The sequence below is a fragment of the Denticeps clupeoides genome, chromosome 9 (assembly GCF_900700375.1).
Source record: "Denticeps clupeoides chromosome 9, fDenClu1.1, whole genome shotgun sequence".
NCBI lineage: Eukaryota > Metazoa > Chordata > Actinopteri > Clupeiformes > Denticipitidae > Denticeps > Denticeps clupeoides.
In genome coordinates this window covers 360,662-477,952 of record NC_041715.1, presented here as the reverse complement: position 1 = coordinate 477,952, position 117,291 = coordinate 360,662, and the positions used below count along the sequence as shown (strand labels likewise).

The window sequence follows — 117,291 nt, the reverse complement described above, 5'->3', positions numbered from 1 at the left end:
ACCATCTTATGAGATGTGAGTTGAGGACTGAGTTGGAATGGATCTGCGGGTCTTGGAAGATGTGGGTCAGCTGGTCGAGATCTCAGCTGAAGATGGACTGCTTGGAATTGTGGACGTTCACAGCTGGTTTCGTCTCAGCCTGTGGCCCTTATCTCGCACACGTCACCGGAGACGCCAGCACCTTCTGCTCTGCTGCGAGCTCCTCAGGATGAAAGCCTCCCTGCTGACAGATGCCAGTCGGCGGCGTTAACTCCTCGCGGGGATGTTCAAGTTGAAGAAGCGCCACCGTCAGGACATAAGATCTGTGTACATCTGCACAGCTTTTTGGACTCCAGCTCTGGAGAGATAAGCTGCAGTCTGGAAAGGAGTGACCAACTGTAGGTTCGAGTCTGGGAATTCGTGGACCGCTTCGCCCTCTGTCCCCAATCTGTCACCCTCCCCTCCCACCCGCTGTGCTAATCTGCAAGTTCCCCTCTGCTGGAGTTGGTTGCGGTCTGAACCGCTGTGGGAGGATTTCTTTGGGGGGGTTCCTTACACCAACTTTCCTGGTATTGAGGTGACGTAAGAGCCCAGTTTATAGTGAAGACGCCAGCAGATAGCTACAGTATATGGAGCAATTCTACTTCTTGATGGAATGGAAGACCATGTCCCACCATGAATTTCAACATCACCAAAATCTGGGAAATCTAGTCCGGGCTGTGGTTTGCTCACTAAGCCCAGATAAAAGCCACTCTGCTTCCATGACCGGTGGAGAAATGTCCAGACTACATCCTGACTCAGGCTGAGATTATTGGAAATGAGTGATCCCCCTCCTTCACTGAGCTGTTTCTCCAACACTTTAAAAACATGTTCTAAAAAGTTCAACCAACATGGAGCTTGTGCTGAGTTCAGTTGGTGGAAAATTGGCAGGAAGTTCAGGTCTGGCCCTAAACTCTAGAATTACTTATGAAGCGCTAACTTAGCTGAAGACATCCACACATTTTGTGGACAATAAGGACAGGCTGAGTCGTTAGATCTAATAAAAATGGAAGGAATCAAGCCATGAAGAAACACAGAGACGGATCTCCAGCTCTGCAGCACATGGGGATTCTCTCCAGTTATGCCAGTTGTCCCGGGAGAAAAAGACAAGGACAAAATGAACACAACAAGAAGTTTGTTTTAGTGGTGAAAGCCATGAGCCTTGAGCTGCACAGAAGCACATGGTCCCCATGTGGCTCCATCTACAATCTAGATCCTGAGCAAATCCTGCTTACAGACGGAGCAGGAGAGGGCAATCTCTCCATCTCTGCTCCAGACTGTGATCTCATCCCCCCTGGAGGAACAGGGTGTAGCCGTACCTCCCCTCCCCCACCACACCCGCAGCTTAACCCAGTCTCCAGTGACCTCCAGCAACCCCGGGCTCCAGCAAGCGTGTGGAAACGCCGCGTGGGTCTCCTGCTGTGCTGTGCAGGATCTGGTATTGGACGAATGTGTCATTTCGGAGCAGAGGAAACGTGAATAAGCGCGTGGGACGAGCTTTATATGGCCAGTGGTGACCAGATCACACACACACACACACACTCTGAATGATTCATCCATCTACCCCCACCCAGCACCCGCTCCACAACCTCCACATGCTCACACAGCCCGGCGTCCCCAGGGCTGATGAAAGGAAGCGCCGAAATTACACAGGACCTCGTTTGGCAAAGGATCAGAAAGCGAGGACAGCACCAGCCAGCGTGGCATTTAGGTTATCTCCTACTGAAATTACCCAGAATTCCACTCTAACATAGCCCTTTGGGCATTGTCACAATAAAAGAGTGGAGAGGAAGTGAAAGGAGGTGATGGGGGGCAGAGAGGGTGGAGACACGTAATGATCGTCCCACTGGAGGATCCAGGAAGCCCCGCCCACTGTTATCAGAAAAAAACGATGGCTGCAGAAGTTATGAAGCAACTGTTCCATACGTTCCAACGTCTCAGCAGCAGCACTCATCCACCCCAGAAATCACTGCTTCCACCAAGTCATGGTATCCATGGTTACACCAAAACACACCGAATTCCGGGCATGTGAATGAGCAGGAGTGGAGTCACATTTTGGACCATAACTTCTATATATAAAAAGCATTACAGCTTTAGGGAAGGTAGTCTTTATCTCCCTTCAATACAGACACAGAGCTGGTTCTACCTCAGGAGAAGGGACCCGGCACAAAAAGAAAACGAGAAAGACCCCCGACATTTCGGCGTGGAGCCACCGGGCATCCTCTCCTCCGTTACGTGGCGCAGGTGGACCGAGCTTAAAGACGTCTGTCTAACAATGGAGACCTTTGTAGGTCAAGGAGCAGGACCCCCGCCATGCTCCCATGAGAAGTTATCTTGTAGGTAGTTTTTGCTGAACCAGCACTACACCAGGACCCCAAACTGGGGTTTCAGTGTTTCCGCATTGTAGTCCTGAAACGTAGAGACAGAAGGAAGCGGAAGGAGGTTTTTTCCAGGTTCTTTGTCAGCTCTCATTTCTGAGAAGGGCCTTTCGACCTAAACAGTTCCATAACAGCTAAAGCAAATGTTTACTGCGGGGGCTTGCAGCACCATAAACCCACCCAGACCGGTTTGGTGGCCCTCGGTGGGTCTCTGCAGGGGGTTAATGGGGATGAGGCTTTTGTTGATTGGGTCTCTAAGAAACAAATCCCTTCCTCAAAGTGAGAGCTGGGATACTTCGCCCAGGACCATCTGTTTCCAATTCAATTTGGCAAGATTAGATTGAATTTTGTTTAGTAAATTCTGTCTGGTGGGACGAACAGCTGCTCACGGGGACACGAGGACACGGTGACTGTAACAGCGCCCGGCGGGGAATTGGAGGACTTTATTTGTTAATGCAACATGATGATAATCGCTGCAGTTTTTCCACTCCTGGCGCTTTACATGTCACAGTCTCAGTTTAAGATCTAAAGTGTGCGTCACCTTTATTTGATGACAAGATGTTCCTCTCTTAATGGTTCTGCTGTCTACCATGATGATGGAATGGCTGATGAGCAGGAACACCAAATAAAGTAGGGTCTTATCCCACACCACCATGGGACATATAAAAATGAAAGTAAAACATTAAAAATGATTGTGGGTGTGAAAATGAGAAGACTCCATATTTCTCAGTAGACAGCAGAGTTAAACTGAGAGGACATGGAGACCACAGTGCTTTTCCAGATGGTGGAGCCCTACGGCACATTTGTGGCTGAACGGGACATATCAGATGTATCATGAAGAGGAGACACGGGGAAAGTCGACCTCCTTATTTTGAGGCTCTATGTAGCTACACAACACCTAGACTAGACATCTGGTTATGTTCTTTCATGCTTTGCGAGCGAAGGAGACCAGGCCTCTGAAAATCAAAGATTGATTGCTTCTGTGAGAACGTTGGCCTCGATAGCACAACTTAGTGAAGTCATCCTACAAACGTGCCCGGTCCAGCATGGAATGGACGAGCGCCCAGATAAACAGTCTGCCCCTCGCTGCTGTAATATGTCCAGCGTTCTTAAGCTGGACAGCATGGTAGACCCACAGGGAGCCGAAGCAACAAGCCCACCAAGTTCTCCCAACTTCCACGTAGAGTCAATTAGGGATTTGTCCCTCATATCAAGAGGGGATGAATGTTTGCATTGTGGTGAACCATAAACCAGATTTTATATGTGATACAGGATATGCGATCCAAACAGGAAGCTTTCATACTGATGGAATTTGGATCGTATTTTAGTGGTGCTATGTCTGATAAAGCATTATATCATAAGTCCATCTTAATTTGAGCTTAATTTGATGCACTCTTTCATTTTGGCACATTTCTTGATCTGAGACGTTTTTTCATTGTATTCATATTGCAGTAATGAGCAATAAATCAGCCATGTGCCCTGATCTGCGCTGCATAATCCTCATTACCCGAGCAATGCGTCTCATAAATATTTCCAGCGCATTGTTAACACATGACATGCAGTGGGACAGCGGTTCACCCCGTAATCTCCACATCAGACTGCATTCAACTCCACGTCCAGACGGAAGTGAAAATGAAAGTTAGTTAATTACATTTCTTTCTTCATTCGGGATGGGTCTGTTATGCAGCCCACGGATCTGATGACACATCAGCAGAAAAGTCCCCCTCTGACTCTGCCTGGCTCTCATTCTGAAAGAGAAATATCTCCAGATGTTCTTGGAGTTGAGAACGCGCTCTGCAAAGTGAGAGCGTCCACGTAACGTGATCTACAGTTGAAATATTGTGCCGTAATTTAATGCTAATCACAGCGTAAAGACCTGACAAAAGACACGGTTCAATGTGGTCCATAGTTCCTCCTCTCCCAGTTTGGAGAAGAAAGCTGGACCTGGAGCTCTTGATGTACTTTTAGTGAGAGTGACCCCTCTACCACGGGTTCCTAATCCGTTTTCATTCCAACCTTCAGTGCTCTCAACCTTCCAGGTAAATAATTAGGTTGCACATCTGATAATACTTCAGCAATGCATGGAATGCAAACTCTCTGGCCTTTCACATCCCAAAGTCATAAAGCGTGACCTTTTCTAAAAGCGCTACTAGTGTTTAACACCCTGGACCCGATGTCGGGGCCTCCCAGACGTGGGCCAGCACCATCAGATCCGCCTCGCCGACATTCCAACGTCTTTGTGCCTGTTTAACTTCCAGCTTTTGTAGAAGGTCGTGGTGCTGCAGCCGCCTCCGCGGTCCCAGCATTAGACCCTGGATGGTCTGTGTGTGTGCCGTGACCGGCACAATGATGTCGGGGTGGATATATGGCTGCAGGGGTCAAATGTCAAGGCTGTGTCAAAAGGGCCTGAGTTTGAACAGATGACCTGTCTGTAGAGCTGCCTCGTTTTTTACAACTTTAGTTGCGTGTAGCACCGGCCTCTTCTCTTCTGCACAACCTCTTCACTTCCAGCAACATGCGGCACAAGAAGCAGAACAGAGACCGAATTCGTATTCGCAGCGAGCAGAACAGAATATCATGTGGACAAAGGTTGGAAAACAGAGCCGACCATCACTAGGAAAACTTTTTGTCTTTCTTGCACACATGGAAGGCTCTGATAATCCAGCACCCCTATCTTCTTGCCGCCTTCCAGAAGGAATTTCAGCTTCGTAAAGACATTCCTTTAGTAGCTGGGACCCAGAATTATAACCTGTTAAAAGTTTAACAGCCACTTTATGTTTGGAAAGGTCTCCAGTAACTCGGATTAACAGAAGATTGAAGCTCTGAGAAGATGGGTACCGAGCTCCCTACGTTGTATCACGCTGAAATAAAAATATGTCTCACAAACGTGTCTCACACCGAGCAGCACGTCACCGTTTCTACTAATGTCCATGTGATTTTAAAATAAGCTTCAGAGCGGCTCGTCCTCGGCTAGAAACTCCAGCAAGCCGGAGACGGGGACAAGAACCCATGAGGCGAGAGGAGACGGGTCTGGACGTGCAGCCTGAGTCACGTTCCTCTGGGGGAGACATCCTGGAACGTGCAGCTCCCCAGGAGAACGAGGGGCACACAAACCTTTTTATTCCTTCGTTGGACAAACAAGCAGAGACATTTCCATCCTGATAAATTACGGTCGGAGCCGCTAACCCCCGATCGCTTAAATCACGCGCCACTCCACGTTTTCAGGGGTGCTCGCTCTCCATTGTTTATCTCCAGATGGGTTCAGACTGGTGGGGGACTTTAACCGCACGATTTATTTATTTGCTTTATGCTTTTTCCCGTGGAGTCCACGTCAAATGTTTTCTTGAGAGGGGAAGGGGGGGCGAAGAAAAGAAAACACGAGGGAGCCCCGAAAGTGGCCTCTCGAAATGTCGTTGCATAACCTGGGCCTTCGCCTTCATGCCGAGTGGAGACCCGGTTCGCCTCTCTTACCCTCACAAACCACTGATCTGTTGACGGGACTAAAGAGGATGAGATGAACTGTAGGCTATGGGGGGACAACAGCTGCCGCTTTATTAGCTGCACGTCCAGCGACGTCTCTGTTCCCTGAAGTGGACCTCCAGTCTGGTGGCCTCCGCACATTTCAAAGTCAGCTTTATTGTCAATTCTGCCACATGTACAGGACATACAGAGATACTCTCAGACCCATGGTGCATACAAGTAACATTAAAATACAACACAGTAACATTAAATACAACAATAACATTAAATACAAACAGTAACATTAAATACAACACAGTAACATTAAATACAACAATAACATTAAATACAAACAGTAACATTAAATACAAACAGTAGCATTAAATACAACAATAACATTAAATACAAACAGTAGCATTAAATGCAACAATAACATTAAATACAAACAGTAGCATTAAATGCAACAATAACATTAAATACAAACAGTAGCATTAAATACAAACAGTAACATTAAATACAACAATAACATTAAATACAAACAGTAGCATTAAATGCAACAATAACATTAAATACAACAATAACATTAAATACAAACAGTAACATTAAATACAAACAGTAGCATTAAATGCAACAATAACATTAAATACAACAATAACATTAAATACAAACAGTAACATTAAATGCAAAGGTATAAATACAATTTTAAAAACACGATATACAAATAAGGGCACATTTACATTTACATTTACGGCATTTACCAGACGCCCTTTTCCAGAGCGACTTACAATCAGTAGTTACAGGGACAGTCCCCCCCTGGAGACACTCAGGGTTAAGTGTCCTGCTCAGGGACACAATGGTAGTAAGTGGGATTTGAACCTGGGTCTTCTGGTTCACAGGCGAGTTTGTTAACCACTAGGCTACAACCACGTCCACACGGCAGACTCCCTTCTGGTTTGGTGCCGAGGGACAGTTGGTCAGTCTCACTTGCTGACGCTGTGCCCAGGGGGGAAAAGTCGAAGCGCTTACGTGACAAATGAGTTTTCCGGACCTCCGATTCACAGACCTGTTAGCGCCCCGGCATTATGTCTCCCTGACAGAGCCCAGTGGAGTCAAAGGGGCCATTGTGAGTCGGCCTGAAATATTAGTAGTTATTGATGACATATTTAACAGGACCTCTTTATCACAGGCGTGGGAGCTCATAATTAACACATTTTATTCTGTGGAGGACCATTACTTGGACGACACAACAGAAAGGGCACCAGACCTCATATTTTACATCAGCAGTGCGTCATAAAGATTTTACAGGAGAGAAAAGGCTCCTTTTATGTCCAGTCCTGACTTCCTGGACAGGCTGGGAATAAAACATGTCCAGGATATGAATTGTCACCGCTGCCACAATGAAAGTTCACGGAACTTTTAATGCTATTCAGGGTAAATATGGACGTCCAGTGTTTATTTTGGTCGTGAACTGATTGATTCAGAGTATAAAGCAGAATGAAGATATGACCACTCTGTCAGAGATGCTGAAGACCAAACCGCATTTCAACAGAACATTTCCCGTGACAGGAAGTCGTTTAGACCAAAGCCGAGGCCTCAGTAGCATCTCCAGAGTGAAAAAAACCCAAGAAGAAGAAGAAAAAGTGAATCAGCTGGAGAGCAAGTGGGTGTGTGGTGACCACTGAGTGGACGTGGAAAGGGAATTCTGGGATTTTGCATGGTTCACCCACACCCACAGGTGAGTGGAATGTTTCATCTCAGCTAGTTCCAAGGTCCACTGTCCCTAGCGGTCTTTGGACTGTGGAAAGACACCAAAGCATCTGCATGGAGCTGACGAGAACCTTCCCTGGTGCATTACAGAAATATTTTAGGAGGTGCAGAAGGTCGGTCCTGCAGCGTGGAGGATGACACACGGCCTCCAGAGAGTCGTGCCTACTGCTGACCACACAGTAAACACACATCTGTTCATGCTCGCATGTGTGCGATGCGAAGTCACCACGCCCAGTGGGAAGTCACCACGCCCAGTCCGCCTCGGTTCTGAAGTGTGTGTTGATCGAGCTTCTCTCTGCGCGCTGTATGTAAGCAGTGTGTGTAAAAGTGACCCAGACAAACAGGACGAGGCCTTGGTGTCTGGAAAACGGAGACGACCCTCTGAGGACGAGGACATGCCACCACACCTCACACCTCCCAACCTGACCATCTCAACGTCCACAGTTTTTTACTGCAGTCATTACACCATCCACAACCCATGATGTCTGTCTCACGTTCACATGGATCGCTCGCGTTACTACAGTTACTCTCCTTTTACTTTATTTTCTCCTTTATTCTCTTTCATTTAAAATAAAGTGATTGTCACATGTGATACACAGCAGCACAGCACATGGTGCACACAGTGAAATGTGTCCTCTGTATTTAACCATCACCCTGAGTGAGCAGTGGGCGGCCATGACAGGCGCCCGGGGAGCAGTGTGTGGGGACGGTGCTTTGCTCAGTGGTACCTTGGCGGATCGGGATTCGAACCGGCAACCTTCTGATTACGGGGCCGCTTCCTTAACCGCTAGGCCACCACTGCCACTTATAATGCTATAACTGCGTTTCGCTGTGTGTTGCACTGATATAACTACGCGTGTGACAAATAAAAATGTTGAATCCTGCAGAACCCGTCACACACCTCACAGATGTGCTGGCAGGAGGAGCGCAGTCGGCGCCTCGCGGAGTCTCCGTGTGTCCTTGGTGTCCAGAAATTCCGTGTAATTTCCACGTCTGCATCCATATTTCCGACGCAGTGCTTCCCAGGGAGAAAATTAGACAGGGGAGGTAAAGCAGAATAACGTTGGACGTTCATCTTCACACGTGATTAAAACGAGGCAAAGTAACACAAAGAGCTCAGTGTCGTGAGTCAAACAAACCAGGACATCATATGGAATCAGTTTGAATATTTAAACAGCAGCACGTGAGGGGGAACACAGTTTTATTGCAGCCGTAATGAAGTTAATATTCAGGGTGAGAAATCGGAGGTGATATTTGAAACAGTGCAGCCAGTGTGCTGCTATCTAAATACTGTGACATGTCACCACTGCTGGAGTCAATCACAGAGTATTGGTGAATACTTGATGCTGATTGGCCGGTAGTTGTCAGGTTGTTGTTCCAGTTAAGTGACACCATTCGCATGAATAAAAGCCACAAGGACACCCAAGTAGGACACAGTAAAATGTAAATGTAATCCATTTCACAGGATTTAAACTCACAATGCAAAGGCAAAGAAGCAGCTGAGGATTATCCCTTAAACAAACCAACAGTGAGAGACGAATTCCAACCAAGTGGTGATTATACCAGAAGATGAACATTTCTTCTGAAGATGCAACGAGGGCTTCTCCTCCAGTCTCTGTCACGAGCCGTCCTCTTCCCAGCTGGTGTTCCTGAGTGTCCTAACATGTGGTGGGGCTTGAACACACACTCCTGACACACACCGCTGCCTCGCGCTCTATTAATAACCAGCGCTGTCAACATGGAACACAGTCTCCACGGAGACGGGATGACCTAACTTCTGCTGAGCCGCAGCCCCGAATGCCACCACGGTTAAATGTGGGGAATGTGCATGCCTGCACATGCGGGAGGCGGTGTGTGGGCGTGAAGATCTGAGGAGTGTGTGAAGCGCCGGTGATGATAGAATGTGTGAGTCACTGTCTGCCAGCTGAGATGTTGGCATCTCCCCTTATTCATTGAGTGATGTGATGTGTGTCTGAACCGGTGTCTCCATCTTCCAGTCGGATTTTCACGTCCAGATATCAGATCATGCTTCTCTGACATTCTCCATCTTTAGTCCCTCAGGGTTCTATACTCAGACCAATAATTTTTCCCTCATTTTCGCTAATTAGTCTACAAAAAGGGTCCATTTCATTCACACAGATGCACACAGCACTGGTCATACAGTCCAGTGCAATCAACTCAGCTCTTTTCTATGTTTTCCTTCATTATTCACTGTTAAATTATTATGCCAGGCATTTTCTGTAGTGTTCGGTTTCCCACTAAAAGTCCTCTTCAGTACTTCTTGCACTACTCTCTTTAGTACATTCTCTTTTGTATTCTATAGTGAAGTTTTTGTGAAGTTTGATATCTTAATAAATCTATAGGATAACTGTCATTTCCCCCCTCTTTACCCTTACTGCAGATTTGTTTGAGTCCTGTGTTCTGTGTTGAACCAATGGTCCAGAGGGATGATATTTCGTCTCACTATGAATATTGATGGGATGACAATAAAGCTTTACTTAATTACTTGTTTTTGATGGCTATGGAATATTACCCTATTTTTGGAGCGGGCCAGACGCAGGACATTAATCATTTGGAGTAGAAGTGGGTTGCAGAACTGGGTTTGAGACATTTTATTGGATATTTTCCCAAGAATGTACAACACATGACCTCATCTCACTGATATACACCTCAGTTCTTGTTACTGCCTGGTTTCATCTACATCAGCGGTTACAGAAACAGTGTGGGTCTAGTCCATACGCCTACAAAAAGAGGATATCTGTATATAATAAAATCGTTTCTGTTATAGCTGGTGATGGCAGCGGGACTGAATCAAGGCAGGGTCTTTGTTGCATTGTCCTCCCAGATCCCCAGCTGTTATGCCCACCAAAACCCACCCAGCCTTGCCCTCTTCTGCCGGGCGTTTCTCTCATTTCTCCCCGCGATAATCACCAGGCTGCCGCCGCTAAACGGACAGCTTGATTGCAGCCAATAAATCAGCATCTAAAAAGAGGCGACTCCCTACTGGTGGCCACGGGATCCCCACAGTGGGCAAAACGCACACAGACACACACACTGCAGGCGCTCAGGGCGTTCACCCCGAGTCTATCAATATGATAAATATCATTTACAACCATACTCGTGTTCATTCGGCGCATGCATAACCGTTCATATTTCCATCATTACAAACTACAGTTGGCCTTTAAAAAACTTTTCTTTTCTTATCACTTAAACATTCTTTTTATTTTTCCACACTTATAAGATAGAACTTTGTGGAGATCACTTCTCTGTGGTGTTCACTGTCAACCATATGGCCAAATGTACAAGAACTTCTGCGTTTGGTTCATGGGTTATTAATCCGCTTCCCCTGTGCCTTACCGTGACGTAAGCAGACATTTTCTTCGGCTGCTCACGTTCCTTCTGGAACTCTCCGGTTCCCCCATCTGCCCCGACGGGTCTCCGTGGCGGCGAGTGGAGAAGTGTTGGAGGTGAACTGGTCTCAGGTGACGTACATAACGCTGCTGAAGCGAGACAGTGAAGCCACATCGAGCAGAACCTGAAGTCCTGGACTATATGCATGGTTCCCATTAAGGAGCTTAGGAACACAGAGCCCTTCAACTTCATCAAAAGAAAACAGTTAGAAAGCCGATCAGCTGTAGAATTAGGACTGGGATGTATAATCAAGTAACCTTGTGATGTCAAGAAACCCCCGAGGAAGTGCGATAAATACCCATCCTGTGGTCAGACTGAACTAAGTGGAGGCCAGTTTTTATAGGAGCCATGAAGGAAAGTGAAGAACACCTGCTTCTAATGTTGCTGCAGAAACGGGCAATTTTCTCTGTTGTCGCCTGTAGTTCCTCTAATCGACATAAAAAAGCTCGTATTCACCGCATCATCCTCAGCCTCATATTCAGGCCACTAACTCCTTCTCAGAATGGGGAAAAAGTCCAATATGGATGTATGGATGTAATATGATCTGGTTCGCTGACCTTTCACCTCTAGCCTCAGTAAGCCAGTGAGGAGGAGATCCCTCAGGCCTGAATCCTGGCAGAGATCTCCTCATCTGGGCTCAGATCCAGCAGCACGGAAGACTGAAGAGGCATGGAGTGAGCATGGGAAAGAGATAAAGATGGGATGAAAGGAGATAAAACAGGTCCAACTCTGTCCCGGTTGTGACCTTGTGTTGAAATAAACGTGAGAAAAAGAAAATGTCGAGCTTGCTTCTCTATATGAATTCTTTATTATAGAACTTTCAAGCTGCTGCTTGGGATGAAACACTTTTTATTCATAAAGTGAACCGTCAGACTATATTAAAAAGTAAAAACCAGGTTCTAGTTGGCAAGCAAGTTCTCAGAATTGAACACTTAGGATACAAGTGTGCGCTTGTTTGCTTTTTAAAACCGTCCCGAGTGCGAAGCCAGCTCATCGTGTCCACTAACATGACACAACATGATGAAATGTGTCCCCTGCAGTGGACGGCAGTGTGTGGGGAGCCAAGTGATCCGGGTTTTATCACCGACACGCCCAGCGCTGCAGTGATGAAATACAACAAGACAGAGGAAGCTGGCACACACACACTCTCTCTCTCTCTCTCTCATACACACACACACACACACTCTCACACACACACACACACACACACTCGCTCTCTCTCTCACAAACACACATACTCTCTCTCTCACACACACACATACACGCTCTCTCTCACACAAACACACACACACTCTCTCTCTCACACACACACACACACACACACACACTCTCTCTCACACACACACACTCGCTCTCTCTCACACACACACATACTCTCTCTCTCACACACACACTCACTCTCACACACACACACACACACTCTTTCTCTCTCTTACACACACACACTCACACACATACACACACTCTCTCTCTCACACACACACACACACACTCTCTCTCACACACCACACACACACACACACACTCTCTCTCACACACACATACTCTCTCTCTCACACACACACTCACTCTCACACACACACACACTCTTTCTCTCTCTTACACACACACACTCACACACATACACACACACACTCTCTCTCACACAAACACACACACAATCTTTCTCTCTCTTACACACACACAGTCACTCTCTCTCTCTCACACACTCACACACACTCGCTCTGTCTCACACACACACACTTGCTCTCTCTCGCACACACACACTCGCTCTCTCTCAGCCTGACATAATGAATACAAGCTGCAGACTGGTTGAAATCCAGTCTGTAATAAACCCCCCTTTTCCCGCACCAGACGGTTCCACATCTGTTTCCTTAAGAACGTTCCGGGGAGAGAACGTTATGTAGGTCACTATAAGCAGCCGAAGGCCGTTACCGCGCGGAGATGATTACTGAGCAGAAGCAGCCTGTGACCCCCACTATACGGAGGTTCCAGGGGTAAAGGACCCTCACGGTGAACTCCGGACGTGGATCCGGAACAGTCTGCTGCTCTCTGCTGGTCACAGGCAGGAAGTTCGTTACACTTTTTTTCTTTTTTGTGCATTTAATGAGTAAAAACGAATGTACAGTATAATTACAAGTATAATGCATAGTAAAATGTATAATTAGTTATAAGGGGAAGATTTAATTTATAACATAACTTCTGTTGCCTGAAATCAAGCTACTATTGGTTACAATGAGTCTAATAAAAACTATAATAATTTTATACGAGCAATAAATGTTGGAGCGAGTGAAATGTAAAGAAGGCGCGGCCCTTTGTGGTTCACGGAAGAAATAAGTGGGGTGTCTCAGCTTGTATTAATAACAGCTGGTGGTACGATGGAGCCGGAGCGGCCCCTGCGGGACGGGGGACCCTGCGTCTTTTCCCTCATGTCTTTGGGTATTTCTCCTTTGCCAGTCGGACGAAGTCCTCTGCGCTGTCCAGAGACACCAAGCGGTCCTGGGCGGGAGAAAGAGGGAATGGTCACGGCATCTACCACATTCCTGGCATGACCAGCGGAACAATCCCCTCCTTCAGAGCCGCGCCGATTCCTCCCCGTGGGTGCAAGCGTGGTTACCATGACGAAGAGGTATCTCTGGCCGGGGTCGGCGGCACGTGGGAAGAGGCCGGACTCCTCCCACAGGACGCGCAGGAGCTCCCCGGCCCGGTCCAGGTTCTCGGGGTGCCGCAGGCTGGCCTGCCTGTTCACGGCGAGCAGGGAGTCGGCCTCCCGCTGGTAGCCTGCAGCATGAAACACAATTTGACTGATGCGGCCGTGTGACCAGAGGTCATGTGACTGCTGGTTGGCGGAGGGAAGTGAATGAATGGTGGGATTGTGTGGGACACTTCCAGCATGAGACCGTCTGGACTCGGCTCTTTTGGCACCAGGTATTAAAATTATAATCTCCACGGAAAGAGGCTGGTGGTTAAAACACTCGCCTGTGAACCAGAAGACACAGGTTCAAACCCCACTTACTACCATCGTGTCCCTGTGCAACACACTTAACCCTGAGTGTCTCCAGGGGGGGACTGTCCCTGTATCTACTGGGTGGTAGTAGCCTAGGGGGTAACACAGTCGCCTATGAACCAGAAGACCCAGGTTCAAACCCCACTTACTACCATCGTGTCCCTGTGCAACACACTTAACCCTGAGTGTCTCCAGGAGGGGACTGTCCCTGTCACTACTGACTGTAATTGAGGCAGTGTGAACCGGGCTCGGTTCGTTTCGCCGTCTCTGGCCCACTTGGGAGAGGTGTGGCACAGCACGGTTCCGTTGGACTCGGGCGGAGTTCGCATGTAGCGTGAGCGCTAACGGAGCAGGACACATGAAACTCTGATGGCGTGTCCTCTGTACATCACCCTGGGTGAGCAGGCAGCCGTGTGGGGGGACGGGACCATCAGTGATGAACACCGGTCACCCCGGAGGGACGGAGTCCAGCTCACCCAGCAGCAGCAGGATCTTCCTCCAGCGGGCGCTGACCTCGCGCCGGGCGCACCTCAGGGAGTGGATGTCGTAGTTCAGCTTCTCCCACTCCTGCAGGCAGTAAAAAGCACACAACGCATCTTCAGAACCACCCGGAGGTGCCGTGGTGACTGTGAAATGTCCGTACGTGTGTGTGGGTACCCCGCCCGCCGCCCATTTATGCTGTTATTTATGTTGTGTAGTAAAAACGGCTAATAATCACATTATTAACACGTCTATTAACACTTCGGTGTGATTCTTCTATTAATTAGACGAGAGAGTTCAGTTCTTCAGTAATAATCATAGTGAGAATAGCTACTGGCCCCCAGAAACGAGGATCCGAGGCGAGAGGGCGGAGTTTACAACTCCGGACTGGGTCTAATATAAAAAAAGAAATGGATTAATAAGCATGACGGTAAGATACGCCCACCAGGTCCCACATCAGGGCGGCCGTGTATTATCTATATTTACAGTATTTACCAGACGTCCTTATCCAGTAGTGACAGGGACAGTCCCCACCTGGAGACACTCAGGGTTCAGTGTCCTGCTCAGGGACACCATGGTAGTACGGTAGTATCTCCTGGTTCAGAATACAGACGTACGTCACAGGGAGCGTCTTACAACGAGTCTCTTTAATCCAACTTTAATTTAAGATTTTAGTGTTTATTTAAATTCCTAATTTTATGAAATGATATATATAACTTTGAAAGAAAAGGTGCCGGGATACCAGGCAGGTAGACGTATTTACACATGAGACAAAACGCCGTTTTGGACGTTCTGGACCCAAACAGAAACACGACAAAACATGCGAACACACGAGAATTATAAATAAGAACGTTTCCAACGTTCGCTGTTCCGTTGAACGAGTGATAAAGCTTTGGGGCTTCCTGCAAGTGAATTATCGGACCTTCGCAGACCCACCTAATGAGCATAATCAGGAGCAGCTCATGCGGCCCACTGGCGACCCGTTTTTAAATCAAGTCAGACTCCTTTCATTTCCTCGTGAACCCGCTTTATAACGGAATCCTTCGTGGTTTCTACCTCGGTGTCTTTGTCGGCTTGGTTCCTCATCGTGATGAAGGTGAGCAGATCTCCATCGTCCTCTGGCTCGGTGTGCTGGCAGCTCCAGGACGGGTCCTGGTTCAGCTCGGCCCAGGAACCGTCGACCCGGACTCGCCGCCCTCCACTCACTCTGGGCCTGAAGGTCAGAGGGCACGGAAACATTTCCTCCGGTTCTCATACACACACACACACACACACACCACACACTCTACATACACACACACACAACCCAAACACACACACACACACCCCACACACTCTACATACACCCCCCCAGACACACAGACTCTACATATACACACACACATCCACACACACAACCCAAACACACACACCCCACACATTCTACATACACCCCCCCACACACAGACTCTACACACACACACACACACACAGACTCTACATGCACACACACATCCACACACACAACCCAAACACACACACACACCCCACACAACCCAAACACACACACACACACCCCACACACTCTACATACACCCCCCCCACACGCACACACATACAAAGCAAACACACACACCACACACACCGCCCACACACTCTACATACACCCCCTCAGACACACAGACTCTACATATACACACACACATCCACACACACAACCCAAACACACACACACACCCCACACACTCTACATACACCCCCCCAGACACACAGACTCTACATATACACACACACACCCCCCCACACACAGACTCTACACACACACACACACAGACTCTACATACACACACACATCCACACGCACAACCCAAACACACACACACACCCCACACAACCCAAACACACACACACACCCCACACACTCTACATACACCCCCCCCCCACACACACACACATACAAAGCAAACACACACACCACACACACACACAGACTCTACACACACACCCCACACACTCTACATACACCCCCCCACACACAGACTCTACACACACACACACACAGACTCTACATGCACACACACATCCACACACACACACAGACTCTACATACACACACACACACCCCAAACACAAAGACTATTTTGCAGAGCAGTCATGAAGAAGACCGTTGCTGGTAGTAGCCTAGCGGGTAACACACTCGCCTATGAACCAGAAGACCCAGGTTCGAATCCCACTTACTACCATTGTGTCCCTGAGCAGGACACTTAACCCTGAGTGTCTCCAGGGGGGGACTGTCCCTGTAACTACTGACTGTAAGTCGCTCTTGATAAGAGCGTCTGGTAAATGATGTAAATGTAAATGTCTGGGCGCATGCGCAGCTTACCTGAGAATGACGCGCCTCTCGTGCGCGCGCTGAGCGCGGTCCCGCCAGCAGCAGGTGTAAAACGCGCCCATCTGACGCGCCGACGCTCGCGCTGCTCCGCGCGATCAGCCGAGACGCGGGCGCGCGCCGGACGTCTGACTACGCGCGCGTACGCGCACACGTGACGGCTGCGACGCGCGTGACCGTCACACCTAATATTCGAGCATCGCGGTAATGTAAAAAAAGACGATTACAGCAGGTTTGATTGGTTTATTTTTTAAATATTAGTTGTGACAGAATAAATATTTTTTAAAGTTATAGGCGTATTCAGCATTTCCATAAATCATGTTATTTACATTTACATTTACAGCATTTATCAGACGCACTTATCCAGAGCGGCTTACAATCAGTAGTTACAGGGACAGTCCCCCCCTGGAGACACTCAGGGTTAAGTGTCCTGCTCAGGGACACAGTTGGAAGTTAGTGGGATTTGAACCTGGGTCTTCTGGTTCAGAGGCGAGTGTGTTACCCACTAGGCTACTACCACCCCATGTTATCAGTTCATCATAATTATTGTTACTCGTTTGAAGATGCACAGTGTTCATTTGAGCTGACTTATTATCTATTATTATGAGTAGAAATGAAATGCAGCAACAATCGTAAAACTGTGGAATAAAATATTTATTTTCCGGTACATCAGGCGGAATGAGCGCCTCAGGCAACACGTTTATGGTATAAAACTGTGCAGCAGACGCGTCACTTTTCATCTTCTGGAGACTCCCTGCCTCGCTCGGCTTCAGGCTGGCTGCTGGATCGCCCGGATAAACTCCTCCTGGAAAAAAGGCCGTCTGTGATTTCGGGCTCTGCATCGAAGTTCCTCCTGATGAGAAACAGCACGGCTGACCTGCTTCTGGAAGGCGGCAGGGTGATGATGCGAGGTTGCGCTGTCAGGACCATCTCCCCCAGAAACGCCTCCGTCATCAGGTTCTGCAGGGTGTTGAGCAAGATGTCCTCAACAAGCTCACCTAACTCGGGCAACCTGAGCGGGAAAATGTGCAATCGACAAGTACGTCACATACACCAGACACAGTTACCCCAGTTTCTCTCCTCCAGACGCCCCTCACCTGCGTATGTTCTCCTGAACCGCAGCTTTATGGACGTCCCTGCACTCTGGGATCTCTGGTTTCACCCCAGTCCCAGTAGTTCTGCACGGAGCTCCACTCTGGGACATCTCCAGACCTGCAGGGCTGGTCCCAGGGATCACAGGTTGTGGGGAGTGGGACGGTGGGGCATGAGGAGGGCCCAGCTGGATGAAGAAGGGCACAGGCTCATTGTCTTCCTGTAGAAGGGTCTGCTGGAACTGGGGGTCCTCCAGCAGACTCCTGTAGAAGAAGATTCAAATCACCAAAACCCAGTTGTTGTCTATGATATTTTAAGTGTAATATATTGCATGTGTGTTTGCCTTATTATGGAGGTGATTGTGTCTGTGATGATGTCCCTTTCTGGGACATGTGGGGGTAAGTCTTTGAACAGCGTCGCTGTCGGAACATCAGCTGCCTCAGTTCCGGACTGCAGTGACCTACAGGGACAGTTACGAGAAGGAAAAGAATTTATCTTTACTCAAGCAAATCTGTGTTGCCAAGACAGCGGAGTGTTTCTGACAGTACTGCCTAGTTGTGGCCCCCAAACCCGATTACAAAGGCATGCAGCAGGAACAATGCAACGATGCTTTAAAGGTCTGGTGCAGAAAGAAGAGAGCAGCAGGACAGAATGTGGGTGGCAGGGTAACCCTGAACCTTACGACAGAAATGGAAGGTGACTAGAAAACTAGCAGAATACGATGAAGTTTTGTGGTACTTTTTTAAACTGGAAAACTAGCAGAATACGGAATTACTGTACTGAAGTTTTGTCGTACTTTATTAAACTAGGAAACTAGGAGAATACGGAATTACTGTGATGAAGTTTTGCGGTACTTTATTAAACTAGAAAACTAGGAGAATACGGAATTACTGTGCTGAAGATTTGTGGTACTCTATTAAACTAGGAAACTAGGAGAATATGGAGTTATCGTGATGAAGTTTTGTGGTACTTTATTAAACTAGGAAACTAGGAGAATACGGAATTACCGTGATGAAGTTTTGCGGTACTTTATTAAACTGGAAAACTAGCAGAATACGGAATTACTGTACTGAAGTTTTGTGGTACTTTATTAAACTGGAAAACTAGCAGAATACGGAATTACTGTACTGAAGTTTTGTGGTACTTTATTAAACTAGAAAACTAGGAGAATACGAAATTACTGTAATGAAGTTTTGTGGTACTTTATTAAACTAGAAAACTAGGAGAATATGGAGTTATCGTGATGAAGTTTTGTGGTACTTTATTAAACTAGGAAACTAGGAGAATACGGAATTACTGTACTGAAGTTTTGTGGTACTTTATTAAACTAGGAAACTAGGAGAATACGGAATTACCGTGATGAAGTTTTGCGGTACTTTATTAAACTGGAAAACTAGCAGAATACGGAATTACTGTACTGAAGTTTTGTCGTACTTTATTAAACTAGGAAACTAGGAGAATACGGAATTACTGTGATGAAGTTTTGCGGTACTTTATTAAACTAGAAAACTAGGAGAATACGGAATTACTGTGCTGAAGATTTGTGGTACTCTATTAAACTAGGAAACTAGGAGAATATGGAGTTATCGTGATGAAGTTTTGTGGTACTTTATTAAACTAGGAAACTAGGAGAATACGGAATTACCGTGATGAAGTTTTGCGGTACTTTATTAAACTGGAAAACTAGCAGAATACGGAATTACTGTACTGAAGTTTTGTGGTACTTTATTAAACTGGAAAACTAGCAGAATACGGAATTACTGTACTGAAGTTTTGTGGTACTTTATTAAACTAGAAAACTAGGAGAATACGAAATTACTGTAATGAAGTTTTGTGGTACTTTATTAAACTAGAAAACTAGGAGAATATGGAGTTATCGTGATGAAGTTTTGTGGTACTTTATTAAACTAGGAAACTAGGAGAATACGGAATTACTGTACTGAAGTTTTGTGGTACTTTATTAAACTAGGAAACTAGGAGAATACGGAATTACCGTGATGAAGTTTTGCGGTACTTTATTAAACTGGAAAACTAGCAGAATACGGAATTACTGTACTGAAGTTTTGTGGTACTTTATTAAACTAGGAAAGTAGGAGAATACGGAATTACTGTAATGAAGTTTTGTGGTACTTTATTAAACTAGAAAACTAGGAGAATACGGAATTATCGTGCTGAAGTTTTGTGGTAGTTTATTAAACTAGGAAACTAGGAGAATACGGAATTACCGTGATGAAGTTTTGCGGTACTTTATTAAACTGGAAAACTAGCAGAATACGGAATTACTGTACTGAAGTTTTGTGGTACTTTATTAAACTGGAAAACTAGCAGAATACGGAATTACTGTACTGAAGTTTTGTGGTACTTTATTAAACTAGAAAACTAGGAGAATACGAAATTACTGTAATGAAGTTTTGTGGTACTTTATTAAACTAGAAAACTAGGAGAATATGGAGTTATCGTGATGAAGTTTTGTGGTACTTTATTAAACTAGGAAACTAGGAGAATACGGAATTACTGTACTGAAGTTTTGTGGTACTTTATTAAACTAGGAAACTAGGAGAATACGGAATTACCGTGATGAAGTTTTGCGGTACTTTATTAAACTGGAAAACTAGCAGAATACGGAATTACTGTACTGAAGTTTTGTGGTACTTTATTAAACTAGGAAAGTAGGAGAATACGGAATTACTGTAATGAAGTTTTGTGGTACTTTATTAAACTAGAAAACTAGGAGAATACGGAATTATCGTGCTGAAGTTTTGTGGTAGTTTATTAAACTAGGAAACTAGGAGAATACGGAATTACTGTGATGAAGTTTTGCGGTACTTTATTAAACTAGGAAACTAGGAGAATACGGAATTACTGTGCTGAAGATTTGTGGTACTTTATTAAACTAGGAAACTAGGAGAATACGGAATTACTGTGATGAAGTTTTGCGGTACTTTATTAAACTAGGAAACTAGGAGAATACGGAATTACTGTGCTGAGGTTTTGTGGTACTTTATTAAACTAGAAAACTAGGACAGTACGGAATTACTGTGCTGAAGTTTTGTGGTACTTTATTAAACTAGGAAAGTAGGAGAATACGGAATTACTGTAATGAAGTTTTGTGGTACTTTATTAAACTAGAAAACTAGGAGAATACGGAATTATCGTGCTGAAGTTTTGTGGTAGTTTATTAAACTAGGAAACTAGGAGAATACGGAATTACTGTGATGAAGTTTTGCGGTACTTTATTAAACTAGGAAACTAGGAGAATACGGAATTACTGTGCTGAAGATTTGTGGTACTTTATTAAACTAGGAAACTAGGAGAATACGGAATTACTGTGATGAAGTTTTGCGGTACTTTATTAAACCAGGAAACTAGGAGAATACGGAATTACTGTGCTGAGGTTTTGTGGTACTTTATTAAACTAGAAAACTAGGACAGTACGGAATTACTGTGCTGAAGTTTTGTGGTACTTTATTAAACTAGGAAACTAGGAGAATACGGAATTATCGTGATGAAGTTTTGTGGTACTTTATTAAACTAGGAAACTAGGAGAATACGGAATTATCGTGATGAAGTTTTGTGGTACTTTATTAAACTAGGAAACTAGGACAGTACGGAATTACTGTGATGAAGTTTTGCAGTACTTTATTAAACTTATAAACTAGGAAAATACGGAATTACTGTGCTGAAGTTTTGTGGTACTTTATTAAACTAGGAAACTAGGAGAATACAGAACTACTGTGATGAAGTTTTGTGGTACTTTTTTAAACTAGGAAACTAGGAGAATACGGAATTACTGTGATGAAGTTTTGCGGTACTTTATTAAACTAGGAAACTAGGAGAATACTGAATTACTGTGATGAAGTTTTGCGGTATTTTATTAAACTAGAAAACTAGGAGAATACGGAATTATCGTGATGAAGTTTTGCGGTATTTTATTAAACTAGAAAACTAGGAGAATACGGAATTACTGTGCTGAAGTTTTGTGGTACTTTATTAAACTTATAAACTAGGAGAATACGGAATTACTGTGCTGAAGTTTTGTGGCAATTTTTTTTAAAACTTATAAACTAGGAGAATACGGAATTACTGTGATGATTTTTTGTGGTACTTTATTAAACTAGGAAACTAGGGGAATACGGAATTACTGTGATGAATTTTTGACGTACTTTACTAAACATGATCATCTGTACTTCCTGCTGGCTTGGTTGTATATCATAAATTCCAGCAAATAAGACGCTACGTTTTCACACGCTTTGAAAACTGCAAGTTTTTGGAAGTCACATTATATGGAAAGCACTGATAAAAGCACTGTTCTGAAAAAAAAAAGTTGTTAACGTTAATATTTCATGTTTCAACTGGGACACCTGCTGCTTATAGACAACTGTGGCTTATTTATGTACAATGTCTTTTACATTTAAAAATTTGTATGTGCGGCTTATATACAGGTGCACCCTAAATACGGTCCAGAATTTACCGTATTTTCAATTTGTTCATTTATCCGCCTAATTGACACGTCTTCCCAGCTTTTCCCACGTTTTTACAGTATGCTTGTTTATGATGAATCAGCTATTTTTGCATTGATATGACGAGTCTCTGTGGACGATGTGCATTACCTCAGGACGGTGTGCTTGTTGACCTGTGAGGGGAAGGAGGCCTGGAACTCCAGCAGGGAGTGTGAACGGGCGGTGAGGCCCAGGTGGAGCAGCATTGGTCTGGGCGCCTCCGGCCTCATCCACACCCGCGCCCCGCCTCTCCTGCTCCGGGCTCGGCGTTCTGCCCGACTGCTGCTGCGAATGGGAGGAAGTGTCTGCAAGAAAGCGATGTGGAGAACCACTAGGTTTGCGTGGACACCTTTGTTGCAGCAACCCTCGGTGTAATAAAGTTCCGTACCTTATACGTTCTGAAAATGGCACCCGCTTTGTGTTCTGAGACTACAGCGCTCTGCTCCAAGGAAAACAGGGTTCAGCCACATGGCATGAAGTGAGATGTGTTATTATGGGGGTGGAGCAAGCTCTCTGGCGCTGACCTGAGGCCGGTGATGTGCCAGTGGGGTCGGTGTGGCACTGAGGTCGGTGATGGTGAACTCCTCCTGACGCCTCTCCTGCTCCTCCTCCCACCTCAGCAGGGCGGAGTGGTGTCGTGCCAGGGCCGCTGCCAGGGTGACCTGTACCACAGGATTGGAAATATGGATCTTTTTGCCTGGTACTGCTTCAGCAGTGTGGGTGCGGCTCTCACCTCACAGATGAGGTCCAGCTGGTAGAAGGAGGGCCTGCCGGAGGCGCACAGAGAGAGGACCAACAGGGCCGACTGCCCGGCTGCCAGGCAGCCGCGCTCCGGAACAATCCGCACCGCCTGCGGACAAAGGGGCGGGGTCAAACACACACGCTGAGCCACACAAGCACGCTCGCTCACCATCACATGCTCTACCTCGTCCGCCACGGTCCACGTGAAGAGCACCCTGTCCGCCATGGAGACGTTGGTGATGAAGAGGATGCGGGTGCTGCAAGAGCAAACTGGGATGTCCCCCAGACAAACCCTGTCCTCCGAGAGGAACACCACCTGGAGATATTTCTGGTGGATGTCGTCTGGGTTTGTTTGGGTGAGGGTCAGGTATTACGTGATATGTCTCTCACCTGTCCAGGTAAAGGTACTCTCTGAGTGCAGGGCATGCTGATGGGCCCAGGCTGGATGGGGACGGGTCTCTCTTGGTCTCTGATGTCCATGCCACAACCCTCAAATCGCACCAACATGGTGTCACCCTCCAACACCGAAATGGGGACGTCCACCTGTCAGCAGAGCCAAACCCTTTTTACAGTTACAGAATGGGACATTTTTCATTCGTAATGCACGCAGGCACATGGCGCAGTGAGAAACTCACGCTGTAGGTTTTGGCCTCCAGGGGAGAGAAGAGCCACTCCATCAGGGCAGCGTGCCCAGGCTCCACCTCCCCATGGGGGTTTAGGCAGGTCAGGACGGGGTGGCCGAAGTTCTCTGCTGTCAGCTGCTCCAGGGGCCCAGTGTCAACGTGGTACGTGAGCGGCAGGGCGCCGCCGTTGTACAGTTCATACACCTGGACCAGGGACACATCACCAGGACTAGATGAATCACGCAGGGACCACATGGAATATGGGGGCAGGGGAGACTGCTGCAGACCTGTTTCGGGGGGTTAAATCCTCCGATGGGAACAGGAGCGAAGGTGTGGCTGCTGGAAGCGTAGTGCAGGTAGAGCATGTCCCTGTCCACAGTCACTCCCTCGAAGTTCAGCTGTGAAAAGACGCCACAACTGTGAGTTGTAACTGACATATTGCGTGAAACAGATATATAGAAATCTAACTCTTGTTAAATTATTACATTCAGTAAAGTTTGGCATCTGGTTCACATGCTTGGTTTTAAATTTACATTTGACGCCCTTATCCAGAGCACCTTATAATCAGTAGTTACAGGGACAGTCCCCCTGGAGACACTCAGGGTTAAGTGTCCTGCTCAGGGACATGATGGTAGTAAGTGGGGTGAGAATTTAATGCATGATGTAATGGGTTCCTCATGAGTTTCCCGCAGGGCTCACCAGGATTTCTCTGCCGTGGGAAAGCTTCAGCTGGACTGGCAGGCGGTGAGTTCCGGTGAAGTCATGCCTGGGCCACAAGAAACCTCTCAGGGATTAGTAGACAGCCACCAAGCTGGCACTAAGCAACGTAAAAGAGAGAACAGACCTGTAGGTGAGCTGCACTGCCCTCTGCTGGTCAGGCTGCAGCCTGCCTGAACCGGGCGAGACCGAGAAAAGCTGCTGGTCCTGCATCTTCAGCTGATGCAGCTCTGTGGAGGTGAACTCCCCACTCTCTGCCCAGTACTCCAGTTCTATCTCCTGGTCCTCTGGGAATAGAAAGGACCTGGACACGAAAAACACAAATGCAAGTAAACACACACACACACACACACACACATCAGGACACTCCTCACCACTCCACAGGGAGGCTGCCGGTGTTCTGGAACATAAGGAAGACGAAGGATGGGCCTGATCCCAGAGGAGCCGCACTGAAGTTAAAGTCCAAAATGGCTGAAGTGAAGGCAGACGGGCAGCGACGCAGCCTGAATCTGGGTGGCACCCCGTTGGTGAGCTCACACGGGGCGGGGTCTTGGCGCAGGTGGGCATTTAGTGCATCCAGAGAGAAGAGAGACCACAGCGTCATCTTACTCAGCCTCTCCACACTGCCGCCGCTCCGGGCATCAGTCACCTCCAGAGTGGGGAACACGCCCTGCCCTCGCACCTGGCACAGAACCTGCCACTCCCCGGGGGCGGAGCCTGCAAGAACAGGGACAGGAGATGGATGTGACAACAAAACTAAACCAGGACTACCCCAAGCGGGGGTGCTGTAAAGTACCAGAGGAGCTGAGGATCTGGTAGCGGACGGTCCAGCAGTAGTCGGCGCGGCCTGCTGGTTTAACTGTGCCACGGACCATCATACAGGACTGGGCAGGAATGGTCCCACTGGAAGGATCCAAGTCCAAGACTGCACGAGAGACAGAACGAGACAGAAGATGGGTATGGACCTGGTGCGGGTTCAACTTGTCTCCACGCACGTCCTTTCTTACCGAGCGGCTCTTGGTCCCCCTTCCGAGGAAGATCAGGGTCCATGAGGCTTTGCTCCACTGTGAGGCTGAAGCTGACAGAACAGGCATCTTTGTTGAGGACTGGAATCTCAAAGGACTTACAGCTGCCAACCAGCAACACGCCCAGGTGGACAGTGGAGGTGTCAGTCTGGGGAAACACACACGTCAATAAACGTGCAACATTTCACACACGCGAGGGACTCCTGCGCACCTGAATGGAGCCCTTGGAGGCCACGCCCACTGCTTTTAGCGAGAGGCGGGACCTCTTCCAATCAGGGGACTGGGCTGGCCAGAAGGAGAGACGAGGCTTCATGTTATACTCCATCTCCTCACCAGGACAGAAGACCCATGTCTGCACCTGAAACAGTGACACAGGGACAAATTCCAGATCCGACACCTTCTTTACACCTATCTCCATTTCTAGCCACTGCAGGACCATAGACAGCCTCATTTTGGGTGGACACACCATACAGATTTGAAAGTGTGAATATTATGGGTATTTATATAAATGTCACCATGGTGTCATTGGGGTGCAGGGTGCCGGAACTGGGTTCTACGGACAGGACGTTCTTGTCAGGACCACAGACCCTCCAGTGGAAGTTCAGCGGGAAGCGGCTCATGTTCCTCAGGCCGATGCACCTGCGGGAGCTGCTGCCCACCCCTGTTGGTTTAAAGACCACACACCCGTCCCCTTCCACACACACCCGTGGTCTCTCGGCCACGCTCACCACAGTCAGATCCTGACACACACACACACGCACCATTACTGTCCATTCACGGCGGCGTTACCGTGGTAACCTTGCTGCGTGTACCTGGGTGTGTTTGGTGCTGCCGTTGAGCTGCAGTGTGAGGGTGAGGGTGAGGCTGGAGCTCCGGGTCTCAGAGGGAGTGGACCTGAGCGTCAGGACCTGGTGGGATCCGGGTAGAACCAGCCCACTGGCCGGCAGCACGGTCACCAGAGGACACTGCTGAGGGTCCAGCCTGAAGAGGAGAGGCAGGTCGCCCGTGTTCTGCAGGAGAACCGTGCGGTACGACACCAGCGGAACCGCAGGAAACACCTAGAACCGTCGCAGCCAGCATAAGACCATATGCGCAGTAGTTCCACTGGACAGTAAGACAAAGTCCAACTGACCACGTGAGGCTGCAGCAGGCGGTACCGCGGCACGAAGTGCTCTCTGCCGGGCTGGAAGGAATGGCCGCTCACCCTCACTGTCACACACCAGGGCGGGGACAGCACACTGTCACCTGTCTGCCGGTGGTCCCTCAGAATCTGCAGAACATGGTTATTCAGGATAAAACCTCGACACCTTCATATGCTGAGGACTTGATGGCCATCTAACCAAGCTGCTGCTGCTGATGATGATGATGATGGTGTGTCTCCTACCGTATAGAGCGCGAAGCACTCCAGCTGCGCAGCATGGAAGCCGTTGGCCTCTGGGGGGCAGTAGGTCACTCTGAAGGCCGTGGTCTTCAGGGGTCCCAGCTCGCCGCTGGACGGGCTGACGGAGAACGGGGACTTTGGCTCGGAGGTCCACAGGAGACACACTCTCCCCTTGGTGTGGTTGGTGACGGTGACAGATTGGGAGGCGGGGCCCTGGTAGAAGAGCAGTTCGGAGGGCGCCGCTGTGACGTGGCAGCGGGTGGAGCTCGGGACGTCTTCTCCTGCCATCTGCTGGAAGTATTCCTCCATGCGGGACATGTCTGCTGCGGCGCTGTCTTCGTCAAAGCCCTGCAGATAAAGAGAAGAATTTCTGCATATTCCTACGTTCATCATGCGTCACGTTTAATTAACATGAAGATGTCCCATGTGACCTCCGGCAGCGCGAGGGCTCCGTCCTCGTCCCGCCGCAGCTTGTTCTTCGCCAGCATGGCGCCGAGGATGTTGGGCGGGTAGCAGGTCAGCCCCCGCCGCAGGTGCAGCTGGTAAACCCGCAGGTGTCTCGGCGCCAGCGCCGCCGGCTTCAGGTGCTCTGAGTGACAGGTGCCAATCAAATCCAGGAACAGCGGGTCCTTCGGGGGACATTTTTACACGTTGAACAACGAAGCGGCCGACCGGCGCTCGAGCTGTCCCTGCGGGCGCCGACCTGGTGCAGCAGGACGCAGGCGACCCGGCGGTGGTGGGTGACGGGGTGGCGCGGGCGGAAGTGCAGCCGGAGGGCGGTGCTGCCGTGGGCGGGCACCGTGCCGCAGGGACGGTCCAGGACGAAGACGCTGTGCCCGTCGGTGCCCACGTCGAACTGGTAGTGCGCCTCCGCCGTGCCGGAGTTCGTGAGCCGGACCGAGCGCTCCGCCCCCTGGCCCTCGTCCACGCGGCCGAAGTCCACCACGGACGCGCCGAGGGACACGGCGGGGCCTGCACAGAGACGGAGACGCTGTCTGCGTGCGCCGAGGTCCACGCAACAGAGACTGATCGCGGCTACTGACCACAACCGGAGCCGGTGAGTTTCAGCAGCCGCCTGCCCGGCGCGCCAGGACAGGACAGGGACAGATAGTCCACGCTGCAGGTGTCCACCGCCACAGGGGCAAAAGACACAGGAACCCGTACAGACGAGCCGGGGGACACCAGGCCCTCGCGCAGCTCGCAGCCGAACACGCGCTCCATCAGAGCAGGACGCCGCAGCCAGGACAGGCGGAAGGACGCACTGACCTGACAGAGGACAACCCCAAACCAAAGGTCAAATAAGGTCACAATATCACTTTTACGTCTAATGAACAAAAGCGTTTTGAATACGGATGAAACGTTCTGGAGGTGGAAGAACTTCTCCTTGGTTCCTCCCACAGGAACCTCATCAAACGGCAGCAGGCTGGAGCCCTGGTCCGTGGGTGCGGCGTTGATCTGCAGATGCGGGTACTTCGCTGTGGAGACCAGAACGACACGTTCTACAGACTCTGCATGTTACGTGGAGAACATTTCTTGAGGAACGTGACCCACAGATCCCCCGAAGAAGCACAGCACATCTGTTCGTGCCGCCGTCCCCAAACACACAGCTGGCTTCCTCCTGGTACGGCCTGGCCTCCTGTGGCCTGAAGGACACGTTAACCCGGGACTCCGCTCCCGGTTCCAGCACCCCGCTCTCGGGGGACAGCCGGAACGGAGCTCCCACCTCCCAGTGAAATCCCGTCTCCATCGTGCTGAAAGTGAAAGAAGGTTCCGGTTAATCTGCAGTGTGGAGGACACCATGGTGGGGTTGAGATGTCTTGCCTGGCGTTGCGGAAGGTGAAGGAGGTCTGGGTGGTGCCCTGGACGGCACAGATGGGCAGAGACACCTCCTCGGGCAGCTGCAGGGCGTGTTGTGGGACGGAGGCCCTCAGAGACACGGTGAAGGAGCCCTGTCTGCTCTGGAACTCGATGCTGTCGTGGTGTTCACACTGTTAGCAGGAGGTAAACGGGGTGAGAAATGGACCCTGGCGTTCGTCTGGTCAGCATCTGCTTTTATTACCAGGTCCAGGGGGCGGAAGGTGACCGGCAGGCCGAACGACGTCCCCGGGCTCAGGGTGATGGTCTGTGGAGACAGCGTGGTGAACGCCCTCGACGCCGGGGGTCTGAAGTGGAGCTTCTGCAGCTTGCAGTGGACGTTCTTCAGGGTCAGGGTCTTGGTGAACTCCCTGCCCAGCTCCCAGCTCTCCCACACCAGCTCGGCCCACGTCTCCACCCCGAGGAAGCGGCTGCGCCCGCGGACCTGTGGGGGCTGGAGAGATGTCCAGAGATGTTCCAGCTGGCACCTCGAATCACTACTGATCATGCGCACAAATATGAAATCTGACCCAAAAAAAGAAATATTTGTGTGTGCTTCAGAAATCGATTTCTGTTAATGATCTCAAGATAAATAACTGTTATCTTCAAAATGAGGAGTAAGCCACCTCCAACTGACCTTTGTTTAACCAGCTGCAAATTGTCAAGGACGTCCCAAACTTTCCCATACTCTTATCTTAGGCTCCTCCCCCCATTTGCAGGGCTCGCCAGGAGACCATCAGGTTCTTCACTGCCATCAGACTCCTGAACTACCTCGGTTGTAATGTTGAGACTCCACCTCAGTAAACTCTCTCCTCGCACATCATACTGGAGTACAGTTCATATTCATTTATAACAACTTTTTAACTTGAATTTCTCGCGTACACGTGACAATAAACGGCGTGAACCCTTCTTCAGTTCCCGGAGTATCCGACTGCAACTTCTGAGCAAAGCACCGTCCCCACACACTGCTCCCCGGGCGCCTGTCATGGTGCCCACTGCTCACTCAGGGTGATGGTTAAATGCAGAGGACAAATTTCACTGTGTGCACCGTGTGCTGTGCTGCTGTGTATCACATGTGACAAACTTTACACTTTACACAGTCTGTGGGATGAAGTGTGTGACAGTGTGAAGAGCAGGAGGGATTTCCACCAGCAGGGGGCAGTAAAAGTCGAGCATAAAACCCCCAAAAATGATGATTATGTCGGAAATATGATGTCAGAGACGACCTGAGGCTGGATTTACCTTCGTCCAGAGACGACCTGAGGCTGGATTTACCTTCGTCCAGAGACGACCTGAGGCTGGATTTACCTTCGTCCAGAGGCGGCCGGAGTTCGGGGTCTTGCTCCGGACGTCAGCCAGCATCTCCGCAGCAGGCGTTCCAATAAGCAGGACAAGTTATTACGTTTATGTCCCTTTCTTGCGCCAACTGCCAACTGTGGGAGCTGCAGGATTTCTACTTTCCGGCCGGTAACCGCGTTACTTGCCGCGCGTTTCACTGGAAAACTCGGGAAAAGTTTACCGTCGCCATGGCAACGACGGGTGGCGCGCAGGGACAAGAGGGACGAAAAAAGCGAAGGCGGAAATAACGCAAACCCGAGAAAAATATTACAGCGAACGATTTCTAATTTACGTCTTTATTAAAATCAGTTTTTACCCCCTAAATATAAAAGGGAGGCAAATTTCTTTTAAACCCATAGTGCCTTATCAACATCAAAACGAAATAATATTATTAATAATAAAAGAGACGAACAAGCAAAATGATCAGGGCTGAGAAGCAGAATGGCCTTTATATGAACATGGAGGATATATCTGACCATGTAAATTATATATCCAGTTTGCATTTTGTTCTTTTTGTCCTGTTGGTCGTAGAAAGAACGTGTCCAGGCTACACACTCACAGATGACTTTGTAGAACAGACACCACCATACGGAGAAGATTACTTTAACCTCCCCTTCATTAACTCAATTATCTGACCTGCCAGAGTAATTCATTTTGAGAGCAATAAGCACGTTTATTACGCACCGCATTTTAATCATCTCGCACTCATAAAAGGAATGGAGACGATGGGCCTGCACCTACACCAGCAGTCAAATAAACTTCACAAGCTGAACAGCCCAATCCCATCATTTTAATGCTCATTGTAATTATTACACGTTCCATTTTAATACCAACAGATCATCAGGTCACAGTGTGGCATGTTGCAAAAAGCAATAAATTAAACATAATTTAGAACAATTTTAAATAAGAGCCTAAAAAATTAAAAGAGCAAGAAGAAAACGACGGGAGAAAGGAATTTCTCCCCTTTAATGCAGTGCTTCAAGTTTTTTTCTGTCCTCTTTGGAACAGCGTCTGGCATGAATTTGGTAAATAAGCTTAAATATGCAAAGTCTTCATATATATTTCTATATACAGAAGGTCCATGGTAAGTGGTGTTTTTCAGATGAGCTGAAGTCCTACGTTGCTGCCCCCCTAACGTGAGTCTTTATTGCTCAAACTTGTGGATTCTTCTGAAGCCGGAACATTAGGTGACCTATTGAGATGAAGCCCGGAGACCATCCTCTTCCTCATAACGCCACACTGAGCTTGCCGTCCCCGCCGAGGTCCTCCAGGTCATCGTCTGAGTAGGAGCTCTGAGAGCTGAAGCTCAGGTCCGAGGCGAAGCGGGACGGGTGGGCCAGCGCGACGCCACGCCCCACCGCCGGGCCGAAGGCCTCCTCTTCATCCTCGTTCTCCTCCTCCTCGCCCTGCAGGTAGTCGTCGTCGTCGTCCTGGCCGCTGGACCTGCGGCCGTCGCTGGCCTTGCCGGCCCGGCTCCCCGCGTGGCCGCCCGTCCCCGTCCCCTGCTGGTCCTTGGACTTGCGGCTGCGCTTCCACTTCATGCGCCGGTTCTGGAACCAGATCTTCACCTGCGAGCAGATCCACTGATTCATCAACTTTCGAACATCTCAATGAATCCCAGTAATCCCAGCTCTCCAAGTACTTTATTATAGGTTATTATTTCGACATTATTACAAGTCCCGAGTACCTGCGTCTCCGTCAGCATGAGGGCGGTGGCCACCTCGAAGCGCTTGGGCCGGGACAGGTACTTGTTCAGCTTGAACTGGTTCTCCAGCTCCAGCAGCTGCTGGCTGGTGAAGGCGGTCCGGGGTCTGCGGCACTTTCCCAGCAGGCCCGGCTGCGGCGAGGCTGCGAGGGGACAGATTCAGACACAGAGTCAGACGTGAAGGACGCCCTGCTGATGCCATCAGCTTAATGAAAACTCAATAAACGCGCGCGGAAACACTTTATTGATGGGGCCCTAAGTGTTTCTTTATAGTTTCCTCCGGGGCCGTTTTAATACCATTAAATCAAACGAGAGGAAATAAATAGTTCGCAATAAAAACCAACCCAGCTACCAGGTTTATGTAAATTTAAATTTCGTCAATATTAATAACACTGAACAGAATGAATAAAAAACGGTTTATATTGCAAGACATTATCGTGAATTAACTACATTTTTCTAGCTTGATAAACTGGGAAAACTTCGGTACCTCCGTAGTCGGACAGGCGGGGCAGCACCACCCCGGCCCGGATCCAGTGCTCCAGGGCGGCGGCCTGCGGGAGGTGGCTGAAGCCGGCCAGGGAGAAGGCGGGGTGCAGCGAGTACAGGGGTGCGGGGTACAGCATGCCCGGGTGCTGGGGCACCATCCCGGCCGCCGTCTGCCGGGTCACCTGGCGCGACTCCTCCGCCAGCAGGGCGTCGATGCGGAAGTTTCTGGATCTGTCCCCCATCTTTGGTTTTATTTAATTGTATTAAATTGAATCCCCCTGTGCGTCCTGCATCGGTGCGTGGTTGGCGGAGTGGCCGCGCCACCTGCTGCGCGACACTTTTGTCGCGCTGCTCGCCGGCCCGTGATTGGCTGGCCGCGTTCTAATTGGCTAACGAGTCGTGACTGAGGCCCCGCCCCTGACGCACCACGCAGACCCGAGAACGAAGTGCTTATTCAGGAGTTATTCCTAATTAATTAGGTCGGTATTAATTTCTGGCGTTTAAAAAAACCATACAGCATACAAAAAAATCTTATTCTAATTTCATTCTAATTTTTACCATTTTTATTCGATTTTAACTATGAGAAAGGAATTATCTAGTTTATGTATGTAGTTCAGTATATAATATATTATTTTATATATTATTCCTAGCAGTCACGTGATGTGCGTCCTGTTTTCACACTTGGCGGTGACGTCACACCGGCAGCGGACGTCGGCGTGTCGCCGCGTTTTATTCTGATATTAAAGCGCGCACCGCCGTAAAAGTTCATTCGTTTCTCTGTTTGCCGCCATTAATTAGCGCCGAGTTCATATCCGCGTTATGACTCGATTTTCCGCAAATCAGCGTCAACGTTCCGCGCTGATAAGACAAGAAGCGACACGAAAAGCAAACAGGGGACACAAATCACACACACTATTCATAATAATATTCGTTTAGCTTTCATTAACACACACTCAGAAGCAGATCTTTGTTGCTGACTTAATGTTGTTTTATTATTTGCTTTAATCATACAGTGTTAGTTCATTATTATATACTATTTGATCAATTTTATTTTATTTGTCTAGAAATACATTAGATAGATTCAACCCTCTGAACAATGAAGGAAGCACTTTTGCAGTAATTTGAAATGAAGTGAGCTTTATGGTGGTATAACGGTGGTTTTACGACCGGCGGCTCACCTGCAGACCAGGCCTCCATTGTGCGCCGTAAACAGGTTATAATTACTCGCAGCCCCAACTTCCCCGGCCGAGCAAACAATAACCCCCGGTGCTCATATACAACTCACCCCTGCAGTCATTCACACGCATTATTAAAAAGGGGACTTAATCGACTGTAACACGTCCCGTAAGGAGCTCGGATGGTGACGAAATACGTTCATGATTTAATGTTATAAAAATGTGCAGAATGGTGACAAAATATGATATTGTGATCTGGGCAAGATGGTGGAAAGTGTTGAACAAGTCTCACCCATCATTATACATGAATAGCTTGCAGGGTCCCGGGACACGCCTTCTCAGCGTGACCCCGTCCCACTCTGCTAACTGCCTCCACCTCCGCTTCCGCCCCGGTGAAAGCCTGTCCCCCTGTCCCACCAGAGCCCGCCGGGCCACGGTGACACAGTCGGGCCTGGGCCTGCGGCACCTCGCAGACGCAAGGACATGAAGCCCTGCGCTCACGTCTCATTGTCGCTTTCGGCCACACATTGTCCCCTTTGTGGCTCCGTGTGTCCCCTTGGCTGAGTGGGACTGAAAGCTTCCTCGGCGACCGCGGTTGGGCCGGTCAGGGCGAGGACACGGCGCCACCCTCTGAATGACTTGATTAATGACGACTGCCAGAGAGAGACGTCAAACACAAAGGTGGAGGCCGGGGGGGCGTGGCCACCGATAATTAGCGCTCAGAAGCGAGTGCAGACACACGGCCGCACCGCAGAGGACACCGCGTCCATCTGTTGCTCCGGAAAAATTCCACTCGTCCGTGCGGGGTTCTGATGCAGGACATCACCACCGGGGCCCAAACACACACACACACACACACACACACGGAAAAATAAGCAGGAACGCGCGTAAAAACCTGTCTTTACCGTCACTGTACAAGTACAAGCACTTCAAGCAAGACAGTAAAATGATTAAAATAATATTCTAAATAATATGACAGTAGAAGTGAGCTGCAATAGGTACATAAGTAGAACATGCATTTACACAAACATTAATGAAATATCATATTTTAAACATTAAAACAAGAATCCAAATCACATAGTAAACAAATAGTAAATTCCTTATTTTGACGAGATCTGGTTATAAAACATGGCTGATGAACTGGTGAAGTGTTTGATATATGGCATCGTGTGTGTGTGTGTGTGTGTGTGTGAGGTGACTGACTCTCAGCCCTTAATCAAATGTTCCAAGTTGAAGAATTCATCTAATCTTCTCTGTAGGTGTGTGTCTCCACGTCAGCAGCGCACATTAAACATGACAGTCCAATTACGCCGCTCCATCACCCATGATCCGGCTGGGGGTCCCCCGACTCGCGCCGTTTTTAATCAGGTGGGCCGTGAGGAGGGAGAAGGAGGTCCGAGGTTCATGCCCCCCCCCCCCCTCCCCATTATCCAGATCAGGGTCTCGGGAACGGGACGGGACCGTTTCAGGACGATAAAACAATTCACAAGACAGAGGAAATAAACAGCATGTCGGCCGTGACAAGGTCACACGCCGGAATATTCCGCATAGGTAATGACATTCACTCCTCGGGACGAGTATATCAGTCTGGCGAGGGGTCGTTAAAATTTAATATTTGCTTTGCAAATGCGCGGCAATTTTCTGAGTGCCTGTCGACCCCAAGTTTCCCCCCAGGAATGAGGGGGGGGGCTGATCTACGGCTTTGAACCCGGAGTCAACGGAACACCTTTGGAGGGGGTTTTACCACCGGTTTACTGCCTCAGTCCCCGCTATCTGCCCAGCAGGCCTCTGTTCGTGTCCCCCCCAGACACCTCGGTGCATGACAACGTGCCGTGGCAACCTGCCACTCCGTAAAGCGTCCTGGTCGCCGTCTTATTTCAGAAATGGAGGCCCTCGATTTCGGGGGGAGGAGGAAACGCCGAAATTAGCAATCCAGTAATTGCCGTTCTGTCAGGGCCTCTGACAGGCCGAGAGGGCGGGGCTGTTGGTACGGCGATTTATGGCTCCGCCTTGAGCTGAAAAACAACTTTCATTCGCTGGCTAGAAAACCTCACAGAAACCACAGCTTGGCCACGCCCCTCAGAAGGACCGCCCCTTTCCCTCAGTCTCTGGTTCCTTGGCACTGGTGACAATGCGGCATTATGGAAATAAATGGTTCCATTAGAGAACATTGTGGAAAGGAGGTGGGTTGGCCAGGCGGGCTTATTAATGGTGTGTGTGTGTGTGTGTGTGTGTGTGTGTTGTGAGTGTGTCCAGCTTTGATTAGAGCCCAAGGATTTATTTAGGGGGAGGACACAACAAGCTAGACCCACACAGGGAGTCAAATCTACCAAGGTCACCGGGTAGCCGGGCGTTCACTCGCATTTCAGCGTACCCCGCCCGGTGGGGGTGCCCCAAGAGGTGAAGTAATACAAACACAGGGACTATTTCAATTAAGCCGTCTTTAAAAAGGACACGGAGGGAGGGGCGCAGGCCAGGCCGGCGAATAAAAAACCAACACAAGCGCTAATTTCCCCCGGTGTCGAGTCAACAGATGTCACCGCCGGGCGGGGCCCCCGGCCAGATACCACGTCTCTCAATCACGGGAGGACTGGAGGGCCGGGACGAAGGACACTTAACCCCGACAGCGCCGTAAACCCCGGCGAGGGTCAGGGCACTCTGTCTAATTGGGCTAATTAAAATACTGCAGCACTATTAAGAGGCCCATCTGGTGACTCCGGTTAAACATGGCCAACGATATACTGATTTGCTGCTGATTGGTGCCATGTTGTGGTTAATAATCTCCTTTTCAATCAAATCAGTAAAATGCAGGAAGTAAACGGCAGAGCTGCGTCAATTATTTGGCACCGCCGGCTTCATTCTTGCATAATTATCAACTCAAATCTATTTGCACTAAAAGTCTTGCTTAAATATTTTTGAAATCTTACACTGTCCAAACAGCCGAGACGAATGTCTTTACTCTGCGCTCTGCTGGGAATTCCACTCCATTCGCACCTTTTAATGACATCCTTAATGGTGAATAAAGTGTGGAAATGTCAACATTGGCCGGCCCTGCCTTGCATGGATACATGGGACAGATCTGGGGACATAATCTGTCCGAAACGAACAACAATTAGCCAATTTTATACATATCAATTCATCTAAACTAATATCTGATGTATATTTTTGATAGCAGCAAGTACATCATAAACCCTAGAATTCTGAGGGTTCTGCAACATTAAAAAAGCTGCATTCATTTATTGAAACACGTTCAAGATTTTTTATTATATGCAGCGTTTAACATGTTAATTTTGTGCTTTAAATAAAGTGTCCAACTTCTAAAAGCAAATATTCAATTTTTTCTAAATATTCCAATTTTGCGATGCATAAAGATTCATTGGATATATTTCATTAAATAATGGACATTGGTTCCACACGATTTATTTAATTTAGGCTGTTCTAATTAATTTACATGATTTCAAACCACACACATGAAGTTGGTTTTTTTAAGTTTGAATTTTTTTAAGTAACAGTTTTGTTAAGGTCATCAAATGTGATTTGGCATTGAATCTAAATTAAATACGTTATTCTGCCGTTTCCTTTTAATTCTAGTGTAATGCATTTTGTTAGAAGTTCATTTAAAAAGGGAACCTTCCCTTTGTTTCAGTGTATAAAACATGGATTGGAAACTGCTTTAAAGACGAACGAGTCCGTTCCTTGTTTTTCAGAATTGCTCTATAGGGTTGGGGCCGGAATTTGTTCTGTGATGGAAGCTCCCGACATTCCCACAGGAGTCCAGTAAACAGCGCAGTGTACTGGGTCTATTCCAGAGTTTTAACTGGGCCGCCGGACACCTGGCGACTGTACCAACGTTGTCCGGACTCCTGATAAGCCACCGGCGCTGAAATGGGACACTAATGATGAGTAAAGTGCTGGCCGTATCTGCGCCCAGGCATTTTTCCCACAGTGCCGAGCGCAGCTGGCGGAAAACCCACGGCTCCCACCGGCACCGGGACGCCATTCGCCCTGCTAAAGCCTCACCTCTCCTTGAACCGCCAAGCGGTGGAACAGGAAGACAAACACGTCCTCTTATAACGCCATTATAAACTATTACAACTAATCATTCCCACAAATCAGCACTTCATGTCTTTGTGTCCTGCCCTGTGTGCTTTAATAAAGTTGTCCAACTTCTGAAAGCAAATGTCATTTTTCATAATATTCCAATTTTTGAGATGAATATAAAGTATATTGCTTTTAAAGAAGAACATGTCAGTTCTTTATTTCTCAGTATTTATCTCTCTATTGGGTTTGTTGTGTGATAGAAGCTCCCAAAGTTTTAAATGTAGTTTTAGTTGCATTATTAATTTTAATACACGGTATACTGTGTATACTGTATACTGTCTGACAATATACCAATCTTGAATCTTGAATCTTGAATCCGATTCGTGAAGGTGTGTGCAAAAATAATGAATAAGAGTGAAGCGCGGTGACAGCGACTGTCCAGGCGGCCATTTGTCTGTATTTCGTGGGTAAGAGGGGTGTGGACGAAGCGAGGGGACAGGACATGCAGATGGCTGCGCGACCTCCGCCCCTTCTCCTCCCGTCCCGCCACCCCTCTCCTCTCGCCATTGACATGCTAATGGCTACAAATTGATGAAGACATTTCACTCACTCCCTGACAAGCCCGTGACAATGCCCGAGTCCCCGCCACCCACCGGCAGCCATTAATCTCCCTGGCCCTCCACCGTCCCGTCATTCCCAGCTCTTCATCAGGATGAAGATCCCATCCGCGTCCTCCCTGCTGAGACCATGGCTGCTTCATTTCTCCAGATTACTGGCACCTGACCTGAGAAAGAAGGAAATAAAAAGGTATTGATCACAGGCCCTGGCACAGCGGGCACTGTTACGTCCAGCTCTCCTCACCGGTGAAATATGTGCGCTGCCTTCTGACCGGCGTGTTTATATGGAGATAAAGTGCGAAGGAACCACGGGCCCGGGCCCAATCAATCGGATCAATCTAATCAGCTAACAGCCGAGAGGGTTGGGATTTCTGATCCACGCCGGTCGAACCGCGGGGAAACCGGCCATGACATACACGGAGAAGAAAGCGGCCTTATTTCCCAGCCTATTAACGCGCCTGGCGCACGTCCACGCGTGAACGCCGAGATTCCAGAAGTGATTTAGGGTCCACCTGGTAGCCCGGGCCAAATCAACACCGACCCGTGATACGCCGCTAATGAAATGGCCCGGTAATTGATTAATTACCCGATCAATGGGGAACTGGGCTGCTTTACCGCCAGCGGTCGATACATCGCACCGTAACGGAAAACAATAAACTCACACAGTTGGGTTAGTGACCGACGGAAGAGGTGTGCGTGGCCAACATTCACCAAACAGTCGGGTTATCTACCGATTCATTTATTTATTCACCCGTTTAGGGGTTTTTATTTCTACCGGCGAGGTCTGGACATCCGATGAATAACAACGTAGTAAAATGACACGAAGCTAGTCCAAGTAATGCACAACGTGAATATGATGAATAATGCATCAGGCTAACGTATGATGGAGGAAAATATTCATTAATGACTTCATTCATTTCGAGAAATTGGGGTCACCGTGGTGATTGATCAGTGGCTTCACTTTGATCTGGCCGACCTTGAATGTTATAAATTCCCGGGCCAACAGGCTTTCGAGCAAATATTTAATGGCGTCTGTGGGAGGGGCCGTGTCAGGATTTCCTCGGTTTACCTTGGCCAACACACGGATTTTGATTATTCCTCGGAACACATTTGGCAAGAGATTAAACGGAACATGAACATCAAACAGACTTAAGTGCAGTAAACTCCGTAAATCTCGGAACGGACGTCTATTTTATTTATTTTTTCATTCGTCAGAGTTCAAAACTTAATTTTTACTTTTGGTGGGGAAGTCATGCGCCAGAAATAGGAAGACATGCAATAAAATCCCATCTTCGATCTGCATGAGTCTGTCGCCTCCATGTGGCCATATTGGGGTTTGCAGTCCACTAACTAAATAAAAACAAATAAGGAGCGTAAAGGAAGCGACTGTTATTGTGATACACACCACACGGTCGAACTTGTGGTCCAGACGGGCCCTGTGGTGACCTTGGCCAGATCTCCGCCGGGAACCACGGTTGGGGGCTGGTAGTTGATGCCCACCTTGAAGCCAGTGGGGCACCAGTCCACGAACTGGATGGTGCGTTTGGTCTTGATGGCGGCGATGGCAGAGTTGACGTCTTTAGGGACCACGTCTCCGCGGTAGAGCAGGCAGCAGGCCATGTATTTACCATGACGAGGGTCGCACTTCACCATCTGGTTCGAAGGCTCAAAGCAGGCGTTGGTGATGTCCGCCACAGACAGCTGCTCGTGGTAGGCCTTCTCAGCGGAGATGACGGGAGCGTAGGTGGCCAGAGGGAAGTGAATGCGAGGGTAGGGCACCAGGTTGGTCTGGAACTCCGTCAGGTCAACGTTCAGGGCTCCATCGAACCTGAGAGAAGCTGTGATGGAGGAAATGGTGTAGTGTCCTGGGGTGTAGTTGTTGGCTGCGTCCTCCTTCCCAGAGCTGAGCTGCTCGGGGTGGAAGAGCTGTTGATAGGAATCAATAAAGTGATAAAGTGAAGTGATTGTCACACATAATACACAGCAGCACAGCACAGTGAAATGTGTCCTCTGCATTTAACCATCACCCTGAGTGAGCAGTGGGCACCATGACAGGCGCCCGGGGAGCAGTGTGTGGGGACGGTACTTTGCTCAGTGGCACCTCAGTGGCACCTTGGTGGAGTGGGATTCGAACCAGCAACCTTCTGATTACGGGGCCGCTTCCTTAACCGCTAGGCCACCACTGCCCCAGGTATCTGTGTGAACTTCATCTACAAGCAATGTCCAAATCATTGTCACAACCGTGAATCAATCGATTTCAGTGTCTTTCAATTCAGGTGAAATGACCATAGGTTCCAGGTCTATGAAGATGGCACGGGGGACATATTTCCCAGAGCCGCCTTCGTTGAAGAAGGTGGTGACAGAGTCATCGTGGCCACCGACCGGCATGCGGCTGGGCATCTGGCCGCCTTCTGTGCTCCCGGCAGGTTTTACCCATCTGCACGCCAGCTGGTCCAACATGGATGGAGATGCCCTCTCGCTGAGGGAAAAGTTTTCTGAAATTCTTTCAATATAGAAATATTTCTAGTAAACAAATGCAATGAGGAATTAGGATCTTTGAAGACTTGATGACATTTTGGGACAGGGACAGCCTGTCCCAAAAGCTGTCACTCTCCTTATTTGCATATCTTTGTCACAACATGAACGGTCAGTTGCTAGAGTCTGAAAAGGGATTTGCAGAAGACACACGTCACATTTTCTGCTACCAGCAATCATACAAACACACCAATCAGCACATTTCAAGCACCATGGGACCAGTGAAGTGATGCTCTCTAATGAGCATCATATAAACCTATATGAGAGATTATTGTTCTATCTTCATCTTAAATTTGCATTTGCAGCACATAAAGCTGACTGGTCGTACCTCATTCAGGTCAAATATATTCGTTTTCTGAGGTTATTGAGCAATGACTGCATTTTTTTGAGTGGATTACAAAACAACTGAGGGCACCACTGACGGTATTTGATGAATATTGTATATTTTTAACTTCCCATAAGAGTATTCAATTTATTTCAACTACCCTGTCATGTCAACAAAACAAGAAAGAACGTTTCATTTATTCCATACAAATTATATATGTTAAATATACTTTTAAAAACTATTAAGTGATAAATGTCTAATGAAAAAAAACTGTATAACAGAATAAATGCATGCTAAATGTTCTTATATTTATGAACTGAAATCAGAATCAGATTCTGACAGTATTTAAGTTTCAGTTTAGTGTGTATGTGTGTATATATATATATATAAAAACAGAGTAGTATGTGGTTAAATTATTTTAAATGGTGCAATGACGCCCTCTAGTGGTATCAAGGTACAGTATAGTAGGAGATCGCATGAAATTGCTCAAAGCAATTCAGGACACTGAATGTGTAGGTCACGTTTTGAGAGGTCTGGCATAAACTATGTTTTACTGAGTTATAAGTACACGGAAGCCATTATTTATCATGCAGTTTGGGTAGCGATTCTTGCTCACTATTTTGAGATGATTCCATGACATGTATATCCGTAGTTTTAGGTTGATTTACTTGTTTGATTAGCATGCTAATTTTCTTCTACCCACGCTACCCAGAGAGTTATCCAGACCAACCGTAGGCTAATTCCCACCTACTCCACTGTACCTTGCATGTATTACAGAAAATAAAAAGGGAATTCGTGAACCACCCGGCTGTCCAAGTGTCTAATGGTGTGCGTGGAACCGGTAGAATGGTGCTGCGGAGGTGAACCCGTCACATATAGATAGATTTTTTTCTTTCTTTTATGATTGCACTATGGGGGTCTGTGTGAAACAGTATTTCAATACACAGTATACTGTGTATAATGTTGTACTGACAATAAACCGAGCTTGAACCTTGAATCTTGAAACGATCCTGCTAACTGCTCTCTCTCTCAATCCATCAGATTTCATTCCCGCTCAGTCTTTCAAAAACCAAATACTGATAACAGAAAGATGAAATGAGGATTCAGACGGTCCCAGTCCAGTTCAACCCCCCACACTTTTTCTAGATTTGTTGAGAACGGGGCAAGGATCAATAGCAACACTCTTCTGCCATCTAGTGTCTGTACATGGCCTTTCATGTTTCATGCATAATGATGAATTTATCCTCAATAATCATATCCTGCAGTTCATTGTCCCATAATCGTAGGAGTCAGATCAGCGGTAAAATCGTAACTGATATGCCTTCCAAGTTATTGTTTATGAACCTGACTTACACGCATTTTTTATATATATTTCCAAACATATTTTATAGCAGAAGAACTGAAACAAGGCTGGTTTATGCAATAAATGGAAAGAAAGATACTGAAATGCAGCAACAAATATACTACTCACAGTAAGTTAGGGATATTGTTATTTACATGAGTGCTTTTCCTATTTGCTCTGAATTTTAATGAAATTAGTAAAAATTCCCTTTGATATTACTAATAATGTATGAGAAGAAACACCATTTTCATTAATTTAATATTTGACCTCAGCATATCACTCAGAAATGCTCATCGGTGTACAGGACGGTAGGCCGACGCTGCATTGTCCAGGTCACATGGTCTTGTGCCCACTGCAAACGTTCACGGTGGTGTCAGTGGAGTCTCCTGCGACGCTCGTCTGGCATTCAAGCCAAAGCGGTGGAGTCGTAACCTCGCATCTCGAACCCGGGCCTGCAGCTGTGTGGCAGTTACAGGACGATGTCTGAGTACGTAGGTCCTGAGGTCCTCGTGGGGCTCCACTCCTGGGTCTGTCATGAACTCCGTCAGTAGTTCTGTCTGCAACATCTGACTGCCTGCCACCGACCCGAAGGCTCGGAGATTTGTAACATGGAACTCAACATGATGTGTGTCTGTCACCCCAATGCAAACCCCTCCTTAAAATGTCTGAAGTGAAACAAACACCGTATGTACAACATTAATCTCTCACAATATCCCTAACTCATTGTGAGTAGTGTATTTTAAATTAAGATATGTTTTCTTCTCTTCCACGATTACAATGCTGTGAAAAAAATGAATCTCGTTGGAAATATTATGTAAAGCATCTAGCAACATCCAGGTTTCATGCCCATGCGCTAACAGCGATGAACCTCGAGATAATAAAAAACCATCAGAAAATTCCTAATAGGAAGGGAGGTTCTCACCTCCTTTGGCCTTGTGGTCACTCTTGGCTCCAGGGCGAGAAGACAGCATCCACTTCTGCCTCCTCTCTGGTTACACGTGGCACAGCTGCCCGGCTATAAAGTTCACCGTAAAGCCGGAACGTCGGCATCCTCAGGCACGCTGGGTAACCACGGTACGGTGGCGGTGTAGACTATTATATTAAAATCTTCCAAACTGTAACCTACACACCACTGATTTTGAAAACATCCGAATGACGATGCATTATTCATTGTGTCCAAGCTGCAGGACATGTTGGCCTAGCGGGACACTGGCGGCCATTCAAGCACCTCCTGCCTCCACATTTACATTCGGAGCCTAGAAACAAAATGGCCCCCCAAGGCAGCTGTCCATGTGGCTTCACCAGTCATTACACGGGGGGGTGGACACTGAGGGCCACCTGGTCCTCTTCAGCCATCAGCATTCGCAGCGAACATGCGTGCGTGTGTAAATCTATAGTTCCCGTGGAATCCGATGTGCAGGGGTCGTGCTTTCTGCATCAGAGGCCAAATAAAGAATCGGAAACTCGAATTCTTCCTCTGAAAGTGGAGAGGAAATCCCTTCTTAACAATGCAAGGGAGAGACATTAGTCCCCAACTTCCACAAGGATCTCGAGAGGAAAGTGGTGATTTAGCAGTTAAAGATTGTAAATCTCTTGCAAATACTTGCATTTTATAAAAGCCTAATTTAAGGTGGATTCCGGATTAGATTCTACAGCTCTGTAATTACACTGCGGTCCAGTGACCAGCGAACAGGATCCTGGACTATAGAATTCCACAAATTAGGAGACAAAGAGCTTTTGGCAGGAATACATCACTTCCACAGTGTCCCTCTCTGACTTCCTGCCTCCGCCTCCTGCCTATAAAAGCCCCGCCTCCGTCCTCCTCCGGCAGAACTGCCTTCTCTTTCCGAGCCCTCAAGTCGGTCCGAAGGAAAAACAAGTCACAAAATGGTGAGTGGCGTCGCTGATCTATCCAGACGGGATGTGATGTAGGGTCTGTAACGTGCTGGGGTCATTTTTCTGGACCGCTGGACTGTGGTGGGGACGGGAGTCGGGGGGGGAAGATGTGGCATCACCCCTGCCGGGGCGAAAGCCTCGGGGCCTACACACTCTTCTCCTCCAGGTCGATTCTCAACGCTCCTGCTTGGTCAAAAGAGAAAAATGAAAATTTCAGACACCACTGGATTTGGCCAGATGTGCTTTAATGGTTCAGTTGAAAAAGGGCAAATAAAGAAGTCTTTGTGTCCCCGTCGCTCGCGAGGTGGAGAAACAGCGCAGCTTTGTGTGTCGGGGTGAAAGGCCGAGACGAGACGCCGCTGCCTGTCACACAAAGGCGGTGGAGCACAGCTGCTGGGCTGAGGAGGAGGAGGAGGGACGAGAAGGAAGAGGGCGGAGACTGGGCGTCTCTCTGGGGAGGTGGGCTCTTTCCGCTCCAACTCTAGGTTACTGGGACACACAACTTCTATATTGCACCCATGCATCTTTAAATTCGATAGATGCATGCTGCATGCATGTTTATTCATTTCAGAAACCATTTTCACACTTGGTCCATGGCGAGGAGTTCACTTCAGGTGGCTACGTGGAGCCCTGGATGGATGCCACAGCGATGCACATGATGGGAAAATGGAATTTAATCACCAACCGTAGATCAATACGGTTTCACACTTACGTTAGGAACTTTAATGTACAGAAGATGAAATATAACCTATAACAGAATAGTGGACAACATTTTGAAGACCCGTCACAGGAAGCTGACAAGGGAGCTCATGATTTTGTTAGTGTAGACAAGTTCCATTTATTTCCCCAGAATTCCAGACATTTTTACAAGATATTTATTTAAAGACCACTGGACAAGTCTGAGTATCCAAGAAATACACACATTTACATTTACAGCATTTGCCAGACCCCCTTCCAGAGCGACTTACAGTCAGTAGTGACAGGGACAGTCCCCCCCGGAGACACTCAGGGTTAAGTGTCTTGCTCAGGGACACGATGGTAGTAAGTGGGGTTTGAACCTGGGTCTTCTGGTTCATAGGCGAGTGTCTTACCCGCTAGGCTACTAGCACCCTATTTTTTTAGGATAATTTATGACATATTACGCACTTGCTCTGTTGGTGTACAGATATTGTATATACAAGGTCCCGTAATCGGAAGGTACCGTCCCCACACGCTGCTCCCCGCTGACAATCACTTAACTTCACTTTCTTTTCTCAAGGAGTAAAAAGAGAAAGAAAAAACCCTTCATGAAATCTCAACGTCATGGAAGGATCCGGGGTTTCTGTTTTAATCTCATTCTCCTTTGCTACAGCGTGAGTGCATCTCTATGCATGTTGGCCAAGCTGGGGCCCAGATGGGAAATGCATGCTGGGAACTGTACTGCCTGGAACACGGGATCCAGCCGGATGGCCAGATGCCCAGCGATAAGACCATGGGTGGCGGGGACGACTCCTTCAACACGTTCTTCAGCGAAACTGGAGCCGGAAAGCACGTCCCACGTGCCATCTTTGTCGATCTGGAGCCCACTGTCATCGGTAAATCAGCAGTGCCACGTTGCAACACTTCTCTAGACAATTTTAAACAGCGTCAAGCTACAGAACGCTGCAAAAACACGTATGGCGTTTTGAACTAGGCCGAAGGCCATAGATTGTGTAAAGGCTGGGCTGCATGGTGCATGGTCTTCACCGACTTCCTCCCGCCATCCAATGGCATGTACACTAGGTGAATTGTCCGTGAGTGTGCGAGTGAATGGTGTGTGTTTGTGTGCCCTGGGGTGGTCAGGACCCCCCACCCTGCGGCCAGTGTCCCGGGGCGGGGTTCCACAAACAATGGAAAGTGAGTGAGCGTGTCAATGCCATTGAATCAGCATTTTGTTCATCTTTTTTATAGATGAAATACGCACAGGTACCTATCGCCAACTCTTCCACCCAGAGCAGCTCATCACGGGTAAGGAGGACGCAGCCAACAACTACGCCCGGGGACACTACACCATCGGCAAAGAGATCATTGACCTGGTGCTGGACAGAACGCGCAAACTGGTGAGGAACATTTTTTATCTCCAGTATTCTCATGAACCACAGATTGGCTTCATTATTAACTCAGTTTTTTTCTGATAGGCCGACCAGTGCACTGGTCTCCAAGGGTTTCTCATCTTCCACAGCTTTGGTGGAGGCACCGGCTCTGGCTTCACCTCCCTGCTGATGGAACGTCTGTCTGTCGACTATGGGAAGAAGTCCAAGCTCGAGTTTGCCATCTACCCAGCACCACAGGTGTCTACTGCTGTGGTGGAGCCCTACAACTCCATCCTCACCACCCACACCACTCTGGAGCACTCTGACTGCGCCTTCATGGTGGACAACGAGGCCATCTATGACATCTGTCGCAAGAACCTGGACATCGAGCGTCCCACCTACACCAACCTCAACAGGCTCATTGGGCAGATCGTTTCCTCCATCACAGCTTCTCTCAGGTTCGATGGAGCCCTGAACGTTGACCTGACGGAGTTCCAGACCAACCTGGTGCCCTACCCTCGCATTCACTTCCCTCTGGCCACCTACGCTCCCGTCATCTCCGCTGAGAAGGCCTACCACGAGCAGCTGTCTGTGGCGGACATCACCAACGCCTGCTTTGAGCCTTCGAACCAGATGGTGAAGTGCGACCCTCGTCATGGTAAATACATGGCCTGCTGCCTGCTCTACCGCGGAGACGTGGTCCCTAAAGACGTCAACTCTGCCATCGCCGCCATCAAGACCAAACGCACCATCCAGTTCGTGGACTGGTGCCCCACTGGCTTCAAGGTGGGCATCAACTACCAGCCCCCAACCGTGGTTCCCGGCGGAGATCTGGCCAAGGTCCAGAGAGCCGTCTGCATGCTGAGCAACACCACAGCCATCGCCGAAGCCTGGGCCCGTCTGGACCACAAGTTCGACCTGATGTACGCCAAGAGGGCCTTTGTGCACTGGTACGTGGGGGAGGGCATGGAGGAAGGAGAGTTCTCAGAGGCCCGAGAAGACATGGCCGCTCTGGAGAAGGATTACGAAGAGGTGGGCACCGACAGCATGGGCGAGGAGGACGAAGAAGGGGAAGAATTTTAAAATTCCTGTCCCAAAGGGACTTGCCTTTAAATTTTCATTCCAATGTATTTCCATCAATAAGGCTTTAATAAAAATGTAAAAAATGCTGGTTGTGTTTTCTGGATCTTTAAATGCAAACATGCAACAGGCGTGAACGTGTCATATGATAAGGCCTACATGGATTAACCAGAATGTTACTACCACGTTTAAATCTAATTTATCATAATTATCATTTAGCATATTCATTATTCAGACTTTACTATGGGATTTTTGACAACAACACCACAACAACATTATTAATAGCAGTAATAAAATACTAACAATAATATTAGTATAATACTTTCTGTTACGGAGAGAACTTGTACAAGCTTTAAAAAACGAAACGGAACAAAAGACGCAGTGAATGTTATGAATGTAAAGCTCTGAATAGCTCCTGGCATGACTGGCATTCGGCGCAGCCAATCATCTGCCTGCTGGCGTCCGGGTGGGCGGGGCCAGTGACGTAGCACGCTGGTATGTTCTAGACGGTTTTATTCTGGAACCAGCCGATCGCGACGCCGCGACAATGACACGGACCAGGCCCGCCAGCAGCACCGGGCGGACGCGGTGACGGCGCGGTGACGGCGCGGCGAGGGGACTTCCAGGACAGGCGACGGTAGGGCGCAAATTCCGCCCGTTAGCACGAGTACTGCAGACTAACTCAACTTTTACATAAATTACTGTCTCGTATACGTCATTCCATCTAAAAATACGTGCGTTGTTCAGTGTATGTAAGTACACGTTACTGCTGTGTACGGAGCGTTTACTGCAGTAGTACAGTAGTGACGGGGACAGTGTCCCCTGGAGTCAAATGTCCCAACTTGATTATTAACAGATATCAGCAGGTGGGTGAAGACATGGTGGACTACTACGACGTGCTGGGGGTCTCCAGGGGCGCGTCCCAAGAAGACATCAAGAAAGCGTAAGACTGTCCCGCCGTCTCTCTGCTTTCTTACCGACTGTTACAGGGAGACGGAGACCAGCAGTGTCCAGTTGGGTCTTCATCGGCTTGGACTTCTCCGGCAGCAGGGCCCTTCCTTCGTTACGTAGGACGAAAGAATGCAGCTCGGCTTGACTTTCTGCTCCGGGACGTTCCGGTTCTCCTGCAGAATTCCCGTTTAGAACAGAACCGGGACTTCAGGACGGGGACTTTATTCTCACGAGAGCCGTGACTGCCGCGCAGGTACCGGAGACAGGCGCTGCGGTGGCACCCGGACAAGAACCCGGAGGACAAGGAGGAGGCCGAGCGGAGGTTCAAGGAGATCGCCGAGGCCTACGAGGTCCTGTCCGACCGTAAGTCCCGCCTGGCGCGTTCCACGCCGCGTACGCCGCGCGCAGGAGGTGACGCGTCTCCTTCTTGACAGGAAGTAAGCGAGAGGCCTACGACGCCCACGGCCGCGATGGAGATCCTGCCGGTAGGTTCCCGCCGGGCCGCGTTGTCCTTCCGTATTCCGTATTCCGCGCCTCTCCATCCGCTCCGTTCCCTGTCACCAAGGCTCCGGAGGTCCGGCCGACGCCCACCATTTCCCAGGGTTCACCTTCACATTCCGCAGCCCGGACGAGGTGTTCAGGGAGTTCTTCCGCGGCCAGGATCCCTTTGCCAGCTTCTTCGGTGGGTTTGTGCCGCCGTACCGGGCCGCGGTCGCCAGTGGGCGGGGCCTCGGTTTTCATGTTTATTCTGGGGTGGGCGGGGTTTAGACGACTTCTGGCTGGATGGTCACCACGGCCGTCCCAGGATGGGCCCGAGCCGGTTCTTCTCCTTCCCGTCCGGAGGCGGTAAGCCTGCCCGCCGCCGGCTCCACACAGAAGATGCCGTCTTCACGCTGACCTTTAACATCTGCTTCAGGGGACTTCACCGCCTTCTCAATGGGAGGACTGGACGGACTGGAGAGCATGGGCGGAGCCGCGGGGACCTTCAAATCGGTGTCCACCTCCACCCGCATGGTCAACGGGAAACGCACCACCACCAAAAAGTCAGTAGGTCCCCAGATCCGCGGTTCTTCACGTACCGCTTCCCTCCTGACACCGCCGCTGTTCTGCAGGACCAGGGAGAACGGGCAGGAGAGGACGGAGATCGAGGAGGACGGAGTCCTGCTCACCGTCCTCATCAACGGTGATTTAACCGGCGCGAGACATCAGACCTCACAGTTAATGATGTTCACCACACGAATACATGAAGAACCGTCATTCTTATTCACTCCATCATACAACACTGTTCTATATACCTGTCACAGTGCGGCGCGGTGTACTACACCGGGCCAGCGGGGGCCTGGCGGGTAACCAGTTCCAATCTAGACACCGCCAAGGTGCCACTGAGGTCCCGTCCCCACACGCTGCTCCCCAGGCGCCCGTCATGGTGTCCACTGCTCACCAAGGGTGACAGTTAAATACAGAGGACACGTTTCGTTTCGGGATGGTTCAAAAAGCGTTTCAGACGAGTCTTAACACTAACACACGCACAAGCACACACACTCAAAATAATAATTATTATTTTCTCTCGTCCAGCACGTAACAATTCCCAGCATGCTCGGTTCCTGATCTGGGCTCTTAGTTTTGTAACTCACAATCTATAGAAACCGAACGTGAACTGCTGGTGTCGGCCTCCTGTAAGTCGCTTTGGATAAAAGTAAAGTAAAGTAAAGTAAAGTAAAGGGATTAATAAAGTATAACCAAACATAAAAGAAATAAAAGAAAGCTTGTTAAAAAGAGCCGATAACCTGACCGCGGTAAAGTCAGCAGTGGGTCCTGTATTATTTCAACATAAAAGTTCCGAATGAAAAGACAGATAACGATTTAAATGACGTTAATATTCCAGCTTGGGGTTAAGCTACTATATTATAATAGAATATTTTTCCTATCATTGCAGATAATGCTGCCTCCTGCTATTTAGAGTTTTACTACGCCGCCGCGGTGTTTCACCGTTTTCTACCATCTAGAGTAATCTGCGTAACGGGCTTGACCGTCGGTAATGGCTGCCGCGGTGACGTCTTGTCTCCCGCTCTGCTCAGGAGTGGAGGATGAACTGGCTCTGGCCCTTGAGCTGAGCCGCAGGGAGCAGTCTGGCCCGTCCCCGCAGCAGAAGCTCCCGGAACCAAAGTCCAGCGCGCCGGCCTCCCGCAGCTCCACGCAGCGCTCCTTTAGCTCCGCCCCCTCCTTCCACTGCCCCGCCGCCAGCGACGACGAGGACGACGAAGACCTCCAGATGGCGCTGGCCTGCAGCCTGTCCGAGCTGGAGGCCCAGCAGCGGGCCGCCTCCGGTGACCAGGACTTCATCTCAGGTGGGGCTCAGATCAGTGGTGGGGGGCGGCAGGGGGTGGAGCTTAAAGTGCTCTACCCAGAGGGGAAGAAGAAGAAGAAGAAGTGCGGTTGCGTGGCGTGTTAGCGTGTTGACGGGCGTGGCTATAAACTACGTTCTATGAGCAGGCTGCCTGCTGATGAACGATAGTCCGGACCAGGCGGCTCTGTGATTGGCTGAGCATGGTGCGTGTGGCCATATTAACTACGCGCGTTTTTGTGTGTGTGTGTGTGTGTTGTTAACCTGACGGAGGATGCATTTTACCTGGAGACACGCACCACCCACCCAGGTACAAGACGGCGGTCCGGAGTAAAAAGTGGGGGTGATGTATTGATGTGGATATGTAGAGATGTGCTGGATCTCCTGATTTACAATAATATGGTGCTGCCGCGGGAATTCTAGACAAGGGGAGTACCGCGTGTGCAACTGTCATTAAATATTAAATACGAGCACAAATATACCCACCGTATACACCGAGCATGTGATAATCGGTAAAATCCGCATAGATTTTATTACCTTGCTGCTGCTCCTGAGGAGGCATGAAAACCCCATAAAACACAAATTCTTTTTTTATTCGAACAATATACTCGTGTTTGTTAAATGCACAATACGAGTCGTGCTGTCATTTTACATTTCTGTACTCAGATATTGTGCAGATTTGTATGATTTCATGATTTGTTTTTGTAATTCTGTGTTCTGGTTGAGCTCCTGTAGTGGAGATCAGACCGGAGTTCCGGTTCTATTCCACCACGCACAGCATTACTGGTAGAGCATCCAGAGACCTGTAGACAGGTGGCACGTGGACTAATAAAGATCACCAGATATTATTTAACTTTATATGTGTCAGCAGCTTTTTTTAATGTCTAATGACCCCCCCAACCAGGATGAGGGCCTTTCGCCCCTGGTTTCAGGTCTTGTCATGGCTCTCAGTCCGCATTCACCCGGCATGAAACGTGCTGCGCTCTGTGTGAAATGCGGCTTGTATCCTGTCGTGCACCGTGCTCATGAATATCGTTTCAGCCAATAAAGCCGAGCGACCTGAACCCCGCTGTCTTATTTGCTCTGTCTGACCGTCATGTGACACTGGGACACTGGGACACTGTCAACAGCGGAACGGCGTTTGAAGAGATGCAGCTTTATTGTTCCAAACCTGGAAACAACAGTATCTAATATTTTTCAATGCTAGACAACCAGCAAATCATTTGTTCTTCCTTTGAACTTTTCATATATTTTTGATAAAGTATTATCATGGCATTTGGGTTCAAATTTTGCATCAGAATCTCCTGGTCGCTGCACAAAAACTACATTGAGACATTAAATGGTATCTAACATGAAGTACAAAAGTATAACACATGATCACACAGTATTTCTGTATACTGAGCCGTATTTATATAGGAAGGTTGCCGTGTCCCTTCATGGTGCCGATTGCAGCTTGTTTTTGCATATTTTGTCCCCCCCGCGTGGGAGATCTTCTCTCCCATGTCCGGGCGGGACGCTGGTCCAGCGTCTTCATCTCTCTCACTCCTTCTGCTCTTTCAGACTCAGACTTCCAGGCCTTCACTGGCTGACTGGCCGCGGCGTGACTCAGAGGTAAAGCCCACCCGGCGTCTGCCCCGCCCTTCTTCCCTCCAGCCTGACCTCTGTGACCCCTGCTCTCTTTCGCCTCCATATTTAGAGTGGACCTCTCCACTCCTGAGGAGCTCCGAGGAGCTCGACCGAGTAGGGCTGGGCAGAAACAATATCGAAATGCCTCTTATAATTACATGTACGATTGCACTGCTACCATTATAGTACATAACATGCCCAGCCCCGATATATAATTTATACACCAAATTATTTTTTAAAACCATTTTGTTCAGAAGGGGTTCAGCATTTATATTTTAAAACTAAATGACATTTTTTACAATTTGTAAAGAAAGTTCAGCTCTTCATCACCCAAAAAAAGATTTGACGTTCTGGTTCATTGAAGCAAGATTGCTAGAAATCTAGGGAAGTGGCAGAAGCGGGCGGGGCCGCCAACTAACCCGCGTTCCTCCACTGTGCTCCCCCCACAGGTGAAGCTGCGCCAGTGCACGTCCACACCTCGGCTCCTCCGTTCATCTCGCCCCTTTAAAAGTTTTATTTGGAACGTGACCGAGGTCCATCTACAGCTTACGTGTGTGTGTGTGTGTGTGTGTGTGTGTGTGTGTGTGTGTGTGTGTGTGTTGCACGTTTGTACATAGACTGATTGTAAGTCGCTCTGGATAAGGCCGTCTGATAAAAAGCCGCAAATGACTAAAGGGCGACTGGAATTTTTCTGTTTGTCCATCCAGCTGATCACTTATATTGACATATATTATTTGCAAGGGAGGCGGATTGATATGATCTACATCTGTGTGTCGAAATCACTTGAATGAAGGATTACTGTCGTACCGAAACAGTGAAAGCAGATTATTTATCATTAATAATTATGTGCCTTTATTTATATAAATGTGATTTAGTACCCACTTGTCATGTAGATCTTTCCTCTAGAAGCATGGAATTCATGGCATTCCAACAATGCCGAAGCAAATGTTCACACCCAGCAGCACCTCACAGCCACGTTTCAGCCACAGTTACGGAGGATACAGTGAACTATATGGTGAAACAACCAAAATGACGACTGAAATCGTCTCAACGATTCAAATCAGACGCTCAGACACAACTGGTGCTGTTGCATCACTTCACAATTTTTATTGAGAACAGGTTAAAAATATCTTCCACATATATACTTTTTTTTTTTTATACTTTTCCATGTTTTTGCTACACAGGATGGAGCTAAATCTACGTGTATTCATTTACATTAAAGCCACAAGTGTGTTTTACATGAACGATACGAGAGACTCGGAAGTAGACCGGCTGAGGCTTTACATTCTCTGGAGTAAATGAACCATAAAAATAAGCAGAAGTTATGATTATTGTTAAAAACAAGACGTTCACAATGAAAGCGAGAACAGAACGGACTCCTGTGCTTCTGGCTTCCCGAAGCCCAAACACCTCACAGAACCGACAAGATCATATGACCACGGGGTCACGGGGCAGCCTGTGCATAGGAAATGAGGAGGTTTGTGGGGACGGTGGTCTGGGACAGCGTGTGGTCCAGGCCGTGACGTATCCGGACACGAGGGAAGGACGCGGACGTGTCTCATTGTGGGAGGGCCTTCAAGATGGCGTTGACTTCCTCCGCCACTGCGGTCAGGGCGAACTCAAACTGCTCCTGAAAGACGGGGGGACAAAAGTTCCCGGTCATTCTAGCTTCTACACTCTTTATTCAATAATTCAAACTAGTCAAAGTATCTGAAATAATTCAGAAATAAATCCTGATTAAAAAGTGATGTTGCTATGTGGAGATGTGCTAGAACTGGTTTGCTTTTCGGCCTTTTACCGTGACGGGGACGTACCTTGGTGCGAACCATGTTTGGCCTCTGGTCACGAATGTGCTCCAGCGTGGCGGCGATGTCAATCTCCTTCACTCCTGAGGACAAACGCACAAGCACAGACCCACGCCGGTGCCATCAGTCCCTGCATGCGCACGGTGCACCGGCCTGGTGGCATAATGAAGTGTGTTTTCGGGAGGGTCACCTTTTGCCATGCGATTAAGGACCATGTCGATGAGCATGTAGGTTCCGCTTCGGCCGGTTCCGTCACTGCACATGACGGAGAACAGAAACGAGAGGCTTCGTTTGAGCTTTTTTTTCGTTGGCTTTCGGCTCCCCCTTGTGGTGGCCGTGCCACAACTCACCTGCAGTGAACGATGATGGGGCAGGAGCGGCCTCGGTAGCACTTATTCACTTTCCTGGGGGCGCCAAGATGCCGGAGAGGAAGACAAAGAACACAAGGACAGACACAGGGTGAGGGGGAGGCCGGGGGGAGAAGAGTGAATAATGAAACGTCCCGCCCGGCGAGCCACTCGGATTCACTCTGGACAGGAGACGCGGAGAGCAGGAGGATGGCGATGGAGGAGGCGATGGGCCGTCCGGCCAGCTTCGCTCCTGCTGCTCTCACAGGCTACCAATGATCATTTTTGTGACTATGCAACTGAACTCAGACTACTAGCTGCAAATCACAAAAATGACACTGGGAGGTGTGCCAGGGCCAGGCTGGCCGCCATCACCCCCCCACACAGCCAGGGGGAGCAGAGTGGGGTGACGGAGAAATGGCAAGAGGGGGACACTGTAAGAGAGGTGAGCGGCGTGGAGGGACGGAGGGGTAAACACACACCACAACTGGCTTTCAGGAAGGGAGGTGCGTGTGTGTAGTGTCTATGGACATTTGAGTACGAAGCTTCTCTGCGGTACCTGCGGAAGTCCAGCATGGGCCGCGTGGACGTGGGGATGCCCTGGGCAGGCCAGCTGAGGAGGTGGAACTGCGTGAGCGTGCGCGTCTCCTGCGTCTGAACGTTCTTCAGGTAGAAGCTGCGCACCAGGAAGTCCTTGCACCAGATGTGCTCTGACACCAGGTTGACCTGAGGGAGGGGAGCGATTTCTACATCACTGCATGGAACATCATGCAACTACCTGATGGAAATGTAGGTAAAGCCGCAGGAAAGCAGATCTCCTGTATTTTCAGTGTTAAACATTCTCTGCAGAGCCACAAAGCTTCTGGATCTGCAGGAAAAACCTGACAAATCCAAAATTCCCCTGTGAAGGGTTGTGGTTGGGACAGGACTGGCTCTCCACATAAAACACAGGCTAAAAGTACCTTCTTCTGTCTTCTGCACGTATCTCTAAAGAAGAACTGGACGGCATTAACACAGCAGCGTTGTGTTTACTGTATGTTCACAATGCTTGAGATCTGCAGCCAGTCGGACTGGTCAACACTCTGCACTAATTGCACAAATGGATTCGATTGGCTGGTGCTTAGTTTGCAAAATGTTTCGCTTTCTGCTGCAAGCAAGATGAAATGCGTCTATTATTATAAAAATAATAATTAACAATGAAAAAGAACAATTTTTAAAAAAGAAAATGGCAATAAACCTCCTTTTTAAGGCATATCGCCCAGCTCTAGTAAGTAAAAAGGATCAGGCCTGACCTCGTAGATGTTGTAGAGTGAGGATCCTTCATCAGGCCAGTAGCGCTCACACATCTTCTCCCCGTCTTCCACCAGAGCAGTTATCATCACAATGACCGTGCTGCCGTTCTCCCAAACCATCTGAAAAACCATAACCATAATCCCTCAGTTATTCTGCAGAAACTCCACAACAGCATATGGCACTTTTATCCTGCCGGCTAGAACACCTTTGCCAACGGCAGAACGCGAATCTAGCTGTGCTTTTCAATGGTGCGTAGCTCCTCCAGGGCTGTGAGTGACTGACCTGCCAGAAGTCGGAGATGGTGTGTGGTAGCGGTCCCTGGGTGGCGATGTAAGCTGGCATTCGAGGGTCGTGGTCAATCTGCAGTGAAAAAGATTGGGAGGCAAATTTCTAGATTTTCTAGACAGGATCTGCATCATCATTATCACAAAATCAAAGATCTTTTGGAAGAACTAGTTTCATCAGATCAATAGAAATCTGGTGACATGTGGGACCAAATACCAAACATTTAAATGCGTGTAAGATTTAAAAATGTAGGCCCTTTAGGAGCCAGTATTTCACCAGAAAGGTGTCCATGTCTATACTAGAAAACAGGGAACGCTCAGATCAACCTGTCTGGAGTGTTCAGCTTGCACAGGTTGGGTACTAACAGAGTTAACAGTCCTGTTTACTGACAACCTGTTAATAACCAGTTGCTGCTTCATCTCCCATCATATGGAACTCACTGTGGCCACAACATCCTGCTTTAGCACAGGGAGAATGAGGAGGAGCTTCTTCCTGCAGGAAGAACTTCATAGAACTCCAATACACTCCAGCACTTTCACTTTCAGTCACTTCTCGACTCGATCCCCCCCAGAATCGTTGCACAAACGGTTTACTCTTTTTACTCTTGCACAATTTGTTTTACTTTTCACTTTATACTTTGACTTCACTCATTTGCATACCTTCACCCTACCTGTTGTTTTATGTTAAAAACGTAAGTGTGATATTTGGTTATGTTTGCAATATTTGCATATTGGTTCATTGTTACTTGCAATATTTGCAATACTGTGGTCTGTACAGTCGCTAAAGCATTTCAAAATGAATTTGAATTACCTTTAGTAAAGTCTCTGCAACACCACAGGTAGATGTCAAACATTTTGCTTTTTTTTTCTTAATTGCAATTTTGCATGTTGCACCATTTTGTAGGTTATTGTTTAAAATTCATTTTGCATGCTTGAGTATTATGAGATGGTATTATGAGAACAGGCAACTGAAGCTGACCTAAGCTGTTTTAACATTATGCTATTGCTCCAGTGGTTACAATCAAAAGAGGCCGAATTCCAGAAGGTAACCATGGACATCCTGCGGTGGGTGGGGGTCAGGAGCTGGCTAGATGGTAGTCAGGGAGGTGCTGGTCTCTTACAATGGTGCTGGCATTGATGTAGTCCTCTCTGGATGGGTTGTTCTCTGCCTTCATCTTCACCCGTGAATGGTCATCTGCAATGCACATCACACATTGTAAGAATCTCCCCCGCCGAGAAGGAAATCGAGTTGGGAGCTGAAAAAGCCTCAAGTGCAGTTTCATATCACACTTTAATATCATATCTAGAGATGTCAGATTGAAAAATGGCGGAGGAAACGGACTGCTCATCGCTTCCTGCTGATGAGGTGATTGTCACTTTTCTGTCTGATGAATGAATTCAATATGACTCCAGCACCCTCAGTATGAGAGGAGGGGGTCAGTATCGGCCACCCACCATTTTATGGCCCAATTTCCATCCAATTATTTCAGGTCCCAGTAAATAAGGTCAAGACAAATGTGGTCAGGAGCCGCAAGAGCTCAGCTAACGAAATGCAAATGGTGTGGGGGGTCTCACAGGGCACAAAGTCGGGGTAGCGGTTCTTCTCCACATTGCCGTCACCCCGGGCCACGGAGACGGAGCTGGGCTCAGCCTGGTAAGAGCACAGCGCCTCCCACTCCTTCTGCAGACGGTCTTTGTTCTTCAGATGGTCCTCCATGTAGGCCTGCAGGAGTGTTAGGATTTATAATAAATAACAGTTCTGGCAAAAAGAAGAAATATTTCAAATATCCCAAAATTCTTCTCCAGCTTTCATCATCCTTTTTATGCCATCAAGCTTCAGATTTGTGCAAACATTAAATATTTCAAACTGTCTTAGTATTTAGCAGCATCTTATTATTAACGGTGCCTGCAATGTTAGATTAGAGATGAATATTTATTGACCAGGATCATGTGTCCAGTGGAGATGTCCATGTTGGACTGGGCTGGCTCCTCGCTCCAGGACGGCGTGCTGCTGTGGGAACTGGGACTGTGCTGGGGCCCGTCGCTGAACTGCGAGGACACACTGCTGACCCGGGACGTGTCCGTCCCCCTCCTGCCGCCCGCCTCCGGCCGGCTGAACGACGTCTTCGCCGCCATGTGCTGACGGCACAGCTCCTACGATACGGAAGCGCGGTCAGCAATAACCTGACATGATGGCAGGTGGACGCCAGCCGGGCCCCTCGCCCCCTCACCTGGTAGTCAAAGTGGGTCTCGGTCCCGCCCTCCGGACCCAGGCCGAGCTTACGGGCCTCCAGCTGCCGGGCATGGTGACGGACGCACGTGACGGCCAGCGCGGCCACCAGCACCCCGCCCACGCACGCCATGGCCACCAGCCCCAGGACGACCCCGCGAGAGCTGTCCCCGACCCGCGTGGCCTGCACCAGCCCACGGCCCTCGCTCCTCTGCCGAGAGAACGGGGAAGCGAGTGTGAAAATTCGCCACTTCAGTTAGGTGTGTGTGGTGTATGTGTGTGCGAGCGTGTGTGTGTGTACGTGTGTGTGCGTGCGTGTGTATGTGCGTGTGCGTGCATGTGTGTGTGTGCGTGCGTACGTGTGTATGTGTGTGTGTGTGCATGTGTGTGTGTGTGCGTGCGTACGTGTGTATGTGCGTGCGTGTGTATGTGTGTGTGCGTGCGTATGTGTGTGTGCATGCGTGTGTACGTGTGTATGTGTGTGCGTGCGTGTGTATGTGCGTGTGTATGTGTGTGTGCGTGCGTGTGTGTGCGTGCGTGTGTATGTGAGTGTGTATGTGTGTGTGCGTGCGTGTGTTTGTGAGTGTGTGTGTGCGTGCGTACGTGTGTATGTGTGTGTGCGTGCGTACGTGTGTATGTGCGTGTGTATGTGTGTGTGCGTGCGTGTGTACGTGTGTATGTGCGTGTGTACGTGTGTATGTGTGTATGTGCGTGTGTATGTGTGTGTGCGTGCATGTGTGTGTGTGTGTGTGCGTACGTGTGTATGTGCGTGCGTGTGTATGTGCGTGTGTATGTGTGTGTGTGTATGTGGTGTGTGTGTGCATGTGTGTGTGTGTGCGTGCGTACGTGTGTATGTGCGTGCGTGTGTATGTGTGTGTGCGTGCGTATGTGTGTGTGCATGCGTGTGTATGTGTGTGTGCGTGCGTGTGTATGTGCGTGTGTATGTGTGTGTGCGTGCGTGTGTGTGCGTGCGTGTGTATGTGAGTGTGTATGTGTGTGTGCGTGCGTGTGTTTGTGAGTGTGTGTGTGCGTGCGTACGTGTGTATGTGTGTTTGCGTGCGTGTGTATGTGAGTGTGTATGTGTGTGTGCGTGCGTACGTGTGTATGTGTGTGTATGTGCGTGTGTATGTGTGTGTGCGTGCGTGTGTATGTGTGCGTGTGTACGTGTGTACGTGTGTATGTGTGTGTGTACGTGTGTATGTGTGTGTGCGTACGTGTGTATGTGTGTGTGTACGTGTGTATGTGTGTATGTGCGTGTGTATGTGTGTGTGCGTGCATGTGTGTGTGTGTGTGCGTACGTGTGTATGTGCGTGCGTGTGTATGTGTATGTGTGTGTGTGTGCATGTGTGTGTGTGTGCGTGTGTATGTGCGTGTGTATGTGTATGTGTGTGTGTGTGCATGTGTATGTGTATGTGTGTGTGTGTGCATGTGTGTGTGTATGTGCGTGTGTATGTGTATGTGTGTGTGTGTGCATGTGTGTGTGTGTGCGTGCGTACGTGTGTATGTGCGTGCGTGTGTATGTGTGTGTGCGTGCGTATGTGTGTGTGCATGCGTGTGTACGTGTGTGTGCGTGCGTGTGTGCGTGTGTATGTGTGTGTGCGTGCGTGTGTGTGCGTGCGTGCGTATGTGTGTGTGCGTGCGTATGTGTGTGTGCGTGTGTGTGCGTGCGTGTGTATGTGAGTGTGTATGTGTGTGTGCGTGCGTGTGTTTGTGAGTGTGTGTGTGCGTGCGTGTGTATGTGAGTGTGTGTATGTGTGTGTGTGTGTATGTGTGTGTGCGTACGTGTGTATGTGTGTGTGTGTTTGCTATTGTTTCGTCCTCTGTTTGTGTAAACAAGCTGGATGTCAGAGTCATGATGTGTGTCTAATTACCCAGCAACACACACACACACACACACACACACACTCACACCGCCACGTGCCACCCCACTCTACTCCCCAAAATAATTAGCCAAAGTCACTGCCCTGTGCACCCCCCCATGCATAATTACTTGCAAGTAAACAATTAAGGGTCCGCCCCCTCCATTCAAGCCCCTCCCCCCCTCCATCACTCACCACAGATAGACCAGCGACACACACGCACACACACACACACTCCTGCACCCCCCTCCCGAGCCCCCAGCCCCTGCCTGTTGATGTTGCCATGGCGTCTGGGAGCCTCAGCAGGGGAGAACAGGGCCTGTCGCTGCCATGGCAACAGCATAATGCTCGGTGTAATCCGTGGCTGTCGAGCGCAGAATCACACGGCATTCACGTCAGCCTCACCCGAACACTGACCCGACACCTGTCAATCAATCCACCTCCAATTCTAGAACCGGACACGACGGCTGCCGGACGGAAGGTTCCGCATATATTTAGTTATATAGAAAACAGTCACTCTAGTTATTAATAGAAAATCAATAAATCAATATCCTGTACTGCAAATGATGATTGTTTGATTTATTTCTGCTGCAGGGGAAGCTGGTGTGAGGGTGTTAATTCATCCTGTAGCTTTTACACACACACACACACACACACACACAAAATTTCAAACTTTCCTCTTTTCTTCCCTTCATTTTCCCTCCAAAAAGCTGTGAAGCGGGGGATGCTGGGGGTGGAGGTATGGAGGTGGGGGGGTTCGGCTGGACAATGGCAGGGCGGGTCGGGGGCGCGGGCCGCCTCACCTGCTCCTCCACAGGGCCCCCGAAAGGGAGAGTGACAGGCCTTTAGATGGGCCGTGAGGAGCTGCTTTTCCACAAGAGGACAATGGGCCCCCCGGGGCCCGAGAGGGACGAGGGCCCAGGACGACGGAGCAGGGGACGCTGCAGGTACCCCACCCAATCTGGCCAATCAGGAGCCACATAAACACTCACGCATAAACACTCAGAGAAACGACGCTAGATACGGCAGGGACAGCTGTGCCTCAAGTACTGCCTGTGTGTGTGTGTGTGGAAAGAATCGGGGATAAAGAGGTGGAGAAAGTCACAGGGTCACAAGTTCTCATCTGCACCCCCATTGACCTTTCACCTCTGCTGGACCCTTCTGTCACACAAACACACTTCTACATATGCATGCTCAATATCCTGCCTAAGACCAAACGTGTGTGTGTGTGTGTGTGTGTGTGTGTGTGTGCATTTTTAAGAGCTTAATTTAAAAAAACAGATAAAACGACTTATTCGTAAAAAGCTGACCAGGAAGTGTTCTAATTTAAAAAGTGTGTGTGTGTGTGTGTGCACATATATAAATTTGTGTGTGTGTGTGGCTGCCTCAGCATCTGACTCCATTATGATGCAGATACTAGTTTCATCACATCCCTGATGACCTTTAACACACACACACACACACACACACACACATATATAAATATAAAATCAACATCAGCAGGTGTGAGTCCCTTTGCTTGTGTGAATTATTTTCAGACACACACACACACACACACACACACACCTCATTAAGCGGTGCTTTCTCTCTCACACACCTTTCTCTGAATTGCAGTGGGTCCTTTAGAATTTGGTCAGAAAGGGACCGCGGACCACACTGACCGCCATCAACACATTACATCACCACGGCCCCTCAGACCACACTCACACCCGTAACCACGGCAACCACTCTACCTGACATCACCCCGACACACACGGTGATATATTCACGTTGAACTTATTATCTTATATTCTTTACTTTTGCCATTTTTAATAACACATTAATGCCTGCAAGCAGGTCACGTATGGTGCAATGTGGCAAAAGCACAGCACATGAAAGCAAATTAGTTTATTTTAATGTAATGCAATCAGGCCAGAATTATTTATGCCGATTATTTCACGAGTCGTTTTTAAAAACCGGCTTTAGTGAACTTAAGAAAACTACATTCAAATTTTATATAACTGAAATTAGAACGTATTGTAATGTAATTGCAAACTCTAGGAAGTCAGAACACAGAAAATCTCACCAAGAACAAATAGAAAAAAGTGTGAAATTTGAAATAAAACTCACATGAAACACATTATAATAAAAGTCAGAAATAAAACGTTAAATATTAATACTCTACACTTCCATGCCGACAGTTTGTAATTGATTTTTACGGATTATGGCTAAAAATGGATTTTTACGGATTATGGCTACGGTATGAATATTCATTGACTGTTTGGATGTTTAATTCTTCTAACGATCATCTGAATGTGAAGATTACGGATGAACGGAATTTCTCACCCAGACGCGGCGCTCGCGGCTCCTGGCATCCTCTCGGGCCGAGGCGCGCACGTGCGAGTGAGCCGGGGAGCGCGAGGCGGCGGGGAAGAGCGGGGGGCGGAGCGACGGCGGCGCCCCACCCCCATCACACCGCGTCGCCGTGGCGACCGGGCCACATGTTGCTGATGGAGGGACCCGACAACGTGGCAGAAAAGATACTTTCATGCATGCAAATCATAATGAATACATAGTACTATTCACAGGTGGACACTAGTTAATAGTGGGTGTCCCCAGGGGGACTGTCCCCGCTCTGGGAAAGACTGTAATTGTACCAGAAAGTGAGAATGCTGAGTTCGTTGGTGAAGAGTCGTGATGGTGCGTCATTCCACATTCATCATCCGGCCTGTTCACATTTAACCAGTAATAAGTTGTCTACTGTGTGTGTGTGTGTGTGTGTGTGTGTATTAGAGCGAGAGGGAACAGGGTTCACTGAGCAAACATCGCAATTAACAAGATTGCAGGATAATCGCACCGGGGGTCCAGCGGGTCCGGGCTGCTGCCCCTCCTCCCGCTCCGGGCGGCGTGGCGGCAGAAACCAGCATAAATAAATGAATTCATTAACGGAGAGAAATGAGGCGGGGGGGGGGGGGGGGGGGGCGGGGGGGGGATTTTTATTCTTTACAATAGAGAGAATAAAAAGGGGGCAGGTGCAGCCAGGTCTCATTACTGAAGAAGGAGCGCAGCCCCCCCCCCCCCCCCCCCACACACACACACACACATACACACACTTACATACACACATACATACACTTACATACATACACACACACACACACTCCACACACACTCACAGTACACACATACACACACACACATACACTTACATACACACACGCAAACATGCATACACTTACATACATACACACACACACACACACATATACACACACTCCACACACACTCACAGTACACACATGCACACACACACACTCACAGTACACGCATACACACATACATACATACACACACATGCACACACACACTCACATACATACAGTACGCACACTCACACACACACACACACACACACAGAACACACACATGCACACACACAGTACACAATTATCCCCCGAAACCAGCGTCAGAGTGTGGAAAGGGACGAGCAAGAATAATTAAAAATATGAGCAGCAGGATGCAACAAAGGACATTATTCCACCGTGAAAGGTCTGCAACAGCTGTAGAGACTGAAAAGGGAGAGTAAGTGATTGAGTGAGAGAGAGAGAGAGAGAGAGAGAGTTAAATATTCACGGCGAGCACAAAAGCCGCAGGAGAAAGGAGGGAGAGAGGGGAAGGGAGGGGGAACAAAAAGCGGAGAATGGCAGGGGACAGCGAGAGAAATGAAGAACAGCGGGAGGAAAAATGAATGCCGGGGGAGAAGATGTACAGTGGAGACAGTCGGGTAGGAGAACAAAGTGAGAAAGTGACGGATAAATGCGGAACGTTCCTGGGTTTTTTTTTAAATCCTTGAATCTCTGCAGAATCTCTACACACACACACACACACACACACACACACACACATTTCTATAAATGCTGTTTCTCCCACAAAAACACACTCCCGGTGACACACACACCATAAGGTCAAATGAAATATTAGAAAACTGGAACCAAATGTAAGTGATAAGTTACTGAAGTGTGATGTAAATGTATTCACCGTGGCCCGGTTTAAACAGCAGCTCTCCATCTCTACACATCAACGTTCACACCACTTTTAATCAGGACTTCACAGTTACACTGGCACTACTGACAGGGCTGTGTAGAGGCCAGTCTGTTTCAATGGATGTAGTGTGTGTGTGTGTGTGTGTTGACCGCCACTCCTACCTCACCCACTCCAGTCTGTACGATCTTCAGACCCGTCTCTCCTTCCAGAAAGTTCCTCTCCGCCACTACAGGGAGAAAAGAGGAATGAATCTGCTGGAACCCACGATTCCCTCGTTCTTCAGAGATTCGTACCCTCGACACATTTACATTTACAGCTTTTACCAGACGCCCTTATCCAGAGCGACTTACAGTCAGTAGTTACAGGGACAGTCCCCCCCTGGAGACACTCAGGGTTAAGTGTCTTGCTCAGGGACACGATGGTAGTAAGTGGGATTTGAACCTGGGTCTCCTGGTTCATAGGCGAGTGTGTTACCCCCTAGGCTACTAGCACCCTATAATAACACCATGTAATATCTCGCACATTTTCAACTAATTACTGTAAATGACTCCAAAAATCTGTCCCCTGAGTGGAATTTGATTGTGTGTGTGTGTGTGTGTATGTGTGCGCGTCCACTCACCGGCTTTGTTGGCCACCTCCTCTGCGCTCACGTTCTGCGAGTTCTGCCGGATCCGGAAGGTCAGGGCCGGACCCACCACACTGTGTGAGGTTACATGAACCCCACATGAATATTTTCATATCTGCTGCTGCACGCTTCGCGTTAAACATGAGTGGCGCTGCGGGTTCGGCTTTAATGCTTCAGTCGCATTATTTCGCCTGGCGTTGCAGGGCCAGTGCAGGTGAAGAACCTTCACGTCTCGCGGCCGCGCCCACCTGATGTTGATGAAGCTGCTGGTGGCGAGGTGAATCCGCTCCGCCAGCGCCTGCAGCAGCCGCACCCCGTCGGAGAGACTCAGCTGACTGGGGGACAGAGGGACAAGACCGTCACTCGTGCTGCAATGATGCACGTTAATGGACGGCTGTAATATTATTGACCTCTGATTGGTGACGATGTAGCCGTACTCCTCCCTGACACGCGACCCGCCCAGTCCAGCAGACTCCGCCTTCGCCTGAAGATCTGCAAGCATTATGGGCACCACGGGCCCTGGAGGGGTCCCAGCGGCCCCCGAGGTCGGGGCGAGGGGGGCGGAAGGGGCTGGGGTGATGGGGTGGGGGGGCGCCGAGGACGACCTGGACCCCTGCTGAGACACGGCGTCCACCAGCTCCGTCTGTTCAGCGGGTGAAGACAGGGGCACGCGTCACGGTTAAGGGTCAGAGGTCACAGGCTGAACCCAGCTGAGTGGAGAGATAATTTATTCTATTATAAGCAGAGTTAGCGAGGTGTGGAGCAGGAAGTGAACGCACCTCTTTCAGGGTGATGTCCTCGAGAGGAAACTGGTCTGGAGAGACGGGGAGACAGAGAGAGAGGGACAATATACAACTTTACCACAGAGATTAATAAGAATGTCTGACTTTTACCACGTCTGGTACTTGTCAACCACAGGATTTATTTTTATTTGAAAATCAATAGGAACACATAGGAGTGTGTGTGTGTGTGTGTGTGTGTGTGTGTGTGTGTGAAAGTACCTGTCTGCTGTGCTCGTGGTCTCTGCAGGGCAACAGCGAGTCTGTGGAGCTGCTGTGGGGTCAGTTCCCGGGGGTCAATACCGTACCGCTCCAATATGGCACCCATCCTGCTTAGAGTCACATCTATACACACACACACACACACACACCTGCTTCAGTGTGTGTGTTACATATCTTAGGATTTGTAAAAGAAGATACTTTCTTAGTCCGCACGTCCTTATTTTTCCAGCCTAACCCTAAAATATCTGAAATCCCCCTGGCAGTATCCTGTAATAAAGGTTTTTCATTAGAACCCTGACCGAGCAGAAGCACTACACCATTACCCAGGTAACCACGCCAGGAAGACAATGGCTTCCCAGCGACTTTAAAGCAAAGTGACGGAATTCATCACCCAACCTCACCGTCCAATCCAGACAGGGAGCTGTAGTCCTGGACGTGTGCGGCTTTGTGCGGGGCTCGCTGCCGGCCAGGCGGCTGCTCAGGGAGGCTGTAGTCGTCCGTGTAATCCTGCAGGAGGTCCAGATCTTCGTAGAAGGGTGCGGCCGGGAGCGCTGCTGCCCCCCGGTGGCGGAAGGATGGCTGTGCGGAGGAGAGGTAGAGGGAGAGGAGGTCCTGGAGGAGCTGCCGCTCCCGCTCCCTCTCCTTCTTCTGCCCCCCCGGGCGCAGGGAGGGCCGGGGGTGTGGGTGGGGGTAGGCCACGTCACCCAGTGGAGGTGGAGAACGTTCCCTGTCATCCTGATAACCATGCTGGAGGACAGACATACAGCCAGAATGGCGGTCAAGGGACATACTGTCACTGGACACTTTATATTTGTGCATAATGTGAAACAGCCCACCTGGTGGTAGGTGTACGGGTCCAAAGGCATGGCTTGCATTCGCAGCGAGGACGCTGGTGGATCCACAATCATGTAGTCCACAAAGGTCTGCGCCTGACCCCCCCCGGACTTGGAATCAGAATAGGCCTTTGAGGAGGGTACCTGTGCAGGCCTATGAAGAAAGATGTCGGGTGAGTTTTACCTCCCATCTACCGCGTTCTGGCTTGAAATGGTTGGATTTGGCCGCTCGTACTGTGAAGGTGGTGCTCTGAGTGATTTGGTGGTGGTGTGGGGAACACGGCCCAGTTCCTTGGCGATGATGTACTGGGTGATGTCATCCTGCCAGGAAAGCCCTGCCAACACAGTTCGACTGATGCTCAGTACTCAATACACACCACACTCAGTACAGTAATGAGTCAAATAAAGTTTATGGACTAAGGGATGCCATTTATAATGAAAAAGTCCCCTGACATGAAAATGTGACTTTGTGAGATGATTTGACATTAATACGAGTTCCCCAGCCTGTCTACGGTCCTGCGGTGGCTAGAAATGGCAGTTGGTAAAGAGTGTTTTGGTCATTCTGCTTCACCGTTCAGAGGGCGGCAGCTCAGACGGTCGGATCTGAAATTTGACCCCTTATGATGTCATAAGGGGAAAGGTTACCTCCCGTTTCTCATGCTTTTTCCACCCACAGAATTTCCCGCTCGTCCCCTAAAACATGATCTCCACCGACCGTCATGGCATTGCAGTTGCTCGGTGATTGGATGTAGAAATGATCACAAATGTGTTTTTTAGTTCCGTCACGCGAGACTCTTTAGAACCAGCGGGTTCATTTTATTTTTATTCTGGAAAAAACACCGACACGACTTCCTGTCTGTAGCAAACATTGTGGTTGGATATAAAATCTACAGGTCTTATGCTCTATAAATATAGATACCACATCTAGCTTGTAGGGCTACAGAGCAGATATGATAGAGCTGTAGTTACAGAATTATGTTGACACCAATGAAGGGGAGGACCCAGGAGCAGGTGATCGAACCAAAACGCCGGAACAAACAATCGTATAGGGGTCTAATTTGGAAACGTGGAAACCACATCTAAAATACAAAAACACACAACATTATATTATATATAATATAATAATATTGGGGCAGTGGTGGCCTAGTGGTTAAGGAAGGGGCCCCGTAATCAGAAGGTTTCTGGTTCGAATCCCGATCTGCCAAGGTACCACTGAGGTGTCACTGAGCAAAGCACCGTCCCCACACACTGCTCCCCGGGCGCCACTGCTCACTCAGGGTGATGGTTAAATGCAGAGGACAAATTTCACTGTGTGCACTGTGTGCTGTGCATCACGTGTGACAATCACTTCACTTTCACTTTCAATATTGTGCCGTGCCCAACTCGCCTAGGAAGCAGGCATGAGAGAGTGGGCAGCCATGACAGGCGCAGTGTGTGGGGACGGTACCTTCATCAAGGGTGGACTGGGATTCGAACCTCCTGATTATGGGTCCAGTTCCTTACCCGCTAGGCCACCACTGCCCCTGAGTTTGTCAATGATTAGTGAGGATTTACTAGAGTTGAAGTGTTGAAGTGTCATACATTAATAATAGCTGGTTTTGGATTGTCTGACTCTCAATCTATGAAAAAGGCATCCGGACCCAGGCCATGACCGGCCCATCAACAGCAAGCTTCTCTGTGCAGCTTTACAACACACACTTACGAACACAGAGCCCTTTTCCTGTCTTCATAAGAACGGCAGCGTGGAATTGCAGAGCTCATTTAGAGATGCAAATCGGAAAGGAACCCGGGGCTTTTAAAGGCAGCGCGCTAAAGTGCATCGGTGCCCATTGTTCTCACCATGAATTAGTCAGTAAAATTAAGGAGTTTTAGAAAACTTTGGGCCAGCACCGAGAGTGCCTTTGATTGTTTCGAGGGCCGCTTTCATGCAACACCGTATGCCATTTAGTGAAAGCCACTCTACACCGAATCCCCACAAAGAGCCTCGTCCCCCGATTTTTATGTAAATGCAAGGCACTGCGTGGAAAAGCAGCAGTAATTAAATTGACCCGCGTTAAAAGCAGAGCGTCGTTTACCAAGTTAAAATGATTACAGCATCGCACGATCTTTTATTACGTTATTGTCCCAGCAGTATTAACACGGTTTCTTTTTGTGTGGGCTTGCGTGAGTCAGAACTGCGGAGCATCAGAAGCAGCTTTTCGAAGTAGGAAATAGCCACCACACGCATATGTGCGGGCGGAGTACCGAGTGGACGTGTCTGCCTCCGTCAGAAAAACATATGTTCATTGTCTAAAGGTGGTCGTAGCCTAGCGGGTAACACAAACCCCACGTACTACCATCAAGTCCCTGAGCACGACACGTGACCCAGAGTGTCCCTACATTCACATTTACATTTACGGCATTTACCAGACGTCCTTATCCAGAGCCACTTACAGTCAGTTACAGGGACAGTCCCCCCTGGAGACACTCAGGGTTAAGTGTCCTGCTCAGGGACACGATGGTAGTAAGTGGGGTTTGAACCTGGGTCTTCTGGTTCATAGGCGAGTGTGTACCACCCTAATGACTCCCTGTAACTACTGACTTATCAGGTACTCAGGACAAGGACACCTGATAAATGCTGCAAATTAAAACAAAAGTGCTTTTTAGGGTGGGGTTGCATTCCATTCTTGTCTCACTTTAATTATATTACGGTTCCATTCTCATGTCAGAACTGATAAAAAGCGTGTGTAGAGCCTGATGATCATTGTCATGACTCAACAGAGATAATATCATGTTACTCAAAGAATAACAAAGGACTTTGCCTGACATATTAATATAGACAACTTACAACTTCCATTGCATGCACGCATCTTTTCTTGGCAAGATAATTGCCTTTATATCCATTGGCATATGAAGACATGCATGATATGATAATGAGTAATCAGCCATTTTCCTCTTGTCATCATGTCAGTCCTGCCTCTCCTGGTTTGTCCTACAGCAGTAGTTCTTTCAGAACAGGTCTTAATTAACAGTGCAAAGAGCAAAAGTACGAACTTACCCTGCAACATGAGCTCCTTCAGGACCTCCTGTAGCCGCTGCAGGACCTTCACAGAGACCTGGTACTGCACCTGCTCCTGCCTGGAGCTCAAACACTGTCCGAACAACCTGTCTGTAGACACAGACCTTCAGACCAGCCAATCACATTCCACATCAAGTCTGTAGAACTGCTGCCCTCTATCAAATAAAAAATGCAATAATCCACTATATAAAGAAAGATTTGACACAAATATGTCCTATATGAAGACAGCATCATCACCAGAAGAAAAGCACCGCGGTTTCCTGGACATACATGCAGAAGCCAGGAGTATAAATACATGCAGTGTGAAAACAGGAATAGCGACAAGATTATATATATGGCGTTGACATGATTATATATGGTGTGTCGAACAGATATGTTGAAATTCAGCATGTTAAACACATGAAGGCTGAGATACAAGTTTCACAGTTCATGGATGGTTGCTGATGGTTTCATGGAGCTGAACGATGATGCCAGTATTACAGATCAACACGGTGGCCGCAGCCTTTCTGTATGTTTAAAAGTGAAGTGATTGTCACATGTGATACACAGCAGCACAGCACACGGTGCACACAGTGAAATTTGTCCTCTGCATTTAACCCATCACCCTGAGTGAGCAGTGGGCACCATGACAGGCGCCCGGGGAGCAGTGTGTGGGGACGGTGCTTTGCTCAGTGGCACCTCAGTGGCACCTTGGCGGATCGGGATTCGAACCGGCAACCTTCTGATTACGAGGCCGCTTCCTTAACCGCTAGGCCACCACTGCCCCATATGTATGTGTGTGGGTGTGTGCTCCCCATTTGATAAGTTACTCATTACTAAAAGGAAGGTGAAACATGCTGCTGTTTCCTATTGTTAATGAAAAGTCTGATCCCAGATCAGCCAGAGAGCAGATCCCACCGTCTTCCACTGAATAATCGTACAGATCCATGAGTCACTGGTAAATATATATATCTATATATAGGACGGGGTTATTAGTGTGTGTGTGTGTGTGCGATAGAGAAAAAGAAGAGGAAATCAGAATAATATTCTTACAATGTTTTAATAAGGTATTTCTTTTAAAAATAATAAGTGAATGTATGTGATTGATAGCGTACCAGCGAAGGCGAGGCGGCCGGAGAGAGGAAGTGAGGGAGCGCGCGTAAGTGTAGGATCGTGACTCATCCCTTTTTTGTCTGAGGAGAATGATTGTGGGGGCGTGGACCCGGCTGCCATCAGCCCAGTGATGTCAGCGTTGCTGTGGTGACGGCTAGAAGGGGCCTTTTCCTTTTTTCTGTCCAACGAGAGCAGCAGTTGCCTTTGCTCATTCACACACACACACACACGCGCTCACACTCAGCTCAGAGTTTCACAGCGTCATTGTGAGACACTGCAGCGCAGCACACGGTGACACGTGTCCTCTGTATTCAACCAGCACCCTTGGTGAGCAGCGTGTGGGGACGGGACCTTCGTCAAGGGGCCACCACTGCCACCCCAACGCGCAGGTCATCGGGCGCTTTAACTTCGAATTAGATTCATTTCAGCGTTTTATTAATGAGGAGTTCCCCGGCCAGACAGGTTTACAGCATCTAGAAGCAGTTTTTTTCTGCGTCTTCAATACATATCTGCATGAACACAAGTACACACATCCCCCATGCACACACACTCGCACACTCTCAGCTGACCGAGGAAAAGAACGTTCCTGTGAGCAGTAAATAATTCAGCAGGTGCTGTTCACCGCTCTTCTTCTGGATGTGTGTGTGTGTGTCCATATCCCTGGTGCACGTTTTCATGGGGTCGGGGTTTGTGTGTGTATGTGTTTGTGTGTGTGTGTGTGTGCTGCTGGGACATGAAGTCGTCCTGATTTAATGGTGAGGAAGTGGAGCAGCAGGACGGTGCAGTTGGGGCTTGTGGGTGGCCATCGCCAAAAACTGCAGCGTACTCACCATCAGAGCAGAACTGCTCCCTGGAGCAGAGCTTCTTCTCAAACAGACAACCTGAGACACACAGAGAGAGAGAGAGAGAGAGAGAGAGCATTAGTTTACATCTTCATCATATCAGTCTTTTACAGAGCATGGTCACAAACTGGGCTACTTTACATTGAGAGGAAAGAAGATCCTTCTCCGTGTGGATTTATACAGCAGCGCTGACATAACACGATTATGTTCACGGCCTGATTCCAGAAGAACGGAACTGACGTCACTCCGGAGCACAAACAAATTATACAACTTATTCATTTGTTCATTATTATATGTTCATTTTATGTTTTTTTTATAACATTCTCTCTTGTAGTTATATATTTTGTGTATACTAATTTTACTATGCTGTTGTAACTGTATATGTTGTATATCAGAATTTTATTACTCCACACAGTGGAGCAGCAGTTAGCGTTATTGTAATGGTAAATATTGTAAATAGTAATTTTACTATGCTGTTGTAACTGTATATATTGTGTATCTGAATTTTACTATGCCACAGTGTGGAGCAGTGGTTAGCACTGTTGTAATGGTAAATATTGTAAATACTAACTTTACTATGCTGTTGTAACTGTATATATTGTGTATCTGAATTTTACTATGCCACACAGTGGAGCAAGTATTAGCTCTGTTGTAATGATAAATATTGTAAATACTAATTTTACTATACTGTTGTAACTGTATATGTTGTATATCTGAATTTTACTATGCCACACAGTGGAGCAGCAGTTAGCACTGTAGTAATGGTAAATATTGTAAATACTAATTTTACTATGCTGTTGTAACTGTATATATTGTGTATCTGAATTTTACTATGCCACACAGTGGAGCAGCAGTTAGCACTGTTGTAATGATAAATATTGTAAATACTAATTTTACTATGCTGTTGTAACTGTATATGTTGTATATATGTAATGTAAATAAATAACTGTGAACTATTTACAGTAATATATATATATATATATTTTACTGTCTAACAATGTGTTGGGTGGTTTTTATGTGATGCAACTCTTCCTGCTGTCCTCTGTATGTAAGGATATTGACTAACAGTGAGGACAGGACTCAGCTCCACATTAGACCCACATATTAAACCGGAAGATACCATTTGAAGAATACTTCACCGTTAATATATAAATTAGGTTTTTAATTTGGAAATAAAAGGTATCACACAGATAAATAATGAATAAAACTGATTCAAACCTTCAATATGGAAGGTTAATATCATTCACTGATCCATTTTCACACCTGGCGTTTCAACACCGTAGTGTCTGAATCCTCCGAGCAGACGTACGGCGGGCAGCTGAGCAAACATCGCCGTGGTTACCGGCCGCTGCCAGCGCCAGCGTGGGAATACGGAGGCCTGGCCGCCATTCGCCAGACCAAACACCGATACCAGGGTACAGCAAAGCCCCACATAACTAAATAAGCAAACATTCGGTGTGTGTGTGTGTGTGTGTGTGTGTGTGTGTGCTTTGAAAATCATCATCAGTCAGTGTTCAGTATGTGGAATTATGAACCTTCATGGCTTTACAGTGTCCAGAATAAAGGGATGACAGTCCTCCATCAGCACACGTGTAGAAACCGGGACCGCGGTTCACAAGTCACGTACACAAGTCACACACGGTGACCGACCACCCACAATACCATTCATAATTCTACTAACACAAATCCCACAGTAACTGTACACTGTAAACACAATATACGAGACAGAGCTATACACACACACACAAACACACACACCTTACACACTTCTTACACACAAACACACACACCTTACACACATCTTACACACACACACACACACCTTACACACACACCTTACCCACAAACACACACATTACACACTTCTTACACACACACAAACACACACACCTCTTACACACACACACACACACCTTACACACACACCTCTTAGACACAAACACACACACACCTCTTACACACACCTTACACACTTCTTACACACAAATACACACACACCTTACACACACACCTTACCCACAAACACACACATTACACACTTCTTACACACAAACACACACACCTCTTACACACACACACACACACCTTACACAGCGACACAGACACAACCGGACACACAACACACACACCTTACACACTTCTACACACAAATACACACACACCTTACACACACACCTTACCCACAAACACACACATTACACACTTCTTACACACAAACACACACACCTCTTACACACACACACACACACACACCTTACACACACACCTCTTAGACACAAACACACACACACCTCTTACACACACCTTACACACTTCTTACACTCAAACACACATACACCTCTTACACACAAACACCTTACATACATCTTACACACACACAAAAACACCTTACACACACACACACACCTTACACACATCTTACACATACACACCTTACACACAAACACACACACCTTACACACTTCTTACACACAAATACACATACCTTACACACACACCTTACACACATCTTACACACACACAAAAACACCTTACACACACCTTACACACATCTTACACATACACACCTTACACACAAACACACACACCTTACACACTTCTTACACAAAAAATACACATACCTTACACACACACACCTTACACACCTCTTACACACAAACACCTTACACACACACATTATACACTTCTTACACAGAAACACACACCTCTTATACACAAACACACACACACACACACCTTACACACACACGTTACACACTTCTTACACACAAAAACACCTTACACACACACACACACACACACCTTACACACACACGTTACACACTTCTTACACACAAAAACACCTTACACACACCACACACCACTTAACAATACACACACACACACCTTACACACATCTTACACACAAAAAAACCCACCTTACACACACACCTCTTAGACACAAACACACACCTTACACACACACATTACACACAAACAGACACACTTCTTACACACAAACATACACCCACATATCACACACACATCTTACACACACCATACACACACACACCGTGGACATTTCTGATGCCGGAATGGCGTGTCGTTGGCTGTTCGTGGCAGCTGGAGGCGGCGCTGCTGTCCGCGGTGCTGAAGCTGCTGGAGGGCCAGCAGCAGGTCCAGCTGTGACACCGCGACACATTTTCTCACGACGCCGCGACTCACCGTATCTGCTCGACAGCCCGAGCTGGTAGGTGACGGTCAGGAGACACACGACCCTCCACAGCCGCAGGTGCCTGGATCCAGCCATGACGCGTTAAGCCCTCATCTCGCCGCGGTGCAGTAATAGATCAAAATGATTAATAATAAGAAGAGAATCAGGAGGAGAGTATTCGGGGGAGAGCGCGGAGAACCCTGCCCCGACCCGCAATGACGTCACACACCGAGCAAGACGCGTTTGGAAGACGTGGGCGCGAAACAGCACGGTTGCCACGTCCATGGAAAAACACATTATTTTGGCAATATGTACATGGAACAAGCTCCTGTTAGATTAATTGTATGAACATGTAGACAAATAAAACAATGAATCAGTAAAAAGTGGGCAGAGCTGCGATTACAAAAATTGTGAAATTATGAAGTAAAAGGAGGAGCTTCTTCCGATGCACACCTGGCAACATCGGCGGGACCCGAAGGGATTCGACGTCAACACGACATAGCGAACGTCAGACGGAACCGTCATTTTTTATTATTCAGCAATTAACAATATTTTACCCCGTAAATCTTTAATTTGAACACAGACTCAGACTGAGCACTGTAACTTTGTAAGAGAAAGGTGAGATATGAATAAATATTAAATATGGTGGCGGGAAAGGCAAAGCAGCATAGAGCATTTATAAAGCGCGGCTTCATAACGTGACATTGCACAGAGACGTTTTATAAAGCGCGGCTTCATAACGTGACATTGCACAGAGACGTTTTATAAAGCGCGGGTTCATAACGTGACATTGCACAGAGACGTTTTATAAAGCGCGGGTTCATAACGTGACATTGCACAGAGACGTTTTATAAACCGCGGGTTTATAACGTGACATTGCACAGAGACGTTTTATAAAGCGCGGGTTCATAACGTGACATTGCACAGAGACGTTTTATAAAGCGCGGGTTCATTACGTGACATTGCACAGAGACGTTTTATAAAGCGCGGGTTCATAACGTGACATTGCACAGAGACGTTTTATAAAGCGCGGGTTCATAACGTGACATTGCACAGAGACGTTTATAAAGCGCGGGTTCATAACGTGACATTGCACAGAGACGTTTTATAAAGCGCGGGTTCATAACGTGACATTGCACAGAGACGTTTTATAAAGCGCGGGTTCATTACGTGACATTGCACAGAGACGTTTTATAAAGCGCGGGGTTATAACGTGACATTGCACAGAGACGTTTTATAAAGCGCGGGTTCATAACGTGACATTGCACAGAGACGTTTTATAAAGCGCGGGTTATAACGTGACATTGCACAGAGACGTTTTATAAAGCGCGGGTTCATAACGTGACATTGCACAGAGACGTTTTATAAAGCGCGGGTTCATAACGTGACATTGCACAGAGACGTTTTATAAAGCGCGGGTTCATAACGTGACATTGCACAGAGACGTTTTATAAAGCGCGGGTTCATAACGTGACATTGCACAGAGACGTTTTATAAAGCGCGGGTTCATAACGTGACATTGCACAGAGACGTTTTATAAAGCGCGGGTTCATAACGTGACATTGCACAGAGACGTTTTATAAAGCGCGGGTTCATAACGTGACATTGCACAGAGACGTTTTATAAAGCGCGGGTTCATAACGTGACATTGCACAGAGACGTTTTATAAAGTGCGGGTTATAACGTGACATTGCACAGAGACGTTTTATAAAGCGCGGGTTTCATTACGTGACATTGCACAGAGACGTTTTATAAAGCGCGGGTTCATAACGTGACTTGCACAGGGACGTTTTATAAAGCGCGGGTTCATAACGTGACATTGCACAGAGACGTTTTATAAAGCGCGGGTTCATAACGTGACATTGCACAGAGACGTTTTATAAACCGCGGGTTTATAACGTGACATTGCACAGAGACGTTTTATAAAGCGCGGGTTATAACGTGACATTGCACAGAGACGTTTTATAAAGCGCGGGTTCATAACGTGACATTGCACAGAGACGTTTTATTAAAGTTGCGGTTATAACGTGACATTGCACAGAGACGTTTTATAAAGCGCGGGTTCATAACGTGACATTGCACAGAGACGTTTTATAAAGCGCGGGTTCATAACGTGACATTGCACAGAGACGTTTTATAAAGCGCGGGTTCATAACGTGACATTGCACAGAGACGTTTTATAAAGCGCGGGTTCATAACGTGACATTGCACAGAGACGTTTTATAAAGCGCGGGTTCATAACGTGACATTGCACAGAGACGTTTTATAAAGCGCGGGTTCATAACGTGACATTGCACAGAGACGTTTTATAAAGCGCGGGTTCATAACGTGACATTGCACAGAGACGTTTTATAAAGCGCGGGTTCATAACGTGACATTGCACAGAGACGTTTTATAAAGTGCGGGTTATAACGTGACATTGCACAGAGACGTTTTATAAAGCGCGGGTTCATTACGTGACATTGCACAGAGACGTTTTATAAAGCGCGGGTTCATAACGTGACATTGCACAGAGACGTTTTATAAAGCGCGGGTTCATAACGTGACATTGCACAGAGACGTTTTATAAAGCGCGGGTTCATAACGTGACATTGCACAGAGACGTTTTATAAAGCGCGGGTTCATAACGTGACATTGCACAGAGACGTTTTATAAACCGCGGGTTTATAACGTGACATTGCACAGAGACGTTTTATAAAGCGCGGGTTATAACGTGACATTGCACAGAGACGTTTTATAAAGCGCGGGTTATAACGTGACATTGCACAGAGACGTTTTATAAAGCACGGGTTATAACGTGACATTGCACAGAGACGTTTTATAAAGCGCGGGTTCATAACGTGACATTGCACAGAGACGTTTTATAAAGCGCGGGTTCATAACATGACATTGCACAGAGACGTTTTATAAAGCGCGGGTTCATAACGTGACATTGCACAGAGACGTTTTATAAAGCGCGGGTTCATAACGTGACATTGCACAGAGACGTTTTATAAAGCGCGGGTTATAACGTGACATTGCACAGAGACGTTTTATAAAGCGCGGGTTCATAACGTGACATTGCACAGAGACGTTTTATAAAGCGCGGGTTATAACGTGACATTGCACAGAGACGTTTTATAAAGCGCGGGTTATAACGTGACATTGCACAGAGACGTTTTATAAAGCGCGGGTTCATAACGTGACATTGCACAGAGACGTTTTATAAAGCGCGGGTTATAACGTGACATTGCACAGAGACGTTTTATAAAGCGCAGGTTTATAACGTGACATTGCACAGAGACGTTTTATAAAGCGCGGGTTCATAACGTGACATCTATGCCTATAGATGAAAGAAAAAAATAGGCATAGTTATAAAATGTGTTATGTGGTGGGAGCATGTGGGTGGGGCTCTGTAATAGCATTAACCACGCCAACTTTCTGAACCCAGATGATTTTTTTGCATCCTGTCAGCAAACTCTCGACAATGCACCTGTCAAAAGTTGGCCAGTGGAAGCGGACCCGTAATCGGAAGGTTTGAACCACCAAGGTGCCACCGAGGTCCCCTTGATGAATGTCCCGGGCGCCTGTCATGGTGCCCGCTGTCACCAAGAGAACACTGGGTGCTGTACTGCAGGGTTTCAAAATGACCATCACAGTTTAGGTTCATGACATGTCACATGAAGCCTTTATCCTTAAAGTTGTCGCGGAAAATCTGCAATGGTTGAACTCATTTTGCTACAAACCTCATAATTTTTAGAATTTTTATTATTGTGATATTGCTTCTAATAAAATTACAGTTTACAGTTTATTCATTAGCGGTATACGGCAGTATGTAATGAAGGTTTTTATAATGCTGGAGCGAAAGGCCCTCGCGTCCACTTTACGAGCGGCAGCGCCACCTGCCGGCCAAAGGACGGTACTGCACATGCGCCCTGCATCAGGGGCCCAGATCGTAACTGAGCACGTAGGTTTTAATTTATCTTGAATTGTAACCAGAATAAGCACCGTGACCCGTCTGTGATTCATGTGCTAATGATAAACTCTCGCCATTCCTCACCTCCTCGGCATCTGTGTATGAATGTTTAGTGCGTTTCCACAGCAACAGCAGGGTCGAATTCTGAAAGCTGACCTCCCCCCCTGGTGCCACCCACGGCTTCCCGGCACCTCCCACCGCTCCATGCCGAGGGTCACATTCAGTGGCATTTAAGCCAGCGTGCCGTTGGCACCTGGCGCCCTGCGCCCCCCCCGCGTTGCCCCCACTGCCCCCCCATTCAGCCCCGTGCCACCCACTGCGCCCCGCCCCTGTCTCCACCCACCTGTCCCACGTTCCCCAGGCCACGGCACCATGAAGCAGAGGATGCCAGCCGAGCCTGACAGCGATGACAGGGCCGTGACTGCACGCCTGTCTGTGCTGGGGACAGGAATAGAAATCAAAAGGGGGGGCGCAGGCGGAGAAATGGGGACAAGGCGGTGGGGAAGAATGCATAAGCCCCACCCATTCATCTCATCTCTGTCAATATACAGACTTCATCGTGTGAACGCTGCTCTACTGGGACCACGACTGGATCACGTCACCGTTCATTTCATGCACACAAACACTTCATAAAAATCGTCTTTAATTGTAGCAGGAAGGGATGTTTACAAGGGACCTGAAAAATGTGACCTCCATATCCCACCATGCATCTGTCTGGTCCCTCATTGGGCAAAGGAGAGATGTGGCCTCAAGTGGTGATTTCACACTGAGAGGATCGGTTTAAAAAGTAAAAACGCTTCCATTGATGCACATCATCGCTGGTTCACTTTCATTTTTTTAAATATGAATGTTACATACGTTACATAAGTCTCTTTTTAAAGAGTAGAGATATTTGTACATCGGTCCTGTCTTCCCGACTTTGCTTTTGTGCTGTAGGACCGGAGTCCTTAAACAGATATTTCATTATTGTTGTATTGTGGAGAAAGGAAAGAACTGGATATAATTTGATCGGTGGCCCGGTGTGGTCCCTGACGTCACCGTCGTGTAGGGTCTGCGCTCGAGAAGCCCCCTGTAAAGAACACATCCCCTACCAGAGTTTAGTGCCCTGATAAACGGACGTTAAAGGTTCCATTTGGGTAATTCCCAGGCGAGGGACCGGAATGAGAGCCAGCTCCGACTTTTAAGTCTATAAATAGAGATGGAGACTCGTGGCTGTTCTTCAAGGGGGATGAGGGGCTGTGGGCTTTATTTGGACAGGCGTTTGAGCAAGCCCACAACCTGAAGCAGAGTTTAGGTGGAGATTAGCACACTTTTCCCACGACCGCATGATCTATGGGAGGCATTTCTTATCATTCATGGCACGGCAGCATTTTAATACTAGATGAAAAAGCCACAAAGCTGTCTGGGTATTTATATCGGCTGTGAAAAGAGGAGATGAAGATGAGACGTGTCTCCAAAATGGAAAATGGCAGAGCATTTCCGGTAATACGATTCATTCAGGAAGTAACGTGGCTGTAATGGCATTACCAGCATTTCTGCCAGTCCAGATCCGCGAAGGGAGACTCCAGCTGCTTACGTAGAAGAATGTGGCCAGTAAGGTGGGACCTGTACTGTGTGCAGTGTGTATAGTAGGCGGTGTGTGTGTGATACGCAGCTCTCCAGTTCTGATGGTCTCGGGCTGCTAGAGCACCAATGGCACACACACACACACACACACACACACACACACACTCCAAGGCCTGTATCGTAATAGCTCACCATTAAGTTGTTGCTAGGCGGGGAGGGACGTACCAGCACAGTCTTCTGGGTCCCATGTGTCAAGCACAGTCTAGATTCATAAATGTGTGCTGGTGTATCTACATGACCCATGAAAAAAGATGAGCAAAGTGACCGTTACTGCATCAATTATGGCACTGACATTTCCATAGACTCAAACCTGGGAACCCTGCTGATGATGATGATGAAGATGTTCATCCGGGGAATCCTAGAAGTGTCATCCCATTTAGCAACACTGGGAGGTTCCAGTCTTCAAATGACGCGTCCTACAAGGACCATAATATCTCAGCCCTCGATCTGATACAGAGTTCAGATTTCATCATATCTTTTTATGGTCACCATAAAGGCACATAATAATAAATATTAATGGGTAAACAGTGTATAAACCCCATTAATGCACTCTAGACTGAGTCATAGTGTTTGATGTATTTCTTCGAAGCACTTTGTGGACCAGGAATAGCTATGATTAGATTGGTTGGCAATTTATTGAGAATTTAGACAGTTGTGACAGTCCAAGCCTGGGGGTTGTCGAGGACGTGTGTTTACAGAGTGTGTCCTCAGCGCCGAGGAGTGGGCTTTTAAAGTCCTCCTTTTATAAACTGTGTGGCTGTAACGTCTCCTAAAAGGACGGGGCTCCAACCCCCACCCTGTCGACTGACCCTGGCATCTGCTCCACTCGACTGCTGGAAACCGGACCCCATGACAGCTGACTTGAAAAAACTGGGTGAGGGGGAGAAAGGGGTTTGTGGGCGAGTGTGGGAAGTGACTGAGATAGAAGGTGGGTGGGTGGGTGGGTGGGTGGGGTGAGACTACATATACCAGACCATCTGTTCCCCACCTTCCCATTCCTAACCAGAGCCATCTCAGCTGCGCAGCCATGAGCAAGAGCTACTCCTCCTCCGCCCAGACGGCCTCCTCCTACCGCCGCACCTTCGGATCCGGCCTGGGCAGCGCGGCCCAGTCCCTGTTCGGCCGCGGCTCCTCCGGTTCCTCGCATGTGTCCTCCAGAGTCTACGAGGTCACCAAGTCCGCCTCGAGCGCCCCGATGTACTCCAGCCACCGCGCCTCGGCCAGCTACGGCAGCCCGGTGCGGTCCTACGCTGGTATGGGCGAGAAGCTGGACTTCAGCCTGGCTGACGCCATGAACAAGGACTTCCTGGACACTCGCACCAACGAGAAGGCCGAGCTGCAGCACCTGAACGACCGCTTCGCCAGCTACATCGAGAAGGTGCGCTTCCTGGAGCAGCAGAACCAGACCCTGGTGGTGGAGATCGAGAGGCTGCGGGGCCGGGAGCCCACGCGCATCGCCGAGATGTACGAGGAGGAGATGAGGGAGCTGCGCAGGCAGGTCGACGCCATGACCAATCAGAGGGCCCGCGTGGAGGTGGAGCGAGACAACCTGGCCGATGACCTGCAGAAGCTCAAACTCAGGTGAGATAGAAAGGGAGCGTGTCCACCATTCTGTAAATAACCCGTTTAGCCCACCGCGACTGCAGAGAAGACCTACAGTCACGCAACACCAGCGATTAGACAGCCGATCGTACAACGTCACGGCCTAAAAATACACCTCTATCAGAAACGAATGGCGGCCATGTGACACAAAACGCTATTTATCGTTGCAGCAGGTGACTAAACGCGCTGCAAATGGACGATTAGCGTGTGTGTAGACGAGCGCAGACGCGTGGTGAGAGCAGCTGTCGCATTACGAACCTTCACCAGGAAAAAGGAAGGCCAGAAATAGCCTCATCGGGGTCGCCATCGTAAACGTCTCCAGGCAACATGGCTGCCAACATTTTCACAGCTGAGGCCTGATAAGGCGGGGCTATATATGCCCGCGCTTCCTGACATTTAGATAAAGTTTAAATGGCGCCGCTTTCGGTAAGCGGTACGTGCAGGGAAACATGGATGACCTTGCAGACGAGCGCCAAATCCATAAACCCATAGACATAGAATAGAGAATGTAAGCAGAAGGCATAAATGAGAGAAAAAAGTCCAGATCTTCAGAGAAGGGCACCTATGGCACTGACCAAAAAACCAGGCCAGAGACAAATATGTCTCTCCATGCTAAAAAATTCTGGATTCTTTTTTATCAAAGCATTTCAATGGTAAAACCGAAAGTACTCGAGTCAGCACTCCAGAGATTTGACCATTTGCTGGTGTTCTAGCAGCTTCGTGGACAGCTTCCCTCCACCCTTCTCATCTTTCCTTTTCATCTTCAGGCTGCAGGAGGAGATCCACCAGAAGGAGGAGGCTGAGAACAACCTCTCTGCTTTCAGAGCTGTGAGTGACCCCGTCAGGAGATAAGTTCTGAGCACACACACACACCACCAGGTTTCATGGTATCAGCATTCTGCTCCTGCCTCAGGATGTGGATGCAGCCACCCTGGCCAGGCTGGACCTGGAGAGGCGCATTGAGAGTCTGCAGGAGGAAATCGCCTTCCTCAAGAGGATCCACGAGGAGGTCTGTGCTGCTCACTTGAACTATTTAGCCAAGCGGAGGGACCCATCAATTTGGAGTGGCTTGAAAATAACCTCAAGTCTCCTCCAAAAAAGAAGCTAATAAGAAAGAGTCATTGAGAAAGTTAAAAATACTGATGACTCAAGATGTTTTTCAGGGCAACAAAGCATTCGTGAATACAAACCAGATCCATTGGAACTAATTGTTGCTCCGTTGGGAAAAATATTCTTCTTCTGTCAAATACAAGGACAATATAAGAAGAATTAATTCCATGTGTCGTGTAAAGAAGGGCGTTTCCCAGCTGGGTCACATGGCACGCGTAAGCAGTGTTGTCCTACCCATCTGTCTGGGTCAGTTTAAGCCCAAGGTCCTGAAAGCTTTTGATATAAAAGTTTTGCTGCTTTGCTCTTAGGGTCAGATGTGCATGAATGGAGTCCAAGGACGTGGTCCAGGGCTGTTATTATATAGACTAAAAGAAGGGAGGACTTCTCGACCCTCAGACGTCTGCTGCGATATAGTAGTGGTAGTAGCCTAGTGGGTAACACACTCGCCTGTGAACCAGAAGACCCAGGTTCAAATCCCACTTACTACCATTGTGTCCCTGAGCAAGACACTTAACCCTGAGTGTCTCCAGGGAGACTGTCCCTGTAACTACTGATTGTAAGTCGCTCTGGATAAGGACGTCTGGTAAATGCTGTAAATGTAAATACACCAGCCTCGCTCAGATGAGGCATGCTGCTCTACTGGACCACGTGTCACGGACAGATAATGACCGTCTCCACTGCCACATCTGCAGGAGATCCGTGAGCTGCAGAACCAGATGCAGGAGACTGCCGTACAGGTGCAGATGGACATGTCCAAACCCGACCTGACCGCCGCCCTGAGGGACATTCGTGCCCAATACGAGGCCATTGCCGCCAAGAACATCTCCGAGGCCGAGGACTGGTACAAATCCAAGGTATTTGGAGTGTGTTCGTGGTCTTTATCCAATTGATTTTCAGTCGACCAGATCAATGAGAGATAAAGCAGGTTCCACTTGTAGGACCTTTTCCACCCACATATCTTTGTCTTCAGGTGTCAGACTTGAACCAGGCCGTGAGCAAGAATAACGATGCCCTGAGGCAGGCCAGACAGGAGAGCATGGAGTACCGTCACCAGATCCAGTCCTACACCTGCGAGATCGACTCCCTCAAGGGCACCGTAAGCGACTCTTCCTCTCCTCCTCTACCTCCACCTGGGCGCTGGCGTTTGAAGAACGTTAATGATACTCTGACACCGCAGAACGAGTCCCTGCTGAGGCAGATGCGTGAGATGGAGGACCGTATGGGCCGTGAGGCCGGCGGCTTCCAGGACACCATCGCTCGCCTGGAGGGAGAGATCGCCAAGATGAAGGACGAGATGGCCAGACACCTGCGCGAGTACCAGGACCTCCTCAACATCAAGATGGCCCTCGATGTGGAGATCGCCACCTACAGGAAGCTGCTGGAAGGGGAGGAGAGCAGGTGAGTGTAAAGGTCAGGGGTTAAAGGTCCCTATTAATTTAGCCTTGGTGCAGAATTACAGAATTACAGAATTACACTTTAATCCAATCTCACATTGAGAATTTCCAGAAAAAATATCATTAACTAAAAAAAAAAAAAATCTCCATTTCTAGCCACTGAAGGACCATAGACAGGCTAGAGGAACTCGTATTAATGTTACATCATCTCACACCATTTTCCCAATGGGGGACCTTTAAGGGAACCGGAGACGCTTCACCAGGATTCAACACACTGATTTCTTGTAACTGCAAAGATAAATCTGATGATAAACCGTAATGTACAAATTTTCACTGAGAACATTCTAGATGATGTTCTAGATGTTGCATGACAAATTCAGCTCCGGACATGAACGTACTCAACACTATCCTGCTTTCTCCCCTGTTCAGGATCAGTCTGCCAATGCAGGCCTATTCCACAGTGAACTTCAGAGGTGAGTCCCACCAGGGAGGGACGGGGGGGGTCGTCTTTAATAAAAACGGTTTTGTATGGCGTTGATCGTGTGTATCGGGGTATCGGTCGTGATCGTGTCGAATCAGATCGGTGTTCTGTGGAGGGAACGGTAGATACCGATGTGTGTTGCCGATTGAACCGGTGACTCAAGGCCAGTGGAAATTGTGTTGCTATAGAAACGAGCCCGGAGCAGCCACAGCAGCATGGCCGCGCCTCCGAGATCCACTCCAAGAAAACCGTTCTGATCAAGACCATCGAGACCCGCGATGGAGAGGTAAGTTGGAGATAAAGACCACCCCATTTTCCCATCCAGCTTCTTCGGTCCAGTATTGGGGTAGCATCACATGTTATGGATGGTCTTTGACATCTAAATGACTCTATTAGACTATTAGACCTATAACTACAGATGTTGGCTTGTTATTCTAATCATTCTAATGACCCAACTTCCTCCTCTTTTTCATTCGTTCCTCTCTGTCAGGTGGTCAGCGAGTCCACACAGCACCAGCAGGACATTATTTAAATCCTCCACCCGGACAAGGGAGGGCATCAGATAATGGACGTTTCCATTGGGAAGGAGGCCTTCAGTTTTATTGAAAGGACATGATTTTTTTATGCACACAAGCACTAACAAAAGTCCCTCTCCAAACCTCCACAGCGGAAAGTGTGAATGGGGGTTAAAGTGGAATCCACGGCTGATCTTGCTCTGCCTTTCACAGCACATGAAATAAAGATGCGGGCATGTCAGTGTGACTCAAGTTTCTGAATATTACCAGTGTAAAAATGATCGTTGCTTTGAGGTCATAATTTCTCCTCCAGCCACCTCCAGGAGGCCAAAGCCTCAGCAAGTATGTAGATGGCCTACATCAAAAACTTCATTAATATATATATTTTACTACTCCTGTACTCCTTCAATTCAATTGGACTTCAATTCATTTCATCATTTTGAAATGATGAAATGTGATGGTCATTGTGAGACGCTGCAGCACAGCACACGGTGACACGGTGAAACGTGTCCTCTGTATTTAACCATCACACTTGGTGAGCAGTGGGCACCATGACAGGCACCCGGGGAGCAGTGTGTGGGGACGGGACCTTCATCAAGGGGACCTCAGTGGCACCTTGGTGGCTCAGGATTCGAACCCGCCACCTTCTTATAACAGGGCCGCTTCCTTAACCAGTAGGCCACCACTGCCCCAATAATGCATACACACACACACACACACACACACACACACACACACACACACACACACAACTAAGTCTTTGGTGTCGTACCACCAGAAAGTGGCAGAATCATTGGCTCATTCAAACAGGAAGCTTTATCTTTTTTATTATTCTTTTAAACATGTTTTTTTTTGCAGTAGATTGAGTTGAATCCCCCTTAAATTTCACCTTTATTTCAAACTGGGATGTTTTTGGACATTCTGTTGGTTTGGGATTTTTCACCCCACTAGATGGCAGTCTTTGCTTTATGATTTGTATGGGAGTCCTTTTTTGAACAAAGAGCACCAACAACTGGGCTGAGGAAACGCCATTCATATTCATCTCACTTCCCAGTGGGGTCTACACACTAAATTCACATCTGAATAATTGGATTGTAATTTCGCTGAAGATGGCGGTAACGTGGAGGAGTGCGGTGTGCATTCTTTCTAAAACACATCAGTATGATTGAATATGGTCGAAAACCAAATGTGATTGGAATGTAATAATATTTTTTAACAAAAATATATATTTTCAGTGTAATATGTGTCTCTAAAGGTCCACTGATATCACACACACACACACACACACACACACACAATTGTAGAATCACAATATTTATCAACCAGGTACATACAAAGACATGCTTAATAATAACAATGATAAAAATATTAACAATAAGACTTCCCTTAATAGATCTAAGTGACCTGGCTTTTACAGATTTACGAAGTCCACACCAGGGAAAGTTCCAAATAAATTAACAAGGATATAAAAAAAACACACACATAAAAACTCGGCTATTCATTAAAAATAAAAAGACAAACGGCATGTAAACGGCATGTCGTAAGAACGCTACCATATGAATTACGCCACGTTCAGAAAGGTATAAAAAGACGTATGTACATGTACTGAGCCCTTTCACCTCTTCAGGCAGCTGGGTGGGGGTGCGGAAGAAGACGATGATGAAGGAGGTAAAGTGGCCACGCCCACTCTCCCATCGTTTCTGTCCATTCCTGCCGTTCTGGTCAGTCCATCTTCACAGGAAACTCACAAGGAGAACGTAAGGGACGTCCGTTCATACTTATCAGCTCACATCCCTGAAGTGTGTTGCGATTTGTCAGAAGCGGGTTCGATCTTGGCAAAACCGCGAGAACCGCGTTTATTAAAATGGATTTGCCCGTAACGAGATCAAAAGAAACAAACTGATAACGGAGCTCAGCGTCCTGAGGGCTTGTGTCTGATCAGAAAGTCTGCATTCATATTGTCCACAAAATACAGATGCATCCGAATATCGATTCTGTGTATTATATATGGATTTGATCATATGCAATACGTACTGGTACTCGTGCGTGGGAATAATAATCAAGGTCGTGGTAACATTTGCAGACATTTTGGAAGAGAATGTTCCAGTCCTGGGGACACGGCGGAGACGACCTGGGCTGGAGGAGGAGCCTCACACTCGAACGGCGGGCCCGGCGGCGGCCGTCAGCGGGACCTGGGAGCCGCAGTCGTAGTCCAGGTCCACTATGTGGTGAGAGCCTCCGACCAGTCGCCCGTGGGAGTAGCCCCGCCTGTCCACCCGCCTGTCCACCTGCCTGTCCCGAAAGTTCTGGATGTAGCTCTGCAAAGCAAATGGACAAACGTCCTCACATTCCTTATTCCTCTTTTATTCTGTTTCATTCATCCATATAACTTTACTTCTTTGACCAGGAAAAAGACGAGCAGTTCAGGGTGCGCGTTGTACTGCTAGAACTATATCAAAATCTTCATCTTCTGGGTTATAACTAATGTGAGCGTGTCTCTAAAATACCGCCGGTCCCGTTTTTTTCTCCATTTCTGCAAATCCTGAAACAATAAGTGATCGTGACACACGTGGAAAACGCAGCAGTGTGTGTGTGTGTGTGTGTAGCCTAGTGGGTAACACACTCGACTATGAACCAGGAGACCCAGGTTCAAATCCCACTTAACCCTGAGTGTCTCCGGGGGGGGACTGTCCCTGTAACTACTGACTGTAAGTCTCTCTGGATAAGGACGTCTGGTAAATGCTGTAAATGTACATGTGTGTGTGTCTCTAACCGGGGACAGCACGTCTCCATCGAAGCGGCGGACGGGGTTGGGCTTGCGGCGGTAGGTGGGCTCGGGGTGGAGTGGTTTTGCTGGGTGGGGGGTTGGTAGCGGGTTGTGCTGCGGCGGCGGCTTCTGGGGCTTCAGCGACTTCTGCTTCACCTCCTGCTGCTGCTGCTGCTGCTGCTGCTGCTTCCTCCTCCGTCTGAACTCCTTCCTCTCCTCCTTCTGACGGATGCGCATCAGCTGCACTCGCCGCTGCTGGTGGCTGAGAAACACTGCAGACAGGAAGAGAGTTTTCAATGTCTGTAAAAAGAGGAATAAAACTCTCCAAACTGCATTAAAACCACTCCAACCTGATGTTTCCTGGCACAATGCAGGTTAAAAGAGTGAACGGTTTTCTAATAGTAAATTACTATTGCAGTTACATGTAAATATTGTATGTAAAAAAAGGCCAAAATAAAAAAAGGGAGAAAGGGATAGAGGAAGAGAGAGAAAGGAGCCAAGCTACAGAGAGGTCATCTGGTCCAGGAGAAACAGGAGGCAAAATGTCGATGAAGAGGAAAAGAAGAGCCCTGAGTCCCCAAGAGAAAATTATTTTGTACATTTGACTCCCAGGAAGATGCCACAGACCAATCAGAATTAGCTGTTTCCGCCCTGCCACGCCCTTGGCAAGGGGACCCCAAACAAATGGCTGGCCTTTCACCTCTTTCTCGGGGGAAGGCCGTTACACAAAGATATGGAGATCACAGAGGTGATGAATGTGATGAACATTCCATCTTACAAGTCCAACTACGACGGTCCAAATATTCTCACTCATTGACACTCATTCAGCATTATTTCACATCAAAAAAATCTTTTTTCAGCCTCTTTTCAGCCGTGGTAATATACGTAAACATAGATCTCCTGGATGCCACGTTATGTAACATCGGAGACGGCGTCACCGCTCCCCCGACTCCCTCCAGATTTCACCTCGTCTTTTTATTCATGGCGCTTCTGAAGAATCAACTGTGCTTTAGTGGTGCTGGCGCCTGTTTAAGAAAAGCCCATCTGCCAGGGAATTGGCTTAATCAGTCCCCCCCCCCGAGACACCCCCAAAACACACACACACACACACACACACACAAAGAGAAAAAAGACAATTCATCGTCACGGCAACCACAACCGCAGCATAGTTATTCTTCTGCTGAACATGCTTTGATGTGAAATAGCCTATAGGTTATGTATGCATGTATGGGTGTGTGCGTGTATATGCGCGTGTGTGTCTGTGTGTATACTCCGAGCCTCCAGTACTGCTCGCCTGGTCCCTCCATCTCTGAAGGTAAAAGGAAGACGCTCATCTAGACTCTTCTCCATCTTGGCCCCTCGGTGGTGGAATGAACTTCCAGCTCAGTCACTGAGCACCTTCACACGGCAGCTCAACACCTTCCTCTTTAGAGAAGATTTAGATTACAGTTTTTCTCGATTGCTAAAACACTATAACCAATCTTTTTAACTAAAATTTCAAAACCACAATGCTATTTTTCAAAAAGTACACCCATTTCCCTGAACTATAAACACTATTCCCCTGCTTTAACACATGAGTCAGATTTGGTGAACTGTTACTGCAAAACTTTACACACAAATCCATACATTTTTCAGTGCTTACACCATGTGGTCATTTGGAAAGCACTAGCATTTAATAATGTTAACTTAAATCAGCACAGCTTGAGCTCAATTAGCACACAGTTAACCAAGTGGAAACACTAGGAGTCAAAATTTATCACACACCAATCAGAAACTTTGATGGGTAGATACAAGGGCCAAAGTCAGCTCATTCAGGTTTGAAACAATGGATCCAAAGAGATGCAAAGGAAGAGGTCGAGGAGGAGGAGGAGGGAGAGGAGGAGGACGTGGTGAAGGAGGAGGGAGAGGAGGAGGAGGAAGAGGAGAAGGAGGTCTAGGAAACCAGGGAGGTGGAGGAGGTCGAGGACGTGGTGAAGGAGGACATGGTGAAGGAGGACGTGGTGAAGGAAGAGGGAGAGGAGGAGGAGGGAGAGGAGGAGGACGTGGTGAAGGAGGAGGGAGAGGAGGAGGAGGAAGAGGAGAAGGAGGTCTAGGAAACCAGGGAGGTGGAGGAGGAGGAGGTCGAGGACGTGGTGAAGGAGGACGTGGTGAAGGAAGAGGGAGAGGAGGAGGAAGAGGAGAAGAAGGAGGTCTAGGAAACCAGGGAGGTGGAGGAGGAGGAGGTCGAGACAGGAGGGACGGAGGTCGAGGACGTGGTGAAGGAGGACGTGGTGAAGGAAGAGGGAGAGGAGGAGGAGGGAGAGGAGGAGGACGTGGTGAAAGAGGAGGGAGAGGAGGAGGAAGAGGAGAAGAAGGAGGTCTAGGAAACCAGGGACGTGGAGGAGGAGGAGGTCGAGGACGTGGTGAAGGAAGAGGGAGAGGAGGAGGAGGAGTAGGAGAAGGAGAAGGAGGTCTAGGACACCAGGGAGGAGGAGGAGGACAACGGCGACAAGGAAGGGGAAGAGCAAGGCCAAGGAGACAAGCGGTCTCGGATGAAATTCGAGCCACTTTAGTTGACCATGTCCTTGTCCATGGTATGACTATGAGGGAGGCTGGGCAACGAGTACAGCCAAATTTGAGTCGCTTCACTGTTGCCTCCATCATCAGAACCTTCAGGGAGGAAAGCAGGTAGGTGTACTTGCAGTAAGACTGCTCTGTACAGTACCTTTTGAGTTACTAAACTCAAGTTTCTCCAAAAGAACCAACTCTGAATGAAACAGGCATACCGCGTCCCTTTTGAACGAAACTTTGACAGAGTGAAAAACCAACGAGCGGAATATGTTCAGGTATGAGTTTTGATATTGTATGAAGTATTGTGTTTCATCACAGCATGGCAGTTTATGCTGCCATTTGTGCACTCTTGAACTGTGGTTCAGGGTAGCGATTTACTCTACTGTGTTATGTGTTTCGGGTGGTAGTAGCCTAGTGGGTAACACACTCGCCTATGAACCAGGAGACCCGGGTTCGAATCCCGCTTACTACCATTGTGTCCCTGAGCAAGACACTTAACCCTAAATTGCTCCAGGGAGACTGTCCCTGTAACTTCTGATTGTAAGTCGCTCTGGATAAGGGCGTCTGATAAATGCTGTAAATGTAAATGTTTTGCAGAGAATATTTGAGATTGAAGGACTGCCTGTTCCCCATGAAATTATCTTTGTGGATGAGGCAGGTTTTAACCTGGCCAAAAGGAGGAGAAGGGGGAGGAACATAATTGGCCATCGGGCTATTGTAACTGTCCCTGGTCAGCGTGGAGGGAATGTCACTATGTGCGCAACCATCAGCCAACGAGGGGTACTCTACTGCCATGCCATTCTAGGACCCTATAACACTATGCTTCTCCTTGCTTTTCTTGATGGTTTAAGACAACATATGTTCCAGCTGGACTACAGGGAACCAGCACAGTCAGAGCAGCCTCACTACGTTGTTGTTTGGGATAACATCAGCTTCCATCACGCTGCTCTGGTTCATGACTGGTTTACCAATAACCCAAGGTTTTCTAACATCTTTCTGCCTGCATACTCTCCCTTTCTAAACCCGATAGACGAGTTATTTTCGGCATGGCGGTGGAAAGTGTATGACAGAGAGCCTTATGTCCTTGTTCACCTCCTCCAGGCCATGGAAGAAGCCTGCCTAGACATATCAGCAGATGCATGCCAAGAGGATTTTACCCCCGCTGCCTGGCTAGGGCCAATATAGCCTGTGATGTGGATGAGATTCTCTGGCCTGACCCAGACCAAAGACAGGATGCTGAGGTGGAATAATGTTTTTGGTGTGTGTTGTACTGTACATTAATAAAAATGGGCCACTATATATACATTGGTTGCGTCTTTTGTGTTCATCATGTGAAAAGGTTTTTGAGGGGAAGACCCACAAGCAACATAACTTGCCAGTTTTGGAAATATTGTTTTTAATTTATTGCACCAATGTGTAAGACTATGTTGTAGTGTGTGTGTTTTTGAGGCCTTGTGTGTGATGTCTGTGGGCAAAGTTTGGTTTTTCTGGTTTTGAGTGTAGAGCTTCATTCTGACCTGAAAATATGATGATTGGGAAATTGGGTGAGACGTTATGGATTTGTGTTTACGGTTTTGAGAATACGAGGAATAGTTTCAAGAAATGTGTTTAAGCAATCGAGAAAAACTGTAAATTGTAATTTTCTTGTTGTCGAACTTTGTGTACAGAATCTACAGCAGAGTGAATTAAATAGATGTATTCATAGTTGGGGTCCTAGTGAACCGGAATTGATCTCTTCATCGATGGTAACTTGAAAGCACGTTGTAAGTCGCTCTGGATACGGGCGTCTGCCAAATACCGTAAATGTAAATGTGTGTATGCGTGTGTGTGCATGTGTGTATGCGTGTGAGTGTTTTGTATATGCGTGTGTGTGTGTGTAAATGCGTGTGTGTATATATGTGTGTGTGTATGCATGTGTGTGCGTATATGCGTGTGTGTGTGTGCGTGTGTGTGTTTATATGTGTGTATGCGTGTGTGTGTGTGTGTGTGTGTGTGTATGTTCTCCTCCACATAAAATCCAAGTTACCACGCTGTACCACGGTGACCTTCATCCTTTTCTTCATCGGCCCCTCGATTCAGCTCGATCTCGATAATCAGCTATGAACATTTTTCAGTTTGTAAACTAGCAAATAGTGAAAAAAATTGCTGTTTAGTATCTATTATTGTTGTCTTTGGTTTCAGTATGGCATTATCAGAAGAAAATCGATGGAAAAAATTTAATTGAATTGAAAAAAAAAAAGCAATGAGCTCAGCGCCCGCTGGTCACCTGACCACAGAAAGCAGCGCGCCGCCTCGCCTGCACCGCTCAGGGCTGTAGGCCTGACGGAGGTGGACTTGTGGAGAACTTCCAGGTCACAGTGGGAGCTGCTGGCCACAGAGGACCGACATCAGAGGGGACAGTAAATAGGACAAACTGAAATAGCACTGTTTACTATCCTGAAATACCGCGGTATAATCAGGCCAGGGACGGCGGGAGGTCCCACAAATACTGATGCAGCGTTCCTCTCTAATGTTCACCATTAACTCACAACGCGAAGGAACTGGAGCAACAAGGCCGAGTTTTACAAGTATTACACGCAAATCAGTCTGCATTATTCAGAGCAGATGACAACCAATAATAATTCAGTATTTGGAATAAAATTGCCTCCTGTTCTTATCCAGAGTTCTTTAAGATGTCTACCACTGTTATCCCATATCTGGTTCACTAGGACCCGGTTCTTAATAACTCAGAACCCAACCTTATTATAATCATTTTAAATATATACATATATAAGAGCCCTATTTAATCTCTTCTCGACTGGTTCCACCATCTCTCAAGGTGAATGAACTTCATTAAGCACAAACTAGTAGCCTAGTGGGTAACACACTGGCCTGTGTGTTACCCACCAGAAGACCCAGGTTCAAACCCCACTTACTACCATCGTGTCCCTGAGCAAGACACTTAACCCTGAGTGTCTCCAGGGGGGGACGGTCCCTGTCACTACTGATTCTAAGTCTCTCTGGATAAGAGCGTCTGGTAAATGCTGTAAATGTAAATGTAAAAACCTTCCTGTTTAGAAAGTATTTGGACTAAAAGGGCGTTTACGTACACTTTCAATATTCATTAAAAAACGGTGTTGTTATGCGAACGGTATCTACAGATCAGGCTTCATTGAAGGATATTTATGCAAGTCGGTCTGCATAAGAGTGCCTGCTAAACCCTGTAAAAGTAAACCCTGTAATCTAAGTATTTCGTAAAAGTGAAGATTTTTAAGTAATAAAATAGGCAGACACATAATGGCAGTACTTGCAGAGGTGGTGCTCACAGGGTAAATATATTAAACTAGAATGAAATTGAATAATTCAACTTGTTGCCAGTTATGAGTAAGTGGGTGTTAAAGTAGAAAGCTTGAATGCGCCTCTCCTATAGGAATCACATCGCCCCCTTGTGGTCTCCAAGTGCTATAATTTAATTCTAATTTAAAGTAAGGCTGAATAAATAAAAGCTCACATATTAAAACATCAATGCCTCCAAAATGTAAGGAGAAAATAATGTGCTGGACAATGAATAGACAGTTCTAGCAGACTCACCTTCAGTGTGGGAGTAGCCCTCTCCTGTCACCTTCCACTGGATCAGCACCCCCAGCAGCGCCAGCGTGGCCCACACGCCCATGATCACCCAGGTGAACCAGCAGACTTCTCGGTGCGGTGCCACCTTCACCCGCTCGTACACATGTCGCACCAGCGCCAGCATCTCCACAAAGTAGTCGACTGTGACGGTGATGATGGCCGAGCCGAAGGCGGCTGTGGAGAGTGTGACGAAGCAGCGCTGCCACTGCAGGGTCAGCACGGCGAACAGCATGCCTGAGCCCAGCAGCACGCCCAGGGGCAACCACACCGTCCGCGGGTGGTAGAACTCCTCCAGAACCACCAGCGAGCACAGGGCCACCAGCAAGCCCAGCAGGAGCCCCACCATGAACAGGCCCACGCTGCGCACCAGCATGGTGACCAGGCCACACAGGGTACCGATGCCCAGGCCGATGCCCACGCTGGCCTCCACACTCAGCTGCGTGTCCAGGACTCGCTCCTTATAGCAGAGCATGAAGATGACGACCGAGCCGAACATCAGACCCGTCAGGAACATGACCGCTTTAAAACAGCGGTACCCTGCAGGAGGAACCAGATAAAGACGCAATCAAGTCAAGTGATTGTCACTTGTGATACACAGCAGCACAGCACACGGTGCACAGATTTGTCCTCTGTATTTAACCCATCACCCTGTGTGAACAGTGGGCAGCCATGACAGGCACCCGGGGAGCAGTGTGTGGGGACAGGACCTCAGTGGCGCCTTGGCTGATTACGGGGAACTGGACCGCTAGGCCACCACTGCCCCACCACTGATGTGAGTTGTGCCTATCATTACTACAGATCACAGAAATATTACAGAACAATACACAAGCATCAATAAAAGAATGGCACAGTGTTCAGAATATAATAAAACCTAATTATCTATCATAATTAAAGTGAAATAAGAGCTGATCGTTTGAACATGGCAGTAACGTATAAATATATGAATGAAATACGATTTGGAAGATCTGTATTTGATCACAAATATAACATTTCTGTGATGCAACAACAATAAGCAGGTCGTGTTCGGGTTTAAATCTCAAGACGAGCTGGAACTGACGAGAATTTTTATATTCCACTTCCTTCAGGCTTCAGACTTCAGGGACACTTGAGAGGATTTTGATCTGACACGACTGTCTTTCAACAAGGACACGCCGAGTTTTCTCCACATAACGTCAGGCCAGAAAGATTTTCGAGTCGTGCTTATGAGATTATGCCCAAATGGCGCCTCTGGCATCCGGTTTTCCAAGACAGGCGATAATTGAATCTCTTCGTAATGTTCACCGCGAGCTGAGTGGTTCAGGCCGACAGCAGGCCGCCATTGTTCCTATAACAGCCTTCATAAATTCTACCTCTAATAAAAATATCGTCATATCATGACACCCAGTGGATGACAAATGAAATGAAAGAATAAATGATTTGTTGATAAATGTAAAATGTAAAATGATTTGTGTGTCTGGGATGACACGACACAATAGAGAAGCGGGGAACAATGGGAACAGGGGGCTTATGTGGCGGGAAGCTGCAGCAGGAATTGGGTGATTACGGTTACCGAAGAAGCAGTAGATGATGCCGAACAAGCAGCACATGGAGCAGACGACGGAGGGGACGATCTCGTAGCGCCGCTCGATCTCGCCGTGGCAGCCGAGCGCCGGCTCCGGCCCGTCCCTCGGAGGCAGAGCCATCTTAAACGCCAGGAAGTGGGCGGTGGACGTCATGGCAACGCCGTGTGGGCTACAGTGGGGGGAGGGACGGGGCCAGAATTGGTGGGTGATCAGAAGATCAAGAAGCTTCTTCCATCCACAGGAAGCCACCTGCAACCAGAATAAATAAGATGCTCGATTCAGCAACGGACTCCAAAATACATAAAATGTTTGAAATGCATTTTTATTTATTTCCTACTGGGTGGAGAATTTGTCAGCATTAAAAAAATTTCACATGAGTATCATTCCCAAGCAGATTTATTCAAAATATTCTAGACTTTTAATTCTAAAAAGACTGAATATAGATTATTATTTTTTAAATACATTTTTCACGTGTCCTCTGTATTTAACCGTCACCCTTGGTGACAGTGGCGGCCATGACAGGCGCCCGGGGAGCAGCGTGTGGGGACGGGACCTTCATCAAGGGGACCTCGGTGGCACTTCGGGATTACGGGGCCGCTTCCTTAAGCACTAGGCCACCACTGGCCCAAGAACAAGAAGATGAAAATACGGCACAATATTCCTGGGCTCTGATCCCAAAACCAGGCCTGCAGGAGCTAAGAGAGCTTTGGAGACGCGGAGTGTTGTGTTGTGACCGTCAGGAGCATTAAAGGTCGGTAGTTTCCGTGTTCCCTGCAGGAACCTCATTTTTATGGCGTCTTCATACGAAGAGACCCCTGCAGGGCAGCCACTGTGTCTAAATACCTACAAAGTCACAGAGACGGGAGACGCAGAGAGGCACGTGGAACCAGGTGAGACCCGGGGACACTCTGAGCCAGACGGGTCAATTTGACTCCGCCTTCAGAGACTTGAGAAGGTTTCTGGACTTTAACATGTGTGTTTTCGTCCATCTGCTGTCATGTCTGAAGAACAAGCATCTATCCAAATCTCAATGGCTGGGATGAAGGCTGAGGATCATCAAAAATCTGCATCTCACTTCCTGTCTGTTGTCATAACGACGCAGGCATTCCAGGATCAACCAGGTGACAAATGAGACTGAAGCCTGACACCATAGCAACAATCTCGGGGCCAATCAATGTCTGTGACAGCCCCGAGAAAGGCTGTCGTGTCCCCGTCCCTGTTAGATGTGTAAACACTCAGCCAGAACACAACCAGGACAGGGGGTGGAGCCAAACTGAAGAGGAAGAATGTCAGTAGTAATATTGCAAAAAGAAGCAAGCATTTATGATAATGTTTCTATCACACAAATACAGTTAATGGCATAAAATTGTGACCCATTGTCAGGATTGCCTGCAGCTGGGCTCCACACCGGAAGCCAATCCTGACGCCCCATAAATGCCGGAAGTTTCCACCCGTTCGGGGTCGCTGGCATTTTCGTGAACTCAGACATGAACTTGACCTGGTTTTGTGTCATATGTGTTTTTGAGTTCTGGCAATCGCCACACGCCTACGGGTTAGTTTATGTTCTTCATTTAAGTTAAATTGTTTTCGGCCACCGCGCCATTGTTTATTTGTATTTCTTTGTTTATTTGTTAATAAAACCCCTTCCCAGTATGTCAGACCTCTGCGCTTCCTTCCCTCGTAAGTCCGTAGTCGTGACACCCATGTTGAAGAAGGGACATTTAGACTAAAAACAAAGCATCTCATTAGTCGCAGTTGGTATACATACTTCACTAATCATAGGTCCATATTTTCCTAAGTAAGATGTTGTGCATGGGTCACGTTTCCAGGTATTCGTATCTTTGTATAATTATTTCTGAAAAAATATAAAAATATCTAATGTTGTGGTTCAAGTTCAAGTAGTTTATTGTCATGTGTACATTTGATACATGTTGATTTCAAGCGCAAAGCACTTTTACATGTATATATGTGTATATTGTGAAATGGTTCTGTCGCCTCTCCTATTAGTTTTATAATTTAGGAATAAATAAAACGGATGTCATATGGCCCGACATGAACAACAGACACATGCAGGTTATCAGCACCCGTTTTTCATGAGAATCTCCCGCCCCGCCCCTAAAACATGATCTCCACCGACCGTCATGGCTTCCAAACATGTGAAGCACTGCAGTTGCTCGGTGATTAAATGTACAATGAGCACAAATGTATTTTTTAGCTGCATCACACGGGACTCATACTGGAGAACCAGTAAGTTCGTTTAATTTGTTCCTGGAAAAACTGTAATTCTGTAATTCTGCTCCAAGACTGAAGTTCGGAAAGAGACGTCAGATACATTTACATTTACAGTATTTACCAGACGTCCTTATCCAGAGCGACTTACAATCAGTAGTGACAGGGACAGTCCCCCCTGGAGACACTCAGGGTTAAGTGTCCTGCTCAGGGACACGATGGTAGTAAGTGGGGTTTGAACCTGGGTCTTCTGGTTCATAGGTGAGTGTGTTACCCACTAGGCCACTACCACCCTATACAGAGGGTGTATAGGGTGGTAGTGGTAGATACAGAGTTAGGGGACCAACAAGACCGATATAAATAAAAAAAATGTTCATAATAGTGGACCTTTAACACTGACAGCTAAATATTTGTCATCAGCTCTTCCTTTTCTATCAGTCAAACCTACACACACAGGTTCTGTGGGGCGTGTCGATCGTGGTGGGGGTCATGAATATTTCACAAGGTTCAGCGGCAGGCGAGGCGTACGAGAAGCGGAGGTCAGGCCTGTGTGGAGTCGAGTTACTAAGCGCCCTCCTCCGCCACCGCGGTTCATACTCTGGACAGAGGCTGTGATTCCGTCCAGACCAACACCTCAAACACCTCCAGGAAGATCTGCCGGAGACAATTAACACCAAGGACGCTGGCAAATCTCATTTAATGCTGGAGCAGTACAGCCAAAACCTTTAATTATAATACATCCGTGTACTTATGTACTATGTATTCATTATGAACAACAACTTCTAATTATTTAAAAAGTGATTACTGAACATGTATGCATCACACATCTCATTAGCATTATTCTATGGATCTAACTGTGTTTCTTATGGCTGTAATGTGGGGACGCCGATCCGGAGGTTGCTCAGTAGTGGAGCAGCTTGGGTTGTTAGGCCCATTCCAGGAGATCATTCAGCACCGCACCTCGCCAGGCGCTTCATTTGAATTTGAACAAAAAAGACGACCTGGGAGAGCAGATCAGTCGTGATGGGAAAAACAACCACAGTAACAGTTCGGCTGAAGGTGCCGTCAGCATGTGGTGCCAAACGTTCCCAACGTACGCACTAATCAGCCCACCACGCTCACACCTACAGACAATATAGAGTCACCAAAAGCGGAGAACCTGGAGGAACTTTAACTCCACACACAAACACAGAGTGCAGATTAGAACTTCCGCTCCAAAACACAGCTGCCACTAGATCACAGTTTTACCACAAAAAACAAGTTCAGGAACATTTCAATCAAGACAACAGAAATATTTTAACGGTGAACGTTTTACAGAAAGCCGCTCCTGATAAGAAAGCTATAATAAAACCTTTCAAGATGGGTTTGCTGTACCAAATGTGGTGGTAGTAGCCTAGTGGGTTAGACACTCACCTATAAACCAGAAGACCCGGGTTCAAACCCCACTTACTACCATCGTGTCCCTGAGCAGGACACTTAACCCTGAGTGTCTCCAGGGGGAGACTGTCCCTGTAACTACTGGTTGTAAGTCCCTCTGGATAAGGGCGTCTGGTAAATGCTAATGATAAAAATGATAAAAAAAAAACTGGAACCATTTCTGGTCAACAACCTCAGTGGAGTTTAATCACAACGATTCTCAGCACCATTGCAGAGTTGATTCAGGACTGGTTCTGGTGTCACCGTTTGGTTGGAGGTGGTGACCGTGTACATATTTGTGAATGTCATGGTCTTGAGTGGTTTTGGTTTTCAGGTGGTGAGCGTGAGTGGAGCAATCCTGTGTGAAAGTTGACCTTCCTGTTCCCTGTGTCCACTTCCCCTCTGTCCCAGGCTGATTACTAGTGGTGGCCTGGCGGTTAAGGAAGTGGCCCTGTAATCGGAAGGTTGTGGGTTCGAATCCCGACCCACCAAGGTGCCATTGAGGTCCCCTTGATGAAGGTCACATCCCCACACGCTGCTCCCCGGGCGCCCATCATGGTGTCCACTGCTCACCAAGGGTGACGGTTAAATACAGAGGACACGTTTCACCGTGTCACCGTGTGCTGTGCTGCAGCATCTCACAATGACAGTCACATCACTTTCACAAAAGAATCCTACAAGTAACCGTACAAGTAACGTTGATGGCGGTGGGCAGATGCCGGGTCGGCGAGGGCAGCGGAGGAGCCGCAGAGTGCTGCTTAAGCCCGGCTAATCCTCCAGGGAGCCGCCGCTCTAAATTGCATTAGCGGCTGGCCGGCTCGCCGCTCCTCCTGGTGGGCGGGGGGGTAAGTGAGGGTGAGTTTCGATACGGCAAGTAAACGGAAAAGCTCGGCTAGTTCGACTGCAAAGCTTCCTCCCTTGTGCTGGGGTTAGAATGTGCACGGAAATCTTTTCTCAGCTCTAAATGGCCACATTACATCTCGGCGCCCAGGCGACCGGACCGTCAATTCTGGCCTGTAACCAGCGTGGAAAAAAAACTACCACGTTCAAGGTCGACTTTTACCTTTTAAATGCTGCGGTCGACCTTGAATGTGGTACTTTACGTTCTTTACTCAGTCTTGAATAAAGATAGAATCGTGACTGCGTTCGTGACCTTCCGCGAAAAAGAAAAAGACTTGAGTGATTGGTGTGATGACAGGAAGCTGGGATGAAATATAGAAATGTATCGCTTTAGAGGATCTCCCAGGCTGCACCGGGACCCCGTTCCACCAGGCTAAACTTCCTGTACACGGGCCCAGTAAACACACAACCGTTCAGCACAAACGACAGGAACGGTGGAGGATCAAATCGTTGAAAATAAATCAAGGGGAAGCAGCAGAGTTTCAGCCTTCTCAGTCCAACAGCTGACGTTCAGAAACGACTAAATGGTGAAAATGGACGATGGAACTGCGGACTGTGAGACGATGAAAAGACAGATGAGAACCTCGGGCATATAAAACATGGCTCTTCGACCTCTCCTGTGGGCGTGATTCGGTGCCTGGTCCATGCCAACACACACATACAAATGTAATTACCCCCCCCTGCATATTTTCAGAGGATCAACAATTGTGATGATGCAGTTTGGCAGAAGTGGAAATCTGGCCGCTAAATGAGCCGAGGTGAATTAATATTGCAGAAACTCCACTCTGAAAGTGGGGAACATGCACAGATGCAGCGGGAAGAGACAGATGTGGGGAGTCAGGGCCGTACCGCACTTATCTGGATAATCGAATCTCTTCTGTCACGACTGTCCAGTAAGAAGATTCCTGTGGGGCAGGTCTGATATTGAATAATGTGGATAAATCCCTCTGGTCATGACTACATTATCATATTTGATTTAATGCATTGAGGCTGCAAACCAATTTAATTTCACAAACTTTGCCCCTGCTGTAGACAACATCGTGGGCCTTGACCTACGACATTTGACCTCCGAAATTGAAACAGTTCACCCATGGGTCCAAATGCACATGATCATACTCAGAAGAACACAGTGATCTTCAGTGTCTTGATCTTCAAATCAAGTCGTACTTGGAATATGACGTTCATCGGTGGGGGTGTTAACAATTTAAAGAAATTTAAAGTCATGTTCAGATTTGTATTAAATCTTTATTAAAAATTTATTAAAAAAATTATTAAAAAAATTAAGACAAATTGCATCAAAATCCAATACTGCAAGCCCATACTCACAATGTAATCCTTAATGCACTGGTGCATTATTATCATTTTTTCTTAATAAATTTGCATCTTAATCACACGCAGCCGTGTGCAATTTTCTTCGGTTCACCAAAGGTGCGTTGCAACTCAGCCTAAGGACAGGAAGTCCAGAAGAAAAGCCTGATTAAGTGAATTTTATTCCTCCTTTTATGTCTGATTAGGAGATTTCCCTTGTTTCAAAGTGTTTTATGAAGCCACCTTGCTTTTAAACAGCACGCATGCGCAAGCATTGAGGCACTTTTTAGTATGTTCATATCCAGAAGTCCATTAGGCGTCCCCTGGCCAGAAATCAAACGCTTCAGAGAGCATTCTGGGACGAAAAAAGTGCAGAACTCCATAATATGAGATTAAAAATGAGATCTGTGAGCTGTGCTCCATTCATAATAAAATCACAGTTAATGTCTGAATTAGATGGATCTAGGAGTTTAATTTCTACACTAAAGGAAATGGGAGCCTAATTAATGAAAGTGTGCAGACGATGAATAAAATCTGTGCTGCTGCACTGGTCTAAAAATACAAAAACAGAAACAGTTAAACAGAAAATCCTTTAAAAAGGAGCCCATTTGCGTCGTGGGAGGTCAAATATTGTCTTGTTGTGGTGCATTGTGGGAATTCTGTGCTCTCTGTGATGAATTGTTTGTCTGTCCCTTTGCATCACCACGGGGTGAAAAGCATCTGCATAGAGTGTGTAGCTGGTGGGAAGGACATCACCGAAGTGGATTAATGGGATTAGGATCGACTTCCTTCTCGCGCTCATGCACTCGGTTGTTCCCCCTCCCCTCTTTTATTTGCATTCTTTGTGACGCCATCCCTCTCTCTTTCTCTCTCTGTCTCTCGAAAAGTCTAAAGGGGAGGGGAACTGTTCGCTGTATAACTGAATTAGACACGGTCGTCCCCACAGGACAACTGACCGGCTGGATCTCCAGTTATTACATAACCGCCATCAATGCACAGCACAATGGTTCCATTTGAGAAATGAAGCACAACACAGCCGATCCCTCACACCACACACTTACTTCCTTCATTCTACCATCCACCACAGAGACCCTGTTCCACTCGATCGTGGTCCAAAAAGGGCTGCAGGATGCTTCCTAGTTACAAAAGTACCAAAAATAATAAAATGTTGGGAAATTCAAGACACTCATTGGCATTGACTGCATGGTCTGGTTACGGGACTTCAGTCAGTTATTACAGCAGAACGTGTGGCCAGTAGTGTAATATTAGATGTGTAATATTAGATGTGTAATCAGGCTTTAATCAACATATAGAATAAGACAAGTCGCAGCACAAGCACAACACTGGACGTAGTAAATATTACACTGAATATTACTCTTTGTCTTCTTTTATCAGTGAGATCTAGTCCATAAGAAGCCGGGCAAAGCACCGTCCCCACACACTGCTCCCCGGGCGCCTGTCATGGCTGCCCACTGCTCACCAAGGGTGATGGTTAAAGACAGAGGACAAATTTCACTGTGTGCTGTGCTGCTGTGTAGAAGACCCAGGTTCAAACCCCACTTACTACCATCGTGTCCCTGAGCACGACACTTAAACCTGAGTGTCTCCAGGGGGGGACTGTCCCTGTAACTACTGATTGTAAGTTGCTCTGGATTAGGACGTCTGGTAAATGCTGTAAATGTAAATGTATTCGGTGGTTGCCAGTTTGTAGTTGCCAGGTCTTTTTTCATTCATTCACACAGACAAAAAAAACCCAGGCTGACACTGTACACCTGACTCATTTCTAAAAGCCAAAGTGATTTAAAAAAAAAAAAAACTGAATTAAAAGTGTGCATCCCTCATTGCTTTTAACAAGAAGTTGGTGTCCATCAGCTATTTTTCTATATAAGTAGCAGAGTGGAAAATCTGACTTTCCAGGTGAAATGTCTGTAGACGTTTCAGTTGATTGTGAGAATAAGACGCTCTCCAATAAATGTTTACTGCAATAGAAATTGCGCCGCTTTTAACATGACCAGTGACATGTGACTAAAAAGTGCTCAAGCCTAATTAGAAATGCGAAAGCTGATTAAATGTACTAACTAACTGAAACAGAAATCCATTACGGACTTACGTCACTGAGCGCTGAAAGCCTGTTTACGTTCCTGTTCCAACTGTGACAGACATGATTAGCGTTAAATCTTAAATTAAATTAGGAAACGTTTGAAAAGCATCACAAGTTTCCCTTTTTAACACAGCGACAGTCACCCTGTCCTTCACAGTCAAAACTAAAGCCTAAATAAACAGTTTTTCTTGATGAACATTTTCTTTTAGATCATTTATGGCATTTACCAGAAGCCCTTATCCAGTAGTACTTATCAGTAGTTACAGGGACAGTCCCCCCCTGGAGACACTCAGGGTCAAGTGTCCTGCTCAGGGACACGATGGTAGTAAGTGGGGTTTGAACCTGGGTCTTCTGGTTCATAAGCGAGTGTGTTACCCACTAGGCTACTACCAGCCTAGATCAACAATAATGTGTTGTCTTTTAGACAATATACTGTTTCAGAAGCTTTACTATATTTAAATGTACTTTGGGATTCAAATCAGCAACCTTCCGATTACGGGTCTGTTTCCTTGCCCACTAGACCACCACTGCCCCACCGGGGCAACTGCTGCCCCACAAGCGAATCTGCTCTGATAAAGACAAGGGGTGGCAATTTGGACAAAAGCCAAACACACATCCATTTGCGCATTCATTTTATTGCTACATTATGCTAGCAGTCAGTTGCATTAGCCTGAATTATTGATGGCGTCTTGTTTCCGGCCTGGACGTTAGTCATGCCTCATGACACTAGCAGGAATCATCATTCCTGGAACTGCAACCCGTGGAGGACGTCTTCAGTGGACGTCCATCAGTGTGTAGGTCTGGACACCTCCAACGTCCCTTTGTCACGACGCACAGCAAAAGAGGTTAAAAGCGCTGTGTGGTCAGTTCCAGGGGACAGGGGAGGTGGAAACAGGACTGGGACGTTCACACTCCGCACACAAACACAAGAACCCTGAGTTCCACCAACACACAACTGTGGACGGAACCCGAACGGAACCCGGAGCTGAAGGTGCAGTAATCAGAGGGGCGTGGCCTGGTGTTCACACTGGACGTAGTAAATATTACACTGAATATCACTCTTCGTCTTCTTTTATCAGTGACATCTAGTCCATAAGAAGCCATACGTTTGGACTATTTATGATTATAGATAAAAATGATGAAAAAGATGTCCCACAGTTAATTAAAGTCCTGCATGCTAATTAACGCACGATTACAGTAGCAACGTGAGCAGGCGTTACTCTGCGCGCCACGTGACACCGTTCCGCCACGCTGATTGGTCCGTTCTTGTTTACATGAATCACTTTTCATCATAAAGGAAAATAAGAATATTTATGTTTAAATATATCGCTTTTCCGAATGATCGCGAATCGGTCGGGGATCTGGCGGGAATAAAAGTAAAAACGACGCCGTTGTCCGCGCGGGCGGGAAGGCGCGAAGAAAAAGAGAACAAAAGAACGAAGAGACGCGGGGAACAAAGCAGCGCGGCTCCGAACCCCGAACTTGGTTTCCGGCCCGGACAGGGACGCCCCGGGAAGTTGCGGAGGAGGAGGATGAGGAGGAGGAGAGCGGTACTGACCCGGCGGCGGAGGTTCCGGCATCGGCGCGTCCTGCCCCGCGATCCCGCCGTCTCGGCCCCGGCGCTGTCTGGTGCTGAACCGCAGCTGGCCAACCAGCACAATGCGGATCCACATCATCACTCATACTTTTTTTAGGGGCTCCGCAAGCCACAAAGCTGTAAAAAGCCTGGACATTTCACACAACTTCTATTCCCACATTATAATATACCAGTCGGTCACATTTATCTAAAGAACTGATCACATTTTCATTTAATAGCATTTTGAATGAGCAGCGTATTTCTGTGTATTTCTTGTCACAGCAGCACAGCACACGGTGACACGGTGAAACACGGTGTGGGGACGGTACCTTCATCAGGGGGACCTCAGTGGCACCTTGGGATTCGAACCTGCAACCTTCTGATTAACCGCTAGGCCGCCGCTGCCTAAAGACATCTCTAGTCTGTTCTATTCTAGAACACGGCACAAACAAGACAACAAAATGTAGCTGGTGTTGAGGGTATTTTTCCTGACGTGTTAGTCAATTACTTTCCACCCACTTACACACACACACACACACACACACACACAATAAAATTGCATCCCACCCACTCAGACATTATTGGTTTCCTCCCAGTGAAGATGTTTGGAGTCCAGTTTGTTCACGTGTGGTGGGGTTTGCTTCAGAGCAGATCTCCCCGAGAACAGGAGGCTTTGTTGCAGACAGTCGGGGCTTCCGATTGCATTGAAGTCATTTCCATTTGCTGGAGGGATGAAATAAAATGTGAGAGAAGATGCTCGGTTTCTGTTAACGCCTTGGTGAGTGTGACCTGGACACCACTAATCTCCTTGTGACCTATAATGCCCCGTGACAACCCCAAGTCCTGGGCAGGGTTTAACACCACCCTGCGCTCCGTGCATTCAAGAGCTTAATGCGCTCAGGTCCACCATAAAGCAGAAGGTCCCTTCAAACAGCCACCCTTCATGCTGGTGACCTGCTTTTGACATGGATCATGAATCAGATTATGAACGTGATATTCAGCCTCCTGAAGAAGGCCTTTTCCTTTTCTAAAGACTGTGATGCTGTTGCCCTCTAGTGGAATTACCAGAACGGTGCTGGAAAACAAAGCCCTTCAGAGGTCTTCAACTGTCTCATCACGCTTTCATCACACGCTTGGAGATAAAAGCTAGACAGACGTGGCACTCTGGTGCATGACGCTATTATCTGCTATTATCTTCAGGCCACCGTGCACCACCCAGGAGAGGAACACGTCGTCGTAATACGACTACAACTCTGAAGAAATGACGAATGAACACGTTAACTACTAGTACTGAAGTTCAAGCTACTGCTGCTTTCTAGCGGTTTCTGACCCTGCCTGGGCCAGTCATGACAGATATTCCGGACAGTCCTGCGAGATGTTGCTCTACGGATTTATTGACCCACCTCTATTCTCAGGCTGAGGAACGTACGGTTACGTGCTGAGGAATGTCATTAGGAACCCTAATCAGAGTCTCCGGAGCGAAAGAGCTGTGGGACGATGAACGAGTGTCTGGAACCACCATAACACAACCTGCCAAGACCTGCAGTACAGCAGCAAATATGGAGAACTTGATGACATGGAGCCACGTTACAGGTCCACTTCCTTCTTGGGTGGTGTTACTCCAATCCAACTAATGACCACTGTTTCACTCTGGAGATTAAAGGTGCAACGTGCACAATGTGCACATTTATAACAGGGGGCAGTATTTCAACAGAAAACACTTCATCAGTAGCATGTGAGCAGTGAGCAGTGGGCACCATGACGGGCGCCCGGGGAACAGTGTGTGGGGACGGTACCGAGATCAGGATTTAAACCGCTAGGCCACCAGTGCAGGTGTAGGCAGGCCCAGAGTGGCTGATCAGGAGAACCTGGACAATTCCCGGTGGCCCGCTGTCCCTCGAGACACAAACACAGACACCCTGAGTAAAGTAAGCAGCGAGTTCTAAAGTTAAAGGTCCGAATGGAAAGACCGGGAATGTGACCTTTGGTAGATAAAAGAGGTTGCGTGTCCAGAAGAGTGACTGTATTAGGCTTGTCACCATACTGGATATTAAGGAAAAATGAACACGAGAAGATTTAACTTAAAGATTTTTAATAAATGACGAATATTTTTAGAATATAAAAATATAAAGCACCGTCCCCACACACTGCTCCCCGACTCATTTACCTGGTTCAGCACGGTCACTTTATATCAGTAAGTAATGTTGTTTCAACGTTACATGTAGCACCAGCTTCCGCTGTTGTGGCTGTGACGTAACGTTCTATCATTTAAATAATAGTATGACGTCAGAAGGAAGCTCCAGAAGCACCAAGCACCAGCTACGAGCTCCAAATCATTACAATTCATTTAATCAAGACTGGGAACACTTATTTAAACAGAATAAAGTCTGTGGGACACATTTTAGAGAAATTGTCCACGTCCCGGCTGGAAACGCGCTGCGGTCCCTTTAAGACGCGGAGCTCGGAGCGCATCTCGCCGGAGGAGAATTCTGCATCCTGCATCCCGCATCCTCCGTGTCGCCCGTCGCAGGTCGAGGAACGACAGCCACACACACACACACACACACACACACACACATATATATACATTTATTCCCTGTTCGGAGGACGTCCAGATCGTGTATTTATGTCTGTTTGTCGTTAACAGATGTAGGTGCGTTCCGCCTCGGAACCGAAAAAGACGACAAAATGGCTGAGCTGGGAAAGGGGGTCAGTGCGGGGAAACTCGCCAGCAACGTGCAGAAGAAATTAACAAGGGCGCAGGAAAAGGTAAAATGTCCACCGGGGGACGGGGCATGTGTCCGGACGGAAGCGGCCTGGGCTGCGGATTATTTCCACTCACCAGGATCATAATTAATCCACGTTAATGGACGAAAGCAGCGTTCCTTTGGTCAGAAAGGGATCTGTGGTTGAAGATGGCAGCCAAGCCACTCATCCCAGGCCATGCTGCAAGACAGACAGACAGACAGACAATATGCATACTGTGCAAAAAATGATGAAAAATCCAATTTTATAAACCATGTCAAATTTTCCCCGGGCGACTGTCATGGAGCCCACTGCTCACTAAGGGTGATGGTTAAATACCAAAGGGGACATTTCACCGTGTGCACCGTGTGCTGTGCTGTTGTGTATCACAATGACAATCACTTCACTTTGATTTTTTTTTTCATAAAACATGATGTGTGCAGAGCAAGACTCTGGGCTGAAATACAAGATTATTTTCCATCTGACGTTTAGACTTTTACTTGTAGGAGATCAGGAGTTCCACCACTTCCATATTTGAATCATTTTACAGAGTACCTTCCTCGACTATTTCAGACTTGTAAATCATTCTTTTGCTGTGTTTGGAACCAACTTCTCCTTCATATGAGCTGTCTTGTTCACTGCAGGTGATGCAGAAGCTGGGCAAAGCCGATGAGACGAAGGACCTCGCATTCGAGGAGGGGGTTATAAACTTCAACAAGCAGCTGGTAAGAGGGCGTCGTGATTTCGCCGCACGGCACCCAGACCGCCAGTCACGTGACCGTTTTGCGGCGTGCATGTTTTGCGTCCCCAGGCTGAGGGCTCCAAGCTGCAGAGGGACCTGAGAGCGTACCTGGCTGCAGTTAAAGGTAGAAGCTGCTGGGGCGTGGCACGTCCAGCCTTGCGTGTGTGCCCGCCCGTGCTGACCCCTGTTGCGTTCTGCCCGCAGCCATGCAGGAGTCCTCCACGCGCCTGCAGAAATGTCTGGAAGACATGTACGAGCCGGAGTGGTATGGCAGCGATGATGTGGAGTCCATTGTTGAGGTTGGTGCTGTTCTGGAACATTTAGCACAAAAGCAGACACTTTTAGAGCATCAGTGGAGGCCGAGGAACATGCAGTAGAACATCCACCCATCTGTTTGTTTCTAAATTGCTCTAGATTCGGCGATTCAGAAGGAAAATATGCTAAAAACTGCCTGATACCTTAATGTGACTTCCAGGATTCTGACCTTCTGTGGACCGACTTCCATCAGAAGCTGGTGGATCATGCATTGATTTCCATGGACACGTACCTGGGGCAGTTCCCTGACATCAGGGTAGGTGACCCTCTGTTAGATGGTGCTGTTGGTTCTGTTTGGGGCTTCATCTCACGGACGCCGCCCGCTGTGCCCCACCCAGGCCCGCATCGCGAAGCGAGACAGGAAGCTTGTGGACTTCGACAGTGCGAGACACACGTTCGCCTCCGTGCAAAAGAGCAAGAAGAAGGAGGGGATTAAAATCACTAAGGTAACATTTCCATGTCTCGAGTCCTGAATATTAATGTCAATATCATCACAAAGCAACGAGAACAGGAGGAGGAAGCCCTTATATGGGCATCATGGTCACGTCATAGTTTTGTTGCCTAACTTGCTATTTTAATTGGGTAATATTTTAGCATTAAGCTTGTTTGAAACATGGTGATTTTAATCAAATGAATATTCACAGAATGTTAATTACCCATTAAAGGAAAACCTCCATCCCTCCTCCAAACGCTTATAAAGTCAGTAGTGAAAAAACTGAGCAAATATCTTTATTAGCGTCCATTTCGGTTCTATCATGATAATTACTATTTAATAATAGTCTCTTATTTACGTTTATTTTATGTCAGCCTTTTATGGTATTTTAAAGGCTTTTAAAAATATTCCCCAGCATTAATTTGCATATAATTAATTTAAACATTAAAAAAACACTAAAATCAAGCAAAAACTAAATTATGTGCAATATATCCACTCTGTACATATGTACACTTACATATATTCTATTAATACAAACATATACAAATTTATGATTATGTATGTATATGTCCACGTTCTGCTGTGACATTGTGAACGAATTAATGATCTTAATCTTGGTGGCTTCTGTTGAAGCCCGTGTCTCTTCTGGAGAGGGCCGCTCCGGGGTGGGCACAGGGGATACTGTCAGCGCATAACGTCGCCCAGACTAACCTGTCGAGGAGTCAGGTATTAAAAAATACATTCCAATGGTTTTAAAGTAGGCTTTAGAGTTTCCATGAGAAATTTAAGAGCCATTTGTAATGGCTTTTTTTTGTGTGGTAAAGGCTGAGGATGAGCTGGAAAGAGCCCAGAAGGTCTTTGAGGACATCAATGTGGACCTGCAGGAGGAGCTTCCCTCGCTGTGGAACAGGTGAGTCTCTGCAAACTGTCCGTTTTCAATAAAATGCTGGTTGAAGTCATGTGTTCACGCTCCTCGCTCCTTGTTCAGTCGGGTCGGCTTCTATGTCAACACCTTCCAGAGTGTGGCAGGGCTGGAGGAGAAGTTCCACAGAGAGATGGGAAAGGTGAGGGTGCAATCGCACCTCACACGAACATACAGACTCATCTGACATAATTGCTGTAAATATCTCGAATTAACACAACTGATCACTTTTGCTGTAGCTCAACCAAAGTCTGAACGACACGTTAGTCAAGTTGGAGAACCAGGAAACGTCCAGGTCAGTTCAGTTCTTTCATTTAATATTGGAGTAAAATTTAGCTTAAACTTGTACAGAACGCGACGTTTGGAGACAGACTGGAGAAAATGGATGAAATAACCCGTCAACCCGCTCCCACAGAAATGCAGGGGTTCGCGTGGCGCGGACGCCGGCGATGGCCTCCAGGAGGTAACAGCACAGGCGTCGGCCCTACTCACGCTTGCACCTTCTCCAGGCTGCCTCAGGAGGGCGCAGCTCTGCTCCTGTCGCTGAGCGCCCCCTCGTCCACGCGAAACCAGTTACCAGAACCGATTTGGCCCGTACGGCAGGGGCAAACACGCCTCAGGAGGAGAGCTGGTGTCCAATACGCTGAGGCAGATGAGCTGCGCTGTTCGTTTTTCAGACACTTGACTACTTCCTGTAGCGTGCATGGTGGCCCGGCGAATGATTGTACCACTTGGTGGGAGATGTTTTGCATGTTGACTGATGATGGAAGCTGCATTTTGCCCACTTTGGATTATTCGGGGCTCACGGAGCCTGGTCCACCTGACAGGTCTGAGTTCTGGTCTGAACACAAGCTCACACCCCTCCTCTCTGTCCCTCTGACAGCGGTGCAGACGGGTCCAACCACACCCTCAGTCCAGGAGGACCACCACCCATCCCCAAGTCTCCGTCTAAGGTCGGTCATTCGGTGCTTAGTGTCTCACGTAACAACACAGACGGGAAAAATAATGACCTAAAGCATTGTGTGTGACCGCCGCAGCTCAGACCTGCACTGCCGCCGCCACCGAAGGTCACCCCGTCCAAGGAGCTGAAACAGGAAAATATCATCAACCTGTTCGACGATGCCTCCACACCGGGCATCAGCGTGACGTCGCCCACCCAGGTACACCAGCGGTCTCACCGAATGCTAGAGGGAAACTCGACAAGAGAGCATGCAGCAAATTCAAAATCTGCTTTCCCAGTGCCTAGTAAATGTTATGTAAGTACTACGGTTGGCCAGAAATTCTATATTTTCAACATTGAAGAAGCAGAGATGACTATGGCCACGCCCACACGAGAATGCTTTTCTTAGGTTTTTGGTTTCATTAAATTTACAGGATTTACCAGACGCCCTTATCCAGAGCGACTTATAATCAGTAGTTACAGGGACAGTCCCCCCCTGGAGACACTCGGGGTTAAAGTGTCTCGCTCAGGGACACGATGGTAGTAAGTGGGGTGTTCATAGGCAAGTGTGTTACCTGCTAAGCTACTACCACACCTACCACACCACGTTTTGTAGTTAAAAGTTTTTAAAAAATCCTGCGTCCACACGAGTTATCTGAAATTTTTTTATCCACGCGGAGATGCATCGAATGGCCCGGACGTTGTTTTAAACCGCCCTCCACACCTGCAAGTGGCGCTGTAACTCCATGGCAGTGTTGCCAGACATACGATAATCACCGTATTTGTAGCTTAATTTTACCCTCTGCACTATGTATTTAAGCGTGGATTTGCATGGCAGAGTAGCAGTTACAGAAGATGCAACATCGCCATCAGACTTACAGAAATGGATGGGAGAAACAGTAAAGCTTCCTGTCGCTGTTAAATATTATCCTGAGCTGTTCAGTTTGGGACTCATCCTGCTCTCCACACAGGTTGAGGTTTGGTTCTGTAGGTAAAAGTTGCATTATACACCATAATATGCACAGTCAATGATGATATGCAGATTTTCTGAGCAGCGTCAGAAAATAAATTGCTTGTGTATGATAATTTTACCCAAATTACAATCATTTTAAGATGCTGGTACGATACCTCTAGTTCTCCTCCGAGGTCAGTTTAACACGTCCTTGTTCTCCAGCCTCATCTTTTTATTGGAAATCTGCACTGTAGAGCGGATTTCTCGTAGTTTGTGCAGCACAAACACAAACAGAAAAGAGAAGTTCACTCTGGAACCAGTTTCAGAAAACTTTCCTGTTTTAGGGAAAAAGGTTCTCGTGTGGACGGGGCCTGAAAACTGGACTGGATGAAAGTATCTGATGTATTTCATGGGGAAATGAATATATATAATGAGAAACCCATCTTGGCCCGACCCTGGTAGCTACTGCATGCGGTGTACATGATTACATCAGTACGACCTTTAGTGTCACCCGCCGTGTCATCGACTGCTCTCTGTCCCTCTGCTGGTAGTTTGACAGCCCAGGTGCTAGTAATCTGCTGGATATGGATCTGGATGCGCTCTCAGCCGTGACTCCTGGAGGTGCAACCACCCAGGTGTGTGTTCTGTGGGTGGAGCCAAATCCAAGTCCGATATTTGGATTTTACATTTTTTTTAATGGCTATTTGTTCAAAAATTCTAAATTATATTTGTCACATACATAGTCAAACAGTATGCGACTGCTATAGACCACAATATTGCACATATTTCAAGTATACAATGAACCAATATGAAAATATTGCAAACATAACCAAATATTACACTTAACATAAACATAAAATATGTGTAACAGGTAGGGTGAAGGTGTGCAAATGAGTGAAGTGAAGTATAATGTGAAAAGTAAAAAAGTAAAAATATTTGTGCAAGAGTAAAAAGAGTACAAAGTGTGTGCAAAGGATTCTGGGTGGATTGAAAGTGAAAGTGCAGGAGTGCGTTGGAGTTCTATGAAGTGGAAAATAGTGGAGGTGCCGCCTAAAGCTCTTTACATACAAACATAATTTTTCTAACTTTTGTGCATTACGGAACTTCTCAAAAGTTGTCTGTCTGCTGTCGTTATTTATTGGTTTGATTTTTGGGTCTTTTATTCTCTTTACAAAAAGCCGGAAACCTGGAACACATGGGAGGTGAGCATATTTTATTATGGAGTATTAAAAGGTAAAGATCATTGCACTCAACCTCACTGTGTTTGGGAGAGCAATATTTTTTCATGTTTCATTAAATCGGTTTTATTACTGTTACAATTGGGTGTTCGTGCACATACAGTTCTTTACAGGGTTTGTCATTGTAGCTGAAGACTAACATAGTAGCGTGAAGCTAGCACTGTTTTTCATAAATAGCTTTATGATTATGTGTAGTCATTATAACGCTGTACCTAAAATGACTGGATATTATATGATGAACCACTAAAGATACAAAATACCCCACCCGACTGTTTATTATGGCCAATGCAAACTGATCCCTACACCATGAAACTCACTTGGCCAACTCTTTCATCCCATTCACTGCCCCTATTTTACTCCTATTTGACCCTACATGCTGTTCCTTTGCCCCATTGCCCCTTTTGCTGCCCTAATTCCTGACCCCTACAGCAACAAGAAGCCCCACAACAGTGGGAGGATGACCCCACTAAGCCAAAAGGCTGGGATGATGATGATGATCCTATCAATCCCAAAGGATGGGAGGATGACCCCACTAAGCCAAAAGGCTGGGATGATGATGGTGATCCTAGCAATCCCAAAGGCTGGGACGATGACCCCACTAAAGCAAAGGGCTGGGATGAGGATCCTACCAAAGCCAAAGGCTGGGATGATGACCCCACTAAAGCAAAGGGCTGTGATGGTGATGATGATGGTACCAAACCTGCCCAGGCTGCAGCTTGGGCCGATGATGGGGCTCAGGTAACACAAGCAGGCGGCTTGATGGCTTCATACGGTGCTGTGGTGGGCGAGAGAGCCTGCTTCTCCGCAGCATGGTCATGGTCTAGTCTATGCTTAGCATGGGGATAGAGTCGGTGGCGTAGAGCCTTAACTAGTCAGCTTTGGCGTTCACTCTTAAGGAAAAGTTCTTCTGAAAGTGTCATTTGGATGCCATTGGGAACCATTTCTGCATGTTCTAAACATGGGTGCAGTCATTGTGCAGTATGTGGAATCCCATGAGATTCTACACCGAACTGCATTTCATGTCAAATTCACCTACGTGGACAAATGAAGAACTTTTTCGTTTTAAGAGTTTAGAGGTCGTCTCAAATGAGCTTTGCTTTAGAGTTAAGTTGCCATCGTCTGGTCGTCTCCAGGTATGTTGGACAATACCTGTGCACACAAAAAGCCACTACTTTGACCTTCATTAAATCTCAAAGTATGTGCTGGTCACACTGAGTGTGTGTGTCTGGGCCCACCTGGTCCATGTTCTTGACTCTTTATTCTCTGTTCCTCGAAGGGAGCAGACAGTGCTGAAGCCATGGGTGGGGCTGCTGCTCCTGCTGCTGCTGAATCAGTGAGTCTCGTTGTATTGTTCTAATGTGCAGGTGTTGTGCAGTGAGCCTGACACGACCTGGAAATGGTCAAGTCTTTCACTTATTTCTTTTTGTTCCTTAGGCAATGGAGACCACTGATGCCACGGAGGCTGTGGAGATGCCTCCAGGATTTCTCTTCAAAGTAAGTCAGCAACGTCACTGACATCAACACGTATCGGTGTCTGGAGAAGATGATCAGCATGTAGATTAGTTATAAATCCGTGCGAATTTTGAAGTATGATGCTGAATGTTGACTTACTGTTATTATGAACCCGAATTATGGAATATTGTCCCATAAACATTCCAAACTCTTTTTACACCCTCCCGTTATTTCCGTGAGAATAAGGGATTTATGATTGTCATAATAATGAAAAAATACAGGTCCAAGCAACACATGATTACGCTGCAAACGATTCTGACGAGTTGGAGATGAAGGCAGGAGACGTGGTCCTGGTGATGACCTACGACAACCCAGACGACCAGGTACGTTTCAAGACTGCGCCTTGATTCTGCAGCTCGTGGCCTCGCTCACACCTGCTCTGCTGCTCACGTCTGCAGGACGACGGATGGCTGATGGGCGTGAAGCAGGCCGAATGGGTTGAGAGGAAGAGCCTGAGTGGTAAAGGAGTGTTCCCAGAGAACTTCACGCAGAAGATATGATCCACAACATCAGCCACGAGCCAACCATTCCTACCCCCAAAAATGAAACCCATTGGATGAAGGTTCCACAGCACTGTGGCTGTTTATTTAGAAAATATTTCAATATTTCCGCATTTCACACAGCGGTGTATGAAGATAATTCCATTTCCCTCTTGTAGAGAGTAAGGAGCATTGCACATGACTATGTTTTATTCTCTCTGACACAACTCCTTACATTTATGCAAGATTCTTGGATTCCTGCATCATTTTCACTCAAATGATTAGATGTAGTTCCTTATAAGCTCTGTAGAAAAGTACCAGAGTAGAAATGCCTGTAGGCTCCATTTCCAGTAAATAAATACAGAACCAGGAGCTCGCTCTACTAGTCCAGTCTACCCCAGTTAATCATTGTGCTGCATGTCCGCGTACCGTAAGGGTCGCGGGGGTGTATTTATGCAATATAGTCAAGATACTAATACACAGTCTACTACTGTGCCGAATACTCCAATAAACAGGAAATAACTGTATTCATACATCTTCTTTCAGGAAGCTCCCACACACACACTGATTCTGAATATATGCACACAGCCAACCATTCTGTTCAAATTTCAGTTGTATGTATAGTTTTATTTTTGTATGTTGTAAGTATGGGATATGAACACTGATACATATCTGTATTCCTTATAACGGTGCCATATATATGTGGCTGTGAGTGTGTTTTTTCTCTTCCGTACCATCTGGACCGGGTTTGTCAGAGTTGGGGTTAAAGTGAAGGAGTTTTATATCCTAGTGTGCTAGCTTGTGTCATTACTTCCCATTCTTCTCACTAGATTGTATTGATGCATTTTCCCTGATTGTATTGGTGCATTTTTAAATTGTGAATCGTATCACTGTGTAATATATAAGTATATCTGTTCATATCTGTATGAGTGTGAATGTAACTGGAGCATGCCTTGGTCCATGTCTTGATGTGGTGTATTTAGTTTTTCCATTTCGGCTGAGCGGGAACAGAAGAAGCCATGAGTGTTAATTCATTGCGGTGGTTCTCTACTCGGTTCCGTCCTGTCATTGCCAGGTTGGCAACTGGCTGCTGAAGCAGCGTGAGCGTCACCAGGAACAGGATGGAGAACCGCTGACCTGTCAGAACACGCTGGTAGAACTGTGCTAATAAACACAATGTACTGCTGCCACCTGATCTTGGGTTTCATTGCTACGTGTTAAATGTCAGATTCAGAACATCCCCAAAACAGAATTTCCACCAGATGGTTGTGTATATTGTAGGGCTAGTGGAGAACAGAAGGACAGATGGGTCACATAAAGGACAATAACGGGTCACATGGGCCCACAGACAGACACACAGGGTAAAATGACGAGTGACCGATAAAGAACTCTGAAATATATAACATGTTAAAAGAGCGGCAGTAGCCTAGTGGGTAACACACTCATCCATGAACCAGCAGACCACTATTCCACTATTCTTAAAACAAGTTGGTAT

At 47.6% G+C, this 117,291-nt stretch overlaps 10 protein-coding genes across 17 annotated transcripts; 4 read left to right on the top strand and 6 right to left on the bottom strand.

Annotated features, from left to right (window-relative positions):
- Positions 1-12,729: 12,729 nt before the first annotated feature.
- On the bottom strand, positions 12,730-17,014 carry LOC114797201 (melanoregulin). Its single transcript, XM_028991928.1, has 5 exons — positions 16,883-17,014; positions 15,577-15,733; positions 14,517-14,607; positions 13,651-13,814; positions 12,730-13,532 (listed from the first exon to the last, which is right to left on the bottom strand). The coding sequence occupies exons 1-5, from the start codon at positions 16,951-16,953 to the stop codon at positions 13,461-13,463; spliced, it is 555 nt and encodes a 184-aa protein (XP_028847761.1). The 5' UTR covers positions 16,954-17,014; the 3' UTR covers positions 12,730-13,460.
- A 368-nt stretch (positions 17,015-17,382) lies between these two features.
- Positions 17,383-30,335, bottom strand: cfap65 (cilia and flagella associated protein 65). Of its 3 annotated transcripts, XM_028991215.1 has the most exons (30): positions 30,129-30,335; positions 29,026-29,274; positions 28,788-28,954; positions 28,518-28,717; positions 28,317-28,441; positions 28,010-28,232; positions 27,670-27,938; positions 27,398-27,595; positions 26,970-27,314; positions 26,718-26,855; positions 26,398-26,643; positions 26,101-26,325; positions 25,797-25,943; positions 25,568-25,733; positions 25,357-25,485; positions 24,935-25,277; positions 24,688-24,864; positions 24,543-24,609; positions 24,131-24,241; positions 23,856-24,047; positions 23,611-23,763; positions 23,405-23,536; positions 23,213-23,329; positions 23,004-23,141; positions 22,868-22,918; positions 22,591-22,784; positions 18,324-18,440; positions 17,986-18,243; positions 17,766-17,900; positions 17,383-17,693 (listed from the first exon to the last, which is right to left on the bottom strand). In XM_028991215.1, the coding sequence occupies exons 1-30, from the start codon at positions 30,180-30,182 to the stop codon at positions 17,618-17,620; spliced, it is 5,142 nt and encodes a 1,713-aa protein (XP_028847048.1). In that variant the 5' UTR covers positions 30,183-30,335; the 3' UTR covers positions 17,383-17,617. The 3 variants fall into 3 exon arrangements, with proteins under 3 accessions (XP_028847048.1, XP_028847046.1, XP_028847047.1); XM_028991213.1 differs by having other exon boundaries at positions 28,010-28,441; XM_028991214.1 differs by having other exon boundaries at positions 24,938-25,277; positions 28,010-28,441.
- A 1,049-nt stretch (positions 30,336-31,384) lies between these two features.
- On the bottom strand, positions 31,385-32,591 carry mnx2a (motor neuron and pancreas homeobox 2a). The gene is made up of 3 exons (XM_028991239.1): positions 32,351-32,591; positions 31,846-32,006; positions 31,385-31,726 (listed from the first exon to the last, which is right to left on the bottom strand). Exons 1-3 carry the CDS (start codon positions 32,589-32,591, stop codon positions 31,385-31,387), a joined length of 744 nt encoding a protein of 247 aa, XP_028847072.1.
- A 6,980-nt stretch (positions 32,592-39,571) lies between these two features.
- On the bottom strand, positions 39,572-40,642 carry LOC114796756 (tubulin alpha-1C chain-like). Its single transcript, XM_028991238.1, has 2 exons — positions 40,444-40,642; positions 39,572-40,119 (listed from the first exon to the last, which is right to left on the bottom strand). The coding sequence occupies exons 1-2, from the start codon at positions 40,640-40,642 to the stop codon at positions 39,572-39,574; spliced, it is 747 nt and encodes a 248-aa protein (XP_028847071.1).
- A 3,569-nt stretch (positions 40,643-44,211) lies between these two features.
- On the top strand, positions 44,212-47,499 carry tuba8l3 (tubulin, alpha 8 like 3). The gene is made up of 4 exons (XM_028990915.1): positions 44,212-44,274; positions 45,632-45,854; positions 46,210-46,358; positions 46,437-47,499. The coding sequence occupies exons 1-4, from the start codon at positions 44,272-44,274 to the stop codon at positions 47,412-47,414; spliced, it is 1,353 nt and encodes a 450-aa protein (XP_028846748.1). The 5' UTR covers positions 44,212-44,271; the 3' UTR covers positions 47,415-47,499.
- Positions 47,500-47,896: 397 nt separating this feature from the next.
- On the top strand, positions 47,897-53,138 carry dnajb2 (DnaJ heat shock protein family (Hsp40) member B2). Its single transcript, XM_028990916.1, has 11 exons — positions 47,897-48,048; positions 48,268-48,354; positions 48,616-48,725; positions 48,797-48,847; positions 48,928-49,044; positions 49,131-49,208; positions 49,279-49,405; positions 49,475-49,545; positions 50,441-50,710; positions 52,267-52,317; positions 52,782-53,138. The coding sequence occupies exons 2-10, from the start codon at positions 48,290-48,292 to the stop codon at positions 52,293-52,295; spliced, it is 918 nt and encodes a 305-aa protein (XP_028846749.1). The 5' UTR covers positions 47,897-48,048; positions 48,268-48,289; the 3' UTR covers positions 52,296-52,317; positions 52,782-53,138.
- Positions 53,139-53,890: 752 nt separating this feature from the next.
- On the bottom strand, positions 53,891-75,045 carry ptprna (protein tyrosine phosphatase receptor type Na). Of its 2 annotated transcripts, none has more exons than XM_028990913.1 (23): positions 74,829-75,045; positions 71,613-71,663; positions 69,670-69,780; positions 66,868-66,967; positions 66,636-66,786; positions 66,201-66,546; positions 65,800-65,922; positions 65,578-65,612; positions 65,209-65,441; positions 65,047-65,133; positions 64,793-64,872; positions 64,335-64,399; positions 58,293-58,502; positions 58,003-58,215; positions 57,637-57,784; positions 57,183-57,256; positions 56,060-56,137; positions 55,777-55,896; positions 55,044-55,210; positions 54,488-54,541; positions 54,328-54,392; positions 54,147-54,220; positions 53,891-53,962 (listed from the first exon to the last, which is right to left on the bottom strand). In XM_028990913.1, the coding sequence occupies exons 1-23, from the start codon at positions 74,911-74,913 to the stop codon at positions 53,891-53,893; spliced, it is 2,742 nt and encodes a 913-aa protein (XP_028846746.1). In that variant the 5' UTR covers positions 74,914-75,045. The 2 variants fall into 2 exon arrangements, with proteins under 2 accessions (XP_028846746.1, XP_028846747.1); XM_028990914.1 differs by lacking the exon at positions 74,829-75,045 and adding an exon at positions 71,766-71,852.
- A 6,334-nt stretch (positions 75,046-81,379) lies between these two features.
- desma (desmin a) lies at positions 81,380-85,741 on the top strand. Its single transcript, XM_028992258.1, has 9 exons — positions 81,380-81,979; positions 82,768-82,828; positions 82,914-83,009; positions 83,803-83,964; positions 84,081-84,206; positions 84,288-84,508; positions 84,934-84,977; positions 85,174-85,271; positions 85,476-85,741. The coding sequence occupies exons 1-9, from the start codon at positions 81,426-81,428 to the stop codon at positions 85,515-85,517; spliced, it is 1,404 nt and encodes a 467-aa protein (XP_028848091.1). The 5' UTR covers positions 81,380-81,425; the 3' UTR covers positions 85,518-85,741.
- A 1,060-nt stretch (positions 85,742-86,801) lies between these two features.
- On the bottom strand, positions 86,802-108,467 carry tmem198aa (transmembrane protein 198aa). 3 transcript variants are annotated; one of them, XM_028992260.1, is made up of 6 exons: positions 106,090-106,301; positions 105,501-105,950; positions 95,976-96,237; positions 94,388-94,963; positions 88,274-88,539; positions 86,802-87,818 (listed from the first exon to the last, which is right to left on the bottom strand). In XM_028992260.1, the coding sequence occupies exons 3-6, from the start codon at positions 96,139-96,141 to the stop codon at positions 87,651-87,653; spliced, it is 1,176 nt and encodes a 391-aa protein (XP_028848093.1). In that variant the 5' UTR covers positions 96,142-96,237; positions 105,501-105,950; positions 106,090-106,301; the 3' UTR covers positions 86,802-87,650. The 3 variants fall into 3 exon arrangements, with proteins under 3 accessions (XP_028848093.1, XP_028848094.1, XP_028848092.1); XM_028992261.1 differs by having other exon boundaries at positions 105,501-105,945; XM_028992259.1 differs by lacking the exons at positions 105,501-105,950; positions 106,090-106,301 and adding an exon at positions 108,361-108,467.
- On the top strand, positions 107,935-116,991 carry bin1a (bridging integrator 1a). Of its 3 annotated transcripts, XM_028992255.1 has the most exons (21): positions 107,935-108,048; positions 108,166-108,287; positions 108,908-108,988; positions 109,075-109,129; positions 109,210-109,304; positions 109,481-109,576; positions 109,659-109,766; positions 110,387-110,479; positions 110,578-110,663; positions 110,742-110,817; positions 110,915-110,970; positions 111,091-111,138; positions 111,559-111,628; positions 111,713-111,835; positions 113,119-113,202; positions 113,746-113,769; positions 114,235-114,543; positions 115,082-115,138; positions 115,240-115,299; positions 115,539-115,640; positions 115,716-116,991. In XM_028992255.1, exons 2-21 carry the CDS (start codon positions 108,207-108,209, stop codon positions 115,815-115,817), a joined length of 1,806 nt encoding a protein of 601 aa, XP_028848088.1. In that variant the 5' UTR covers positions 107,935-108,048; positions 108,166-108,206; the 3' UTR covers positions 115,818-116,991. The 3 variants fall into 3 exon arrangements, with proteins under 3 accessions (XP_028848088.1, XP_028848089.1, XP_028848090.1); XM_028992256.1 differs by lacking the exon at positions 111,091-111,138; XM_028992257.1 differs by lacking the exon at positions 114,235-114,543.
- Positions 116,992-117,291: the final 300 nt, after the last annotated feature.

What these genes read in the sequence shown, in the direction of transcription:
- LOC114797201 (XM_028991928.1), bottom strand. Translation starts at nt 16,953, where the DNA reads ATGGGCGCGTTTTACACCTGCTGCTGGCGGGACCGCGCTCAGCGCGCG. An exon ending in GAGAGGCGCGTCATTCTCAG is followed by an intron (nt 15,734 to 16,882) that starts GTAAGCTGCGCA and finishes TCTGACCTTCAG; the next exon opens with GCCCAGAGTGAGTGGAGGGC. An exon ending in AGAGATACCTCTTCGTCATG is followed by an intron (nt 13,533 to 13,650) that starts GTAACCACGCTT and finishes TCTCCCGCCCAG; the next exon opens with GACCGCTTGGTGTCTCTGGA.
- cfap65 (XM_028991213.1), bottom strand. Translation starts at nt 30,182, where the DNA reads ATGCTGGCTGACGTCCGGAGCAAGACCCCGAACTCCGGCCGCCTCTGG. An exon ending in CCGGCCGCCTCTGGACGAAG is followed by an intron (nt 29,275 to 30,128) that starts GTAAATCCAGCC and finishes ACATCTCTCCAG; the next exon opens with CCCCCACAGGTCCGCGGGCG. An exon ending in TGCACCCCAATGACACCATG is followed by an intron (nt 25,944 to 26,100) that starts GTGACATTTATA and finishes TCACTGTTTCAG; the next exon opens with GTGCAGACATGGGTCTTCTG.
- mnx2a (XM_028991239.1), bottom strand. Translation starts at nt 32,591, where the DNA reads ATGGGGGACAGATCCAGAAACTTCCGCATCGACGCCCTGCTGGCGGAG. An exon ending in CCGCCTGTCCGACTACGGAG is followed by an intron (nt 32,007 to 32,350) that starts GTACCGAAGTTT and finishes GTCCCCTCGCAG; the next exon opens with CCTCGCCGCAGCCGGGCCTG. An exon ending in TCATGCTGACGGAGACGCAG is followed by an intron (nt 31,727 to 31,845) that starts GTACTCGGGACT and finishes ATCTGCTCGCAG; the next exon opens with GTGAAGATCTGGTTCCAGAA.
- LOC114796756 (XM_028991238.1), bottom strand. Translation starts at nt 40,642, where the DNA reads ATGTTGGACCAGCTGGCGTGCAGATGGGTAAAACCTGCCGGGAGCACA. An exon ending in TTCACCTGAATTGAAAGACA is followed by an intron (nt 40,120 to 40,443) that starts CTGAAATCGATT and finishes ACTTTATTGATT; the next exon opens with CCTATCAACAGCTCTTCCAC.
- tuba8l3 (XM_028990915.1), top strand. An exon ending in TCTGGAGCCCACTGTCATCG is followed by an intron (nt 45,855 to 46,209) that starts GTAAATCAGCAG and finishes TCTTTTTTATAG; the next exon opens with ATGAAATACGCACAGGTACC. An exon ending in TGGACAGAACGCGCAAACTG is followed by an intron (nt 46,359 to 46,436) that starts GTGAGGAACATT and finishes TTTTTCTGATAG; the next exon opens with GCCGACCAGTGCACTGGTCT.
- dnajb2 (XM_028990916.1), top strand. Translation starts at nt 48,290, where the DNA reads ATGGTGGACTACTACGACGTGCTGGGGGTCTCCAGGGGCGCGTCCCAA. An exon ending in CCGCGATGGAGATCCTGCCG is followed by an intron (nt 48,848 to 48,927) that starts GTAGGTTCCCGC and finishes CCTGTCACCAAG; the next exon opens with GCTCCGGAGGTCCGGCCGAC. An exon ending in CTCCTTCCCGTCCGGAGGCG is followed by an intron (nt 49,209 to 49,278) that starts GTAAGCCTGCCC and finishes CATCTGCTTCAG; the next exon opens with GGGACTTCACCGCCTTCTCA.
- ptprna (XM_028990913.1), bottom strand. Translation starts at nt 74,913, where the DNA reads ATGGCTGGATCCAGGCACCTGCGGCTGTGGAGGGTCGTGTGTCTCCTG. An exon ending in ACCCGTACACCTACCACCAG is followed by an intron (nt 66,547 to 66,635) that starts GTGGGCTGTTTC and finishes TCTGTCCTCCAG; the next exon opens with CATGGTTATCAGGATGACAG. An exon ending in CCTTAATCGCATGGCAAAAG is followed by an intron (nt 54,221 to 54,327) that starts GTGACCCTCCCG and finishes GTTTGTCCTCAG; the next exon opens with GAGTGAAGGAGATTGACATC.
- desma (XM_028992258.1), top strand. Translation starts at nt 81,426, where the DNA reads ATGAGCAAGAGCTACTCCTCCTCCGCCCAGACGGCCTCCTCCTACCGC. An exon ending in TCAAGAGGATCCACGAGGAG is followed by an intron (nt 83,010 to 83,802) that starts GTCTGTGCTGCT and finishes CCACATCTGCAG; the next exon opens with GAGATCCGTGAGCTGCAGAA. An exon ending in TTCCACAGTGAACTTCAGAG is followed by an intron (nt 84,978 to 85,173) that starts GTGAGTCCCACC and finishes GTGTTGCTATAG; the next exon opens with AAACGAGCCCGGAGCAGCCA.
- bin1a (XM_028992255.1), top strand. Translation starts at nt 108,207, where the DNA reads ATGGCTGAGCTGGGAAAGGGGGTCAGTGCGGGGAAACTCGCCAGCAAC. An exon ending in CTCCTGCTGCTGCTGAATCA is followed by an intron (nt 115,139 to 115,239) that starts GTGAGTCTCGTT and finishes TTTGTTCCTTAG; the next exon opens with GCAATGGAGACCACTGATGC. An exon ending in CTCCAGGATTTCTCTTCAAA is followed by an intron (nt 115,300 to 115,538) that starts GTAAGTCAGCAA and finishes GAAAAAATACAG; the next exon opens with GTCCAAGCAACACATGATTA.
- tmem198aa (XM_028992259.1), bottom strand. An exon ending in CATCATCTACTGCTTCTTCG is followed by an intron (nt 94,964 to 95,975) that starts GTAACCGTAATC and finishes TTCCTCCTGCAG; the next exon opens with GGTACCGCTGTTTTAAAGCG. An exon ending in ATGGAGACGTGCTGTCCCCG is followed by an intron (nt 87,819 to 88,273) that starts GTTAGAGACACA and finishes TTTGCTTTGCAG; the next exon opens with AGCTACATCCAGAACTTTCG.